The 144,179-nt window shown below is 43.5% G+C and overlaps 2 protein-coding genes across 2 annotated transcripts; both read right to left on the bottom strand.

Annotated features, from left to right (window-relative positions):
* Positions 1-60,666: 60,666 nt before the first annotated feature.
* Positions 60,667-122,651, bottom strand: FNDC1 (fibronectin type III domain containing 1). Its single transcript, XM_034060763.1, has 20 exons — positions 122,561-122,651; positions 101,232-101,444; positions 99,494-99,592; positions 97,973-98,087; positions 97,251-97,438; positions 96,541-96,648; positions 93,099-93,287; positions 89,969-92,326; positions 88,771-88,886; positions 86,987-87,098; positions 85,676-86,056; positions 80,993-81,058; positions 80,152-80,313; positions 77,962-78,192; positions 76,455-76,563; positions 69,390-69,469; positions 66,725-66,754; positions 65,077-65,238; positions 63,933-64,055; positions 60,667-62,450 (listed from the first exon to the last, which is right to left on the bottom strand). Exons 1-20 carry the CDS (start codon positions 122,649-122,651, stop codon positions 62,335-62,337), a joined length of 5,049 nt encoding a protein of 1,682 aa, XP_033916654.1. The 3' UTR covers positions 60,667-62,334.
* Positions 122,652-137,563: 14,912 nt separating this feature from the next.
* On the bottom strand, positions 137,564-141,979 carry SF3B5 (splicing factor 3b subunit 5). The gene has a single exon (XM_031049878.2). It carries the CDS (start codon positions 141,905-141,907, stop codon positions 141,647-141,649), a length of 261 nt encoding a protein of 86 aa, XP_030905738.1. The 5' UTR covers positions 141,908-141,979; the 3' UTR covers positions 137,564-141,646.
* Between the last annotated feature and the right edge of the window lie 2,200 nt (positions 141,980-144,179).

Genomic DNA, 144,179 nt, shown 5'->3' with positions numbered 1-144,179 from the left:
TGAAGACTGCTCAATTTCATGGAAACACTGCGCACAGATTTTCTTGCCAGGCATGGATATAAGCTAGTCAGTAGAGATCTAGGATTACCTTAACTTGTGCCATTTTACCTACCCTCATATATCCCTTCTGGCCTCAATGTGCCACTCCAGCAAGGTGTGGGCCTCCTGTAGGTTCTGCACCATGTCTATCAGCCCTGTGCCGATTTCTTATGTGTTTCATGCTGTTTCATGTGGCATTAGCTGCCAGTGCTTTGGCATCTAAAACCTGCTGGATATGACTGGTTAGCAGCATGCTAGCAAGGTGCTGCTGACTGTCAACTACGTGGGCCATAATAGGACCTTACAAACCTGGTGCACATGGACAGACCTTCACTGAAACTAGATCTTATTCCAGCTGCTTTCCGCTAACTCCTCTGCTGAACACAGTGCTCTAATGACACTTTTAAGCCACATCTATTTTTTGACTTTTGAGATTAATTTGGAAATTAAGGTAGAAATTGAACAGTTAAAATGAGAACAAAATGAAAAACAAAAAAAATAAAGTCTCTAACCAATAATGTTATTTTTTTCAGGCTGCTTAAAAAGGTCAGTTTCATCCATCATGTGTTCCAGCATAACATTATTAATGTTATATTATATAACAGTAATTTAAAGGCGACCTGCATTTTACCCTATGCCATTCTTGCCTTTCCTTTCCAGTTGAGTAATCTTCTCCATAGACCACTGCTTACATGCCATGAACATTTATTAGCTGTGCACTGCCATCTTCACGCTGTGTGATTCCACACTGCTGCTCTAACCTTCGCAATTTCTGTTGTAAGAGGATTTTAATTCCTTCACCTAGACTTTGTGCTAATGTTTTCTGTGGGTAGGAGCAGTATCTCTGCTGCTCCCAATTGTTCTGTGTGGGTGAGCCGAAGAGCTGGAGTCAGCAGAGAAAGGATGCAGCCAGCATCTCACTGCTGCTTGTGCTCAGGAAGATGGAACCACACACATCAGCTAAGCAGCAGCGCAGCAAGGACCGTTTCAACCAACGTGTAGGCTTCCACCACGAGCCATGGTGAGGTCATAACTGGGCAAACAAGACATTTTGAGCGAGGGTGTGAGCACCAAAATCTCTGTTACCAGATGTACTTACAGGCATTTTGAAAAGGGACCCACCAGGGCAATCCCCCAGTTATCACCCACCTCCTGCACGTTCTTGGATCAGGAAAGCAAGTTTAGGTTTTTATTAAAACCTAGAAACTGCACTCTCATTTCTTTTATCTAAAAGACAACTTAGCTGCAAATTCTGCTAATGTGACCTGTCAGCACCCAAGGAGATCAGATAAAAAGGTAAACCTTTCACTTTGTTATCTCTCAGAGCAAGGATATTCTAAGGGTTTTGCTTGCCATACGTCCTCAAGTGTCAGTACAAAGCCAGATGTGGACTTTATTTTTACCTCTTTTATCAAATATTCTTGGAGTTTATCTCTTCAACGTTTTGTTTTGTTTAGTTTTGTTTTGGTTTGGTTTCCCTCATCTTTTGCCTCCTTTTTTCCTTATTTAGGTTTTAAAATTTGTTTTATATGTCCGAATCTAGAATCCACATTTCTTGTTAGGTAACATTTCTTCAAGCTAAGTGAAGAAATGGTGTTATATTCAAGAGTATGATTTAAAGGTAGCTTACTCAGTACAGCAGAGCCTTTCTGCTGACACAGAAGGTGATGTGCCAGACTTGCACACAGAACAGAAAGAGCAGCGCATTTTTAAGTTCCCTTCCATAAGCTGAAGGTGTTTATGTGCATCATAAATATATGTGCGTTATAAACATTCAGACATCTGCTGGGGAAAACATAACTACACCAAAAATGATTACAATATGATCAGAATTCACAGTTTTCCTATCACCCAAGAAAACTGGAGTCCTCAAAAAAAAGATCTTTGCACGAAGGTATTTTCCAGTGTCCAAACTTGAGTGTCTGGAAAACAGAGATTAGTCCATCATGAATAGATCATTCCAACTAATTCATTAGCCTCTGTTGAACAAAACCCAACAATCATTTAATTTCACTTAGTCTTATTCATCTGGAGTTCTTCTCCTCATCTTGTTTAAGTCTTTTTGACAAGAGTTATAGGGAAGAGAAAGAAACTGTAACAGAGTCCAAAAAATATATCCCAAAACAAAACCAATGTTTTCTTTCCCACATTCCACACAAACTCTCCCCCTCCCCCCAAAAAAATCCATCCAGCCAACCAACAATGTAAGATTGTCATTGCAAAATAAAATAAACTATCTTAGTTTTCTGTTGTTGGTCCTGCACAAACAGGAAGATCAGGGTGAGTGGTACAGGTAGGGTAGGGTAGGGTAGAAGGTACCTACATAGGGATGGAGGGGAGGGGGAAGAAATTTAGGTTCTATGTCTCAAAAGAGTTTTTCACTCTTCCAGGGACAGATATGTCAAAGAGGCCTTTCCAAGACCAAGGAAAGATGTTCCCATCTTTGAGGATCTTCTCTAGTGTGATACTAGTGAGAAGCAGGGTTCTCCATGTGTTGGCTGGACTGCATCCTATACCCCACCTCCCCAGCAGGACATACAACCAGGCTCCCAAGTTCTCTGATGGTAGCCCTAAAGACAGTGTAGCATTTAACATAGGATCTAAAAGCCTGCCTGGATTCTGTGTGCCTTCTGGAGGGACCCCTCAGACTGACCCCCAGCTCATTCTCTGCTCTTCAATTAGACAGACTAAAGCTATCCAACTGGGAAATGTGTACACTTAGACAACTGTATTTCCCAGCTGTGCTAGAGCTTCACTTCTGCTCCTACAGGCAACTCTCAATGTGACAGTAGTGAGGTTATCCGAAAATAAGCTCCAAGGGAGCTGCAAATCCCATGGGGGGCGGCAGCATCATGGTGTCTTGAAACATGTACCTAAAAAAACTTGGAGCTCCCCCAGATTGGTGTGTGTGCCATAGAAATGTATAGCTATGGTGTCAACAGAGCCCTGTGGTGCATTTGAACACTAGGGAGAGGCCCCGTGGGAGTGTGGAGAATGAAGACACTTCCCAGTGACCAAAGTCAAAAGTCCCAAGCAAGCATGGAGCTTGGTACTTTTGAAGATGGGGTCTTCAGGGCTTTACAAAGTAAGGGTAGTATCCACCTCACCTAACAGCTGAATGCGTAGGTCACACTGTCTTTACACAGTGAGAAATAGGCACAACTTAGCTCCTCCTAAACCAGAGATGATTTGCTCTGTGTAAATGCACTGTGGACATGTAAGGCTAGGGCAGATAAACCCTCCTCTAGGAGTTCAGCTTTGCACATCTGTTTCCTAAAATTGTAGCTGGAATTTGCACACATTGATCCCTGTTACGCTAGATTCATTCTGTCCATTTTCAACCAGCACAGACTGATTGGTGGAAAAGTGTTACAAAAATCCAGCCCAAAATACTTTGGTAATTCTCATTCTCAATCAGTTCAGATTTTATATGCTATTATTTCAAATTCTAAGCATGGAGGAATGGGAAAGTGTGTGTCACTTCAAGTACATGAGATCACAAGACAACAGCAGAAACATCTTGAAATCTTACTATTGTCTACAACTAGATGTATGTTTCTCTGAAATGAAGAGGTTTGTGTATAAACAAAGCAGCTCTGCTTACACAGGATCTCTAAAAAACTGATTATAAAGCCATTTAGCAGAGATTTGATTGACTATATAGCTGGAATCTCTCTGTTCTTCTCAGTTAGAAGCATCTGTGAGTTCCTCTCTTTGAGCTACAAATGACTCTCAAAGAATTTAGTCTCCTTCCCAATTCATCTGCCTTTTCTCATGTGCATGTACCATATAAACATAAATGGTTAGCTACTGGAGTAATCATGAAATGCACTTGGAGATTAATTATTGTTTTAAAAACACATATTGTAAAAATAAATGGTAAATATTTGTGGAAGAAGTTTACATTCTTTTTTTCTTTTCAAGTATAAATAAATTGAGTTTAAAGAGGCTATTACATTAGCAGCTGGCAAGATGCTCACTTAATCCATCATGTTTCCATAACCACAGAGCTCACAGAGGAATGACGGACGTGGGGCACTGGCAGCCTTTCTTCTCTTGTGCAAATGTACACCCATGGATATAACCCATGTAAAGAACATTTTATGATACTCCTCCATAGTCCCCTGAGCAAAGCCATGGTCTGTAGTAGGGCATAATATGCACATTCTGCATCATGTTCCTTTTCTCCATGGACTTGCATGGAATATTTGAGCAAAGGCCAGATCCCATTAAGTCAGTGCAAAAACATCTACTGACCTCAGCTCAGGTCAGAGCTATATGTTCTGTTTGGCCTGGCCGTATATAACTTGTCTTTTCCCACCCAGTAGAAATCTGTGCTGACTGCAGTGGCTGTATCAGCTTTCCAGATATCTTCTCTCCTCTCATCATCACTAAATTTGGCATTTCAACCATTTTAAGCTTCATTCCCAAAACAAGAATGGATTAGGTCAAGTGCAGCAGGAAAGCCATGTATTTGAGTACCTGGCATACCACACTGCAACACCATTCATCTTCAGTTCCAGACAGGCTGCTGGTCAGAAATCAGTACTCTAGGCTGATACAGCATGAGCATAATTTAATTGTCATAGTACACATACAGGCTCTGAGAGAGGACAACATCAAGCTTTTAGTGTATTTTCATTTGGCACAAAGATAAGAACAGATCAAAAAGGGCTGGAATCCTCGACTTAGTCTCTGCTGTCAGAGGGCAAAGGGTCAAGTCCAATTCCCCAGGACTGAAGCCACCTCGACTGAGTGTCATCTGGATCCTCCTATCATGTGACAGCTCAGAGTCTTAACTTGTCTCACCATCACCTCACTGCTAGGTGGTCCTCATATCTGCCAGAGGAGGTCTTTTTACAGCAGCTGACACCTGGTAATTCCAGTCTTTAATCTTATCTCTGCAGGTTAATGGCAGATGTAGACCAGAACTTGAAATATCCAGGCCCTTCCCTAAGGCAGGCACCTCCAGGGCCTTGTTTGCTCACACTGATTTATTTAGATCTGCTGCATCTGGAGCAACAGCATGCCTTGTTCTTGCCAGATTCACCTGAGATCACACTGTACAGCCGCCAAAGCAGGAGGGCATGCAGCCATGCAGACACAAGAAAAGATGCACCCATCCCACTAGCCTGGCCAAAACCAGAGGTAACTGGAAATTCAGTATAGAAAGCAGCTGGCTGAATTCTTCATTGCAAATCACAGAGCAAATTACAGAAGGCTGCACCAAATAGACTTCATCTGAGATACCTTCCTTTACCTTTTCCTAAGAACATGCAGTGTTTTTAGAATCTTCTTGTCTATTAAACAAGCCAATTTAGCAGCACTCCGAGATGTTTCCCTTCATCATTCATCTCTTGATTAGCTGTTTTCCTGGTTAGACTGGGAGTTTTCTGATTGGTGTTTTATTGAAATGAAGCCTCAAAGCATCTCTAAACACCTCTCTCTCTTTTCCTTCCTACTGTCTATTTCAGTAGTAGACAGTCAGTCTTACTGTCTTATTATAGTCTTACATATTTCAGCCTTGATTAAACCTCTGAGTATGCAAAAAGCACCCTCCAGCTTTAAGTTGCTTTTACTGAGAAAATAACTCTTTGGAATGTGACTTCCTTTCCTTCTTTACCTTCCTGGGTAGGAAGTGGATTTAGACAAATTTTCTTGACTTAGCTCTGTCCAAGTTTTTATTGTTTTTGTAATATCTTACAAAAGCAATATATTCAAACACGTTTATGGCAACACTGTTTCATGGGTACTGCCCATACCATGTTAACACAGCAGATAAATCAAACTGGCATTTGGAGGACTTAGTCAAGGCTCTCTATTCCTCATTTTGCCTGTGTTATGGCTTTGGGTCCATTGCAGATCTTAACTCAGGAAGTGTTTGCTTCAGTAGTTCTGGTTTGGAAAATTTGGAACAACCATTACAGTGAGACTTCAAGCCAAACCAGCAGAAATACTGCTCATGATTTTAATTCTTCAGAGCTTTCATGTTCGCACCCAAAGGCTACTGCAAGACCAACTGTCTTTGAGGCTGACAACCTTCTTCAACTTTGGTTTAAAGAGTTGAGCCACATTGCATAGTTCCAGTAAGTAAGCCTATTTCAAGATCAGATCTATGGTGCTGGTGGATTCACATGCCACAACTAGTGGTTACTTTCCCTGGAAAAGGAAGCAATGCCTAACTTAGGGACACTTGAAAACTATGAACAGGGGTTTTCATATGCATTGCACATGTTTTTATTCTAGGGGAGTTTCCAGTATTCTCAGGCAAACCAAATACAGCAGTGTCCCTAAAAAACTGGCAGGAAGGAAATAACTGTTTTGCCAAATTAAAGGGTAATATGTGCATGTTGTAACAGAAAAATATTTTGCAGTCTAGTCCCTTCCAAGTCAGCAGCATACTTCAGCTCCTTTAGCTGATAAAAGGTGTATATATGATTAGGTTTTTGCCTACCTTCAGTGAGTAGATAATACACGACTATCTTATTTTCTGCTGGGATTTACACCATTCCATCAGTGAACAAAAATGACTTCTCTAAAGTGCTGCACAGTCCTCACATCTATTAGCAAAAACTTCTTGCAGAATGCTTGTTCAAATGTCTTGGAAATGCCTGCTCAGAAATATATTTGCCTGACAAAGGGCTGGGTTTCACTGCATTATTATAAATGTGTAGCTGCACAAAAAAACCCAGATACTTGGTAACTGGTATTTATTTTCTTACCTTTCAAGATTCTCACCCCAAAAGGTAAACACAACGGATTTAATTGGATTGTATGATAATGGGTTTTTTTTTTAGTTATGTAAATAGCAACCACATACACACCCACATGTGCACTCTAACATTCCCTAGTGATCTGGATTAAGACAGAGAAGTGAGCAATGTGAAGCTCTCAGACCCTGTTATGAGATCTGACAATATACGTTACAGGCTGTAAGGACCTCATGCTGTAGGGCACTGTGCACCTTCTACCTACCACTGCAGTCACAGGCTTAAATCTCTTGTAATGACTCAGAAATATCACAAACCTATACACATCCTAACAGAAGCATTCTTTTTCACCAGACAAGCCATGTGCCCAGAAGGGAGGACTCTGCTCTGAAGGGACGCATGGACAGAGCGACTTCCCCAAGGCTGCTTCCTCCCGTGGTGGCTCAGCACCATTCTTGACACCTTCCAGCATGCCATCCCGCTGGCCAGACTGCCTTGTCTGTCTCTTGCCCTGTGTTGGTGCCGGACCTGCATACCAAGGCCTCTGCTCTCATGGCTGCCCATCTGCCTCTGTCACTATGCAGCCACAGGGAGCATCAGAATGCATGAATGCAAAAGATGACACGATGCTCACCTGTCTAGTCATCAGCACCTATGGCCATGACAATACAGGATCCAGGGGATGCAAACACAGTCTTGCAGCACCAAACAGCAGAGGAAGCGGGCAGGATACAATGATCCCGCACTGCTTACTCTGTTATCCCCAATACTCTAGGCACGGTTGCCAGCAGATGGCACTCATTATATGTTTGACTTGTCTGCAACCTTGGTGCAAAAAGTTCCGTGAAAACAGATGTGTCCTACTCTGCCCCTGTGTGTTTCATGGGCTGTTGCTTTCCATTCATTTTATCTCACAGTCAGGGCTATGACTTCAGCACGGTGCATATTGCAAGGCAAACTGGAGCAGTGTGGAGATGATGGGCAGAAATGTCTCTTGGTGGCAGAGGGGCAATGGCTGCTGGGATCCCAGTGTCCCGTATTCAGCTGAATAGCACCAGCAGCTACACTCCTTCTCAGCTTTTGCAGAAGCAAGTAGCAGGGTAAATATTTGCATCTCAAATGTCGCAGGGGGTATCGGCTGATCTCCCCAAACACACACTTTAACTCCAACCGTTAGCTTAAAAAGGAGCTGAAGAATAAGAAGGCCAGCAAGGTAACAGGGGAAGGAGGAAGGGGAATGTGTAAAAGCAAACGCTAGAAATGGTCAATGCAACCACCAGACTTGACCCAGCTGCACACACAGATGGTAAGAGATTTGTCTTGCATCAAAGCACATCTTTTAAAAGGATATCTAATCTCTCCTTCAAGAGCCCAGGCAGTACTGAATCTGCACTACAGTAATTTCCTGGCTTGCAAAAGTAGAGAATTATTTTAAGTATGAATTTGCCTGATTCCAACTTCTAGCCACTGGACCTTGTTACACCCCATCAGAAAGGCTGAATACACTTATCTCCAACCACAAGGATCCCTGTCCAGCCCTCAGCTGACTTGTGTGGCTCCCCACTATTTCTGCTTCCTTCTGTCAGCAATGCTTTGGGTGCATGCAGAGCCCAAGGAATTGCACCAGCACAGATGACCTGGTGTCTGTCCCCATTTCTGCAATGCTATCACACAGATGTGACAAAGTGCCCTGGCAGGGGCACCTGGATGCCCTTGTCCTGACTGACCCTCCAACATTGTTGTATGAGAGGGGACTGCCCAGCTCACTGTTGTTTGTCTGAGACTGGAAATTTCTCATTCAGTTTTCATGAGAAACGTGATGAATGGAGGGACATTGAGAAGAACATGTCAAATGCATTGTCCTTGTTTCAGCTGTTATACAATTTTCTTCCTAGTAGCTGGTGCAGCACTGTATTTTGGCACTAGTCTGAGAATAATGCTGATAACAATTTTCTCAGACTAATTGATGTTTTAGGTATTGCCAAGTGTTGCTTACCCCGATCAAGGACTTTTCAGTCTCATGTTCTGCCAGTGAGGAGCGTCATGGGAAGTTGGGAGGAAGCAGACACAGGACACCTGACCCAAACTAGCCAAAAGGGTATTCCATACCACAGCACATCATGCCCAGTATATAAACTATGGAGAGTTGGCCAGGAGCTACTGATGGCTGCTGGGGGTAAGCTGGGCACCAGTGGTGAAAAATTGTATTGTGCACCACTGTCGTTGTGGGTTTATCTCTCCCTTTTTTCTTGTTTTCTCATTTTAAATTATTAGCATTGGTGTCAGTGTCAGTATTATATTGTACTTTATTTTAGTTATTACTCTGTTCTTATTTCGGCAGACGGCCTGGCCCAGCGTTCCTTGAAACCCTCTAAGTCTTTCACTTGATTTCACTGACCATGTCAGTACTGCTCTGGGATGCTTGGCTGGAAGGGACAGGAGGGGAGCATAACTGTGCTTATTCTCTCCTACTTGTAGTGATACACATTATGCAACCATTCCTCCCTTAGCCCCTGACTCTTCTTTCACAAATTAGCAGTTTTCCTTTGTCTTCCCTTGGGAGTCCTGGCAAGCTGCTTTTACAGAATAAAGTACCAAAGACCTAATTCACCTCAGCTACTTTTCTGCAGCAATTACTTTACCACAAGGTACTTTCTGCTATATGCAGCAGTCAACTAGAGAAGAAGCTGATAATCCAGCTATCTGTTACAGCAAACCCTATGTGATATGTGCTGATCCTTGCCACTATTTTTAGGAGCTAACAGATCCCTGACATTTAGAAAGGTGCTGATTAATTGTAGGTAAACCTGAAGTGGCAGGAAACTTATGTCCATCCCTAGTTTAAGCACAGACAAAGAGTAACATGAGTGAGGCACTGCTGGTAAACTTAATTGGTGTCTCTTGTTAAGTTTGTTTCTAAAAGCCCTGTAGCTCCTCAGTGCGAGCCCAAATCTCTGTTGGGCCCAGCTGCTGACCTCACTACAGTGTCATGGACCCGTCATCATGACCAAAAGCACTCTGTCAACCATGACAGGTTTCTTGAGGGTGAGAGAGTGAATGTAATAAGGTATTCAAAAGCTGATTTCAGCAATGTTACACTTGTACATCAGTGCTGGGTTTTTAAGGTGCTGGATTATTTTTTCAAGCCTAATGTTTTTAAGATCCTAAGTGACAACATAAATCATAGCCTGACAACTAAATACCATTTACCAGGAGACTTGCAAGCATCTTTATTACTCCTTGTCTTCCTGACATATTCAAAATTATTGCTTGCTTTACGGAACGACACATATATCCAGAGCAGATTATTAAACTTTCATAGTAATTAAAGTACACTTTGTCTTCATCTCCTCAATATTCATAAAGGGTCACTGAAAATTTGCTCTTTTCTGAGCTCAGAATTGTGAAGTTTGTCTCCCAGGTGGTTACTTTAGAAAGTTATAGGTCACTAAAGGTAACCTGTCTGCAGTGGAAAAGCTTGGGCAACCCAAATCATCAAAGCCAGTGTTAAGAGATCTGGCAGCACCACAAGGGATGGCCATGCCCTGCTCCCTGTTGTCCTCTGTGGTGTCAAGTGTTCACCATTCTCACACCACAGCCTCTTCTCTGCCAACAGGCACAGCTTTCCTCCACACACCCTGGGGGCAGGTTGGGCAGTGGTGCTAGGCACTCCCAGATCCTTGCTGGGTGATGAGCAGGAATATGGGCAGGGAGACCTACCATCGTTGCCCCTAATCCCACCTTCCCAGGCTTGTGGGCTTTTTGCCTTCTTGCCATCACTGCTGTCTTTGGTTTCACAAATTTTACAGTCCTGAGCCTGCAGCTATCTCACACCATATGTACCACATTGCAGCTTGGATAATTGGTTTTGCCACTGTTATGGATCATTGCTGTATTTCCCCCAGAACAAACAACAAATCTGAAAAGGTATTTCTGTAAACACATGTATCTATCCCCTTTGCCCAAGGCAGGATCAACTCCATCTAAGTCTGGCCTCTCATCAGGCTGGAGATTTCACAACCCTCCTAGGGAATCTGTATTGGTGGCTTCTGACTGTGAGAGAAGATCTAATATCTAACTAACCTCAAACTTCTTGTCCTTCCGTTTCCTCCAATTCTCTGTATCTTACTTAGAGGAGGCACAGAAAAGAGCTAATTCTCTTCCTCTGTGCAGTTTTACACATCTGAGTACTGTTAGAGCATCTCCTTTCAGTCTTCTGGCAAGGCTCCCACCTTTCTTTCAACTTTGTCTTGCAACAATTCTGTCTACCCTTCTCAGTAAAATGTCTGTTTTTTTACTACAGCAGCTTGACACTGTTGATTCAGGGAGCCTGACATCATATGTTATCCCCAGGTCTTCTTCTACATGCCTAAGATCTTACCATTCAGCTTATTCAGTCTTGTACTGAAACAGATAATTGTTTTTCTACCCAAGCACGGCATTCTACAATTTGCTTTCTCAATTGCTCCCCTTTTCCATCAGTTCAGACCTTTGCTCCAACTTGTCAAGATCATTTTGAACTCTCACCCTGTCTTCCAGCTCTCTGGAAACTTGGCAGCAGATCTGAATTTAGTAAGCATGTTCTTTCTTTCATCTTCCCAGTCATTGAGGAAAACAGTGAATACTGCTATCCCCAGGAGATTCAGTACCCAACCTCCAATGCAACGCTGCATCACTGGCAGCTACTCTTTGTATATGATTTCCACTTGGTTCCTGTTTCCCAAGCAGTCTTATAAGGATATCTTACAAAATACTGGGTAAAATGCTTATACGGTCAGGATGTATTGCTTCCTTACTTCACCTCATTCTCAAGGCCTGTTTCTCTATCCTTGAAAGGATAAGGAGTGATTTGAAATGATTTGTTGTTGAGGTATCAGCGTTAATTGTTCTTCATCTCTTTTTCACCTTCTAGGAGCCCCAAAATAAATTTTTGGATGACTTCTTTGATATTTCCCTGGTTAACTAAAATTATATAAAATTATAGTTTATAATTCCCTGTCTCTCTTACCTCTTCCTTTAAATGAGGGGCACTGTGTTTGGTCTTCGTTGATCTCCAGGAACATAGTTTGTCTCCCACAGGCTCTGCTAGTTTGGTTTGTCTCTGTCTTGCCTCCTGAATTGAGTCTGTGGCCTTGTGCATGATATGGCCATTACCATTTAGCCTTAACTCTTGCCATTTGGAAGCCTATGTATGGGGCTAGATCTATTTTCTTTCACCCTGGAGGTTGGAATCTCACTCCCATATATGATTTTAATACCTCAGAATAAGCACAGAGATGATAGCTACAGTATAACGATGATTTCTGAACTCTTAATTATTCTCTGTTTTTTTGTGTTCAGTTTGGTGTGGTTTTTTTGTTTGGGTTTTGTTTGTTTTTAATTACTTAAGAATAGTCTGATATTGCATCTCTGAATTCTGTTTCAAGTCACAGTACTCTTGTGCTCTCACCTGCTCTTTCAAGGTGTTCCAAACATTTCTGCAAGCATCAATGCTTTATTCACTTCCCTGCCTCACTCCCCCCATATAGGAGATAGAAAAGTGTTTTTCTTCTATTTTCTTTACCAGGATCCCCCAGATAAATTCAATAAGTAGACCTAATTCTTGCTTTCCTTGTGCTTATGCTTCAGAATTTGTTTATCTGGACTACCAGCTTTCTGGGTGGTCTGTGCATCTCATGTTGTCTATTCCCATCTACCACTTTGTTTGTCAATTAATCACAGCCAATTCCTTGCTGTGGGGCTTACCAGGCTAATGGCTACCAGCATGTTCCATATACTGTGTGCTGGCAGATATCACAAGGAAATTACAATCTTGCAACAGCTAAACTGGCTTTTTAATGAGAGGAAACATTTCCGGAGATGCTATGATCAAGCTAGCACTCTAAGCAAGTACACGCAAGCTGACTTTCTTCTTTCCTATATACTAATCCCATCTTGTCCCACCCTTGCAGATTTCATGCAAGCTGTTATGTTTCATAATGGCAGGGTCCAAAAGCCCTGGTCTGAGTGCCTTCCAGACTGGGGTGGCCTCATGCTGATGCCCCTTGATTTGAACCATTTCCTCTGTTATTTGATTCCATTTTGCACCATCTGTGTGAGGAGATGGTTGAGGGAGATGTGCGTAAGAACCCAGAAGAGTCCTAATAAATTGTATGATTTGCTGTGGAAGTACTCAGTGGCTTCAGAGTTTTACAGACAGCTAAGAAGGAAGCCTGTGGGTCTGATGCCTAAGTAAATAGCCCTCTTAAATATTTCACTCACTCAGTTCCTTGGGATGGCTCAAGTTCAGCATTGAGCAGCTTTACAGCCACTTCATAATGGAGGAGGGAGGGAAGCAGTAATTAAACTATCTCCTTTTGGCAGTGCCACCTCTGTCGCTCAAACTAATGAGGAGGCTTGATGCCAGACAGGAAAATGAGCTGGGAGTACAGGGTTTGCAGCACTCCCCTGGCATGCACAGTCTGCAGATACCTTCAGAGGACAGGCTGTACCTGAGCTGAGTTCAGCCCTGCTTTGCCCCTTCTGAGGAGGAAGCCAGTGAAGGGGCTGTGAAGGGGATGGAAGACTCTTAACATGCATGCACACAGCCTTCCAACTGTCTGGGAAAGAGCTCTATGTACCTATGGTTTTGGCCTGTCTCTCCAATCTCCCAATTATTTTATATCATTTAGAAGATACCAAGCCTCAGAAATGTGTGTTTCTCTTACAGACCTACCAACAAGCTGAGAAATATTGATCACGTTTCCAATGTTTCATTCATGTTCTTCAAGCCCCTGGGAGCCTGCTTCCAAACTGCCCAGACCCATGGTGATTCTGGGTTATGGCAATGTTTTTGTGACTACACAAACCAATAGATATGAAGGTGTTTGACTGGGACACTAATGAAGCCAACCCCCTGCATGGACAGCCACTGGGGCTCTTTAGGGGTGCACATCTCTTGGGGGCTCTTTAGGGGTGCAGGGCATACCTCTTGGGCATATCTGGATGAAGGGTATTTGTGTCTGCATTGTATGGGCCCATGCCCAGGACTGCAACCAGCATCTGTCACAGTAATGCTGACAGCATTCCCTCAGGAATTTCCTCTTGGCCTTTTCTTCATTTACTGGTTCTGCTTGGAAAGCTTTTGTCTTCTGTCTTCACCCAGAAGTGCTCACTGAACTCAGGACTACTCTTTCCATTGACATAAGTCAGGACCATTTACCAGCAGACTCAATGTGCTGTTTGCTTTCTATTTGTATTACCAGCCAAGCCAGCACTGCTGCAACTACAGTGAGTAAACTGAGCCACTCTCTGACACCCATTCCTCTCCGCTCTCTCCCAGTGCCATGTCTTGTCCAAGCCCCAGTGCCCAGTAATCATAAGTTAGGTTAGTTTGGGAAATCATGGGATTTAAAAAATATTGCATATGGTGGTTTGGTTTTTTCCTTGCCTCTAGGTTTCTGAGCCTTCAGGACTGTGTTTTACTAACCCTGTGTTGTTCTGGATCATCTTCTAATGAAGATCAAGGCCAGCATTCCCTCACTGTCACAGAAAAGTGTTTCGAAGAAATGACACTGGAGGCTGCACTAAACGTTGACTGCTCTTTCTGCTTCCTCCATCTGTTTTGCACCATGGAGTTGAGGGACACATTTGTGAAAGGTTAGTTCCATTCTTCTAGTCATCTGAGATATCTGATATTTGTCATCAATAGCACTGGAGAAAACCTGAATAAAGTTGACAAAAGGAAAATATTTTTTTTCTGAGATCTGTACCAGCAAACCTACCTCATTTATTGCATCTGTCTTTCCTACTAAACAAAAGACAAGGACGTTTCCAGCATTTCAGTCACACACTTATCCAAAAAGCACCAACTAGTTTTTGCTTTATGACACACTAGCTTGTCTGTGACTATTCCAGCACACCCCTTCATTCCAACTGCTTGTGCAGCCCAGACAACACCCCTGGTTCCCAAATGACTCTTGTTTTAATCCCCATAGAGTGGTAATACAGGCTCGATTTCTTCCAGTCACAGGCTCTGTGGTTTTAGAGACATTTGAGTACAAATATTGGTTTTCTCTTTAGCTGTTGATGCTTTCCAAAGACTGCATATACAGTTAAACTGCCATTAAATGTAATATTTTTAAATCTGTCTTGCTCATTACACAGTAAGATACAAGCTGAAACATATTCTCTATGAGAAGGCTGTCTTCTGGTACTGGGTAATGGAGCATGCTGAAGATATTTCCATGTTGCCAAAACCAACAATAAAACTAAGAGACAGTATGTCGCATTTTCCTTATAGACAGATCCAGCTGTTCTCAAATGCTTGGAAAATCACAAGGGTGAGCAGCCACAACAGTTAGTTCATCAACACTACTAATTTGGCTGCCAGAACCAGCTTATATGAACCTTTGGCAGCTCTGTTTTACAGTCACAGTTTAACTCTCACTTGACCTGGTCTTCTTTTGCATAAAAACAAGGGCAAGGAGGAACTGGCCCACATTCCTTTTGCCCCAGTCTGGCATCTGCCTTTGGACAGTCCCATTTGGGAAGTGCTCTTGGACTTTTGTGATGAAGAGCTGTGGTGGGCTGAAATTTTGAGTGACCCTAGAGATCCATGCTGTGTGCTGATGTGATCCTAGTGAACCTAGGGGATGATCCTGGGGATGGACCAGCAGAGTTTACATCACACACTGTTTGTAAGGCATATTCCAGACTCCAACAGCAGCGACTGGCGTTCTTGCCTCTAAACTGAATTTAAGGTTTAATCCACACCCCAAATGCCTTTTCTTTTTGGGGGCAGATCTTGCAAAGAGCTTTCCATTTCATAGACTGACATAAATTCTGGCAGCATACATGAACTGCAGAGTCCTCCTGCCTTCCTACACCAGGGCTCTTGTCGTCAGCAATATCTTTTGTCTACAGTGGTTTTGCAGCCAGCCAGCACCCTGATGTCTACAGTGGGTTATTTCTGTTACATAGCTGCAGTGGGACATAGGGCTTCTTATTCCCAACACAAAGCAGTGACAGAGACTGAAGAAACGTACCAGGGAAATTAGGGCCTCTCTGGCTGGGTGACAAATACTGCTGACAGAGTGGTACAGCCTGACGAAGAGTCCCAGCCAGGCTCCTGTTGGAGCAAAGCTTCCACAGGAAGGCACAAGATGAGGATGCTCCTTCCTAAACTGAGCACCAAGTTTGCAACCCCTTCGCAACCAGCTGTGAGTTGCCATGGTTTGGCAAACCTGTGTGATATCGTTACCGTTATTTAGATGTGTTATAGTTTCCTGCTCTTACTAATCTTCTCTCTGAAGAGATACTTCATCAAGAACCTGTCAGCCATCACAGAAGGTCAAGAAAAGCTGCATATTTACCCCAGCCTTGAGAAAAGACAAAGTTGAATAAACTACTAATACATCAAGAAGCAGCACATGTGGTGGAGCTTTTTAAAAGAAATGTGCTACAACCCAGATTAGCTAGTTCTTCATTTAGTTTCAATTAGAGTTGGAAACCAAATCAGACTAAACATTTTAATTGATGAATATAGTCCCTTCATGCCAGAAATTGCCTGTAAACAGACCATGACTTCTCCAGAAATACTCACCATTAGCTGAAAGTTTTCCACAAGTGAACATCTGTCTGTGACTGGATCACAAGTTGTTCACCACAACTATTTGTTCTCTTATCTGAGATCCAGTATTTGAGCTACATAGTTAGTTAGCCAAAGTCATATGGTATTGCATGTTTTTCCAGCCACATCTGAATGCCTACAGAAGCAGCTTCAGCACAGTGTTTGTTGAAAATACTGTATTTACAGGATTATTCATCACTGCCTTGCAGCAAATCCTGTCAAAAAAAAAAAAAGCCACACCACCACCACCCCTCATCAGTGATCTTATTCTTTGAAAACATAATAAAATTATAATAAGTTTAAGATTGACCAAAATCTTTGAAGAATTCAAGAATTCAATGAAGAATTCAACTCCGGTTTCAGTCTAATTTGCCATACATTTAACCTGTGTCCACAAACAACTGAGGTTTCTGTAACTGCAATGTTTAAGTGTATACCTTTGCATAAGTATCCCTAAGAACTTTAGAACCTTCTAGCCAGTTTTCCTCAAATTTAAGGGAGGAGAAACACAGATATTAAGTTCCTAAAATGCTCCATGTTTCAGGGAAAGAGATGTCTGTACAGAAGCTGCTGAAGTGCTCTGCCACCAATGAAGGAAAGACCTCCTTTACTTCCGGTCAGAGCCCAGAAACACCAAGGTTTAGCCTCATCAATTTCAAGCAAATCAGGTTTCATTGGCACTATTACCCACCAGCTCATGAATTATCTTGATTAGCATCATACAAACTGGATGTAAACTCGGTTGCCTTAATTTAAAACAGAGAAAAATGTTCTGTTTCAGATTTTTTGTTTTCCTCTTGAGTATGCCCCACCTTTAAGTATTTTTTTTCTAGTCAGTCTCCTTTGCCAACCTCACATGGTTCCTCTCATTTACAATCTTCCAGCAATGCACCTCAAACAACCTTATAATGAAAGATATTCCTTTATGAGGAATAGAGGCTTGTCTTTCTTGTCCTTTCAAGTGCTGCAAGAAGTTGGAGATGCACAGGTATGAAACCACTGTGATCTTGCAGTATAGGTGGAACAATGCTATGTTTCAGAAATTGTGTTAATGGTTTGGAGTAAAATGTTGAGTATTCATCATGTGTTTGAGGATCTTTTTCACACAAATGTCATCTGCTTTTGTGGCAGGAGCTGCAAGCCATTATTGTCAGCCTAACTAGACTTATTTTCAATCATCATGATTGAAATACTTAATTTTATAGCCTGAAGGTAGGAATGTGCATGATTTTCCTACATAGGAGCCCTGAAACTGAATGCTGGAGAAAAGATGAAGGGCTTTTAAAAAGCCTTGCCTAGCTCTGACTCGTATTGAGATGCAATGCAACAGGAAGGAACTCTATTAGACCAATTCAAGTATTTTTTAGAACCTCACCCATGTTTTTATAGTGTTTTATATCACTCCCATTTATCCACAAACATGAAACAACTTTCTGGTAATTACACAAGTCTCAGGACCTCATGACCTACAAAACGAAATGTTGAACATCCTTCATTGTTAAATACTGCCTTTAAGGACTTCTTAAGTTTCATGTTGAAATCTCCTTCCCAGTTTCCCAGTCTTCTTTAAATACAACATGCTTTTTAACATGCTCATGGTGCTAATAGGGCATATTATATATAATAATCTATATATATTCAGATGGATTTTAGATGGTTTTCTTGAACTTCCTAGAACTTCCAGCATCAGAGGCTTGGATTTCTGTGTCCTTGCAAGTCTAAGTTCTAAAAACAAGAGTTTAGTTTGATTTACAGGGAGAACTGTGTCCATTCCAAGCCATGAAAGCCAACAGGACACTTCACGATATAAGTAAGAGAACTCACCCCAGAATCTGCTTCTTCAACAAACTGTTTCAGGAAGAAGACAACTTATGTGTTTAAGACATTATTTAAAAAATAATTGCCTAGTAAATTCTCTACTTAATAAAATGAAAAAAATAAAATATCTAGAGTATATTAAACTTCATAATCACTTAAATAGATGCACGTAGTTTATTTACCTGCTCAGTGACAACTAACAACCATTGAAAGCAAATAGTACTGGAGGAGAACTGCATTTGCAAAATGAAATTATTTAAGTCAAGGTTTCCAGTTCACCAATTTAAATTACTTTTACATTTATGGTTTAGGCTTTGATTTAAATAATACCTCGTACTTTTAATGTTCAAAATATATCATTAACACCAAAGCTGTGAACACAAAAGATGTTCTTGGCAAGACTTGCAGAATGCAGTGTCAGTCTATTTCTCTGGAATGCTAACAATTTAGAAAACAAAACCTTCTCAGCACTTGCAGTGTTTCATATCTGAGGGAAGAAAACAAAACAAGCTGAAAAAGATTGGATTTCAGTCAACAGAGTAAGGGGTGGCTCTGTCAGGATGATGGAGCTAGGTTTTTTTCAGTGATATCCAGTGATAGGACAAGGGGCAATGGGTGTAAACTGGAGCATAGGAGGTTCCACGTTAACATCAGGAAGAACTTCTTTACTGTAAGAAGTGGCAGAGCACTGGAACAGGTTGCCCAGGGGGATGTGGAGTCTCCTACATTGGAGATATTCAAGGCCCACCTGGACAAGTTCCTGTGTGATGTACTCCAGGTTACCCTGCTCTTGCAGGGGGGTTGGACCAGGTGATCTTTCGAGGTCCCTTCCAACCCTTGGGATTCTGTGATTCTATGATTAACCAATTTACATGGAAGCAGCACTTTCTAGGAATATTCTGCTACAGTTGTGCAGAGAAAATGTATGTAGGACATACAAATCTGGAGCAAACCTTGGAGAACCCTGCAGAGGCATGCTTCCAGAAGCCCCCAGTAGCCAAACTTGACACTTTCCCTAGAGACATCTTTTATATTTTGGTTTGGTTTTATTTTTTCTTGGTTCCCTTCCCATTCTCTCCACAGCCATCAGGCTAGTTGTCTCTGAGTCATTTTGGGATGTCTGGATTTCAGTTATTTAGAGGTTCTGTTCTTTATCCTCCTTGAGCTTTGTCAAGGTGCTGGCAGCCTGAAAGCCAGCCTTTTAACTCCACACTGCTGTTCAGACTCAGCAAACTGCAAGTGTCAGGAGAGTATTTTCCACCTATAAGCCTATGAGAAAGCCTATGAGAGTCCAGACCATTCATGTCAGGGAGCACATTCAGTTTCAGAAGAGCAGAAAAGCAGTGAAATTATGAGTACCAAGATAGGGTGTTTTTTTTGTTTCATGGCATAATAACAGTAATAGTACAGATTGCTTACATCTTTTGCTGACTTGAGTGGGAGAGAAGTCACCTCCAGTTTGAGTGTCCCCAAAGGGTAATGATAAAGGCCATCTGCAAACTAGGTATTCCCTGTATCTGCTTGCCTTAGTCCAACAGAAGGGCACAGGCAGGACCTGGGCAGCAGCACATGTTCTCACAGTCCCATTCACATGTCTTCTGCTTGGTAAAGTACCATGGGATAAGGCCCTGGACAGAATAGGGTACCAAGAAAGCTGGTTAATATTCAAGGATTCACATAAAAATGACCTGTTGTAGTGAGTCCAGAGGAAGCCAGTGGGCTGGAGAAACTCTCCTATGAAGACAGACTGAGAGAGTTTTGCTTGTCCAGCCTGGAGAAGAGAAGGCTCAGGGGAGACCTTAGAGCAGTCTTCCAGTACCTAAACGGGGCCTACAAGAAAGCTGGAGAGGGACTTTTTACGAGGAGGGCTTGTAGTGATAGAACAAGGGGTAAAGTCTATAAACTGAGATAGTATAGATTTAGATTAGACATTAAGAAGGAATTCTTTACTATGAGGGTGGTGAGACACTGGAACAGATTGCCCAGAGAAGCTGTGGCCGCCCCATCCCTGACAGTGTTCAAGGCCAGGCTGAATGGGGTTTTGAGCAACCTGGTCTAGTGGAAGGTGTCCATGCCAATGGCAGGAAGGTTGGAACTGGATATTCTTAAAGGTCCCTTCCAACCCAAACCATTCTTTGATTCTGTGATTCAGTAGCTCCCTGCTGCAGACTCACCCTCCACTGCCCTGCAAGCTCCTCCAGGAACCCCAGTGGGATGGGAAGGGAAAGTCACCCAAGGGACAGCCTGATGGCCTGCATGGGCTGAGTGTTCAGAGGGACCTGCCTGGCCCCAGCCCTGTTGGTTCTTGCTTCCTTCTCGGTGTGGGACCATGAGCACACTGAGCTTTCCCTGCATATCAGGATGTACAGCATAATGGTTTCTGTGGTGAGCCGGGTAAGTATGCTGTACTTGGGTGACTCAGTGCACATGTCATCTGTGCACCAAAAACTGTGTTTACTGAGACACTGCTCAAACCAGAGAGTGAACTCCCTGGTTTGGAAGTACATTTGCAGTAATCCTGGGATGCCACACAAGAATGTGTTGAGATCCTCTCTGATCTCTGCCTAAGTTGTGGCTTTCTGTTGAAGTGATGAAACAGTCAGGATCTGGGTTTTATTAATTTTCTGGTGCTGGATACCACCACATGCATCATTCCATTTCCTCCTGCTCTTGGCAGGTGTTTCACTAGCATCTGTTGTCTTAGCCCCAGAGGATCCAGACCCCTTCATCAAAAGAGATCAGTGGGAAGCAGACAGTCATATGCTCTCTAATGACTCAGACATCATCATGGTGTTTATGGCACCATGACTGTTAATAAAACAATTAATAAGGATTGAAAGAGAATGAGGGGATAAAATAACATCAGCATGACGTTGTCAAGAACTGACTGTCTCAGACCAACCTTGCTTCTTCCTCTGAAGAGATAATTCACCTGGAGAATAATGGGGATGTAAGCAAGATATCTCGATTTGAGTTTTTTACATCTCTCCACCCTGATTTTCTTTCGTGGAACAAAGTGAAATAGTCTCTGTAGAACCACTGTGCACAACCAGCTGCATAACCACATGCAAGGAGCAGTTGTCTGTCTGTCATGCTGGCCAGCCTAGCAGATATAGATATATGTCCTACAAGGAAATTCAAATATCTGCTGCATATCTTTTTCTATTTACAATCTGGACCCGGGCATAGGGAGAACTCCTGTAAAATTTATTGACAAGGTAGACAAAAGCAGGCATTAAATCTAAAATTATTTCAATAAAAGAGAAATATGGGACCAAAATTGCTTTATTGACTCAGTTTTATTTTTGATTGCACATAGCTCTTTGACCTTTCTCTGTAACATTCCTGTCTGGCTGACTGTTTTCCTCTCTTATGTCTGTGCCTTTCACTTCTGCCTTGTAGCATTTTAATTTGTCTTTCACCAGTTTCCCTACATAGGTTAAAGTGGAGAACATGAAGAAATCTGCTGAACTTCTGGCGAAGGAAGTCTGGGATCAATACAAGGGAAGATTGTGATGGAGAGGCAGTGGGCTCTTGTCTACTGGAAGCTCTGAAGAACAGATGTGATGGACATCTGTGATCTCCCAGTGCTGAACCAGTTCCACGTTCATATGGTTAACTTTAAGAGAGCAGCTGAGGATCCTGCAGCTGCACTGAGGATGTGTCTTGAAGACCCAGAGCTATTGACAGTTTTATAAAATCTACAGCTGGGTTTTATTGAAAAAACAACATTTCACATCTCTCCCTGCTCAGAGGCAAACAAGTCATGCTTCATCTATGCTTTGGTCAAAGAGAAATGCTTCTGCTGTTGAAGACTGACTGTATTCGTTGAGTACTCTTCAAAGGCATGTCCATATGTGTACCTTTGCTCTAGGTACCTCTGATTGCCATTTCAAGAGCAATGAAGACAGTTTGCATACCTCATTGATCTTCTCACACAGGACATCTACAGAGCTGGAACAAATCAGCTCAGCCAGCATTTTCACTGGCTGAACTAGTCATGCCAAACCTCATGCTGGGCTTCCCAGCAATGGAGGAAAATTGGCTGCCCTAAGAAGGCGAGCAGATCTGATGCCAGAAGGCCTTATCATGCCTGTCATAGGAGAGAGAAAGGGAGGGAGAAATAACAGCAAGTGACAATCCCTACAGCTGTCACTTTCTCATACAGCTTGTCCCATACCTCCAGAGTTGGCAGACCTGGCACAGAAAAATATACAGTGGGTCCCTGGCCATTTAGCTGTAATCAGATGTCTTTTGCTCTCCACAACTGCTGTAAAGCAAGCCTGGAGTCTTACTTGTCATGTTTGCTTTGTTGGTGAATTATGAATGATTTGATTTATACCTTGATAAAATCCTCCTGGCACATTTCATGAGCAGAGCCTGATCACAGGTTACAACATCGAGTGCTGGCCCTCAGGAAAGCCCTGCTGGGATACCCCAGCCCATGCTGGCTGCAGGAGCTGGGAACTAGTTCACCAAAAACAAGTGCTGAAAACAGCATGATTCTCTGCATGTGATATGGTGCCTGCTTTACCATGCCCTGGCGGAATGGCAATTCTGCACTGGGCTGTCAGCCTGAGGTGGTCTCAAATGGGAAATCCTAGGAGCAGCAGGTATCCAGTGACCTGTGTCCTGGTGGGATTGCAAGAGCTCTTCCCTGCAGTAGAGACACCATGGCTTTAACCTTTCTATAGAAACAAAGAATTCCTTTATTTCCTTACCTGGTTCCTACTCTGTTTGCCCAAGTGCTTGTGATGGCTATTTCAGAATATATGCATACAGAACACTCTCACTTTACCACTCTTAATGGCAAACCATTCCCATGCTCCTAGGAGCAATGGGGTACAAAATCTCATAGAACTGAGTCACTACAGCAACACAGATAAGGCTGTGAAGGCCATGTTTGAGTATCTAAGTTTTTATAGCATAAGGGATCAGCTTTTAGAAGTATTCCCTGTACTCTTACAATTAAAAAAAGCTTCATTTACGTCTTGGACATAAATGGATCTGGCACTCCTTTAGTATTAATCCTTCCCTGGTTTTCTATATGAGCAAAATTTTCAAGAGGCTTCTTACAAATGAGAGCAAACTGAGTGAAGGAGAGCACATCAGGTCAGTCTCACTTGTTAAAAGTTCTCCAGCACATGAAAGTCTCAAATACTCTTATAGAATCCGTTTTGGTACCTGAAGGTGTTTGTCATTCCTTTAGACCCAAGCTTTTCAATTTAATAAAAAGCTCAGCAGCACCCCAAAATGACCTAATTTAATGGCATTTCTTTCCTGGTCTGCCAGCATGAAAATTAAAGAGCCTGGCATCTCCATGGCTGTGTCTGCGGGTCACTGGATGTCTCTAGGGACTTGTCAGGAGGTGACAAAAAATCATCATATCTGGATCTTAGCTCCTCACCGAGGCTGGAGTTATGGGAGGACCATTCAGTAGCTGTCAGTGGCTGGAGGAACATCAAAGATGCTGAAGGAATGGTTCACAGAAGATTGCGTGGGATTTGGCCATCTTCCATTCACTGTAAGCTAATCTACCAGGGGAGATGCTAATTACTGTTCATACAGTCTCTTGGCAAACTCAGCAGCTCACTCTGAACAGGGACAATTGGAGGGAAAGCTGTACCCTGTGAGCCCTAGGCATGGGAGTGAATTGCACAGCTTTCTTCTGAAACAACTGTAATTTGCCCTTTCCTTTCATGCTGTGGTCCTTTGCATAAGGACTCCAGGGGTTTATTACCAAAAGGAAGGCATTTCTCATATCCAGCTAAGCCACCTTCATCACATCTTTACATTCCACCCCAGCTGCATGCTTCCCCTCCATTATCGTTCTGGTATCAGTAAATGGTATCTAAATGGTTTAGAGAGGCCTGTGGCTAGACTTGACACACAAGCCAGTTTATTTTAGCAGCTGCTGTAGTTCTGTGGTTCAACACTGGCAGTCAGACAGAGAGACAAAAATGAGGAGTATTATTTCCAAATGAATTCCCAAGAGTGTATTCAATTAGGGAGGTTGTTTTTTTGACTTTTTGCTTCATTAAAGCCCCTATCACTTCTCCAGAAAAAACAACTTTGCAAACAGATGGGAGTAGATGAAAAATGTATGCCTGCAATGCCACACAGCCCAAAATGAGTAGTCTTGAATGATCTCTGCTGAGAACCAATGTGCAATAAAAAGGATGCTTATGAAGCCTTCATACTGTGAAGTACTAACACTTGCTTATAACCTTCTGGGAAATGCCTCATGAGAGAAAAAAACATGCATTCTGCTAACTCAGCTGGTGTGGGGTTTTGCATGTGGACTATAAAGTGACTTAGAAAGAGGAGTTTATGGAGGCTGGTATTAATTGCTATATGATAATACAAAGCAGAAAAATACAATATTCTGTACAAACAGCTTTATAAAATACATATGAAAACTCTGAGAAAATGCAGGAAATAGGATTGGGAAAGACCTGAAAGTTTATTTCAGGTACCTCAAATCTGACAAGTGCTGGAGGAGTAAGGCAGTTGTCAGGTCAGTAGTTCAGGCCGGTACTCAGAGGAAATGCCATTACTTACAAAAATTAAATACTTCCTAATAGGCACATGTGATCCTGTGTTATTTTTTAGCCCATGTGTGAGTCTGCCTAAATCCCTTTTGGATCTAGCCTCAAGGCCCTTCTGATACACAGAAGAGTTGTTTTCCAGCTCATAGAGCTGGAATGTTTTATTGGAAGCACTCTGCAACCCACCTGCGTGGTGCTGTGTGCTGTGCCTGTTACACACTCACGGCTGAGCAATGCTTTCCTGAGTGTATATCACAACAAGCTGCCATCACTGAAAATGAGTGGCAGCCCATCTCTACTTCCTTTGAGATGAAACTATAACATGCATATTAAAGGGGGAATAGATTTAGGTTAGGTTCCTTTAACCCATTTTATCTCTACTCCTACCATATGCTCTACTTAATACATTTTGTAATGAGCTGTGGCAGAAAGAATACAGGCAGCTTGGACCAGCTCTGCTGACAAACTTTCTCTAAGCTACTTGAAATGAAAAGAGTGAAAGTGGTCACAGTCTGTTGCTTTTCAGAAGAACTTTTGGATGTCAGAGAAGGACCAAAATGCAATTTCACTCCTTGTGGAAATCAGTGTAACCACACTGGTATAAAGCCAGGTGAATACTGTGCATTCAGGTCTCACTGAGCTAACTCAGAAGTTCAGTGCTTCTTTGCATCAACCATTCCTGTGCTAGTAGTTGACTGTTCAGCTGTCTTTACACAAAATGACTTAACCTTTTGCCACAAAAGGAGCACGTATCTTTGCAACAGCTTCACATACAGACCGGGGGTGATGCTGATGTTTTGCCATTAAGGCCACTTGCTGGAGTCTGCCAGCGATCCTTGCCATTTTGTGTTAGTACACAGAAAAAAATGGGCCTGAGCCTTCAGCATTGTAATTCCTGGGTATTTTCTTCTCAAACTATAGTCTTCAAAGTTTTTCCTATGCCTCCCTTTTTCTGAAACACTTGCAAATGGCCCTTTCCTCACACTACACAGGAGAAGTGACTACCTGTTACCAGCAACACGAATGATGATTCTGCTTTGCTGCAGGTGACGGGGCTCTGTACCACGATGCTGCAGGCTGGGAGCACCCAGGCAGGGGATGACTCCTGGTCCTTTACATAGCAAGGTAATGTCTGAGCCAGCCCTGCTGGGAGCCTCCCTGGGACCAATTAATCTGTGGCTGACTACTGCACTGGAAGTATCTAACAGAAGCTGGAGCAAAGGCTCTTTATGAAGGGTGCTTATGTTTAACTGCCTGGAGAACATATGAATCGATTTCCTTGTACACAGCTGCTTGCTTTGTTTCTCTGCAAGTCTCTGGAGTCATTAGTGCCCATACGATGGAAGGCTCAGCTAACAATATGACTAAACTGAGCTTCCTCTGGAATGAAATTAAAAGTGGTTATTTTATTAAGCCAGTCACAGTCTATTTCTGCTGTGTGAGATGTGTGTACCAATCCTTCTGTCATGACCAACATTAGATCACACAGCCCCATAACTTAACATTTTCAACAGTTTATATTTCTAAATGTCAACTCTAAATATAAATAAATAAATGAACCCTACACTGTGCCTTCCTATGGAAAAAGATACTTCTTTACATTTGCATTTTCAAAGATCTTCACTTTATTTAATGAGTGAGCACGAGCATTTGAAGATCATTCCATGACCTATGACTTTTTCTTTGTACTTTTACAAATAGCTCTCAAGTAAATTTTAACAGTAACATTCTTAGGGAGGATACAAGAATAGGGTTTAGAGTTGATCCTTGCACCTTCTTCTACTGCTTATATGTGACCAGTCACAAAGCTGGACGTGTGCTCAGCTGTGTATAAAAACCACCACTTCTTTCTGAAGGGCCAACGACAAGGAAGGGAGAAATATGAGAACCTGCTTGTGCCAGGCTGACACTTACAAAAGGAGTCTTCCTAAGCTTATAATAATCTCCTGCTTCTCCTTAATACCACCCTGTATTCTATCCTTTAAAATGGAACAAATGACAATAACAAACATAAGCTTATAATTCACAACATCAGCGAAATCTTCTCCTCTGGAGGTGCCACAGGCATGTGTTCCCTTCCCCAGCTCTGCAAGTGCTCACAGCCTTTCTGCCTCTCTTGCCTGGTCCACTGTTGCTGACATGGTGTTGCCCAAGCACACAGCACACTACAGCTACAGGTGCTTTGCGTTGTATCCCAAACTGAATTCCCAAGACAGTCCTCAACAAGTGTTTCTTTGGTCCCATGGGATTACTCCAAGGAGAAAAGTCAGCACATGGGTAGAGTAGCCTTAGAAGACCCCTGCTGTCCTCAATGGTTCCATCTGAGGGATTGGCATTTCTCCTCAAAACATTTTCCAGCATATTCCTTGTTAGGCTTTTGTACCTCAGAAACAAAGTCATTAAAAGATGTACCTAGGGCTTTGGAGGCTACCGGGTCAGTATTAAAATTTGAACTACTAAGTGACTTCCTATGCCATCCTGCTTCTTTTCAGAGCAGTATGTGACACAGTTTAAGGGACACCAGCCACCACAGAGCAAGAAAAGAAAACTGCTTGTTAATAGCTGAAATTAGCAATTGAAATAACTGGGAGAAGATGGAAAGAGTTTCCAGAAGAAATGTGAGTTGTCTCTGGTGAGACCCAACCCCGCTTGGCAGTCAGATTCCCACTGAGATAGGTGATGTAGCTGAAGCTAATTGCAGTGAGGTTCACTTCTGCAGGCTTTAGAAACTCTAGCCCAGTCTCTTCTCCTTGAGGAAAGCACGTGTAGCCAGCAGAGATCCAAAGTTATTTAAAGAAACTCCATATACAGAGGAGGAAAACATTTATTCTGTGCATCTAGCCATCCAGCTTTTTCTGGTTACATTAGCCAAGACCTTAGGGAAATACCTAAAAATGGAGGCTTATAACTACATTAAGTGCAACACTGCATCAGTGAACAGCATAAAGTTATTAACACATCATGCCAGTGTTTCCTGCCTCCTTTACCTGCCCTTTCCACATGATCCAGAAGCATCTCTATAATTCAGTTTTTCAAAGAGATGACAGATTATGTAGCAATGATACTACACTATTTATTAAATCTCTGAAACTGGCACATTGTTGATTCATTTAGTAACTCTTGTCTTGAACTGCAACAGATGGAATTAGCACAAATACAGTGCTGCTAAGGTTCAGCACTCGGCGAACAAAGGTTCTTAGCTTTGTTCCTAAGAAAACAATTTCTAACAGCACATTTTAAAAACAGAAATTAGCATTTTATCCTTTGCATATTGCAATCCAATGTCATATGTCTCTAGTAATCCACCTCTCAGAGCAAAAATTCCACTCCTGGAGTCCAAATTTTCCTGTCTACTTGGGAGCTTTGAGAATACACCATAGAGGAAAAAGTGAGGCTCATCCAGAAATCAGCCATTCCTCAATGTTAAGAGCTGGGTATTGACTGTCTCCATGCTGAAGCACCTCTGCAAAAAAACAAGCATCCTTTGTTAGTGAGGAATCCAAACTCTGTGTCTCTGATCCATGGATGTCTTGCTGTCTTCCTGGGATAACTACTGGCCCATAATTGAATGTGGCCAACAAGACGTACTTGCAAGAAGAACTGCACTAAGTCAGATTACAACACTCTGGGCCATTTGCAAAATGATGGTGAAAAACGCACAGATCAAATCTGATCCTGCTCTCCAGAGCTGAGCACAGTGAAGCTGCTGACAGGTCACAACAGAAGCAGGAAAGTGTTTGTTGTGCACCAGCTACTTGAGAAGAAACCAGGTTATGCAGACATACCCATGCATGAGATTTACCTTAGAAACTGGAGATCTGACTCCAGGATCCCACTGAAGGCTGCATGGTCATGCAGCACTGGGAGAGCAGATGTGAGCACTGCAACAGGCTACATAAACAACACAGCATCATGATAAATGACTCACCAGGAGGCAAAGCTAGTCACTCAAACACCTTCTGAAAAAAGTCCTGCTGACAGGTAACAACTTATCTGCCAGCAAATTAAACCCAGAAGGAAAGATCATCTCCCAAATCACCCATGCAGTAATTAATGCCCAAGGAGCAGTCAAGCCTGCAGAGCTTCTGCTACCCCTCAAAGTCCATCCCCCATCTCTGTCTTGTTAACAAGGTGGCTGCTCTGATATAGAACTGCAAAAAAAAAAACCCACAACTGCTTGTAGGGGCTGGTGAAACCAGGGCCTGGAGGTTTGCTCCAACCCTGGTCACTTGAGTGCGTGGTACCACTGCTGTGCATGCAAAGAGCACACTCATGGGTCTAGCATGTGGCAAGGACTTTTTTCCAGAGGTGTGTTCTATTCCTGGCCTGCAGGATGGCTGGCACTTCCAAACCAAGGCACCTCTGTGCATGGCCAGGAATGCCAGGTCAGGGACCCCCAGAGGCCTCAGGGGCACACAGAAATAGCCACCTTTCCTCTTGCACAAGTGCTGTGTGGGACAGCAGCAAAACCCTAGCTACCTTGTTCCACAGGGCTTATATGTTGCACTGCCTGTAAAACACCTTGCCAAGCAAAACAGCTTGTAAGCCTCTTTACTCACACCCTTTCTCCCCGACTCTCAGTTAGTCTTTGTTCTTTGAAGTACTGGGGCTTGAACAGCATTAATTCTGCACCTGGAAGCTCAGCAGAGCCTTTCATCTCAAAGCCACCACAGATCCAGTTGCTCTGAAAGTGTGAGAGCTGTAATGCAAGGAGCTTGCCAGAGGCTTGGACCCCACAGGGATATTTCCAGAACACTGTTACAGTATGAAAGATGCAGAAGAAAACAAGCAAAATTTGGCACCCTGCACAAGCCTGGTAGATGCATCGGAGGTCTCTGCAGGCCGGTGGCAAGCAGTAACCTTCCAATGCATTTGTTGTCACTACTGGTGAGTTCACTGTGCCTGGGCAAACCAACCAACAACAGGTCTCAGCACTGAGATTGCCAGGTCCTGATTTAGCAAAGAAATCTGCAAAATCCCTTCAAATGTCATCATGTCCAGCAACATATAACACTAGTTCCACAGGAAAGAAGCAGAAACGAGAAATTCTGAGACTACAACAAGCAACAAGAGCAGTAGCCCACCGACACACCATGAAAACTGCATGTGGTTGCAGCCTCTGACAGCAGAGCAGATCCCTCTACTAAGCTCTGCCTACTGCCCCACACCTCATCACTGCCAAGTCATGGCTTTTGATGCAAGGCACAGACCTGCTTCATTCTGCCACCCCAGAGCAGAGTTAAGGACAGCTTGACAGCCGGCTCTGAGTGCAAAATCAACTTTTGCACTTTGATAACCTCCTTCAAACAGAATCAAAACTTGTCTTTCCTCCAAGGATTCCCATTTATAAAATTCACCTCAAAGTAAGCAAACCCCAGGAGGGAATGTACTCGACATATAAGCACTTTGATATCAACAGGCAGTCATCTATGCCCTGATGCTTCACAATTTCTCGGAGATTGTCATGCAAGATATCACAAGTTTTGTAAAAGGCATTTTGTTCTTCTTTGCTGTCATGAAGTTGCAAACTTGAAGGCTCTGACACAGTCGAGTACTTACTCACTTCCCTAACTTGAAGTACCTGTGTAGTGTTCAACTGAGCCTTGGAAGGTGGTTTCACTGAGCTGAAAACATTTCTACACTTGGAAAGGCTCCTGGCCTTCCTTAGGCTGTTGCTTGCTAAACAACGTGGGTCCTCTGCTGGAACTGTGACCATGTAATTCAGTCAGATTTAAAAGTGAAGGCAATTTGAAAATGTACTCAGACTGGCATCTCCCATTTGGCTGACCTGGCTCTGCAGGCAGGACCACTGGCCATGGTACGACCAGCATCCTGCTGCCACTGCATGCCCTGGGCTAGGGCTGTGCTGGCAGGAAAGTGGACCAGGCAGGGAGAGAGAGGGTACTACCTGGGGAAGGGAGTAGGGAAAAACATTATGGGGAGGCAGAGGAAGGAAGAGCCATGTGGATCTCTGCGGGAAGACAAGAAGGCGCCTGGAGCCAGTGTGGAGAGAAGAAAGATGCAATTGAGATGCTGTGGGAGAAGAGAGGGTGTCTGAGAAGCGGAGATCAATTTGGCAGGCAATATAAAGACCCCTTCTTTTCCTGCCCAATTACTGGCTGTTTCTACAGTCCAAAATTAACTACTGCAATCCAAGACAATTACAGTCTTCATTAAAGCCATGGGAGAATGAGCTGTCAGACTGAAGAGCTGTCAAGTCCTTTTGTCTAAGGAAGACTGGGAGGCTCAGGCTGGTGCAAGCCACGCTGCAGGCAGCCTGAGCAAACAGGCAGGGTTTTTCTCTGGTTATGGGCTGCGGGTGTGTATTGGAAAGGCAAAGCTAGGAGGATTTGTGCCCAACATGGGTGGCAGCTTGAGCTTGACAAGCTGCTGGGCTGGCAGGTTTGGGAACAGTGAGTTGGCAGGCACTGCTGCTGCCCCTGACTCCTTGGAAGATGGGGCTGACAGACTTCCCTAGGGATGCATGGAACGGTCATGTCTAGGAAACGCCATCTGTATAAATGGTTCTACCCTAACAGAAACTGTCTTCCAAGTGACTTCCTCCAGTCACACCAGCTGGACAGTGTTGAAGCTGCACAATGAAAAGCAATGCCCCTTAGATGTGTTTCAGCCTACAAGAATAGCTTTATGTACTTTCGGGTGGGCAGGGGAAGGCAGGACTGATCACATATACTATGCCAAGAATAACTGAGATGTGCAAATAGATGGCTCTGCACATTGGCAGGAATACACTCTAGTTCAGCCAGTCTCACATCAGCCAGAAGTTGGTCCAGTGGCCTTCACCTGCCAGACAAGATGTTGAACAGTGTGTACTCAACACAATATCTCTGATTGTCCAAGGTGCAAAGGTGTCCTTGCAACCAGACTGCAAGTGACCAGTTACATCTCCTCCATTTTCCAGTGTTTGGCCTGCATATGCTTCCTCTTCTCTGGGACATTGAATGGGATTTGCAGACTATTTAATGCTTAAAAAATCCATGCAGCAGTGTTCTACTTAACAGAGAAGTTTTACATGGAAAATGTGTTGTTTTTTCCATTATGTTAACCTCTTACAGCTCTGCCTGCCAGCTGTAGCTCCTTGCTTTCAAGCTACTGATGAACTTCAGCATCTGTTCTTCTAGGCATCCATGCCATTTGCAGATTCTTTAAAAGCAAAAATCATGAAATACTCTTTTTGTAAAATGACTGTATGTCTTCCAGGCTTGGTGTCATTTAGTGAAAAAGGCCCCCAATGTATTGCTGGCACGATGTTGCAAGAGGAGTAGGTTGAGGGTTTGTCCATTCACTCTAAGGCTACCACAGCCTTCTCCTGTGCTAATCTGAGCAGCAGAGTTCCCCCAGGTGCTAGGGAGGCAGTGTAGAAGTCAGTCCATCTGATAAATGGCAAGTTGGAAAAATAGTTTTGAATACTGCTGACAGCCCAGCTGCTCTTTAAACCTGTGTTAGAATAAGGTCTCCTGACATGGAAAACAAATCTAGCTTTTAACAAGACAAAACTGCAAGCAAAACTTCTGAATAAAACCCTCATGGCATTTTCCAGCTAGTAACACTAGAACCTTACATTTTATGGCCAGAAATAAAAGTGTTCAACAGCTGTCTGGGAACTTAGTCAAAGTTTTGTGACAAAGATTGTCACTCCTTCACTATCCAGCCAAGTTTTGCGTCTGGAGCTTTTCAATGGGATTGCTTTCAGTCTTCAGTGATGCTCACACAGGAAAGAGGACATCTTATCCATTGCTGTTAATATCCAGGTAGACAGGAGAGCCCACAATGAGAGATTATCTATTGCTAAGCTTCTCAAATGAAGGCTCAGCATTTCTTGGGCACAGCTGAGCTGCAGGTTTTCCCAAGCAATGCACAGAGTTCCGCACTTTCATCACCAATGAGGTGTTGTTTGGCATGCCAGTTTTTTATACCAATGGAAAGTCTGGGAAAGGCACAGTATGATGTCTAAATGTGCAGATCCCTCTTCAGAAGGCCAAGGGAGGACAAACTGTAGGGTGACACATGTCTGTGTAACCACCTTCTTGTCAAAGCTGGCACAGAAGCAGTATGCACATGGCATAAACCAGTCAACCCCTTCTTCCATGTGAATTTGCATTAACATGGGAAGTAAATATAAATGAATCAAAGTACTTCTCAGTGTATCTAGCCTTTGGGCTAGATATGAGTCCATTAATCAAGCTCTTTTTCATTCTTCTTTTTTAGCCTTTTCACCATGTTAGTCTTTCACAGGAATTTTGTCTATCTGCATTTTCCCCTTTTTAACCACACTAGTGACAACAGCACTAAGATAAATGTGTTTACAGACTGGAACTAGGCTGGTATCTCAAATTCCTCTCCTCTGCAGACAATTACGTGATTTTCATCCATTGGCCATACAGCAGAGGGCCGAGGGGCTGCCAGCCAGCAACATCAGGCAGTGTGTAGGCAGTGGCAGCTCCTGCTTCACTTCTGGCATCCAGAGAGCTTGGATTCAGCAAGGGACACAGATGTGGGCATGCCTCCGGCAAGAAGAAAACCAGAGGGAGCAGGTTCAGGATGGGCTCTGCCTATGAATGTCTCCACCTATCAATTTGTCCAGCTGGGGAGACTCTGGGCAGGTTATGGTATATGTGGCAAATTTGGTACACATGGCAAATTTGCATCATACCTGGATGCCCATAGCCTGATGTGTACACACATGTCATGCCCTGTTGCAGAGCCCTTTAATGTGGAGTAAAGTCTTGCTCCTGGTCCCTGCAGGGCAGCCCTGCCAACTAGTTCCGACCTCTGAAGTGAAGAAAGGGAAATAAGCCTCCTTCCGAGCAGACCAAAATGTCAGGTGGCTCACTGACCATCAGTAATGCAAATTTGTTTCCTCCACGTTTCAGACTTAGAGGTGGCAAAACGGCAGCCCCAGTTGTTTTACGGACAGTTTAGGAACAGCCAGATGTCATCTCTTTGTCTTCAGACTTTTTTGCCCCACTGAGGGAATATGAAGGTTGGTTTGCATTGAGCCAAATTCAGACTGGTAAGGCAGGGATTTTTGCTGCCTCCAGTAGATTTCTCCTTTTGGTCTGCCATCTATTTCTAAGAAAATCTTCTCAATGACAAATGATCTTGAGACAATTTTTTGCTTGGCTCTTCCCTGCTGATTTTATGATTATTCATAGCATTCCAGATGTGTGGATTGGTGGTGTGTTTTACCGCATTCATTCAGTGTGAACTGCCACCTTGAGAGTGTGTCACAGATGGTGCCATCACATACTTAACTTTCTGTATTTCTATCTCTTCCTGGAGTCGAATCATGACTCTCACAGTGTCCACTGCTTAGACAATGCTACGCCAAATGCATGTTTTAATGGATATCACACAAATGAAGAAGATAAACCATATTAAAGTATCAAATCGGTCACTCTTTCCAATACAAGATCTAATGCTGAATACGGTGCATGAAAATATGAAACAACCACAGAGAGCCAAAATCAAAATCTCCCTGCAGATGTATACTAGTAAAAAGGCCAAATGTGAGAGGCAGCTTTGCACTTTTCCCTTTCTCTCAACTTCTGTTGAAGTTTTTAAATAATAAGAGAAACCCCTGTGGTTTCACCTGATAAACTTCAGGTTGTCATAGGGATTTAGAGTGGTTACAGACTATTGTAGAGGACAGAACAGAACTTATTTAAATGAGGTATTATGAAAGAGAGCTTTTTCTACTCTGTTGTTTCCCCACAGGAAAGCCATTGCATATGGGGAACAAAGGAAAAATGAAACTTTGCACAAATAGGTGAAGAAACAAGTCTAAGGGAAACTGGTGCCTGGAGTCAAAGAGCTATAGGGCGTCGTGGCTTTTCATACATCTTTCACCCACCAATGCACAGAATCATCAGATCCACTCATGAGAGCAGCTAAAAGGGTTTACAACCCACTTTGGTACTAAAGAACACAGAACTTTTACACAGAAGAGGTCAGATCCTAGGATGAAAACCCTTGAGAGCACACTGTGATCAAAGTGAGTATCTATATAAAAATGTACATAATTTCAAATTGTTTTACATGTCAACAAATTATAGACACCCTGCTGACAACATCTGTCCAGTGCCCTGTAACAAACTGTAATTTGTAATTCAAAAGAGCACTGTCATTTCCAATTCAGTTTCCTCCAAGTTTTCTTTTCATATACAAAGAATAAAATGTAAATAATTTAAATCTGGGAAAACTGAGGAGTTTTTTATTTTTTGTATTTGACTTTCTTGTCTTTGCTTTAGAGACCCAAATTCCAACTACTTTGCAAATGGAGCTTCTTGCATCATCGAAATAAGTGGGATCCCTAGCTTAGTGAGTCGAACAATGCTGTTTCTAATGTGAATGCCACAAGAAGTAAGAGGAGATGACCAGTGGTCTAAAGTGCTTAAGTAACAGACCTACTGATGTCAGCTTCACAGGAAAAAGCTTTAAGTCACTGCTGACAAATGTTTCTTATGGCAAAAAACATTTTTTATGGGTATTACCATTGTGTAAGTTTGAGCAAGAGCTTTCCTTGCTCTGCATTTAAAAGTAAGGGGCAGATATAAGTAATGTACTGCATAAACCCAGCAGCTTGTGCTTAATATTCTGGGAGTACCTACCTAATTTGTCAATGGCTTTGACTACAAACCATCTTGGAGAGATGTTAAGCCACAGATGTTTGGAGGAAATGTTGCAGCCTGCTCCATAGGCTTGATCTGTACACTGAAGTGCTCCATTTAGACTAAGTGGGACCAAGACTGCAGTTCCTAGCTCAGTCTCTAACATGAGACTAAACCTGGCTTTTGTCAGTTTGAATCCAGCAAAATTCCTGGCAGTTATGCAATAAAATATTCATGCAAAACACTGGATGGATTTAACTAAACTTGACATATATCGCTGGCCTGTCTTACAACAGGTTTTCTGTAGCCAACTTGCAGATCTTCAAATTAGATGTCTATAGAGTATGGGCTATAGACACCATATTTCACTGCTGTATATGGTGTCTTTGAGAAGACACCATATTTCATGAGGGATGAGTTTTCCCCCAAGATTCACCAAATGCTAATAAAATCACAGCTTGTAGCTATTGTTCTATTTCCGGTATTACTTCCTTGGCATTGGCATGTATTGTACAGTTATGTCAGGAGCCCACTTTGACAGCAAGTGAGCCTTCGGCATGATCCAGCCCAGCCAATGAAAAGCTCTTAAATAATATAGCACTTTGAAGGGAAATAAACAGTTCAGGGTAGCTAAAGTTTACTGCAGATGAGCTGGTCAAAAGAGCAGTCCTAGCAATCAGGAACTTGCCTGCTGTGTCTTTACGTCATGTAATAACAACACTGACCAGGAAACGCAGACTTCAATGTGAGGTCCCCAGTGGCCTTTGCACAGAAAGGACTGATGTCCACATACTGGCCTCTTTTTTGTTGAAGAGGCTGATGGGACTGAAATGGAGCATGTTTGATCCACAGCCTATGGGGAAGAGGGAACATCTCAGCTAGTTTCACCTCAGCTGAGCCAGGCATCTTCAAAGCAGTAGATGGGAAATGTTGTGCTGCAATGGCTGTACTATTTCTAGTACTCAGGTCACTTTTTTCAAGACAAGCATGTGTATCTCTGCAACACAGTGTGGTCCATGTAAATGTTCTCCTCAAAATGTAATTTCCTGACTTAGGAGAACAAAAAGGGAAGCCAGACTAAAACATTTTTAGATTTACTCCCTGGCTATATGTATTTCTGCATCAGCTTTACAAAACTCTGTTGAAACCTCAAATACAGCCCAGCATCCCCTCCAAGGAAAAGAAACCAAACCGGAGCCCTAACCTATCCTTCAAAATTGCTGTCCCCTTCAAGGGTTTGGCAGGCTAAGTCTTGCTTGTGAAGTGTCCCAGTGGGAGACAGCTCACTCGTTACTACCTTCTCCTACAGGACTGTGGAAGGCTTTCAAGGATCGGAAAAGTGCGATCAATGTCAGAATTTTTTGTTATTTTTCTCCAGCATTAATTTCCTGTTCTGCCTTCATGTGAAAAGCTACCTGAACAAAGCACAGTGCAGGACTGGCCTGGCGTGCCTTTCCACATTATTGTAAAACACAATCAGACCAGAAGCTATTCAGGGAGGATTAATACCAACCAAAAGTAAGGTTTACTGTGGAGAGCATCCAATCGAAATTTTATTTTTCTCACCACAATTTTATATGGGATTAAAATCTTATTCATCAGCACTTTTGTGTTTTTCACTAACATGGCCACTAATGTCTTCTCTTTAAAGCTTGATCAATTACCAAGCACAATATGTTCCCTGTAATTCCATCCAATTCTGTGTTATAAGAAGGAAGGTGTTTTACCAAGGTTTGGAAAATTCTGTTTACCACAGCCATCTGTTTGACACAGCCCTCCCAGCTTTTGGAGACACAGTGGCTCATTTCCTTCTTCCCTGGCAGGCTGCCCTGTCATAACCAAAGTTTCCTTGCTTGTTGCTGTGTTGGTGCACATGTGAGGACTAACACTGTTGTATAGATTTGTGAAAAATCAGTGTTTGGAAAGGAAGAGAATAAGAGTGAGGCTCTGTTTGAGGCTGCAGTATGGTTTGTGCCCTTCTGCACCAAGCAGTTGACACACAAGAAGGCTTCCCTGCCTGGTTCATCTCAAGCAGTGCTATCCTCTGCAGACTATCCCTTCAAGCACAGGCATGAGCACATTGCTCGTAGTGAACAAGTATGCCAGAACTGATCCTGTAGTGTGTGCAAAGATCAACACTTATCTGCTTTGTGAGTCCTGGAGCACAGTAGTTAACTGCCTGTTGACTGAATGCTATAAGATCACAGAATCACAGAATCCCAAGGGTTGGAAGGGACCTCAAAAGATCATCAAGTCCAACCCCCCTGCAAGAGCATGATAACCTAGAGTACATCACACAGGAACTTGTCCAGGCAGGCCTTGAATATCTCCAACGTAGGAGACTCCACAACCTCCCTGGGCAACCTGTTCCAGTGCTCTGTCACTCTTACAGAAGATGGAGTGAACAGCAAATATGTCCCCACTATATAACACTGCCATCTTGCCCCTGGGCTCTGGCTCTCACCCTTCCAGCACCCCTGGGCTCTCCTGGGCATTTCCACTTGCACCCTAGTCCTTAATACACTGTGCAGGGTCTAGCCAGTCCAACCTGCCAGTTTTTTACATTGTCTCCCAAATCCATGCATGGCTGGTCACCATAGAGCTGCTCTATACTTGACAGAAAAGATGACAACTCTTAGATAAAGGGCTTTATGTTCCCCAAGTCACAAGCCACACTGAACTCATCATGCTCTGCCTTCTTGTAGGTAAAAAGTGGTGCCAAAGCTAAATAATACTGTTAGTGTCCAGGATTTCCTTCACTTGCTCTGATCATTTATTACACAGATAATTCCCATAACAGTGACATACTTCTAAGGATGTGCTCTCTGAGAACAAATGGTGATATTAAGTGAGGCATGAAGGTGGTCTTGATTGTCTTCCGGAAACTCTGTCAAGAGACTCGTGTCTCATTTGTGGTTCAGATGCCCAGAGTTAGATAGTATGAACATCCTCCTCTTTTCCCGTACCCAAGAAGCCTTTGGTTCCTCTCCTGTAATATCCCTATGTAATTCCTTTGCCAGATGCTGCTGGCTGAAGCCAAGGCCTGGCTCAAATCTGTCTGTAAATTAAGCTGTGACTTAATTCCTGACCCAGCATTCATGGCCTCATTATATACAATCCCGGTGCACTCTTTCTAGGCATTAAGTTTCTGTGAGAGAGAAATCCTGACATGAAAGAATTTTGCAATGTAGAAAAGAGAGCATGGAGAAAGAGAATAAAATGAAGCACTAGTCTTAATGATTAACAGCTTAAATAGGCTTCCAGAGTAACCTTGACAGCTTATTCTCTATATACTGAGTGTGCAGAAATCCACATCGATTGCCACTACACCACCTCATCCTGACACATCCACTGTAATTCTTGTCCCCAGTTTTGTGACAACAGGTAACACAGGTGCTGCATTGTCTCCTCCAGAACTTGGGAAACACTTGCTAGTGCTTGAGGTTAGAATAAAATAACAAGGAGAAGAAAATGTAATGGTAACTGGCATGTGACCACCAAATCCATTGTGTTTTCTGGTCCTATATATACAAATATGACTTGAAGCTCTTGACTGGTAGTTATAAACCAGAAGAATCGAAAAATGCTCAGGGGTGTTACAAGAGCTGTCCAAAAGCAATGAAGAAGGTTGTTATGATTAGGTATGGTCATAAACAGCACAATACTGGACAGAATGCCTCTCTCTTAACTATAATCACCTTCTGAAGGAGAAGTGGTTTTTGGCTTTCACTTTTCTTCAGCTGTTTCTGGAGATACTTTTCCCCTCTGTGGCCTCACAGCTCTCTGTTACTTTGGTCAGTCTACCAAACATCATTTCTCATATGAAAATAATGTGGTTTTGATCTATAAATATGCATCTTGAGAGGCATGGAGCAAACAAACAGCCTCATAATATATCTTAAATATGGATGTGTATGAATTCAGATACTACAGAAGTAGCCAAAGACAGATGCAAACCAGGTCCAGCTTCTGGTCTGGCCTAGGGAACCACGCTGGATCTGGCACTTGGCATTCAAAGTGCAGTGTGTCTTCCAACCAGGATACTGGACAGCAGGCTGCAGGCTGAGATCAGACTAATATCTTATGAGCTCATTTGAAACTACCATGTGTTGCTATGGCCCTGTACCCTGTGCTGACATCCTGATATCCAGCAAAACTAGGCTCTCCATAAAGTTGAGTGGGAAAGGGTTAAAAGGAGATGCACATTGTTTTGTGTCCTTCCCATTCCCATTGCTGTCCTGACTTGATCTAAAACTGGTCAAAATAAGTCAGCCTGCGGACATTCTCGTTTGCCTGTGTTTGCTAGTAGCACTTCAGGCTATTCTGCAAGCTTGTGATGGGGCACAGGCACACCATAGCTCTGTCTTCTCTGAGGCCTAAGTAGGTCTGGCTTTCAGACTCTCCATACACAGTGTATAGTGCATAGAGGATCAGGTATCCCAAAACTGGATCCCAAACTACCAGTAAGTCAAGCAAGGCATCCCCAAAGGGTGGTACTTTCAATGTACAGTTCCCAGATCTAGACAGCCTCCTACTACTGAACACTGTAGTAACTAACTATACGAACCACACCAACAGTAACTAACAAACACAGTACTCCCAAGTACCAGGCCTTTTCTATGTGCAGGCTTTTCTGCTTTGAAAGGCAGAAGCTGAATCTTACACCAAAAAGAAAGAGCAAGGACAATTGATTGAGCTTATGTGAGCATACCTGAAAGACCTACTGAGCACACATGAAAGACTTACTGCACATACATAAAAAAATTACTGAATAAGACAAAAAGCAGGAAGAGCCAGGAATGACTGGATAAACAAAGAGTATAAAGGTTTAGAGGCATACACAGACATAATAGGAGCTCAGGACCAAATCATAGGATCAAAGAAGAAACTCAGATACCTGCGCAAAGAGCGATGAGCATAACAAAGAATGCCTGAGCAAAAAAGTAAATGTCAGAAATAACATTTTGAAGAGCTATAAAACATACCGAACATCCCTTGGTGAATCTTAAGGCTCTGTATTTAACAGCCATAAGGTATCATCGGGAGCAGTGTAGCCCCTACAGGAAAGGGAGCAAGCTCAACTCTTCTTTTAATGCAAAAATGAGCTGGCCACTCCCCTGTAGAGCTTGTTTCTAAGCATCTGAACAGTTCTGGGACAGTTTGTCCTCACTGTCAAGAGAATGTGAAACTGTGTCATATTATTGCCACTTAACCACCAGCAGCAACAGGCCAATGCCTGGCTTCCCTTCTGATGACCAGGTGGAGGGAAGTGAGCCAGGCTTTCCCTTCACCTCTGCCGATCAGACTGTGTGGTTAAGGCAGACCAGCTACACTGGGCATCTGAAGGAGCACGGTTGCTAGCTCTCCTCTCTTTCTTCCAGCTTGTGTAAGACGATGTTCACAGCTGGGTCAGGCTTCAGGGCAACTTCACTGTGAGACAAATTTATGAGAGCAGGTTTGACTGCATGCTGTACTTCTTTCTGGCTTCCCACCACATTCTCCTGGATGTTGAAATATTTATGGGGAAAACAGTCTTATGAGTTAAAAGAAAGAGATAGTGAGCTATAAAACTGCTGACTGCCATAAGGTCTTATCCTCCAATGGCCGATTTGTGTTTCTCCCATTAACTTACAGAGATAAGCTTAGTCTTTCTGGCACAGAAATGACTCTGGTACAAGATTTCACTTGTTTGATTAAATGGGAATAAACACCTCTGAGCCAGTAGCTTTTGATGAGATTCATTTTGTCATCACTGTCCTTTACAGGACAGAAAGGTGGGGTATTGTGATAGGTACTGGGTGAGGTCTCCTTAAATATTTATGCTCACTTTCCAAGTCACAAAACTTTCCAAACTTTACATGCTACCCGTCTTTTTTCTTTTCTTTTTAATCTTTTCCTGGTGGCACTAAAATATTCCTTTGATTTATAGCAGAATTCAGGCTCCATCAAGGTTCAAGCCATAAATTCTCTCTGGCAGCCAAAACCACTGAGTGAGGGAGCCCATCTTGGAAGGATTTAGGGGAGAGCTGCTGGGAACTCAGATTTAGGATGCCTGGAAGGTGCTGAGAACATGATGCAACTCAGCTGAGTGCTTTCAAGCTGTCACGAATTGTGCTTCTGAAGAGGTGAGCTGAAGAATCATTGTTTCTGATAGGTGGATAAAACTGATTAAATTGTTTTAAATATCAGTCTGACATGCAATCCTAAAGCTAAGGAATCCTGTCCTAGGATCAGTTCAGGAAGTCTTCGATATCATTAAAATGCATCAGGTGGCTACTTTTCCCCAGGAACCCATGCCTTTTCCACACCAGCTCCACATGGCTGCTATGAACCATGCCTTACCAATTTGTTCTTAAGTTACACAGTGGCAAACAGCATGAGCAGAGAGCAGGGAAGCCCCCATCTCTCCACTGAGTGAATATGTGGGTTGTGGCTGAAAGGAACAGGAGTCAACACCTGTCTTTTAAGAAGGGTTGATGTGGTCAGAAGCAAACTGGAGCAGAATGGGACTGTTGAGGACAGTAAGTACTTCCAGCTGGCATTGCTGATGCACAGCCACTGGAAGGAAGACAAGTGCATGTGTCTTTAGGTCAAAACCTCACTCACACATACCTTCTGTGTAGAGTAGCTTGGGTAGCAGGTGTGGGTCCTTTTGGGGCTGGCTTCTATGGAAGCACCCATCACCAGCCTGGACACTGGAGCCATGCCATTGGCAAACCCCTGCCTCTAGCCATCCTCAAGCCTAGCTGAGGAGCTGCCAGTAAAGCTCACACATCCGTGTATGTTCTGGTGCAAAGAGAAAAGTTTGGGGATAGTTGGGATATTTGAACTCTCTGTCATCCCAAGGATTCACTTTCTAACATTTGAAAAAGCATTTCCTTTTGAAAGGTTGGTAAGTTATTTGAGAAGAAAAAGCATTTGGAAACAGTTTTAAAAGGTCAAAATCAAAATAAGCATTTGGAAACTAGAAAATCAGCTCATCCAGTCTGAAATCTTCATTTCCTTTGGATTTGCTGCACTTAATTTTGATTTTGATTTTTTCGGGGCTTCAATATTTCTCATTTTCTGGTCAGAAAAGAATGTCAGACCCTGTCAGTCCTTGTGAGGCTGGAGGAGCCTCTCCCACTCAGCCCTCCCGTGTATGCACCATTCTATGAGGAATGGGTCCTTGGGCTGTAAACCAGTGGAGCAGTTTGCTTCCAAAATGAAACTACCACCAGAGTAGAAAAAGATGTCGAGAACAAAAGTTATTGTTTAATGTGATAAAGAAAATCAGTGTTGAAAACAGCTTCCACTGTATCCCATTTCCTACAGCTTTGTCATTCAAAAACAAAGATTCTACTCTCTCCTCTCCACAGGCTTGACCTAAAGCTTATCTTCCAGCCATGTGTCACTTGAATTCTACCACTGTTAGACTCCCTGCAGTTTCTCTGACTTTGCTTATCAGGTCCACTGGGCAGGGCCACATTTGTTAGCCACTTTCCAAAGCACAGCAGGCTGCTGCTCCCCAATGCAGTCACTATACCAGTACAGATAATAAACAAAGAGGTGTGTGCCAAGCCATACAAGAATTAGAACTTTGAAGTTTTCCTTCTTTCTGTTTTTCTCATTGTAATTTTAATGTAGTTATTTGGAAGCCAATATATTTCACCCTTGCTGCTCACTAAATATTCTCAGATCAGCAGAGATGTAGAGCTGCTGAATGCGCTTGAATCAAGATGTTTTTTTGCCAAACAGATGTAGAACATTATTACTAACTTCTTGTTTTTCATTGTTCCTCTCCAGTCAGGAAAAAATGAAATAATTGAAGTCTGATACTGGTAACAAACCTTATGGCTTTTTGAAAGGAAAGAGAAACACTGTGTCTGCGGTCATCTGGCAGTTTGTCCTTCAGCCATAACCTGTTTGTTGTCCTTGGCATTACTTTTAAAACATCTCTATCTCTAAAGTTGTCTTCTGACAAGTGGGGATTTCTAAGGCATTGGCAGTGCCCTCTCTCTCACCCTATGAAGGCATCGGCCTGAGATGGCTGGGATCTCTGGGTTTCACTCGCCAGGCTATTGGTAAGTACAGACTCGCCTTGCTTTTATTCTCACTGTGCATCTGATATCCTAAATGCAATGAAGCCACAACAAATGCTTTGCTTCCACTACAATGCAGGTTTCTGGATTCCCAGAGATGTCCCCTGAGTGCTGTCAGACAGGACTTTGGCTTCTCAGACCCCTTGCTTGGTTATTTCTGCTCGTATTATGACACTTTCTGAACCCATGGCGTGTTGTGGGGTTTCAGAGCTGCACCAAACTCTCAGTGCTCCTCTGTAGAGTCAGGTAACCTGTGTCCCCAACCCTGACAATTTTAAGGACTCCACAAGCTATTGGCTTGATAAAATAATAAACAGAAATATCTTTCTCCTTGGCCAGCTTCTGGCATCCCAAGCCATTCACTTCAAATTGACAAGCTCTGATCCCCAAGCATGAAAGCTACGACCTTACTAGGTCCTGAGGTGAAAGCTATGACTAAAAATGGGCTGAAGGATTGTGCAGCTGTGGGCTGTGCAGTGATCTGGTAGTACCTGCTAAGACGGGACATACCCAGGTTAGATTCCAGTTCCTGAGGCTGTATCCTGGACCTTTCTCCAGCTGTGGAAAGAGACTGAAGGCAAGGTGGCCCAGAAGAGCTATCTTCTCCATGTAGTCTGCATAGCTCCACGCCTGGATCAGGACCAGATATAGAAAGCGTCTGACCTCTAAAAGCTCTCATCAAATCTAACTTGAGCCATCCATTACACTGCTGCCTCAAAGTAATTTTGAGCCACATAACCTGCTTGCATCCACCAATAGGAGAAGTAGGAAAACTGAGGATAAGAGCTATCTGACCAATTTAGGCACCTACAGTAGTATTTGTCTCCAGATATGGGTGCCTAAATGATTGTGTACCCATATAAGTGGCTGTGGTAACATTTAAAGCCTTGAGTGAAGAGCTACCCGATGGAATCAGCTAAGCCTACAGGGCCATGCAGTTCTCCTTCAGTCCCTTACCTAAACATAGATGTCTAAGGGTAGGCACCCCATGAAGTTGGCAGGTACAACACAAGACCTACAGGTGATGTACAGCCTTTAAGGGTCCTGTCTAGGGACCACACAAGATACGCTTGAGGCCTATGCTTAGGCAACTGAGTCCCATCCCTAGAAAGAATATAGGCACTAACACTCAGGTGTTTGCCTGGAGCCAGATCCCTCCGCTTGTTTCAGGATGAACTCAGTCTGTCCATGAAAGTGCCAATTTCTCTTCTTTGACTGTAGGGTAAATCCACCCAGCTGGGCAGGTGTCAGCAGCTGTGTTGCAGATACTGAAGACCTCCTGTCTAGAGGAATGCCATAACACCACCATACCAGCTGAGCACTGACGGCTTCTTCATGTTTGTGTGAAATAAATCTTTTGCAAGTATTTATTTATTTACAATGAAATGTTTTAACTATTTGGGGTGGAGGGAAATGGTTTTAATTGTTCTACAATAAATACAGATTGTACAATAAACACAGGTTGACAGATTTCTTCAACACTGATTAGCATGCATTTCTTGCCTATTTCAGGTTTTAAGTCTTTTGTGAGTGCACATTGATTCCTCATAGTGATGCAAATGGCAAGAAGCACTACAGATGGAATCTTGACCAGCCAAAAATGATGGCAAGTCTCCTGTGAACTTCAGAAATAGCATCACCCCTAATATTTGTGATCAAAGTACATCCATGGACTTCAGTCTCCAGCAAATGAGCCCCAGCTGGGGTAGATCAGGCCACCACATGGAAAATTCAGACAAGTAGCTCTGAGATCTCAAAGTGGGGCAAAATATCCTCAAATACCACACACTTGCACAGGGATTCTACAAGGGGAGTTGAAAGCAGCAGGGCAATGAGGAGCTGAAAGAGGCTGTCAGGGACTAAGTGGTTCTGGGGGATGTCAGAGAAAGGCAAGGTGAAGACTTTTCTCCAAACTGCAAGGAAGTGCAGCTTGAAACTGGGTGAAAGTTCAGGGCTGTGCTGCCTTTATCCAAACCAGATTTCCTAGCTTCACTCTGTGTAGGATATTTTTTAGTTATTATTTTCTAGCTTTCCTGTTGCTATATGTAATCACTCTGAGGAATCTTTATTTCAGATCTTTGCACTTCACAAACAAAGTGGATTTTGGAGGAGACCATAGCTTCATCTACACCAACAAGCAATGCAGCACAGCTGGAGCAGGTCTGAAGTGTGGCTTGTGCTGAGGACCTGCCTTGGGGTTTTCTTCAGCCCAGCTCCAGGCTGAACCAGTTGCCCACGAGGAGGTAGCACACACTACAGGCACTCCCAGGGACCTCTGTCACTCTGGTTTCACCTCCATGAAGCCTAGTTTGAGCTCCCTGAGGCCAGTGTGCTGTACAAGTCTTGGCAGTTGTGAATGGGTAAGGCAGATACTCCAAAAGCATCCTGCTTCTCCAATCCAGTTCTGGTGTCAGCACAGTTCCAGGTAGCTGTATTGCAGGGGTAGCGGAATAGTTCATCTGTTTGCCTCTATCATAGCAAACTGAAACATGGTGCTCCTAGCTACAGCAATGCCATTTAGGATGTACTGATGTAGCATCAGATGGGAAATGATCCTGCAGTGTCAGATGTGGATGCTATCAAGACATTAACTATAGGCAGCTCCAACTTTTTTCACCACAAGTCACAGAAAACCATGTTGATCCAACCCATCCTGAGTGCCTGCAGATGCAGACATGAGTGTGTAGGAAGTAGTTAACAAGGAGTTAAATGCTAAGCTGACATTCAGAAAGGGAGAGGGAGAAAGCTCCTTTTTTGGTAATCTCTCCCTAACTGGTGCTAACAAGCTGAGCTAAAAAGCACCAGCTCAGTTTGCACTCAGGTGCTGACAGCTACCTGTTGGGATATGAGTAACACCTGCAAGGCTGCTTTAGTTCATCCAGCCTGTAAAAACATAAAGCACTTAATCTCTGAGCTGTGCTTGAAGGGAGCCACAAAGTTCAGGCTTATTTTGGTTGTCAGCTCTATGACTATTCCTGCTTGGAGAAGCAGGCAGCAAAGAAGAAAAGAATTGGTATCTCCTCTTCTCCGTGACTGCTGACCTAGCCCTACAAGGGTGACAGATGCAGTTAGCACAGTGCAAACACTGTACTACTCTGCAAGAGCACAGTGCTGCCTAGATGCAGCACTGTCAGTTCTTAAGGGTAAATTTGTCCTTTTTGAGGACAATTTGTGTAATGCTTGGCATTATTGCTTGCATCAAGGAAGCAGAAGTGTACCAGAGGTATTCTGTTTCTTGAGCTCAGCTTTTGCCATCTCAGAGAAACCTTGTGAAAGTAAAATGCTCAAACTCAAGAATAGAGAAGAATTCTAGAAAGATGAAGAGACACATGAAAAGAATTCTAAATTTGTCTTTTTTTTTTTTAAATTGCTTACTTGATACAACTATCTTTGGGGTGAGACGGAGAGTGTCATATTGGGTGATTTTGTGTCAGTTGCAATAAACAAATAGCACACTTTAAGGCGAAGGACTGGCTATGCTCTTCTGTCTTTCCAAACTCTCCTAAATTAAGTTAGTATCTCCCATGTGCTTGTTGCTTCCTTGTCCAGGAATTGAATCTCATCCCTGACAAGAGTTCAAAATATTCATCTTGAATGACCCAAGGCCTTTTCCTGGATCCATGAAGACAAAACTCCTGGGTTTAACTGTGACATTTCTTGAATGCGAAACAAATATTTCATGATCTGCAAATGCCGAAGAGTCAATAAATCTCTGCAAGTTGCTCATGCTCACAAGTGTTTGCAGAACTGTGTCCCCAGAAAGGATCTTTCTAGCAATGATCAGCAAAATCCCTGATGCTTAGGGGTCCAGTGCAGCAATTTGGATGCTTGTTATGCTTATGTAAACCTTCTGGATCGGCTACACTTGGCTGCAAATACAAGGAGTAAGACAGTGGAAAGAATTGTAGTACTTCTACTATTTGTTAGTCAGACCCCCAAAGGGCAGAGAGCATCATGGGGAAGAAAAAGCACTGGAAATGAAATTAACCAAACTTTGCTGAAATGGCAATAAAAGTTTGTTGCAGATGGAAAGAATACGATACATTTCCAGAAACAGCTGACCTTTCCAGGTCCATCCTAGTCAACCCTTCCATGGATTTGTAACTCGAATCTTCATATTTTCTAAAGTACAATGTGTCACTGCTCCAGGCCACTGATCACAGTAGTGCTGCTGTCAGTTTCTTGATGGCATCTGTCCTCCCAGGCCCCCAGGGTGCTGCAGGCAGCTACTAGTGTGGATGTTTCACAGGTAGTACCATAACTGTAAATACAAAGTATGTGAAGAAGGAATAACCGATCTAAATGGGCAGCTCACCTTGATGAAGGAACACAGGCACATTCCTTCTGCTCTCACTGGCTTTGCAAAGCCAACATGTCATCGTGTCTCTAAATTTCCATATCAGTTTCATGTTTTGCAATTGTGAATACAACTCCAGTATGTCCATGGACTCTACAGTCATGCATCTGGGTACATGACTAACTCCAAGGGAGCATGAGAGCCCCATAGGCAGTGTTTTTGAAGAAACCTAGAGGGGTGGTATAGGCCCCTTACCCCCTAGCAAATTCATGGCTGATGTGTGCATTAGCCTTACGGGTTTAGTAAAACAGAGGAGCAGTTAAGGATTCAGGCTGAGAGCACCATGAACATTGTTCTGGTGGTGACAGGAGGTACTTGTCCAGCAAGGTCTAAATATATGGCTTAGAGTTGAATTTAGGTGTGTGGATCAGATGAAGAGCAGTTTCCTCTACTTTCATCTACTTTCATCCCTTGAGGTTTTAATATTTAGAGGTTTAAAAATTCACTGGGTTTTTAATTCAATGTATTCTAGGTATTTTCTAAATTGTCTTCTGCATCCCTCTGTTGCTCTCCTCCTCAGCTCATGATGGCAGACAAAATTCAAGTACTGAGGCTGAAATCTGTTTAGTCTGGTCTGAATTCTGTTCTCAGGTCCACCAGGATAACATTAGTGACTAATTTACATGTGAACAAATTCGGGACTGTTCTCTCTGCTCTTTCTGTCCAAAGGCAGCAAAGGGGGCCAGAAGCTACCTGGGTGGCATGAGCAGCAGGGTCAGCAGATCAAGGGAAGTGGCTACTCCTTCTACCCAGCATTTGAAAGACCACATCCAGAATACTGTGTCAATTCTGGGGTGCCCCAATACTAGGAAGACAAGTGGAGGGGTCACCAATATCACTGGGGCTGAAGCACTTGCCTTGTGAGAAGAGGCTCAGGGAGCTAGGCTTGCTTATCCTGGAGAAAAGATTATTTTGGTGAGACCTGACTGCAACCCCTGGTACCTATGGGGACGGAATCCTCCCTCAAGGATGGATCCAGGTTCTTCACAGTGATGCGAAGGGAGGATGAGATGAGAGGCATAAGTTGAAATAAAATAGGTTCAGTTTGGATATAAGGAGAAGCTTTTTCACCCTGAGGACAGTCTGGGAGGCAAACAGGTTGCCCAGAGATGCTCTCCAGTCCAATGAAAGTTGAGGACAGAGTGCATTCCATCGATGGACCAACAGACCAATCAGCTGACGGACAGGCATATTGCTAAAGGATTGGACACTCCACAGATATGGAGTCCTTCACGTCTGCGCAGTGCCTGTACACTGAGGTAATCCCCATCTCAGGCAGAACAGCAAAACCTTTATTAGCACTGCTTTAGTTATTACTATTTTTTTTGGATGGTCATTCTCAGAATTAAGATGGGTCATTAAATAGTTATTATGAAAAGTCAGCTTCTTCCAAGTGTTCCTCTACTGAGCTGAGTAAATAAGCCAACACTGTCCTGCACCGTCTACAATTTCATGTCTGTACAATTTCATTTAAACTTCAGTGGAAGGGGAAAGGAAGACGCCATGAGCCATTTGCATCTTGTCAGAAAATACTTTATAGACTAAGCTGTTAAAATTAGCCTGGTCTGTGTGATCCTGGGAAGCAGGGATAATATTGATCACTACAGGAACATCGACAGCAGTCTTCTGGTCTAATTTGTGAAAGAGGGCTTGGGCGGCCAGGTTGGCCAGAGAACAGCTATGGCCTCTGATGTCATTGTTATGGTTCCCAGCCATCTGATTTCCCTTCATGCTCATGTTATTACACTACTGGATGTCATTAAGGTATCTGGCCTGCCAAAGTGCTTGGGCCTATTCTGTTGTCAGCAAGGAAAATGTTCCTTACCCTGGCTCTGAAGGAAACATCACATTTCAAAAGTTTTCAGTTAGATCAGCATTTCCTTGTCAGAAGATGCTGAACTCGTGTCTTTGGTACCCAGTGGATTTACAGTGAGACTTAACAGTCATTGTAGTGCTGGGGCTCTGCTACTGATCATTGTGCTCCATGAAGCTCTAAAGGGCTTGTTACAATGCAGCAAAGTACCAAACAGAGTATTTAATGTGAATCTACAATTCAATGGCATTCTAGTTTCTGCACTGTATTTATAAAGTGGAAGAGGAGCTATAGTTGAAGCAACTGCTTACTTCAGAAAGCTTACATGTGGCTTCTAGGAAGCAAGGGAAACCTGGACCTGTACTAGGATGTCTCAATTGCAAAGGAAAGTGATTGGACTTGAAAAGCACAGGGTTAGAGCTGCGGCATACCAGCCTATGTTGCACTGGCAGTACAGACCAGACACGAGCTCATCCTGGCCAGCCATAGCCATATGGATGCCATATGTACATACCCGCCTCAGAAATGTTCTCGCTCTGTTAGGTCTTCCGGCTTTCCACTCTTGGCCCTTTCTTCTACTTCATATATTTGAGAAGACTCTTTAAAACATGGGTAAGGGATCAGTGCTCTGGAAGTGGCATTAACAGAAGATGTGTATTTTGGAATGCCTTCTCAGCATAGGCCAAGAACTGAAACCGCTAAAACCCCAAACCAAGCTGATGACTTTTTATTTATGGAGGGATTTCTGTCCCTGTCCCCAACATCCTGGCAATGGCAGGGCTTAGGAATGTAACTTTTTTTTCAGTTTAAGATTTCCAGAGACTTTTGCAGTGTTTAGAAAAGAGTTGTTCTGACACTTCAGTGCTTTGAAAGCTTTATTGGTGGGGGGTGGGGGGCTGAAAGCAAATATTGGCATACAAATAATGTGTGGATTACAAAATGGGTAAATGTAAATTGGATTAAGTATTTTTTCTTATCTTTGTCTCACTGTCTTTTTGTCCTCTTTCCAGCTCAGCAGAACTTCAGCTCAAGATGTTTCCTCAGAGACCCATAAAAGCTCTACAGCCCAGAGCAAGCCCCATAAAATAAGTAAAACCTCCCAGTGTGAAGTTCTGCCTCCCTCCCACTCAGCAATTAACTCTTCTTCCTCTCCCTTACATACAGCTTAGCTTCCCACACACTGAATGCCAAGGTTTTTGCTAATTTTCTTTCACACCAAGCTCAGGAGAAGGGGAAGGGATTTTTAACCATCCTGTCTTCAGGCTCTGCTGCGTTCTTCCCATCTCCAGTTCTCTCCTGGGACAGCTGCAGTCTGCTATGGGCCTGTCTCAATTTTATTGGCCATTCAAGGACACTCAGATCTTCCTTGCAACCATTTCTCATATGGTAATATCTCTTAGTGATACCTACATGCCTTCATCTGTCTTACTACCATCTATGGTACTGACTTAGAAATACTCTGGCTCCTGGAAGAAAAGTTCTGGTGAAGGTCTTGGCATTTGGCAGCTCTTTTACCTTACATGAGGAGCATAGAAAGGCTACAGTAAAACAAAGCCCCATGGTCTCAGGTACCTCCAACATCTCCTTGTGACACTGTCTTAGCTCACATCTCTCCTTCCCTGTTAAAGGCAGACCCACAACAGGTCTCTTTGAACACCTACATTAGCCTTTTTAAATATTTTTCTTCCTCCTTTTATTTTCTGGAGGATGAGAAATCACTTCTACCCTCCATTTCCTTCTCCCGCAACTCTAGGTTATAACTACTTAACTGTCTGAGCCTGTTTGCTCAGAAACTCTGGAAGTACAGTGCAGTTTGTTGTAAAGACCATTTGCAAAAGCAAAATACCTGATGTTGGTAATGGTGTCAGCATTTATTACATGGAGTTCCCCCTCTAGCTAATTCATGAAGTGTTCATTGTATGACATTGCAAAAAGTATGTAACTGATTGACTGACTGTTTTCAGAAACAGCAAAGTCCCTTCTGTAGCTGGCTTCCAGCCCCTCTACAGCTGTCTAGCTTCTGCTAGTTTCACAGGAACAAACTGGCAAGCAAATGCATGTGTCTGAATGTGGCCTGTTTAAGTTCTATGTAAAAAGCCGAAAGCTCTGGAAGACAAGTCTAAGCAATGAAGACATGTTCAGATGTGGATGCACCATTCCTTGAGATGCTTTCTGGAGCTCAAGAATGGGTTAAGCTGTCCATGTTGACACAGCCAGCAACTGGAGCATGCACAGAGCAAGAGAGCCAAATGTAAACCTGGCACTGCTTTGTCGGCTTCTCTGTGGTTATTCCAGATATTAAGAGCCCCATTTCCTACCTAGGTGGAATGATTGTAATCCATCTGAGATTTGTCTGCCTCTGTCAAACCATGTCTGCATGTTCTGGAGTGTATTATATCCCATTAGATCTACTCAGATCTTAGAGGAGAACCACTTCCCAGCTCAACATCATAAAACACAAAGCAGCATAACAGTAGCCAAATAAACATTTCTCATAAAATAGGGAAACACAGTGCTAGTATGCATGTAAAGAAAGCTACATTTGCTGTGTGGCTTGAAGAGACTCCTAGAGTCAGTCAGGAATGAGGGAAATTGCAAACAAGCCCTTACATGACACCTTGTAAAATATAAAGCTTTCTATAGTCACTTCCAGCCTTAAAAGTAATGAGCCTCATGGGTGAAGCACAACAGAGACTGCTCTGCTGACAAACCATGTGGATGCATTGTCACAGCTGCTCTGCCCTCCTGGCACTACATGGAGGCAGAAACTGCAACATGAGCCCAAAAGCAAGCATTTAGTTTATTACATCTGTAAACAGTTAGTCATCCAGTTTTATTCAGTTCAAATTCAAAAATGTTCTTCTCCTGAGGCTCGCAGCTGAAGTGAAACTGTAACTTGTCCCCAGGCCAGTACTGAGGTGACCAGCTACTGCTAACAATGCCATTTTCTAATTGTAAACTTCAGCTTCCTGAAGGCAGACTTTGCATTTTCAAGAATGGAAGAGGTTTTCTACTGCAGTCTAAGGAGGGAGGTGAGGATTAATCAGCTGATCTGGAGCCTCCAGCTCCAGCCTCTTTCCTTGCAGCTGTTAGCAGCTGGCTAACCCATGCCCTGGGTATCCAAATGATGGAGGAACCTTCAATTCTGGCTGTTAACTGAAGCCATGAAAAAGGACTGCAGACCCGTGTGTGTGAAATGTGTGGATCCTGTACAAAACTGTCTTTTTACAAATTTTCTGGCTCAGGGACAACAACAGAAATAACAGCAGTGGAAAAGACACAAGATTGAAAACAAGGCCCCATACTGAGGAGCTTTCCCTATTACTGGGCTTCCTAAGTGTCCTAGGATCACTGAAACTTGGGAAAGCACATAGCCAGACTTTGATCCAGGCTGAGAGATCTCCAAGATATCTGAGTCCATCCTTTTGAAGAGTTAATGGGCATTCTGGAATGTCCCTTTTATACTTCTGTAACGACTTACAGCAACATTAAGACAAGGATAATATTTATCAGCAGATTCTCTTATAAAGGAAAACCTTCAGAGATAGCTCCATTGACACTCTTGCAGTATCCTTTCCTGTTATTCCTTGACAGGGTGAGATCCAAGAGGACCAAAGCGGCCTTTGTTTGGTGTACTACTGTTGAATGAACTACCAGGTGTTGAATGTAAGAAGACTTCAGGTTTAGTTGCATGCCAAAGACATACATTATCATCATAAAGGGATGAATGAGGGAGACATGGCAAAGTCAGAAAAAACCCAGAGGAAATTGGGTTTGCCCAACTAATTCTTGCCATTTTCAATGTTTGGGAAAAGAATATGTTGTGCTTGAAGTGGCTGATAGCTGCAGAAAAATGATCACACACCATGCAGAAGCACACTCCCCTCCACAATAACAGAGCCAATAAATAAATCCTGGAATGGAGAGAAGCAAATTAGGTATTCTCACTTGTTTTACACAACAACTTCAATGCTCTATATGCTGAAGAGGTTAACCTACATCACAACATTTTACCTTCTGATACATTGCATGATTATTTCAAGAAAATACTTTTCACAAGCTCTTCTTTGGAGCTGTGACCCCTGAAGTCAAACAGGATGCTTGTATCAATGAAAATTTGGATTACAAATGGAAACCTACAATCAGGCACCAGGATGATAGGAGCACCCATCAGCATGGAGAAACTAGACACTTGTCTTCGGCAGCTTACTTTTACTGATGAGAGAACAAAGATCCCTGAACCAACCAGGCTTGCATTGGCAGCCCATGGTTCAGCCCTTTTTGCAGAAGAAGCCAAGACCTGGCAGTCTTAGAAGTTTGAAGGATCACAATAAGTGCATTGCATTTTGATCACTCAGCTGAACTTGCCCCAGGCTGTTTGGGGGCACTGACAGTAGCAAAGGACATTCAGCCTCTTCAGAGTGCCATGACAGGTTAAAGAGTGAAAGATGTCCAAATGTTCTCAGAATTTTCCAAGCTCTTGCAGCTCGCACTCAGGTTTCACATGCACGCTCCCACTGTTGATGCTTGCTGTATCTTTCTTTTGTCTAAGGAGAATATTTTTCCTCCTGCTGCTGGGATTCCAAAGCAGATACAATCACCTTGCAAAATCTGCAGAAGTGTATTGTGGTGGATCTTCAGCGTGACAGCAAGCCCATGCCCTCACTGTGTCCTGGGAGACAAAATCGGTCTTGGGCAAAATATGTAGGCATCCTATCTCCTCTAGTACGTACTTAATCCACTTTTTAGAAGCATTAGCATACCACTAAGACAAAGAATTTGCTATATAGTACCATGTGTTATTCATCCCCTATATACTTCAGTGCCATACATTTTTCTCATCCAATGCAACACAAATAATCCTTATGAAGCTTTTTGTTTCTGTATCTAATATGATGGCTTTTTGAAGCAATCCTGTTTTCAGTACAGGTTAATCACATGTGAAGTGATATATTGATTGACATGTACTATATTATAATATACCCCATACATAGCAATTCACTGACTGTATGAATAACTGCCATTTCAGTTACTCTGAGAAACATGTTTTACCTTGTTTCTGAACTTTTGGACTTCTAAAGAAAACCAGTCCAAGATTTCTTAGCACACATGATTCCAGAATATTTCTCAAAAGAAAATTTCAGAAGGAAGAAGCCAAAGCAGAATTTTCTTTGGAACGAACAAAAGCCCCTAAAGAATATTTCTGGCAGGAGAGCTGAAAATTTAGAAAAAAAATAGTATAGCCTTAAGATGTAAAATGAGAGCTGCAGCAGTATAGTAAAGGCAACTGGCTCAGGCAACTGACTGGTCAGTTATAAGAAGCTCCAACTTAACCTAGAGCATTTCTGTGCAAAGAGCAAGTGGGAAAGCTGAGAATCATTGACTTTGCAACCAGAGGAAATTTCTCTATCACCCTGAAAGTCACAATGTGTTTGCTGGAAAGAACAGTTTTGGGCCTTTGCAGACTGAAGACTAGTGGAGTATCTGGCAGGAGAATTGATGGGCTGCAGCATCACCATGGATGCTCTGTGCAAGAGCCCCTGTTGATGCAGTACAGTGGACAAGTACACCAGTGTGCAGTTTTGAAAGGTAAACATTCAGAGCAGGATAGTACCAAAAAAATTAACAGTAGAGGTAATAATAACCTATAGTACTACTTGAAATGAATGGTATAGTCCTCATTCTGGTTAGTCACTTCTCTGTTTTTAGGTTACTTTGCTCAAAGCTGGTATTGGCAATATGATTAGTTTTGTAGATCTTGTTTGTCCTTACACTCAAGGGAGAGGAAATGGTAACATATTCACAACTTGGAACTGTTTTCTCTCGTTTGTTCACTGCTGATAGCAGCATAAACTAAACACAATCTCAGCTGACTTGTATTTATGTACTCTGCTGTTTTGGTAGAGAACACAAAAATGCATAGTGTATGTACTCTTTGCAGCCTCTCAGCTGTATGCTCATGTCTTCAGGCAACTTTGCCCATATGGGTCACGAGGTCACACAGGTCTGGGCTCTCACTCTGCCCTTCGCTGGGGAATGTGACTCCCATCATCTGCCCAGGGAAGTATGGTGGGGTGAGAGGTGCAGGTCTGCAGATGGCCTCTGCCTCTCTCAAGGCTGTCCCAGCCAAAACCAAGAACAACCAGAACACTCTGAGGAGCCATTTGGAACAGCCCATTCCTTCCTCTCCTCGGCTGATCTATGAATACTGAACTTCCAAGGCTGGCCAAAATGATCCTCACCACCCAGTGTGATGGCATGTAATCATTAGATTCTAGACTCACTAGAGCATGACTCCAGCCCATGAACTGACACAAGCAAGAGACTCAATGCCGGCACTCCTGCTTGGTAGGGACACCCATGAGCATGAAGGCAGAGATGTTGGGTGAGCTGGAGGAGCAGGGAAGATTCAATTCCAGGTCCTCTCCTGTCTTTTATTGCCTCCATTTCATTTCCTTAGGACACCCATGGGTACTAGGGAAGAACACCAATGTCTGAGTGCTCCATTGTGAAGCACTTTTTGGCATACCTTAGACCATACTTTCGGGACAGTCAGTACTTCACTCAGCTCCAAGAAAGAATCTCCAATTACAGAAAGGAGAATGTCAGTGAAGGAAAAAAAATTAGGTTAGAGATGCAGAATCAATGAAAGCTGATGGGGATTTTATTAGCAGTTTAAATAAACAGAGCCCATATTTTTAGTGGATGAAGAGGAGCTGCAGCTCGCAGAACAAGGACCTTCAGAAGGATGAAGCATGGAAAGCAATTAGGTGGGCAGAAACACCATTGCAATTACATTCAAGAAGAGTCTGAAAATGTCCCAGAAATGGTCTATAATGATTTTACTCCTACTACAGAATAAATTGTTTCTTGCTGCCCACAGTACTCTGGGGGAAAATCACTGTGACTGCAATTTTAAGATGAGCATCTCTTGGGAAAGCCCAGCAGGAGTGTGTTGTGTGTTTGCACTTTGTTTCTACTTACAATCTTCCAAAGTTTAAGACATAACAGATTGCAAATTTTGCTTTGTGGGGGGTGGAATCCTTCTTAGAGAGAACCTCTAAGACTTGGGAACAGACTTCGCTGCTCCTGAACCAAAACTGCTCCCTCATTAAAGCAATTTCCTTGCTATGGGTGTGCAATGCTTAATGTACATGCCACAAGCGCTCCAGCCGCTCATCCCCTGCTGCAAGACCTGCCCGAATAGCCATCTAGAGGCTTTTTTGCACAAACATGAGGGTACCACCAATGCTCATATATGATCTGGTCGTCAGATGCAGCTGTGACCTTGAACAAGTCACATTTGGAAGGCATGTGCTGGAACTACTCACAGAAAGAAACCAAGGTCAGAAATTCTTTATGGGAGTCTAGGAGACTACACTCCTTCCCTCTCTTGCCCTCACAGTCTCCCTCACTGCCTCACAAATGGTCACATTTTAATCTGGAAGCCAGCTTCCAACTTCCATTTAGGTAACAACAACAACAAAGAGCATTTTTAACAAATGAAGGAGTGAAGAAGTACATTTCCAAAAAGGTGATCCTTCCCCTTTATTCAGCAGGAAGGAACCTTTGGAAGCCAGGTGCAGCACACTGCTCAAAAAGCCAACATCAGATCTTGACCAGGTTACTCATGGCCCACTCCAGGCCAGTTATGAGCACCTGCAGGGATGGAGTTTTCCCCACCCCTCTGAGCTGCTGTCCTGTGCCTGACCACCCCGATGATAAAAACATTCTAATACTTCATTAGGATTTCCCATGTTGCCATTTATGTCTATTTCCCTTCATCCTTTCACTGCATGCTATTCAGAAAAATGTGGTTCCATCTTCTTTACAATCCCATAAGGCCAATTAGATCCACCCCACCAGCCAAGCCTTCCCTCCCCATGGCTGAACAAACCCAGTGCTTGTCATCTTCTTGTGTGTCCTGTGCACCAGTCCCCTATCTGTTGTGGTCACACTCTCCTTGGTCTTATTTACCTTCTAGAGGAGGACCAATGGTATTCCATGTGCAGGCTCACTGTGCTGATGAGAGAAGTATGTCACCAAGTCCACTGATTGTGTCCTTGCTCACGCAGCTCGGTCTGTGGCTGAATTTCATTGCTGCAAGTATGTGCTTCCTCAACATGTGCCATGTGGAGGTTCCCCCAGCTCTTCTGCTGGTCAGGTTATGTTTGGAGCTGGATGTCACAACTGCAGAGCAACACAACTGGCAATGAGGACTAGTGGCAACTGTTAGTACCCAAGGACCTGCCCCCCAGGCTGTTGCCTTTGACATGTGACTTCCTGATGACACCATGATTATCATACTCAGCTATGATTCTGGCATTAATCTCCTCCAGGTGTTCATTCCCACCAGGGCTATACTTTTTATTGACTGTTGTGATGCAGCTGGCACTGTGATGTGGCACAAGTCCTGTGGGAATGCTTCCTGCTTTATGGGACACAGAAGCACAATGAGAAAAGGAGCAGCAGTACAAGACACGGCTTTGTTTTCAAATGTTACCAGCTAAGGACCCTCAGGCAGGCTGGCAGCTCTCCAGGGATGGGAGTTTTTAGATATCCATGGATGCCAGCATACTTGGGCTGCTGTAGCATTGACCTCATTCCCTTCTGCATTTACCTCATTCTCTTCTGCCAGAGGAAGGCAGCTTTTCACATCAATAACATTTCTCTGCCTCATGAGAAAAAAAGGGCATGGGTTTTGGGGACAAACAACTGTACAGTTTCTTGTAGGGAGGAACCACAAGGGGCATTTCACATTGTTCAGTGGGTTGGGTTACCCTCCACAGAGGCCTCCAATTATTTTTCCAACCAACGCCCAATGTTTCCTTCATCACCAAAGAGCTCTTCTGTTTGCTGGGTGCACATGCTGGGCTTTGGCTGCCCCCAAGAGCCCTTGGCATTTCTCACATATTGGTGATTGTTCCTGCTGCCTTTGAGGCAGAAATCCCAGTTCCCAGAGAAATATGGTACAGCGATCAGAGATTAGCATCTGGAACTGACCAGGGCCAGACAATGCTTCAGGCGACTTCTTTGCCTGTCTTTTCCTCCCCACCCCTTCACCCATTGTGTTTTTCTCCCTTTCTTTTCCAGCTCTGTACAATTGACCACCAGGCAGGGTCCTGGCATCCCTCTGCCCCAGAGAGAGTTGGACCAGAGGCAACGCTGGCACAAGCTGTGTGGATTTCCTTGGGGCAGGGGGGGGGATCCTCCCTCTCCTCCACCTCAGTCCCTCAAGGATTGCTCCAACAAGAGCAGAATTGTAACAACTCTCAGAGCCTGTGAAGGGACACAGCATTCTCCAAGCTGGTGCCAAGTGCTTGAGGACCAGATGCAGAACTGGCTTTGCCAGCAAGGGTTCCATGGAAGGAGAGCTGATGGAGGGAAAGGCCCATCCCTCTCTCATTTGCATTATCCAGAGCCACATGGTGTCTCCTGGTATGCAGTGCAGTTACAAAGCTGTACAGCTATTTCAATGGAGATGGCGTTTAACTCCAAGCAGGCGTGCTACTTCTCCCAGGGTGGCATAGTCAGACCAGTGTGTCACAGGGACAGTGGGGAAGGGGTTAAGGAAAGGAGAGGGTGGCCAACTGGTCAGGGCACTGCCAGGGCCATGGAGACAGGATCTGCAGAGATAGAGGATTTCCTGACCCACATGGCTTTAGCTGCCTCTTTAATCCCACCACCTCTTAGATGAACAAAGAGCAAAATAGGGTCATCTCTTCCAGAAACTGCCTATGGTCACAATAATGTGTTACCCTGCGCATGGGGCAAAGGATGCAAATGTGCCAATCAGACCACCATCAGCACACAGACTGCACACCATTGCATTTCCTGTGTTTCACTGTCGCATCCTACTGCTGATTCTGCCATGGCTGGTTTCGCCTCAGAGAAGATTTATACTGGAGAGCAACAGTGCACAGTGCCCTCCACTTCTCCCCATCTGAGGCTGCAGAAAAAAATGATCGCTTCAGCTCTTTACCCATTATAGCATCCTTGAATGTGACTGTCCCCACTCCAAGGGTATTTTCAGCACAGAATGAAGGAACCACATCTCTGCAGATGAACAAATCAAAACCCCTCTGTGATCTCTGAAGGTGAAAATGCAGAACACATTGGCTGTGGAGAGGGAACCTACATCTTTAAGAACTAGGCTGGAGAAAACAGGCCCTACTCTTTAGAGTCAGTGACACAAGACCTACAAACACGCGCTGAAGACTGGGCTCTGTACTAAGGCATGACTTTGATTCAATGAAAAAAAACCACATTTTATTACTGGGTGCCTCCTCTAGAATCATAAAAAGTCACTGAATAATTTAGGTTGGAATGGATCTTTGGAGTGCTCTCATTCAATCTGTTGATCACAAGGACTCCCAAGTCCTCTTCTGCAAAGCTGCTCTCTGGGCAGTAACCACAACCTATATTGCTGTAAGGGGGTATTCCATGCCACATGTGGAATTTTTCACTTCCTTTTGCTGAACTGCATGAAGTTACTAGCAGCTCATTTATCCAGCCTCCCTCTGATGAGCAGCTCTGCCCTCCAGTGCATCATCCACTACCCAGCCCCAGTTTAGCATCAGCCACAAGCTTCCTGACAGTGCATTCCATCCATGCACTCCCTCCCACTGTTCAAGTCATTACAGAGTATTTGCCCCAGTACTGGCCACTTGGACTTTGCACTATTTTTGATCAGAACCTTTTGAGACTCACATTTCAGCTAATATTACATCCAAATTGAAGTCCAACTGTCCAAGCCATATCCCATCAGTTTCACCACGGAAGCCAAGTGGCTTACAAAAGCCAAAGTCAATAACATTCAATTTTCTCCCCTTGTGCACAGTCAGGCATCTTGGCAAAGAAGATGACCAGGCTGGTCAGGCATGATTTGCCCTGGGTAACTCCATGCTAGCTGTTAACAGCCTTTGAAAGGGAGAATTCAGATGCTTTCAGTCCTTTAGAAAAAGTTGCCATCTACTCCTTTCCCAAAGAAGATCTTTTGAAAGCTAACAATTTGCCCCTCTGTCAGGTTACTTGACACAGATGACCAGAAAGGATGAAATAGAAATAGAACCATGTATCATAGGTTTATTAGGGAAGAAAGTTATACTTCAAGGCCATATATTAGGCACTGTACTGAAGCAAAAGTATGTGAGAACAATTAAAATGTTAAAACCCAAATCACCATGAAAAATAAAATGCTCTTTTAATCACTTTAGTTCCTTTTTTTGTCCCCATACAATTTACAGTAACTACAGGAAGCAACTGAAAAGGTAATAGACCTACATTACATGTAAGCTTGGATGAGACTGAGAAATGGAGCAGAGACTAGATCCATCCCTCAGGTATACAGCTACTCTCCCAGGCTGTCAGAATGGGGGTCTTACTAACATAAGCAAAAGCTGTTAAGATGTTACCATGAAAAAGTAAGACCACGAATTACGGAGTAAACTGTTAAATGCCAGATCTCCCAGAAGGACTACTAAAATTCTATGTTATTGCAAGCTTCCAAACGCCTGCTTAAAATTATCATTATACCGTTCATCCATGTCAGCTTTCGCTTTCTGTTCTGGATGAGATTTCAGTTGTATTTTAAAAGAAGTATATCCCAATTTGTTCCCAGAATGGATCAAAGTCAAAGGAGTTTCCTCCTGGCTGACTCTTGTATAGGTGGCTTCTGCTTTTTGGTGGGCAAATAAGTTAAAAGCAGTTTCTAATTTGCAAGTTACTTATCCCATGCCTCTGCACAGTGAAGTGAAAGATACAGACAAGGAATAAATAACATACCAAATAAGATGAGAATGAAGAAAAGTTGTCCTAAAACTTAAAAATGGTAAAGTATAGAAAGTTTAACTGATGCTGATGAACTGCTGAATATGTGTTTCTGCTGGGCTATACAGTGCCACTCTAACAATGACAGACGAGTAGATTCCTATTGAACATCTAGTCCAAAGGCTGCCAAGGAAACAGGATGCAGGTCTTTGATCAATAATTAAAATGTTAGGTCAACAGTACTCACAAGAAGAATACAGCTCTTTCCTTGGTTATTATATTGTGCATAGCAATTTCTCAAACAATTAACAGCACCTTTTACATAAAAATTCCAAACATATTTATCTAGTGAACAGGAAAATCTCAGCATCTCTAAGCAGTACTTCTGCAGATGTACAGTACTGTATATAGATATACATATACCTCAAAGTGAATTTACACTGTGACCTGGTGGTTAGTCCAGCAGTGGGTGAACCCACAGGATAAGTCTTCAGGAGAATACAATGCCTCTGATGGGTGGCCAGTTACATGGCACAATTGCATAGGGGAGCCCTGGTGGGCAGCAAAGGACAGTTTAATATCCCATTAAGCAAGCACAGCATGCTTAGGTCATTCCTGCAAGATATAAGAAACTTCCAAATTTTCAAGGCTAATACAGTTCTAGTTTTCACAGGTCTCACACATTGCAACCACCTCTGTATACTATAAAGACCCAGAGGAGGAAGGTAGGACACCAAACTTATGTCCCTGCTTCCAAGCAGAAATTAAGCAGCACCACAGATTTAGGCTGGTAAAGGGGGGACCATGTTTGGCTTCATGAGGGTATCTTGAATAGCTGGTCTTCATCATTTGCACCATTTCTTTTGGGATTTTTTTTCTTTTCTGAATCAGTTGCTCACAGTTCTCTGGTAGAAATCATTGGAAAAGCATGGTCTGCCTAAGATAGGGAAGCAGACTGCTACCATTTCCCTGGGATGGGCACACCACACTCATACCAGCCCACGTAGTAGTAAGGTGTTGTGTGTCCAATGCGTCCAAATGATACGGGCTCCTGGCGGTACTGGCGGTAATACCCTGTTGGGGGGAAAAATGGTCATTTGCATTAGAAAACAAAGACACAGTAATTTAACAAAAGTAACAAACACAGAAGGAGTCAATCCCACAGCTCTCATGGCCCAGATGAAAACTTAGAAGCTGTCTGGTACTTGGAGTTTTGTCAAAAGGGTATGTGCTAGCCCTTGGTATTTGGGTTTAGATCTTTCTTGAATGGTTTAACTCTGGCCCTTTCTATTTCTTGTATTATTTTGATTGTTTTCACTGTTCAAAAATCTCTTGAACTATTGTGTAATGCTGTGGTCTGCCAAAGAGTTTCTGCATTTCACTCCAAAAGGTGAGTATATTTCAGTTGTGTTTATGAAGTTTGAAAGTCATTTTAAGTATATGAAGGACTAAGGGGCAAAAATGCCATTAAATCGTATTATCTCATAGGGCTCAAGAGACTCTCAACAAACATCAGCTTTTCACAAAGCACAAAAGTGTCATTTCATGCAGTAAATATGGAGTTAAGCCCTTTCTCCCCCTTTTTCTTCATTAGCAGAAAGAATGTGAATGCTTAAAGCATTAGGAGAGGTGCAGCATTCTTTTCCGCATAGCTCGTGCACTGGAACATCTGAAACAGTCATGTCTTGTGCCAACAGTATAATTTCTGTGTGCTCTCTATCTCTGTCTCCTAAACCTAGTAATACACATCTGGATTAATCATCCCTCTTTTGAACTGAGAAATGAAATGCAATACTTCCCGGTGATATAAAAATACCAGTGACTATTTCAGTTTCTTCCTGGTAACACCACCATGAAAGGCTATCAACAAATAATTTACCATGGAAACCATTAAAGCCAACTGAATAAGTTAAATCAACAGACTTATTGAAAAGATTGACTGACTTTCAGGACTGGGTTTATTTTGTGAAACAAGCTATCACTCTCTTGGCTGGGTGACCTGAACAGTTTACTCAGAGAAACTTCTTCAAGGTGAGAATTTTCATTCAGGAGATACCTACCAGGTCAATACAAAAGTACTGCAGCCCAACCTTAAGTCAGTAGATATACTCCTATGTGTTTTGCATTGAATGAACTGGTCAGAAAGCATTTGTAAAAGCCATATTCGTGAAAATGTAGCTGGTACTTTGTGGCATGTGGAAGAGTTTTTGCAATGAGGCTTGTGTTGTAATTAGGGAAAGGATTTTCAGATCTATAAAATTCTTTTCTTCCTAGTTCTGCATTTTGTTCCTGTAAAATATTTGCATTATATGTCCTTCTCTTTCTTTTTGTCTCCCTCTCTCAACACTCACAAGTTGTTCCTTCTGAGACTCTCATAACCTGTTCTGCTTGGCCTGAGTACAACATTACCTCATCATCTACTGCATCAGCTGGACTCGCTCAAAGAGCTGCCAGTAGCAGTGGAGAAAGAATCCCTCTGTGCTCTGCTCCCTACCCTTTAATCCTATGATGGGATGACAGGCACCTGGCCAGCATCCCACTCCCCCATTGCCATACCTCGGATAGTGGGCAGGGCTTCAACATATGACTGAGGTCCTGTTCTTCCATCCAGGTGTGAATCCACAAACTGGCAGTGGTCCTCACCTCTTCCCCAGCTATCCCCGATGCTGTAAAAGGTGTCTGAAGGGTGACAAAGATAGATTATTTGACATAACATTACTTTTGTTTGGGATGCTCCTTTCCACCAAGAAATTAGATGTGGGAGAAAGCAGAAGTACTACAGTGACAAACACAGTATTACAAATGAACAAGAAGCAGCTGGAAACAGGAGGAATACTACTTACACAGTATGGAAGTAGAAATTAGGGAAAAGAGAAATGAGTACAGCTCAGTAAGGAATAGTCCCCATATTGGAAATTCATGGACACTGTACCACAGGTGATGGAAGGAATTTCAAGTGGATCAGTCATTTCAATACATCATGAGAAAATTAAAACCTGTCTATATATCAATACTGTTAGTTTGACTGCAGTCTCAAATGGAAACTATAAACTGTGGAGCCCTTTGTCTAACAGACAGGATGTGTCCTGACACCCTGTTTGTTTCTTGCTACATATTCAAACACTGTCTTTAAACTATACCAATGCACTGCAATGAGAATATTAATGATTAGCATAATCTGAAAAGCCATTGAGATAATCCCCCTACCCCAGATCAACAATATGAAAGTCTTCTTCATTATGTCTCAGCAACTACACCTGTACAAGAGCTACTGCTGACTCTTGAAAGTACTGCTCACCCAGTCACTCTAACACCAGTCTTTCCTTCACTGTTCTCCAATCTGCTCTGGGGATCCCTATGGTGTATTGCTCTGTCTGCATTCAGCTGCAACTCACCCACCTGTGGAGCAAGAGTGGGACTTCCCAGGGAGATGCGTGGAGAGCAGCGCTTTGTTTTCACAGGACAAAGAACACTGCTTTCTCAGGATACAAACACATGCAGGCTTTTCAAGGAAAACTGAGGTCTGCTTGAAAGGTAATGCCGAGGGCATGAGGACAACAGCTCAGCTATCGCATCAGACCTTCTCAAGGGAAGGACTACCAGATAGACATCACATAATTCTTTCACAGATGAGGTGAAGAAAGCAAGAAGATGGATATGACAAGTAATCATATATCAGAAAATAAATCTTTGTGCCCACCTTTCAGGTCATCACTGAGGTAAATCTTGTACCTTAAGGAGTTGCAAAGAACCACCCCTACAAACTTGCGGTACCAAGTTCGTTTCACATATTGCTTGCCACTGCAGTCTGAATAAGTGGGGTCATATTTAAAAGTGAATGGGATCCAGATAGGCTCACCACCTTGGAGAAAAAAGAATAAATATTCAACATTAAGGACAGACTTTAGCATTTTGGCTAGAGTCTTGCTGAGATTAATATCTGATAATATGTTTTACAAGACATGCTGCAGCAGATTAATGCATGGCTCTTCTATATCCAGAAATACTACTTTGAGAATAAGAATCACTAAGAAAAAAAAAATGAAAAGCAAGGGACTGGATTAAATCCCTTGTAGGCAGAAGACAATAATAACTGTTAAAACCATTAAAAATATGATTTCATGCAGTAAGCCACAGTTTTAAGAAAACAGTCTCACTGGTTTTACTAAAACATCTTCTCTACCCAGTGATATTCAGTTTCTTAAGGAAGCTGATCCTAGGTCTGACAGCGACACTGTCTAAATGCAGTCACTTGTGTTATAACACTAAGTACAAAACTTAACCCTTTTGCTAAAGAACAGATCTTATGAATTCTGTGGTGACTAACAGCCTGTGATGTGAAGTTCCTTTTTGCCATTTGGTTAAAAAGATCAAATCAGAAATGTACTTTTCTATTTTGTTTTCTCACATTACATCAAAACAGATGAGTTTCCAATAACAGAAGTGAGAACTTTCCTGGGGAATTCTATCTAGAACACTGCTGCAGAGGAGACTGCTTAATTGTACTGCAAAAGACAAAATATTCCTACTGGCTTACCTAAATGTTTGCTTTATACTAATCAAGACAATGTGATTTCTTTTGATATTGCTGTCATAGTAATGTATATAGAATTACACAAACAGATTCCAATGTGATAACTGGTATTTTTCTCTCCAGTCACATCATGAAGCCCTGTTTTTACTGTGCTATTTTAAGGTGGTTTACAAATGAGATTGAAAGATTATTCTATTAGTCATTTCTTCCTCCCTCTCACTAGGCACATGGACTGAATCCTGCAAGAAACTGCATATGAGCAGCTATCCATCAGCAGTCCTTGAAACTCAGCACTAGGGAATCAGCTCTTCTGATTAGGGGCTGAACTGGCTTATTGCAAGTTTGGAAACGCAAAGCAAGTTCAGCAACTTCGTGGCATATCATTGATGTCAGTAACACATCCTTGAATTTCATAGTATTTATAACGGCGTGATGATCAGTACAGATGAGCATAACAGCTCGACAGGAAAAGCTGATCCCACTGTTAAAGCTGTGCTCAGGCAACTGAGCGACCCAGATACAGAAGCAATACAGTTTAGTGCTTATTACTAAGCAATTAAAGCTGTTGTATCAGGCAAAAGATGGACCATAACCAAGTGCTTATTCTAATGTATCTTTAAGAGATTTCTTTTCAAAGGCCAGAATAAGGGGTTTGAAAATGGAAAGTGTTTTTGAATTAGCACAATGCATTACTATATTTTCCTGCTTGAAACTGTAACTCAAGCTGTGGCATAATGAGATTCTAACACCTACATTATAACTGGTTTGCACAGGTTTTACACATTTCATGAAGAAACAGCAGAAGAAGACTTACCAGGTGGTCTGACAATGAGGAGAGGATTGTCTAGAATGATGAAACAAATAAAAAAAAAAATCAGTATTTTGCTCCAAACATTATTTTATAATGAAACATTCAGTGTCACTCAAGAGAACAGAGTAAGTTGCAGAGTAACTGCTTTTAGCTACATGATGTGTATGGGACTTGTATGTCTCACCAGTGTGCAGAGCTGATGAGTGTTTGCTATTCCACCATTCTTGTCAGCTGATGAAACTTGCCACAGGATTCTCTATGTATTCTGATATGGTAAAAACTCAACTGAGATTGATACCAAAGTTTAAAGCCACCTTTGAAACATGTTTCCTCTTCTCAGAAGGTCCTCAGAGCAGGAGGACAGTTTCACTGTACACTTCTGCATATATAGTGTAAGTTACACCTGCAGGCCTACCTTCCAAAGGGAAACAGAGCCTTCCTCTTGTATGCAAATCTTGTTTAGCAACATGTTTAGCACAGCTATTTAGTGCTATTCATAAACATATGGAATTTATAACTTTAACTCTGTCATAGTGACAGGATTTTTGCAGGGGCCCCCTGAGCAGTGCAAAGAGCACTGCCCGCTACTTCAGGAGCTTCTGCTTGATTAATATAATCCCCTTTTTAAATGAAGAAGGATGGAAGAGGTGTGGAGTAAGGACAACAAAACAACATGATCTAATGCATTAGTTTGTCATTATTCATTACATTGCAGTTTCTGTCATCTCTTAACTAGCCCTTATTGTACACAAAATACCTGAATAAAAACCATGGTGCTTGTCTACTGATGGGGAAGAAAAATTTTGGTTTGCTGAAAGAGAACAACAGTTTCCTGTTCTCTTCAGTGTCTTACTCAATACAGGGATAAGAGTGAGCATTTTTAAACACCTGCTTGATCCTGTGATGGCATTGTTTATTGAATATACTCATCACCTCAAACCTTTCAGTTGCACCAGAAGAGCACTCTGAACTAGCAATTTCTATCTCTTCTGACCCATTCCATCACTGTAACTGTATTATCTGGCTTTAAATTTAGCAACTGCTTTTGTACTTGTGCCAGCTGGAAAGCCACCTTTGGCCACATGACAAAAGAAAGATCAGTGCTGCAAATAAAACTTTAAATTTGGTGTATTTAATCTGTTAAATAAAGCTAAAAAGGTAGCTGATCATGGATGGGAAATATAGGCATTCAGGCCCATATACTGGCACACAACTAATCAGCAAAACTCCCTGCAAGGTATAGCACAGAATCATTAAGGTTAGAATAGTCCTTTAGATCAAGTCCAAGTGTTAATGTAGCACTGTCAAGTCCATCACTAAACCATGTCCCTAAGCATCATATATGCAGGTGACTCTACCACTTCCCTGAGCTGCCTGTTCCAATGCTTGACAACCCTTTTGGTGAATAAATTATTCCTAATATGCAATCTAAACCTCTGCTGCTGCAACGTGAGGCCATTTCCTCACATCCTATCCCTTGTTACTTGGAAGAAGAGAGCAACCCCAACTTCACTACAACCTCTTTTTAGATAGCTGTAGAGAGTTTCCCCTGAGCCTCCTTTTCTGCAGGCTGAACACCCCAGTTCCCTCAGCCATTCCTCACAGGTCTTGTTCTCCAGACCCTTCACCAACTTCAGTGCTCTTCTTTGGATATGCTCCAGCACTTCAATGTCTCTCTTGCAGTGAGGGGCCCAGAACTGAGATTCAGCCTCACCAGTGCTGAGTCCAGGAGAGCAATCACTTCCCTGGTCCTGCTGGCCACACGATTTCTGATACAAGCCAGTATGCTTCTTGGGCACTCTCCTGGATTGTATTTGTCCAGTGTTAAATGTTATGCTTGGATTTGTACCTGAGCTTCCTACTCCTTAAAAATATCTAAGTATGCTATGGAGGACCGTTTACCTATCTGCATTTTTGTTTCTGCGAAGGCTTACTTGCATGGGTCTTAACGGAGCTTCTGAAGCAAGTACTACAGGGTGGAGTCAAATGAGAAAAGGCACAGACTGCAAAAGACCCATGTCATCAAAATGGCAAAATTTGAAAGAGACAACAGACCTTTCACTCAAGTAAAGACTGAAAAATTTGTCCATTATTATTCAGTGGAGTCATTGGCCTCTGGCTTAATGGAAGAAGAAGAAAATAGTAAAAATAGTCCATTTAACATACTATTTTTAGAAAGGGGTGTTGCTCTTGAATGGACTATTAGCCCTGTGAACAAGCAGCATGCCTTGTCCAAGAAAGAACAGAGAACTTTGCCCATCTGATGGAACAATAGTTTCCTGTATTTCATCCAGAGACAACTGCTTCCAACTGTTCAGCTGTTAACAATTAGGAAGCTAATATACTAAATGTTTGGTCAATTTATCAAAGACATTAAACTTCCCATTGCTTCTATATTGTAGAACATTAGTAGTCTTTGGTATTTTAAATTCAACTTCCCATTTCCATGAAGCTCACTTTAATGTCACTTAGAACTTCATAGGGGCATTCAGAGTGTGTATTATTTCCCTGTCTTCACTGAAAACAAATAATTTACCTTTTAAAAACAAATCTCAAAGCAGTGAGTTCAGAAGCATCGCCATTATTACTGTGCTGGTTTCAGCCACTACTCTGTCACAGCTGTTATCAGGAATTCAGTTTTGAGATGAAAATAAAAAGCAAAGCATACCAGATTCTGTGATAAATGAAACTGAAGAGCTAATAGGTCCATAACCAAAGGGATTCTTTGCTTGGACTTTAAAATAATACCTGAAAAAAAAAAAAAGAGAGGGAAAATAAAACAGCAATTTGACTGCAATGGCTAAAATATAAATAATACTAAAACAGGATGAGAATTAAAAACAGGATGAGAATTAAATAATCAGAATTCTACTGAGTTCAGGTGCTCTTTGCATTAAATGAAGTTGGATACTGAGCCAGGGTACGAGCTGGCTGCTAAAGACAAAGTTTTCCTTTTTTTGCAGTTGGTTTCAAGCATGGTTTTGGATCATTTATTTATATCATCCCCCTTCCCAAAACCACACACAACGACATCCACTTTATACTTAGCAATAGACTAAAAGAAAAGATTGCAAGGCAATTGAATTCTTGGTCTCAGGAAGAGTTTTAAACCAGATTAACTCCTATGAAAGCAGTGGTGTAAATTGCAGACTAAAACTGGGTGAGATTTACATGAGATCAGAAGCTCAGCTTTTGACCTTTCTGTAAAAACTCCAGCAGCATTAAGATCATAGTACTTGAGTAACATGAGAAAGCTTCACATATTGCCTTATTGATTCCCCCAAAGTATTTAAATCATATGCTTAACTTGAAGCACATGACTCACCACTAGAACTCCATTCGTTGCCCAATAGAAGCAAAATTATTCTCACCCTTAGAGATGAACACGTGTAAGCACATTTTTAGTTCATTTCCAAATACAATGATTATTACTTGATGCCTACCCTGACATTTTTTCCCCCAGATTAATGTTTTTTTTCTTTTATCTTCATATCCAGTCCAGCAGAAACCAATTAGAATGGAAGATTACTGTAAAAATTTCCAGCACAGCATTTTTAAAGTGCCTGAGTTTAGGTTTTCCTTTCTTGCTTGCTCAATTTCATTCTTGCAAAGAAATTAATAAAAAAAATTACTGTGCCTCTGTAATATGCACATAGTATTTGGATCTTCATTTAGCTTTGTATCCAGAAGCATCTCCAAAAGCTCCACACATGACCCAACAAACAGGGCAAGTGCTTATTCACATGGAGGTTTGCCACCAAGCACTGGATTACCTCCGGTGGCAATGTCCCACCCAAGTCGCAGGCCTGATGCTTCTCAGCTGGTGAAAGTGAGCCTGCCCCATTGAAAACATGAGACTGCTCTTGGTGGTAGAGCTCTCTCCATTCTGCACAGAAACCTGCCAGTGACACTCTGCTTGCATGGCCCGTGCTGGGCTGACACAGTGTGGTTCATAGCAAAGGCGATCTGATGTCCCTGGAAGCTATTACCATCTAGTACAGTTTATTCACCAAGCGTGGTCAACCATCCACATTAAAAGGTTCATTCCCCGTTCTTCCCTTCTGTCCACAAGAGATGACAGTAGCCCTTGCAACAGAAGAGTGTAACATGTAGTTTAATGTCATGCTCTACAGCCTACCAGGCAGTGGGAAATTCAACACAGTCCTGTTGGAAGAACTTTGATGTGTTTAGTGTGCCATTCAATTTTTACTATGTGTGCTTTCCTATACCATCAGTTGTATCTGTTCCTCAAAGACTTAACCACACAGCAGGGCCTGGAAGTGGCTCCTGAAAGGATCCTCTCTGGCCTAAGCACCAGCTAAGCACATACAAAACTATTCAAAATGATAAACCAGAGCGGACCCACCTGAACTAGCCTTTTGGCAAAGGTATCCTTTTCCATTAAAAAGGAATACCTTTTTACATGCAAAGAGAACTGCTTCACCTCGGAATCAAACTGATCTCTATGAAAAGGCTGAAAAGATATACAAACGACATCCACTTCTTCAGCAGAAGGGTGGCAGTCATGTGAACACCGTGTTTTGCTGTGAAGCAAGTCAAGGTTTGTGCTAGGGCATCTGCTTGTTCACTCCATAAAAATTACAGGTCGGTCTTCTAGGTGAGGTCAGTGTGGAACCTACAGGGATGGAATATTCTGGACTTCATCCGTGGCATGAGCTTTACTTTTTCTCTGTGCCAGACCCTCTGTGGGACATGTTCCCAGCCCTGCACAGGGGACGTGCCCCTTGTCCCTGCTGCGTCCCACAGCTGATACCGGAAACCAGATCCACTCCTGCTTTCTGCAGCCAGTTCTGCCTCTAATTAATGACTATACGATGTTCACAAACAACTCACAGTTTTCCTTAAAAGACACATATGCTGTAGCCAAAAGAAACCACATTAAATAGTGAAATTTAGCAAGACTGTGCATTTTCCTCATGCCTAGCACAATCCTCTTGCTGGCAGAGATGCTTGACTGTGGTTTTAACTATTGACCTTGATTTCTGGACTGCAGCTTCTGAGTGTTTAGCATGGCTGGAGAAAGAGGAGAGGAAAGTCAAAAAGCCTCCCGTGTGCTGCTGTACTTTTGGCCACCCAAGCAGAGCATGGCAGCCTGAGCGCTGCTTTAATGTCCTGAGCTGCCAGTGCTGTCATAGAGCAGCTGCACCCATCCACACCTCCTTCACCCACTCACACCTTCTCCACGCGGACTGGGGCATGGGCTGGTGGCACAAGCCTGACCACTGGGATGGGACACAGGCCAACGATTCCTTACACTGGCTCCCAAAATAGCTGCCAAGTTATGACAACTTAGCCCAGCACTTGGTGTAACTACTTCAGAAGAGAACTAAATGTTTTCCAGCCCTTATCTTTTCTGTAATGCTTCAATGCGTAGTGAAACATCTGTATGGGTGCCTGACTTCCACTGCTTCCAAAGAGTTACAATTGGCTACCACCTTTATAATACAGTGGCACCTTCTGAGCAACCCTTTCAAAGCACTTCATGTGTGTGTATTAATGCTAGATTCAAAGCATTCCCATGAGATACGTAAGCACAATGATCCACATCTGAAATAGGAGAGAGCAGCCCAAGAACCTCATGCACCTATTTAACTGGGGAAAACCACACAGTTTTGTATCTAACACATAGTACAGGAACTGATTACCAATGCGATCACCAAAAGTGTGCAATCAGGTACCCTGCTACATACATAGAAGCCTGTCTGAGACACATGATAGTTCAAGCTGCCTGCCTGACGATCTGGAAAAAACAGCAACAAAATTATGAGTACATTTTTCTTTGCTAAATTGGAAAATTGGTTCCTAAGCCTTTATGTACTCAAGAAGCCTCAAGTTGTGCCAGAAAGAGAGCCAGGTCTCATGCCTTGCTGACCTGTGATTTAAACATAGACAATGCTATGATTGCTGTATTAAGAATGTCAATAAAATAATGCAGTCAGGATATATTCCTTTCTCAGACATGACAAAAGAGAAATTGCCAACACCTTTCTAGGTCTAGGCATCTGACATTTTCATTAGTCAGAATCCTTCAGCTGACGAATTTGCCAGGAAGTCTCAGATAGTGAAACTCAACTGTTCTCCATTCCATAAATGTATGAAACAAAATGTTTAATATATAAGTTGATTGTGTTTTGACTACGCTTTACTTAGCAGAATTGCAATGAATTGTTACCAATAGGTAGAGAAAAGTCACAACTGCAACAAGAAAAGAACCTTTTCATTCTAAGAATAAACCTTCTTTGAGATTTTATTTATGACTTCTACTGACATGTCAAGAAAGGACAGAGTAAACTGCTAATGGGGCAATGAATATGTAATGTTTTCAGTCATTTAGACTATATGACTAATCGTATCACCATACCTGTCACTTGGAGCAAATTGACTTTATGTTTTAATTCAAGGTGTCTCCCTTCTGCTGTAATTGAATAGCTGGCACTTGCAGCCACAAAGTGAGATAATCACTCAGCAGGATAACTAGGGAAGCAGCTGGTTTTCAGAAAATTAGTTACCTGTAAAATCCTTTTTTCCATCCTCAGCGAAGGCAGGCCTGCACAGATCCCTAGCCCCATGCCCTGCTCAGTGGCAGGTTGAGATGGTGGCATGCCAGACAACCATCTGGGGGACACAGCAGCATTCTTTGTTATGGCAAAGTGACCACATGCCAGCTATGGGAATGGTGGGATTGTTGCTGTGGGACCTCCACCAGCACTGGGCAAGAGCCAGAGTGAATGCATAGAGGAGACAAGCAGAGCATGTGGCTGCTCCTCACAGAGGGGAACCAGCATGCTTAACCTGGTGTCTCGGACAGAGAGACATGCACTGCCTGTGAAGGGGAGGGGATGAGCTGACGTGACAGCACCCACAGACCCACTGCTCAGCGGGATTGGTGGCTGAGAAGGAAAAGAGGCTGAGAGAGGGTCAGGAAAGAAAGGCAGATTTCATTCCATGAGCACAGGAAGAAGGCAGCAAGGGCTGTATCCCTTTTACAACTGCACCATCCCTCTGGAAGAAAAATATGTAAATCAGATGCCTGCAGGATGACAGGCTAGTGCAAAGTGTCTCCATCCATCAGAAATAGCCTAGCACTACTTCTGTCATCGATATGGACAAAAACTGCTAAAGCAGAACTGGAACAGGAACTTCCTTCACAGCTGGTGTGACACAGGTCTACTGCTTGTGTAGGACAAGGTTTTCATTGACATCTCACCTCTTCTGTGCTCCTCTGGTGACACACAGCAGCCACTTGGGGCTGATGCTGCTTGTTGCACATACTGCAGCTTTGCTTTAATGGAGATACAGAAAAGAAACAGAAATTTTTGGTGTATCTGGCCCCCAGAGCCAGAAGATCCAGGCTCTGTTTGCAGTTGTGAGCCCTGTGTAAATGCTCAGAGCTTCCCATGAAATGCTCTGTAAAACACTGGAATCGGTAGCAGCAGGCACTGTGGGATCAAATTGTCCTGGAGTGAAGAAAACCCAAATGGACAAGGAAGAAGATTTGACAACACGTGCAGATATGGTAGTAAAGGGCAGCAGTTTAAATCACGAGACTGTCTAGCCACTCCCATCAGGCACTGACTTTGGTTTCCTGCAAAGAGGCAGCAAAAAGCCTAACCATGCTCGAGAAGGGACTGAAATGTTTATGACAAGGATTATAGTGTTTGTGACTACAGGAGACCGGATTTAGTGGCTGAGCAGATCCTGCCCAGCCCTTTGAATCAGTCTTCTGGACAGCTGAGAATTAATGTTAGGGAACAGGCTTTGTCAAGACTGCTGGTTTTAAGATTTAATAAGGTTTAAAGTAATGCTAGTGTTTACATTCACATGTCACAGGGAAACAGCTCCTGTGCCCACTGAAGCTGACCAGGGTTTTGCTAATGGAAAAACTTCCACTTCTTAAATGGAGGTTAGATCAAGCCTCAGAAGACAACTTACGACAAGGGTCAAACATAGACTTTCTTTGTAAAACCTAAAACAGGTTTAGGTTTTATAAAACCAGGCAAATGTTTTCCAGGGTATTTTGTCAGCTTCAGATCTTCTCTTTGGCTCACTTTTGCCAAGATGTCAACCTGTTACTGGTATGCTGCACACACCGCTAGGTTGCACCTCTAGTAGCCCCTTATGGTACAGCCAGCAGTCCATAGTATCTGCATACAGTAAATCCAACTTAATTGGAGATTTCTCATAAAATTTACCAGCAATGCAAACACTAAATTTTTAGACTAACTTCAAATTTCACACCATATTTTCTTGGTTAGCAGGGGGTATTTTCCCAGTGGTTTCAGAGTTGTTTTTAAGACAAAAAAATATGCAATCAATTCAGACTGTTGATTTGGAGAATGTAAATGAGGTTGGCTGATACACACAATTTCTCTGTTGCAAAGAATTCTCCTTCTCCACCACAGACCTCACATGAAGCCTTTACTGCCTCCAGAGTGTACAAGAGGCCGATGGACCATACCACTCTTCAGTAAGATGCTGGGAAAATAACACGCTTAAAACAAACAGCACTTGCTTGAATCTCCCTACTTTGCTTTGAAACAGAGCCTTAATATTTAACATGGAAGTTACCAGCTTCATGGATATACATGAATCTATAACCTTGCTGTTTGAACTCCACTCAAAACCAGCCAAATTGTGTTAACATACACCTCAGTGGATATATCAAAGGTTGGCAGCTCAATTCCCACCAACTCCTGTGAACTGAGCATGGCTAGGACAGTGGCTGCAGGGTTCCTGGGGGTTTTCACTGCAACAGCTCTTTCTGGTGACTTGGAGCCCTTGCGATGTTGGACATGAGAAGCCAAGAGCTATGAATGGCCTTCAAAACTGCCCTTGGGGCAGCAGGAGAAGAAGACTTGACTAAAAGTCAGTGAAGGGGTGAGGTGCTGCAGTGAAGGTGGAAATGGCACAGAAGCAAGATAGAGAGTACCACAGCTGGGGAACGCTGCGGCATACAGGCAATGCCTCCTTGGCCTGTGGGGTGGACAGGGTGAGAGTGGAGGACTGAAAACTAAACTGGGATGTACAGGAGTCTGGGATGTATTTCAGACCCAGAATTAGAGAGAAAAGTATGAGAGACACCAAGCATCTTTCAAAAGAAGTAATTTTAATGTAGTCCCTTTTGTGGCTGTTTACTTCCTACCCAGTCATCATCACTTTTCAGTGAGACTTTTTACAAGATGAAAACCTAAAGCTCCTGCCCAACTAACTTCGGAGCAACTGCCACAGCCTCATTACATACCACCAAACCTTCTCTTCCAGCACAACTCATGTGAACAGACAGCAAAAACAGACCAGACAAAGGCACCTCTCCCTGCCAGCCCTTAGGTATTAAATCTTGGCCACATTGATGTGTAAGAATGGCCACATCACATCTTGCCAAGGATATTGTCTAGTATTCTCTCCCCAATAAAATCAGCTCAGTTATGAGTAACAGTAGAAAATGCATTCTTAATAAGTTTCCTTTGTTACTTATATGTGGTTTTATATACACATACGCATGTACATGCAGTCATCTGCTCCAGGCTTACTACGGTAAATATACCATGTTAAATAGCTGTGCAGTTTGTAAAATGATTTGCTGTCAAACAGGATGAGTAAAATCTAGATGAGATGTGAACATTTATACTAAGGCCAAGAAAAACAATTGACAATACTCAGAATTTGTTTTACTTCCCTGACACAACTGAAAAAGAGTGGATCAAATCTTTACCGTGTGTTGGGCTTCAGGTTCTCAATTGGCAAATGAGTAGACCCTGCAGTCCTGGTTGACCACTTATTCTTTAAAAAGTCATCATAAGATGCACTGTAAACCAGATAACCTGTAAATGGGAAAGGCAAATAGTTGTGAAGATTCTAAACAGATTTTCAGTAAATGACAGCCTTAGATGCCATGGTAGATTTTATGGGTTATAAGGAGTAGAAGCATCTTTGAATATGAAAGTGATTTGGTGCCTAACTCTTCTGGAAAATCCCAGGCTATGATCATTTTCTGTCATTAGCTAATAATGATGGAGCATTACATCAGAGAATGGTACATCAGAGCTGTATATTCTGATTTAAAACACGGCGAAGACAAAAAGATGCCAGAAGCAACACATTCACTGCTTTAAGTGACACATTGTCTGTGCATAAACTAATATAGTTAGAAACACCAAGGGGATTTTTGGGGAAAAAAACCCCATGTTATACAGACTGCACTCAGTAAGGTACTGGATCAACAGCCTTGAAGAAGGAAAAGCTGCGGGACAGACACCACATAGCCTGTTTAAGTGCCACTGTCTCCCTTCCCAATCATTCAGAAGTTCCCACCCCTTGGCCATGCCTGTCAGCTGCAGAGCTGAGAGAGGCTCCTGAACAGCTGGATGTTAGCACCAAAGCAGTGTCCTTTTCCAGTGCTTACTTCAGACCTTTTGGGTCTGCTGACAAACAGGGGTTGATTAATTTCTAAAGTATTTTGGTTATTTACTCTAGTGTTTTTCCAGCAATGTTTGAGATTAATTCGTGAAGACAGTTGGGCTTTGTTCCGGCTCTCAAAAGGTCTAAAGACATTAAAGGAGATCTAATTGCATACATTTGTTTAACACATTCCCCATCCCTGAATCTTGCCTGTGAGACTACTTGAGCAAAATTTCTGTAAAGGGATTAAAAAGTAAAGTAAAGCATAGCCTGGACCTCAGACACCACTGGAGATAATTGACTCTGATGCACTCTTTCCCTACAAAATAAGCATGCTAGAAGACCACCAAGCAAGCCAGAAGCCCCTCTACAGTCAGATCGTTCCTGCAGCCACACTTACAGCCAGGCAGGACCCAGACCAGCTCCAGCCACACAGTTACCTTTGCTTGGAGTGGACTGAAGCCAAATGTGAAGGATGCTCCAAAGGCAGGCTTGGGGCTACCTGCAGTGGAGCTGAGTGCATTACCTGGGGGCAGAAGTGCTCAGGTGAGCAAAGTGCTATCACAGATACCATCCAGGCAAGAAGCAGTGCCTTCAGAACCATTGGCACAAAATCAGTGCAAAAATCTAAGACTGAGGGATGACAAGAGGGACCTTTCTCACTTCCCAGAAAGTAGCTTGTCTCCCTGGGAAAGCTATAGGGCAGCGAGAACTTCATGAGCTGTTGGCTCAGTTCAAGGTAAAAATGGTCATTTGAGAAAACCTTCCCCACTACCCCATCAGGAGAGCAACCCTCAGGAGAGTAACCCTCAGGAGAGTACCTGTTACCATGTCTCCTCGAGCAGGTTTGGCCCAGTCCACAATGACAAAGGAATGACAGCCTTCAACTGCCACAACAGTGATGTTGTGAGGGGCTTTCAGGGGACGCAGGTCTTTCTCTCTGAGGTCGTTAGGGATGATTTCATCGAGGCTCTCCACTTGGAAGTGTTCCAAGGCCTCTGTCAAGGAGCAGGGAGCTGCTGGATCTTTATTGAGATAGGTCACATAAGGAGCTGGAAGACACAGGAAAGGGTGGGTTTAGTTGGCAGTTTGTAGGTACCACAGGTTGGCAAATTCCTGAAGAGAGTGAAGTTTTGTGATGCATTTTAAAATTCCTCACCTTCCAGATGTTCACTACTGCCAACAAAGTACAGCTCGTGTTCAGTTTGATTGATGAGCAGGGGGAATGTTAATATTCAGGTCTATCTCAGACTCACAACTCTACCCAATCAGGCAAAGACAGAAGGATCATCTTTGCTATGAGAGGCATCAGAGAGCAGTCTGACTGCAGGACCCTCCTCGTGTTACTTCCAGCAGATCTGGAAGCAGGGGTGAAAATGTCACCCAGACTCTGCCTTTCCACATGTGGGAACAGATCCCTGCCAGGACTTTAGATCACCCAAGACTTTATGTGTCTTAGTGGTTGTTTTTTTACACAAACATCCTGAACTCAGAGTGAAACAGCAGAGGGAACAAGAAGATTAATTCCAAGGTAAAGTCCAACCAGGTCAAACAAAGGGATTATTGCTGTTATCCCCTCGGTACTAAGGGAGCAGGAGTTGTGAATTCCTACCTTCAGGCATGTGATCCCAACCCGCAACTTCTATTTTTAAAAGCTTTATACTGACTGGAATTGCATTTCATTTCAAGAAAAGATTAAACCATCTTTTTAAAGTCACTTAAAAGTCACTGTAACATTCAAAGTAAAGACTATAAAACTTGCTTTGGAAAAGTTTATGCAGTGGCAATAATACAATTCATTGAAATGGTAATATTTCCCTAGTGCCTTGAAATGTTCATAAACCAACATTTCTTGGTTTATCTTATTGGATTTCATGCCCTAAAGGGATTTTTTCCAGATCTTGCAATGAAGTTAATTTTAGCCTCTCCAGCTAAATGAATCAAGAAGCACTGTCAGCAAGAGAGCCGAATAGAAACATCATTAAATTGTTTGGACAGGGAAAACTGAAGATGCACTGGAAAGAGTCTTGGCATATATAAAAACAAACCTTTTACTCCAGCAGTAGAGCTCCACTTTAAGCCACATGAAGCTTGTGGATATTGGAAAGGAAGGCAAGATATCAGTCAAAGCTGACTCTCCATGCCCTGAACTCCCTGCTAAAATGCCATGTGAGCCAGCAGCTGACCTGACCTCAGCTCAGATGCCAGAGGTTTGTAAAGGGCTGCAGGGGGATCACCAGTCTGGGATGGAGGCTGGAATACAGTGCCCTACCACCTCAAATCCCTCTCTGGTCTGGCTCTCAGCAGCTTCCCTGACAAAGCAGAAGAACAGCTCTGAAGTCAGAGCTCAAATACACTTAACACCTCACAGAGACAGGAGCCAGCATCACGGCTCTTATCAATGTATTGAGGGCTCCTTCACCAAGTTCCTTCTATACAGCAAAGATACAAACAGCAAAGTCAAATTTAGCTCTATTTGTTTTACTTTTTGGAAAGTTTATATCCAAAATACCATTAATTCTTTGACTTTGAAACACACCTTTGACATACACGCTTATGCAAGGTTGGTGAAATCACTGGGGTTGCATGGGTCTGTGAAAAGAATTTGGTCCCCCAGAAAAAGACATACCTACATGGAGACTTTCATTGACTGAACTACTGGTGTGAACCTAGAATGATGCAGCTGAGCTGACCTGAGCACCAGAGTCAACACTTGCTCTCTTACTGAACACAATGCAGAATACAAAGCAAAGCAGTTACACTGAAAGAATACAATGAGGTTTGCACTGGTTCAACAAGAGCAGTGTGGGTCCACACTTAGACAAGCAAGCATCAAAGCTAGGAACAAAGTACTACTGTTTGGGTTTCTTAGTTGGCAGTCCTTACATGGACCACACACTAGTCTGTTGGATGGATCTGTGCAATGGCCTCAGCTTAAGGGCTGACCTTGCTAGAAAAAGAATTCTTTGCAGCACAAGTAGCAACCGATGTAAACCGCAGGACAACCTTACCAGTGAACCGTTTCTTCCCAGCAATATCATATTCTGACACAGGGCTGGTGCCAACAACACTCGTCTCTGGATAGACAACTTCCAGTTCTGTTGCTGTAGAAGCAGTGGTGGTGGTGGCAGTGGTGGTGGTTGGTGGCAAAGTGCTCTCAAAAAACTCGTAGTCTTCAGAGGAAACACGAGATGAAAATGTTAGCTTGCTTCACGTTATTACGGCTTAACCACGAGAAGGGAAACATTCCTGTCACCCGCCACAGTCCCAGAGCAGTGCCACACAGCCTGCCCTGGCTGCCACACACTTCTTACAGGCCTCTCAGGCAGGGTTGCCTGCACCTCAGACTTGCAAGTGTTTCTACCAAACTGATGACCATGAGACTTTGCCCTAGGATACCAGCACTGTTGTTGACTTAGACCTCACTCACACAGGAAAAAAGGATAATAATAAATGGGTGTATTCATATGCTTTGTCTGCTATTCCACCCCCTTCCCCCCCCCTTAGACCTCAAGAGAAGTCAGCACAGTGATTCAATCCCTGGCCATAGCCCTCAGATGCAGATGGAATAAGATAAGGGAGTAAAAAAATAGCTTCTTGAGAAATCTCTGTATTATTACTCTAAAATGCTAGAGCTGGTTCAAAGGGACTTTCATGTCCAGAAATAGTTGCCTTTGGACCCTTGCTATTCACATGTGATGTAGGGCTCTGGAAAACTTTCCCAGCACACCACTGCCTGCTTAAGCTCCCATTCACCAACCTGCCCCTTCAAACCTAATTCCAAAAAAAAGACAGGGGAAAAAACAACCCCAAACGTGCCACTTGCAATAGACTTTTACAGTTAAACAGTACCATCATCATATATCACATATGCCTCTGGAGTTGCTGTCACATCCGAATCCAGTCCTGAGAAGGTTTCTATGGGAAGAGAAAGAAAAAATTCCATAAGGATTCAATGGTCTCGTCCCCACCCTCCTAAAATAGTTTTGGAATGAAGTTTAAAATAAAAGCCTTTAGGTAGTTGATTTGAAAAGAAACAAGACAGCTGCCTAGTTTCCAGATAACACAGTGGCAGCCCGCTCTGCGTATTGAAAATAACAGCCGAATAGCTGACTGCAGTAGCCAGCAGTTTTGCTGAGGGAAAACGGGTTCAGGGTTTGATTTTAAATTGCTACTTAAAATCAAAAGTAATGCACCCTCCAGGAGCAATGCCCTGGGCCCCAGATGTTCCGGAGCAAAGACAGGCTGCCAGCAACCGTGTAATGCTCAGGTCAGGGTCTGACAATGTTTTATAGTCTCTGGAGCAGCAAATGTGAGAAACTTACATACAAATAAACCAACCAATAAATTAAACTGAAAACTTGCATTTAAATACTTTTTAGGGTGAATAAAAATCAAACAACCGCTGAGCCATGATATTCAGAGACTGGCTAGCAAGTAATGCAGCCCAAAAGGAATGGATTTGTAGAACGAAGTAACTGGCGCTGGATTTTCCAGAGTTGTATTTTCAACTAGCTCTAGTCTGATTCTGTGGACTGAATGCCCACTACAGGTTGGGGCAGTTTCATCCAGCTGGAATTCAGGTTGTGCATATCGAGATTGCTCTATGATGCATATCAAAGCATAGCAAGAGGAGGATAATGTGAGGTGCACACCTCAAACATTCCCCCAATCCACCCCACAAAACAATGCAAATGCACCCACAGACTTCCCAGTTGCCTATCCCTGCATCTTATCTCAATACCTCTCCAGGTCCTGTATCCATCACCAGATACATCAACCATCAAGCACCTGATCCTGTGAATCCTGGAGGCCTCACTGCATACTCAGAGAAATGCATTTCTCTGTATATTATGCAGGGAAACCGAAGGGTCCACAAACCTCAGATTAGCTATGAAATGCATGGCTAAGGTTGCATATTAGCCATGAAACGCAAACAAAGTAAAACCATTGTGCTGGAGCCCACTGCAGGTACCATGAGAAGTCTTCAGTGAAATGCTGGGACTAGGGAATGGCCAGATCGTGAACAAAGACAAGAGAAAGACAACTTTGTCCTCAGGATACTACATAGGAACTGGTAGTGCTGTTTTTACTAAGCCAGTACTACAAACAATGTAAAATTTCAATTGTCAGTGTCAAATAGTTGACAAATATAATTTCAATGATACATCTTCCTTTTTCATTTTTTTTTATTTAGAATTAACAATTATTGTACAAGACTAATTTTTTGTTACTACAGTAAATTTCTTTTAAATACACAATAGCAATTTTAATGACAAAATAAACTTTGAAAATACAGGAAAAGGTTAATTCTTGTCAAAATTTCATATAGAAAATCTGACATTTTCTTATGTTAGACTTCTGCAGCCACTTTTCAGGAGAAGATCCACTTGGAAGCCACTTGACTTCTCTGAGGGTAGTCAGTGTAGTCAGCAGTAAGCAAAGAAGATCCTTTGCTGAATTCTGCAGATCTTCTCATCACAGTTGGCCATCATTAACCAATGTCTATAATGTATGCACTTACCTTTGACTATATCCAAGTAAACAAGAGTTTTAGATGTGCAGAAGTGTGAAGTCCTTTATGGGCAGATTTCAACTCACACCTATTAGCTGGTCAGCCTTTGCTGGTGGTCCAGCAAAAATAAATACTATTTTCTGGTTTTGTAGGTGTTCAGTCTCTTCTGCTTCACTGAGCTTCTTTGGCATTAGCTGTGGCATGGTGATGATAGGGGTACTTCCCAAAAGAATTTTTCTCACATTATAATCTTCTGTACACACACACGTTTTGCTGCAGCTCTTCAGTGAACCTGCCTGTACCAAGTGAGGCTAGGTCTTGCTACGACCACTTGCACAGGCTTTTGGCATCTGTAAGGACAATGGACTGTGCAACCATCACTTGGTTTTATTACACGTAACGTGATTGTCTCCACTTTTCATTCCTTGTGAGTTCATGTAAAGATTTACCTGATTTCACCAACAAATCACACTTGTGTGGCCAGACCCCGTCCTGAAAGTTAAAGATTGCAGAATCTACTGAAATGTTGACAATAAATTCTGCTGGGTTAAGCAAAAATCCTGCCAGAGAGTAAGCAAATTTGCCATAGCTTTATAATGTTTGGCGATGGACTTTGGCACTTGTAGCCTCTGGATGTTTGTGAGTAAAGCACTTAGAAAAGACTATCAAGCTTTGGCAGAAAAAGTATTTAATCAAATGATCTGGAGTGTTTTCCAGACTCAGATTAAAGGCAAAGACAACATAAAAATATGATTTGGAAATGGACAAGGGAAAACTGCATTAAATATTTTGATAGTTCACGTAGTAATTGTTTATCCCTCTTGAAATAGTGCACTTGTTAAACAAAACTAGCCGTCGTTAAAGAAATACCACAAAGATGCGTTCTTTTCAAGCAAGCTCCTCTGTGGAACAGGCAGGTTGGTTTTGCGGCATTTGCCAAATGTTGAAGCAGATCACCAGCATGAACAAAAATGAGAAACTCCAGAGAAACTTTCATAATTGCCATGTAGGGACTAACATTGTTTGTGCTGTATAGCAGGTGAGAAGTAGAAATCCAGCACTATCTTGTCCTTCCAGTCTTCTGCTGTTATGTGCTTGCAGATATACTGTCGAAATGGCAGCAGATGTTTTAGGAGTGACTTAAAGGCCATTCTCACTGAACATGCAGCCTGTGTAAAAAACCAGTTTTCATTCAAGCCCATCTGGTAGAAGGAAAAAAAAAATGCTTTGAAATGCTTACCAAGCAGAATATTTTAAAATGTTCACAAAATCACATGAAAAGTCCCCACCCCACAACTCTGCTAAAAATAATACTGCTGTTCCTCAGCTTCTGGAGTGTATAATCAGATTAAAACCAGCCATATTACATGAACTCTTACTGTTCTTACAATATGTATTCTCAGAAGAGGTCCTTCAGCTATCAAATAGCACAGGACAAAGAGAGGAAACACTGTGGGATTTAAGCAATATTTGAGGTAAGCAAAAGGAGCTAGTGGGAGTGGGAAGGACTCGAAGTCTAATAAAAACCATGGTCCCCTTTAGGCAACTTTGAAAATACTAGGGTGACTCTATGATAATATTTGTCATGCTCCTGTAAATACAATTAAAAAAAATGAAAGCTCCAAAGGCAAACACAAAAATCTTGAAAGAAATATTTAACAATGATGGTAATTTTTACATACATACATGTTTGTTTGTGTGTCTACACATCCATGCACATGCACATATACAAGCACATTTCCATAAATGCATACTGTCAAACATCATTAGATACGTGACTAATTGTTAGATAAATGTGAACACTATAAAACATTGCGATTCCATTGTGCAAAGCACTAACATCTCTGAGTCGTACTTACCTAGGGTAGCTGGTAAGGGAATTTTCAGTCTTCTGTTTCTGAGATCCTTTCAAAGAAACCATCTTCAGATTCAGTGTGAGTTGCTGAAGCCACAGTTTTCTACATCTCTGCACTCTTCAAAGTGATAGGTCAGCTCCCTAGGCCATGGTTACATGACCTACTTGTAAATCTACTTTAGCATCAGAGATACAGATGTACAGGGAAAGGTAAAGGGATTTCATGAACCATTAAAACTGGCTACTGCAACTGGCAGATTTCTGACTACCAAGCTATTGTTTAAGACCATGCTGCTGCTGCCCATTTGTAGATTGAGTTGGGTATTGCCTACAAATGGAAATGATAAGAACAACTACGGTGCGGCCTGATCTGGATTTGCAAAATAAGCAGCTAACTGGTTTGCAATGCAACATTCAGGTTATGAAAGGGTAAAACGTGATGGAGCAGGCTCAATGCCCAAAGACTAGTGCATTTGTATTTGTTTGTTTTGGATTTCAGTTTGGCACCACATCCTAAGCTTGTATAGCTGCAACAGAGTAACAATGACATGCACACACACTGTTCCATATTCTAGATGAGAAACTCTCTGCCTTATCTATGCATAGCCAGGGTTGTCCTTCCCCAGCTTCATCCAAGGTGAGCTACATTCCTGCTAGACAATCTGCATCTGCAAGGGCTGGCATGAGAACAAGAATCCCAGTTTGCAAAAGCTGGTTTCACCATGACTCAAGCTAGAGACCCTTCAGAATTTATTGTGAGGAATGAACACAAAATAGAGGAACCCTATAGTGTCATCAGGTCCTTCCCTGGCCTGAAATGGAGTGATGTGGACCTTACATGTGAGTGATGTGACCACAAAATTACCGCCTATAGTTCTGCTCATGTGCATGAATGTATGTGACAAGACTGGATCCAACTCAAGACCCAAGTTTTGCTGAAATCAAAGCATTCCCACAGAAAACCTCAGCTTTGGGGAAAGTTAACTTTTTCCAATTAAAAACCATTTAATGTCCCAACCCCTCATCAGTTGTTCTACTCTCAGCTCCTACCTTACCACAAGGTCCAAAGTCTTCAGAGGCAGATTCTTTCCTGCTTTACATTTGTGTAACTGTGCTGTACAAACAGCACAACCAAAGAAGTTCAAACAGCACAAAGAAAAGTTACCTTCTGCATCGCACTCTGGCAGACCATCAAACCCCAACAGCAAGTTGCCCTCATCGTCATACTGTCCATAGGTGCCTGGAGGACATGTTGGCAGTGGTTTCTGAGTGGGTGGTTCAGTGGTGGTTGGTTCAGGAGTTGTGGTGGTAGTTGTAGCAACAGTTGTTGTAGTGGTTGTAGTAGTTGTTGTAGTAGTTGTTGGGGGTATTGTTGTAGTAGTGGTGGAGGGAGTAGTTGTTTTCTTAATCATTTCAAGACCAATTAAAGGTTTCCCTCCAAGACTTATTATTGGTTTATCTTGTGCACTCGCTACAGGTTTATTAAATCTGCTGTGTCCAAACAAAGGTAAGCCATCCGGACTCACCACTGGGGCACCCTTTTCATCTAGGAGAGAAGAACAAAACCAAAAATCTCACCATTAACCCATTTCAGGATTATAGCATGGTATTTATCAACAGCAGATACCACAAGAACACTGAGAGTGTGATTTACAGGCTCTTGTAACTAAATTGACAAAGAAGGTTGTTATCCGGGATAGAGCCATGGCTGAGGAAGCTGGAAAATAGTTCAGAAGAACGTCAGATAAACCACAGTGGTATTCACTTTAACCAGCTCTTTGATAAACACTTCTTGGGAAAACTGCAGGGATGTTTCACTTCAGTATTGCATGTGGCCAATGTCTGCATTTAATCTAAGTCAGTCTTGTAACTGTTGATGAAAGGTGTGATAAATCCATATCCTGCTCCCTGATGTCAAACATGTGCTAGGGAAAACTGGGATGAGCTGGTGAGATGCTGTCACTGCAGGCAAACTTTTGTGCCAGATTCTGTGTACTACAAATATTCATAGCAACCAATTTAACAGCAGGCACTGAATTTGCATTCAAGAGATCAATGCAGGTGTACTGATATGCAAACAGCAGTGTTTTTCATAGCTCACACAAAGGGTTTTTTACTATTTGTGATCAGTAAATCATCACGTACTGGTGTAGTGTTAACTGTGGGAAAATTTTTCTATGTGTACAAAGCATCAATATTTATCTGTCTCGGTTCTGTAGTCCTTTCTAATACTGATAAAAGTGAGGAGGACTTGGGTGATTCTTAGTGTCTCATAGTCTGAAGTCCCAAAGGATGCTCCAAAGCCTCCCCAGGTCCTGCGATGCATTGACTGCCTGATGAAGACCTGAGCTACAAGCAGCTCCAAACAGCTTGCACGGATCCTGGGGAGGCCTGAAGCATTCAACAGTCAAAAGCTCGTATCATGTGCACAAAAAGTGTAGATTTTTTTTGCTGTAAGAAGGAAGCTGTCACTTACCAACAATTGTACGTCCATCCCCTCCTAATTTCACTCGGAGAGGGTTGCCTTGGGAATCCTGGAGGTATTTTCCTTCAACATTTAACACAAGCCCTCGGTCAAGATCTACAATCTAAAAGCAACAGATGGACTCAAGTTTAGCTAACACAAGAGGAGGTAAAATGAGCTTTCAAAGCAACAGAAATCCTGGGGAAATTCAGATGCTAAGTGCAATGTTCAGGAATAGCTACAACACTTTTAAAAGTGAGTCATTAATTGTATAGTAATCACTGCAAAACCACTGCTGAAGAAAGCAGATCCCCAGGAGCTGGGCTCCAGAGTTGCAAAACCATGATTATACTGCTTACTGTAGCTCTCACGTGCAAAGGAGCAACTCCCTTGATTTTCCTGGGCTGTGCAACTCCCAAGGTAGACTCCTTTAACACTGATTTGAGTATGAAGATGGGATTTAAAGGAATCCCTTTTTAAAAGAAAAAGAAAAACTAAACTAGTCAATTTAGATTGAAATAGCACTGAGAACAAAGTAGCTAAGATTTTAATCAGGATAGGAGACTGAGGAAAAGTTTCTGTCTCATAAAACAAATCTGTCCGAGAGTTTGGATTGAATTCAAGAAGTAACTGCAGTTAAAACCCAGAGCTCATTTCTATTTCAACACAAAATAGCTGAACTGTCTGCTGGTTTAACCTGAGGCAACAGACTCTGAGCCACAGAACACACGAATGAAAACGGTGCTAAGTGCTGGGAGGAAACCAGAAAGAGGATGTGAGAAGCAGTTCCAGGCTGGCAAGGCAGACTTACATTTGGTCCTGGGGAAATTACTGTAGCAGAGAGATAGTACATCATGAGATCAGCCTCTGAAGCTGTGCAGGCCCTAGATCCTCTTACTTTACAAGGTGTTTGTCCTGCTTGCAGCAATGCCTTTGTCTCATGGGGCAGAGAGAGAAGCCACATGGCATCCCAAGGACCTTTCTAACCCGCTTTCTGGAATCTACTGAAAGGGCTTTGGGCATGCTTTTCAAAATGCCTCCTTAGAATGTGACATATCTGATGCACCTTTTGATGTTCCGCTAATGCAAACAGTAAGATTGAAGTGGCCATAAAATAACTGTTGTTAGGAGTCACACCATGTGTGAGCAGCTCTACTGACACCAGTTCCTTCCCCCAACTGGTTGGTCATAAAGTCAATGGAAAGGATTTCAAAAGACAAGGTCTAGGCATGTAGGCACCTAGTGGGGCTTTCCTAGGTGCATTCTGAAAATACCACTGGGAACATGTCTATACAAATGGCAAAATGTTTAAAGATATGTACATATGTGCATTTTAAAGCACTGTGATACTTATGGAGTGACTCCATATTTTGATCCTCTTGCTCACAAGCTTCTCCCTGGTGTGTGAATCTGGGAAAAGCAGTGCTGAACACATCCTTCCCAGCAGCTCTTCCAGGCAGTCCCCATTCACACCGCATGGCAGACAAGCTCAGGGACACTGGAGAGTGTAAGTCTAACTGACTGAGGGAAAATGTTTCACTGAATTTCTCAGAGTAATGTTATAGTTGAAAATTCAAGCCACTGGGTTTTAAATCACACACCCAAAATATTCAAAAAATGGAAATGGAGAATTTGTCCTTAGATTTCAGTTGAACAGTAGAAACTAGATCACTAAGAATAACCTCACTTTACAGATTTGCTGACTGAGGGCATTCACTGTTCTCTCTTTTCTTAGTAAAAATGGAAGTACAATAAAAGGCCAAAGCATCTTGAATTTGGAGAGAAGGTCACCCTACCCACTTTGTTCCTTGAGGGCCATTGATTACTCTCTGTCCACTTGGTTTTCCGTTATTACCAGGTATTATTTTTCCATTTCCATTTTTTGTTGTAAGATTAGGTCTGCCATTGTAACCTGAAACAGAAAAGAAAACACCCTATTGTGAGGGAATCTGTGCAACCTACAACCCACATCTTAAAATGCAAAGAAATGCATTTCTGACTGATCTGGACATATACGAGAGCAGAAAGAGCCATCACCACACTCAGCAAAACTGGCGTTTCCTTTCTGCTTTGAGCAACTGTTGTGACCCTGTTAGATGCCATCTTAAAGATTTGCAAGCTGGTGGACCTCAGCACAACACTGAATCTGACTAAAGCATAGCAAATGCAATAGTCCAGCTGCATGATTCTCACTCTGTAACAGTGAGGACACATTGAAAAAAACACAGATGTCTACATACAGCATAGAGGGTATTTACTACAGGTCACTCAACACTAAGATGGATGTCCACGCACTGGAGGAAGAGAGAATATTTCTACCTAGCAATATGACTGAGACTGTGATTCTCCATAGGTGATAGGGGGAACACTTGATGTGTGATGGACTCTCCATTCCACTACCCAGGTCAGGAGATATTCTGACAGAAAGCAAACCTCTAACTTGATGCAAACCCCAGACATAAAAGTCCTGACTGTCACACAAGCTGGCTTCAACAGGAACGTGCAACCCTGAGCTGTCACTTAGAAAAAAAGATTAGAGTGGCTTAAAATTTGATTATGGAAAACAGAATAACAGGACATCATGAGGAAACACCTTACTGCCTACATAACCTACAGCAGCCTTTTAGTAATCCATACGATGAAGAGCAATATACCTGAGAGGCTGTCATATTCTGAGTACAAATGTGCTTTCAGGCAGCATTCAGTGAAGACATTGCTCAACAAGGAAAAGAAACCTCTTTCCAATTTAGTACCTAACTCTGTGGATCATGGGATCCTGTGCAGATCAGAACACGCGATCAAAGGTCTGGGGGCACTATTTTACACCAATTGAGCAATGTTCTCAATAACTGGGCTCCCTGAGAACTGCCAAAATAAAAAGTAATACATTACACTAAATAATTGAACCTGCATTTTGATGGAGGACTTCTCATCTAACTGCTGATCTCAGGCAAAACACCATTCAATGATACCACTACAACAAAGACATGATACCTTGTCTATAAGGAGGTCTAACAAATTGCCGTTGGGAAGGATTCCATAGCCTGGAGTTCAGTAGTCTCTGGCGAGGGGACAAAGTGGAAGAAACTGTGGGAGAAACAGTGTGTGTGGTAGTAGATGCAGAAGAACGTGGCCAGACAAAGCTTGGTTTAGGTGGGGTATGCTTGTTAGAGGACTGAGCAATCCGCGATGCAATGGGAGAGCTTCCTGGTGATTCAGGAGAAGACATTTTTAATGTTGGAGTTTTTTCCTTCTCTTCCTCTTCAGAGCTTACTTTGTGAGGTAGAAGAGTGTCCATAGATTTCCTCTGATTGCTAGCAATGTCTTCATACATGTTTTTGTTACCTCTAGAAATAGAAGGGGGGAATTTTGCTGCTAAAGATGTGGGTTTCTCTTCCACTTCTTTCTGATCATATTCATTGTAATAATCATCCTCTTCATTAGAAACTGACTGACGAGATTTAGATGAAGAGGAGGAAGGAACTTTTTGAGGAAGTTCAGCTTTGGACATTTTTGAGGGCAGCAAGCCATACTTTTTCTCTGTTTGGGACACTGTTCTTGTAGCAACCCTTGAGCGAGTAGGTAATGAAGAATGAGCTTGTTTCGAAGACGTGGATGACAACCTTGGATTATACTGGTTGTCTTTTGCTGTATCACTGGCAGAACTGGAATGTGGCTGAGTGAGTTTTGGTTTATAGGGAGGTACCTGAGAACCTGGCTGCTGTTGTTTCGATAGAGATGAACTTGAGCTTCCCTGAGAGAAAGATGCAGGTAATCCTCTAGAAGAGGACACCTCTTTAGGAAACACAGAGCGGCTGCTTGCTCTGTCACTGACTTCTGTTACATCCTCATCATCATCTTCCTGCAATTCTTCATTACTCTGGGATGAGGCATGAGATGGAAGGCGCCGGCCCCTTGAATGCAGTAAGGAAGGACTGGTTTGTGCCCTCTGTGAAGGCTCTGAGTGGGAGGTCTTCTCCAATGGAAGATGAGAGGAGAATGCCTTTTTAGGCAAAGATATACTTGGTTTTGATCGAGCAAGGATTTCTTTTACTTCTTGACTGTCCTCCTCTTCAGGCTTATGCTTGGAAAAAGAAGACTGCAAAGGAGAATGCTTTTCTGGAGCAGCTGCTCGACTTTGTTGTTCTTCTGAGTCAGAGTGGGGTGACTTTTCACCATGTGTCTCTCTGAGGTGAGAATCAGAACTGACCTGAGAATTTCTTCTCTTGGAATAGACTGCTGAAGAAGACTGCCTGGAGGAGGGTAGAGAACGAGATAAGGGGTTTGCCTCTTGTGAGTCCTCCCTATAATTCTTATCAACATCTTTTCCATTGGATTTGTCACTAGTAGAGGAGTGAGACTGAGGTGAATTTTGACCAGAAACAGCAGACTTCAGCTGGACTGCCACTGCAGCTAATTTAGAATCCTTCCACGTGCGAGAACTGGAGCCTGAGGGAAGCTTTGTTTGCTGTGATCTAGAACTGGGCCGTACTGCTCTATCCGCTGCTTCTTCACTATCAAATTCATTATGGCTATCACGAGCATGGGAACCTGCTGATTTGGAAGAGGGCTGAAGTGAATGACCTAGAGAGCCAGACCTTCTGGGGTGGCTTGGGACAACCTCACGAGAGATAGCAGATTGCCGATTTGATGGCAATGCCGTGCGAGTAGGCTCTGAAGTTTCAGAAGACACTTTCACCAGCATGGGGTCTGGCCTTCCTTCCACATTACCTGTGAGTTCATTATTTTTGGCTGGCCGAAGATGGGAAGATGCTTTAGAAGGCACATTGGTGTTGCTTTGCCTCAGTTGCTTTGTTTCATTATCTGTGTGTTTAGGAACAGATAAGGCAGAAGATTGTGCTGATGATGGTAACAGTGGTGGTGGCTCACGTTTGTCTGTACTTGTCTGCCGTGATACCTCTGATGTGTGGGTCTGGACCCCTGAGGCAATGACAGGGTGGATTGGCCGACTAGGGGATAAGGGTCTAACATATCTCCTCTGATCCTGGGCTTTTGGTGGTGTCATTGAAGCTTCTTGGGAGGAATCTTGATCATCTGTCACCTCAGTGGACTGGAGATCAGTCTCCAGCTCTTCTGTCTTTCTGGAAGGTAACTGAGATTTACTCAGGACCCCTCTAGTCAAGATTTTATTCTTATATTCAGAAAGAAGACTCTTCTTATCACTAACATTAGGTGAATGAACAGAAGATTGCTTAGAGGAAAGTGATGGCTGGACTTTTGAAGAAACAGATGAAGTCTGAGAAGGAGATGAGCCAGCATTCCTGTTTTTCTTAGCCTCTGAATTGTCTGGAATATTTGTTTGTTGCTTAGCAACTGAATCTTCATGAACAGCTGGGGAAAAAGAAAAAAGTGTTTGTTCACAACAATAGAAGCAGCACAAAAAACTGATCAAGAGAGAAACCATGCAGCAAGAACAACTTAAGAGAATATAAGACAACAGCTATTTCTGCATTAAGCAGTCTGTGGAGTCTACCTGAGAAAGTTTTGGTTTGTAGGAAGGTATCTATGTGGAATTATTGCAGCTTGAGTAAAAATTGTAGTAATTAATATCAAGTATCTAAAAGCAAGGACTGCAAACAGCAGTGGAACTAAATCTTCAGCAGAGCTTAGTAACATTGGTGGCAGGCTGCTGCATTATCCCATTTGAAGCTGTGGACGACATTTTTTGTTAACTCAGCAAATCTTCTGTCCCCAAAAGGACATCTCTTTGGCAAGAAGCAAAGACAAGGACTGGTATCTAAATAAGCCACTCTGAGTGACTTTCAGGAGTGGGAGTTATCAGGAATAGTACAAAGACCCAAAGCAGTGTATTCGTTGACCTTTGGATAACAAGAGCATATAGAGTTTTCATGCAGGAAATAGAGCATGGCATGCATTTATTTAAGATGTTAAAATGTGTATAAAATGTCTTTTACATGCATCAGAGTGACAAATGTTTATCTAGAAGCATCTATTTGGACAATATAGTGATGAAAAGAGCTAACATAAACAGAATTACATAGGTTAGATGAAGTGCAGAAGAAGCTAAGTCAGCAACAAGTAACAACTGGCACCAAGGCAAGAATGAGTGGAATACGCAGCTGGTCCATGGCTTGGTGCTCACCTGCTGGGATGGCGACACTGAAGGCTTTAGACTGAGGACCTGGTCCCCTCCTGTTTGCAGCACGGATTTTGAATATATAGCGTTCCCCGGCCTGCAGACCATCTATTATGGCTGATGTTGTAGCTCCAGAGTAGGTGATGGACTTGGCTCCAAATGGCTTGAGAGCCGGGGCGTATGAAAGAATGTATTCTGAAATGATTTGGCAGACGGTTGGAAGGAGGAAACTGAAAACAGTCCTGTTTCCAGCGGACAGACTGTATGGGTAGGATGAATTAGAACGTGCATTACTAAAATTAATACACTAGCAATGCACGTTGAGTCAACAGCTGGAGTACAAAGACATGAGAGAGACACATATTTATGTAGGTAAGTTAAACTTTTGTTCATGTTAACAGACAAAGCCAAACCACATCAATGACCTAATGACTGAGAAGGAATACGTTAGCTATACCTTTGTAAAAATACATAAGAAACAATGCCCATCACAGTGAAGTATCACCAAATGGAACCAGACTGGAGCTGTACACTCTTCTAGAGAAGGCAGGGGGACATGAGGAAGTTACAGCACCAACTGCTGTGTGTTTTGGTGAGCTGCATCAGGAGACTTTTTTTTTGTTTCTTGACATGAACTAATAAATGGGAAAAAATGAGTCAACTAGAAAAAAAAAGTAACTGCCTTAAATCAGAAAGAACAGAAGGAACTCACAAAGAGAAAATGCACTGGAGGAAGAAGACATGTATGAACATTGCCAGGAAAATATGCACTGTGGAAATCTAGTCTGAAAGACTGCAAATGTTAGGTATTGTGATTGCTGCAATCAGAATACCCTGAAGAACCACGAGCAGATTTTGGACTTTCCATGAGGAATTTTGTACTTACTACTAGCTACCAAAATATCTGCAATCAACACCACATGATCCAGAAAATATTATTCCAAAAACATGACTTGCTCACAATGGTGGAAAACACACAGATTGTGTTGCTCACTGTAGCTATGTACACAGCAAATAAGAATGCTAAAAAATTTTCTGTCCCATTGAAATTATTTGGAAAAAGAAATAGATGGTGTATTTACATAATTATCATTCAAGACATCAGTAGTAATACCAGGTGACATTATTCATTACTATTAACTACTTTCTTATTCTACATTTACAGCACAGCTTTGGCACAGCTATAATTGCACTGTACTTTAAGACCCTCATTCTGTAAAAACAGATCTGCCAGTCCATTGTGGTGAAACTCTACCAGCTCCAAAGGCCATGTACGCATTCCTCAGCAGTGCTAGGGCCTGAGGGGCATCGCCATGTAAACACCAAAAATTTACTTTGAATTTGGAAACAATATTACTGCAGTCAAATATAAGTGTTTCCAGCTGAGCCATTGCTTAGAAGGGTTTTATCTGTAATCCACAGGCCAGCAGGTAAAATTCATGCCGCTATGATGGATGTTCTTATTCAGAAAAGATACTTTTACTGGTAAATAACAGCACTGCATATTGCCAAATGGTACCAATAGCACTCCTGTCCAACCAAATGTAAATCTAACACATTGTGCTTCACTATAGCCAGGACCAAACACCACTGCAGAGACAGCAAAACAAGCTTTTGCTGCCACTTAAGAAAGTCACCCTGCTCTCACTTTTCAGTTCTGTGGTATCTGTGCTCTGTATTAACTTTCTGTATTGAGAGAAATTTCACCCCTGTAGAAATTACTGCTGGTATGAAGAGGGGTCTTCCAATTACACTCTCAAGCAGTGCAGATAAGATCTCAGCCATGTGCAGGCTTCCTTTTCTTTTCAATCCTCCATAAGAGGCATGGGTATAGAATAAAAATAGTGGTTTGGAAGAAAATTCGAAAGGCTGCCAATTTTCCCTTTCTATGCAAAGAAAGAAACTAACATCTGAGGAGTCACAGATGGGAAAACTCTAGAACATAAAACAACCTTTAAAACCAGGGAACTTACTTTTTTTCTGAAAATAAGACCATATTCATTGTGTTAAGAAATAAGTCAAGCACAGGTTATCAAAATCCAGGAAAAAAGTCCTCAACATTTTATATGCAAACGCATTTAATAATTAGTTGGGGGGAAAAAAATCCATGTATTTGAATGCTTTTGATTGTTTTATTTTGTTTTAAGATACACAGGAGCTGCTTTAACTGCAGAGGCCCTCGTGTAACTTCAGGTAACTCTCAAATGGCTACTGAAGGATATATCCTCCCAATAATATGTGGTACAAATATATAAAAGGACAGGGTTAAAAAACAAAAGGACCAAAAGACAAAAATTCTTGATTACTGTGCACCATCAAAACAATGAAATCACTGAGTTAGCACACTATGAAGTGCTAATTCAGTGATTTCATTTAGCCAGTATAAATATCACTTTTGTCATTTATTTAGTTTAAAAACAAGACTTCTCGTGTAATACTTTGTATTCAAGAAAAACAATGATATATTAGACATGTAAATGTGTTTAGCCCTTGAATATCAGGTATCTTTCAAATGATTGCTTTGGATGAATCATCTGAGGATCAGCAGACAAAAAATGGACAAAGGGCTACAGACTGCACAAAATTAGGAGCAGATCTGAAATTTCAGATAATATCCTTGCATGACCCTACTTTAAAAAATAATAATTCTTGGGCAGAATTGCAGGTCCGCTGAAGCAATTGGCAAAACTCCTGCTGACTTCAAAGAGGAAGGAATTCCACCACTGCCCTGAAGAACACATAAAGCAGGTCTAGTATACAGGCACGGTGCACTTCCCTGCAGGCCAAACATTTTTTAAATCCTGGGATGCTACAGTGCTGATAAGGTACCTCCAGAACTTGCGTAACTTGAGAACACAATCCCATCAACCACTGCAGAACAGGAGCAGCTGAAAAATCAGCCTGGTCATTTTCAAGGGGAAAAAGAAAAGAACCACCCAGAACCTCTGACAAATTAGCTTTATGACCATATACAATAATGCTACAGTACACAAGGCTTATATGTGGTGTCTGTTGAAATCACTATTTGCACTTACTTCTTAAGCTGAAGTTTCTTTCCACAACAAGCTAGAAATAAAACACAACATGAACCCACTCACTTTCTTAGCAACTACCCAGCTTTTCCTTCTTCACCTAACTGTTACAAATCCTTTGGGAAACATCCTTCTTGAGCTCCATTTTGACCTGCTTATTAATGGAAGAAGAGGTAAGCATGTGCACGTGACACCCCAGAAATATCTGTGACACCCCAGGCACAGGGCGATGATGGCTTCTCAGTAATGGTCCGTAGATGTTGGGCTGGAAACAAGGAAATCTCAGTTGACTATAAGCCACTGACAACTGAAAAACTCCTGGCACAGACAATGGTTCCATCTCACTGCGAAGTGGCAGTCTGGCTTTGAGAAGACCAGCTCCTTGAGAGGGTTAAAAAATGACACTGATGACTTACCTTTGACTTTTCCTTCACTCTCTGGGAGAGCATCCCAGGATGCTGCTACAGATGTTGGTTTCCCCTTTAGTGGCCAAACATCTAAATTTTCAGGTGCACTGGAAGGAGCTGTGAAACAGCCATATGCAGAAGAAAAGTAAGAAAAGTTGACCCACACAGACCACACCTTTTCTCATAGCAGAAATTCTTACACAGCAATTTCAAAGATAAATGTGGAAAGCACACATGGCCCAGGTCCACGCATGCCTCTACTACATCTCTCTACCAGGCTCCTACAGTGAAATTGTATCCTTTAGTTACAGGCTGTTTCCACAAGACTGCTACTGTAGCTTATCTGGAATTATGTTGTAAATAGGTTGTCAGGGACCAAGTACCTGTACAAAAGGGGCCCCACAGCTTCTTTGTGGTAGAGGTAAGATTTAAATCTGCTGCCCCCAGACAGGGACAGCAGCAAGGCTGCTCCCCCCCAGAGGAAGGGGCACACAGGTGCTGACCCTTCCACCAGAAATACTCAACCTATCTCCCTTTCTTCTTGCTGTGCCTGTGTGCTCTCCAGGGCACTGCTACAGGGATGCAGGCAGCGGCAAGGCTTTTCCCATGTTCTCTGCTACCCCAAGCAATCACTTACTCTGGCTTTTCCTCAAGTCAGCCATATTTCACTGCTCAAACCCTAAGACTTGCGTTACCTCAAGGACATTCTGAATACACACCTGCCTCTGGGGTCCGTTGGTAAACAGATACGCTCCATTTGCCTTCCTTTTCTCCCTCTAGGATTTGGACTGCAAACTCATACATGGTGTCTGGCAGCAGATTCTCCACCAGCGCCCGACGGTTGGACACCTGCTTGTAATCCCACCTTGCTGATTCCCCCTTTTCCCGATAGCGAACGTTGTATTGCCTGGCATCACAAACACAAGAAAATAAAAAGTCACACACTGAAACCTAGTGTTAGCAGAACCTGAGAGGGATGGGGCTGCTTTACTCTTAGCTAGCCTGCTAGGGCTTCCTGGGGAGCTGCCAAACTGCAAACAACAAAGTAACACTACCACCAAGAGACAGCATCTTTTACCGGAACATTTTTGTGCCTCCTCTACTGGAGTCTGATCGCTTTCATCCCAAGGGACAAACTGCTCTTTCCAGCCTCTTACTTAAAGAGTGGGGAAGCTGCTGGGCTTTCTGAACCAAGCCAGACATAGTCTGGGAGGCAAGGAGGATACATCACCTAACATCCACCCTCATCAGGTTTCTAACAGCTTCTCTGAAGCATCCCCTACCAGCTACTATCATAGGTATGGATATGCAAATTCCTATGCCCTGAGCTAAATTATTCTCACAACCAAGTGTAATTAAATAAATGCAATAGCAATCAGTAGTGTGCTCACCTTCAGCAGCTCACCTTTATATGCATTCAGAAAAGAAAACATGGAACTACCTATTTGCTGCAACCTTCTGTTTTTCATACAGCGGGTCTGTCCAAACAACAAGCACAGACTGAGAGGACATAACTCGAACAGTTATGTCTTGTGCCACCTCCACCTCTTCCTCCTCTGAAATGGCAAAACAAAATAGCACATCAATAAGAACTTTGGAGTTCTCATAAAAAACAGTAACAGTCTTTAACTGAGATGATACTACGCACACACCACAGATGGATAACAAATACAGCTGCAGTGGAAAACCAAGTCCATTAATTACTGATGGTACCCCATGTTGTCATCGTTTCATCTGTTTGCTTACAAGACCAGGGTGCTAATATACTCTACAGTCCTTCATCATTCTATCAGTCCCCAAACTGTTACTTATAGTGAGTGTGTTATTAACATACTGACATTCATTGTCTCTGGAAAACTCACTGCTAGAGCTGCCTGGAGAGCAGAAATTTTGCCTTATGAAAATGTTAGAGATTTTAAAAATTGTTTTCCTATTGAAGGTCAATAAAACCAGGGGCTGTAAAAAACTCTTCACGAGGGAAAATCCCTGTATTTTTTACATTTTTGAGTGCTTCAAACAGGTTGCTCAGATTCAACAGCTTTGTGTTTTTTTATGGTAGATAAGGCAAAAATTAAAAAAGAAAGAATAAAAAAGCACCTGCCTGCAGTGGGCTGTTCTGACACATCCGTCTCTTCCTCAAACAGCCACAACATTTTTAAATTCAGTGAAACTAATTTGTTTGTTTGTTTGTTTTTTTTTTTGAGGTTCTTAATTTTGCTGAGGCCCCTTTTTCTATCTGTCCATCACTTTGTCTGGCCTACTCCACCTAATGCCCTATGAAAGTTTTATTACTCTTCCTATTAGCAACTACTCCCAAGTATCCCAGAGGTACAGGTGCAGCTTTCCAGCCAAATTTTTACAGAAGATGGAAAAATATTGATGTCTCAGGAAAGGACAGGAGCCAGTAAAATCCGGGGTATGATTTCATTCTCTAGGGAGCTCACTCATGTATGACTGAAGTTCAAGGAAAGATTGCCCTTCTCTTAAGAGGGTGGTATGGTATCCCAGCACTGCCCACACAGAAGGCAGGCAGTAGGGAAGCCAATTTCACTTTTTCCAATCAGTTTTTTTAATGTAGAGAGTTCTCAGACAAGTCCGGGTTTTCCAAGCCAAACAGCCAAGAGTGGCTGGAAAGTGGCTTAGGGCCCTATTCACAGTTTTTGAGTCTTCTCATGCAGTTATTGCAGTGCATAACATTTGCCAATAGCTAGACAGGACCACGTAAAACAAACAAATAAAACCCCAATAACAGAAACCCTAACCAACTATGTTGTAGAATTGTATCATGCTATTAATCCTGCTTGAATTGGAGAAACAATCAGAGACACCCATCAAGCTTTTTCATACACAGAGAAGAACTCAGCAGCTCCAGCACCACTTGACTTGCAGTTCAAAAATCACAAAGTTATCTCATTGTGACCAAATGTTTCCATGAATTACAGCAGATGTGAAAGAGTCATACCTGTGACTTTTCTTTTAGTTAAAGATGACCTATAGACAGGTCGGCTCCGTCCTTGGGAGCTCCTTGATGGCAGCGAAACCACATGAACTGACTCAGAGGCTGCACGTGCAGGGAGAAAACAGAGGTATTCCTGTAAGTCTTTTCAGACAGAACTCTGTTTTATTCTTTTCTGAGATACAAAAGGAGAAGCTTACTTGAAAGTTAATTTATTTAGAGACATATTTATGTCAGAGGGTTCAATATGCGTGCAGTAAGAACAGTAAAGTTGGTATTTTAGAAGCAGAAAAGCAAATTATTAACATGAAAAGACCAGTACAAAAGTCCTGTATTCTAGGGCTGAGTTCTTCTCCTGATAATTTGATTATTTAAACATCATTTGTCCTCCCTCTTCAAAAAAGCATAGCATAAACATAATGAAAACAAGAAGCAGATGCTCCAAACCACATTATGAACTATCTCTCATCAAGATTAACTTTGTTACTGAGCTCCCACCAAGCCAGTGACAAGGTTTCCATTGACTTCTCTACTGCCTGAGCAGGCTCTCAGCCTGCAGAGCAGTGGTACGTGCTGGGCATCAAACAGGAGAGCATCTTCCATAGGTATGTGTCTCAACCCTGTCACCTTGGCACAGACACCAGAGTCTCCCCTTCACAAGTGGTGCACAGAAAGATGTAAAGGTGAATGTTAGAGAAGGGATGAGAAATGAAAAGGGAGAAGAACAGACAGAGGTGACTGAGGAGTTCTCTCTCTTTGGAAAAAATGAGATAAAGACATGCATTTAATACAAAACACACAAAGTGGAAGGGAAATAGACATTCACACTGCAAATCCAGGAATTCTGCCAGCCACGTATGATTTTGGATCCATCCCTCATTTTGTAACCCAAGACCAGATTATCTGCAGGACAGGCTTCCAGCCTAGAGGAAAGATGTTGAAAGAAAGAAGCAAACACACCCAAACAGCACAGGACCAAAGCAAGACTTGTGAACGCAGACCTGGTGTCTGCTGGGGCAAGAGGCGCTCAGGCAGCAGAACAGAAATAGGTCAGTCACAACACAGCAAGTGACACATAGAAAGCAAAGGAAAATGCTCAGCCTCTACAGAAACAGAGCAGTTGCAAACCCCATTGATACTGTTAAATGGGAAATCCTTTAAATATAGGGCAGGTGATCTAGGGCATGATCACCGCACAGCAGGGAGAACAGAAGATGTCAGCCTGACTGTCTAAGGAGCCCTTGGTGACCAGGACCTCATGAAGCCTCTGGAAAGAACATGGACAAACAAGTGTAACACTCTAGTACTGAGCCCATGAAACAGTTTTAATGGTAAGTGCGGATACATTTAATTAAAGCATTATTTTTTTTTTTCTCCAATGGCCTGAAATAACATAGGGACACAGAGCGTAAGTGGAAGACAAGAAACAATGGATTTCAGAGTAGTCCCACCATATGCAAGGAGAATATGAGCTACAGCTCTTTTCCCCAGCCCTTCCCTCTGCTGTTAATAGGAGTAACTTGCTCTTTAACACAACATCAAGCTCTGCAACACTTTCTACACTGCTCATCACATTTTTCTGTTAAGAACATGTTAAAGAATGCAATTAGTGGTGAGCATTTTTATTTATAGGAGGAATTTGTCTGATGGTTACAACAAGTGCTCTGTGATCACCTAGCAGCCACAGCAGCGAACAGAAGCATGCTAGCTCAGCTAAACATGTTACTAGGGAAATCAGAGTCACCTAGTTTCCGTGCTTCCTGGTTTTGTCGCTCTTGCAACAGTGGAGCATAGTTCATCCTTCGACTGCTCTCTCCATATCCACGGAGGTAACCTTGGGATCTGCTGCGTGGACTCCTCAAGCCTGCCCCACCATAAGGTGGCTTCCACCGAAAAGGTAACCTGCCATCTGGAGACTGGGCACGCATTCTCAGAGGTCTGTTTGGAATGTCCTTTTCTTCAAAAAATAAGCAAACACATACAAACAAAATCCATCACTGTTATTATGGAGCACATGACATGTATGGCAGCTAACATATGTCTGTTGCAAGTGCAACTATTAAATTACATCAGAACAAAAGGCATAATTTTATAGATTTTTAGCTTTGCTATAAAACCCAGCTGCAATAACAACAAGTTTTCCAAGTGGGATGTGCAATACTCAATTGCATCTTTTCCCAGGCTCTTCAGACAGACTGGTGCAAGACACTGAAAGTGAAAACATACCATAATACAAGGACTCCTGCCAGAAAATAGGGATGTCTTGTAGCTTTCCTGTTTAATCTTCCCCTCACCCTAGTTCAGGACATCAGCACATTATTTTTTTGTCAAGCGCTAAAGTTCAGCATAAAACAAAGCGCAGCACCGTTTAAACGTTTAGAAAGCAATCCACATTAAAAACAGATTCTCTTCTCCTAAACCCACCACTAATGGTTCTGCTTTCTGACAGCCTCGTATTTAACAAGTCTGCTCTGCACATGCTTCAACTCTTGACTTCCCAAACTCCCATTATATGATACCCTGAGCATCCAGTACTGTAACAAGTACCTTATGCAAATCATTTATTTTTATATCTGCTGGCAAGTTGGCAGCATCCTTTTACAAAGTGATTCTGATGCAAGGATTACTCAAACAACCAGTTTGGCTGCTCTGAATAGCATCTTCAGTTTTTGTTATTCTCCATTGCATATGACCTGCACCATCCTACAGCACACACTCCAAGCAGAACAAGCAGCAGGAAGAAGAGCACTGGCACCACCAGCCCAGGCTGAGATCTCCCACACTTGTAATGAGGTTTTGTCTCATCATCTACATTTCACACTTGAAGCAGGTATCTCTCAGTCTCTTGTAGCAATGCCATTCCATCAAGCTCAAGGTTGTGTGAGCTGCCAGCGCAGAGGTTGCGCTGTTTTCAAATCCTCTCACTTGCTGGCTAAGCCAGTCACTGCAATCACACCAATGTCAAGAGAACAAGAGATTGGAAAGCAACAGTTGCCAGAGACCTGGACAGACATTGAAAGACAATGCACCAAAGTATCCCCAAGCAATAGCTGAGAACCTCTTTCCAACAACAGTTCAGGAGCTCATATTTATTCATGACAGTACTTAAACATGTTGCTTGAAGTATGTGTTGATGTCTACATGTCCCTGTTTCCACCAAAAACACGTCCTTTTCCAATATTTCTGCTCAGTGACACCTTCTATAGACAAACTCCTCACTGGTCCTGATCTGCTGCCAAGGTTGCATCTTCTTACACACTCCCAACAAATGTTCTCCCATTAAATTATCCCTTGGAAGGGATCATAGCAACTCTCAAAGCTGTTTGCAGAGTTCCTCTTGAAATCCCTGTGAGAAATGCAAGGTTTCAGTGCTGATGAGGTGTATAACATATGCAAAGAACCACACATTCCCCAGGAATTCCACTTTTCTACTGAAACCCTGGGGTGCAGCTCAGCATGGTAAACTGTGCCTTTTTATTTTTCCTACAGGAGGACAGATCGTCTGTCCATACATGAGTTCATACACGTCATACATGAAGTCCATACATGGACTTCAGCAGCTTCTCTCTGCTGGCTGCTCCTCACTACCCCAGCAAAATGAAGCACCTATAAACCCAGATTAATGAGCCAATTAAGCTGGTTTTACAGACACTTTGTGTTGGCAGAGCAGTGTATACCAGCTGGATCACAGCAGTGGATCGGGTCCTAAGTGTTTAACAAACAGTAACTGCTTTTTGCTATATGATAAATATGGCTGCTTTCACAAGGCTCCCTGACTGCTTTTCAAGAAACATTCTCAGTCACTCTATTAAAAACCCCACCTTCTCCCATGTGGTTTGTTTTTCTTGCTTTCCTGAGCAGTTTCTCCACACAGATTCCAAAAGCCTGTTAGTCACTGATCGTGTAGGCACACAACCTTCATTCACAGCACCACCACAGGGAACTGAAAGAGGGCAAAATTCAAGTTGGAAGGAATCCCTGGAGGTCTTGCTCAAAGACAAATTGTCTCCAACACTATGTGAGACCAGCCCTGATCTTTCCTAACTCAGTCTTCAAAACCTCCCAGGATGGAGATGGCACAGCCTCCCTGGGACCCACTCTAGTGCTGCACCAGCTGCCTTAGGTGAAAGCTTTTACCATAGAATAATGCAATCAAAGGATCATAGAGTGTTTATGTTGGAAAAGACATTTCAGATCATAAAATCCAAATGTTAACCTGTCACTGCCAAGTCCACCACTAAACCATGTTCCTAAGCACCACACCAACATGTCTTTTAAATACTTCCAGGGATGATGACTCCACCACTTCCCTGAGCTGCCTGTTCCAGTGCTTGATAACCTTTTCAGTGAAGAAATTGTTCCTAAAATACAATCTAAACTTCCCCTGGTGCAGCTTGAGGCCATTTCCTCTTGCCCTCTCACTTGCTGCTGGGGAGAAGAGACTGACCCCCACCTCACTACAACCTCCTTTCAGGTAGTTGTATAGAGCAGTAAGGTCTCCCCTGAGCTTTCTTCTCTCCAGGCTGAACAACCCCAGTTCCTTCATCTGCTCCTCACAAGACATCTGGGTTTCCTCTTGGTGGCCTTATATGCCTACCGGCCCGAGCTGATCACGAGAGACAGTGCAGCCCAACAGCTCTGCTTCCCCAGCCAAACCTGCAGTATCCAACTGGAATTAAAATAGAGAGTCATAAGGGACAAAGGATACAAAAGAAGCCAACCCAGCCAGAAAGCCACATGGAAAGTATTCAATATAAAATCAGTGTGGCTTTAGGTAAAGAGAAGTTTATCAATCCTAATACCAAATGCAGGACGTCAGCTCAGATTTTAATATCAGGGCTTTCTAACACTTCAATTATTCCCAAAGTATGTCCCCTTCCTGTGGGGACACTGAACATCCCAGGAGAAATAGTCTTGAACAGCTCACAGCTAGTGAAAAAAAGATGATGCTGTCACCACAGGTCAAGCAAGATGAGATCACATCCCATCACCTTTCTGCTTCAGTAGGATCCCTTTCACTGCACATCTGGATGCTGGATGTAAACCTAGAGATGGCAGGATCTGAACTTGCTCCAGAGACTACACAGGGGATGTTTTTGCCATGCTAAGCTGAAGAAAGCAAAACCTCTTGAAAAATAAAGGCATCAGTTAAATACTAGACCAAGAGAGATAAGGATAGGTCCAAGAAAAGAGGTGTAGAGAGGAAAAGTTAAAACAGGGGACACCAAAGTTACTGAAAGAAGTACTATAATAATATATTGGTATATAAGAGGAACAAACAGGAATCTAAAACAGACAGGGAATAAATGTAGTGTTGAAACTGAGAAAAGGCTGAGTGAAGCAGCATAGGTGGAAATGAGGGAAGGACTAGACAGAGCTGTAGCCACTTGATGGTGGGCTTCATCCACACTTAAAAGGACCTTGCACAAGTCCTTTAGCCACCTCCAAACAGATTAATATGGCATTAAAGTTGCCTCACTTAAATATCCACTAGGTACACAAGGACAACAGTTTCAGCAACCGTGGCGCAAAGGTTTATAAATAAAACCTCATCCTCCCAGGGGGAGAAAAGACACATCAGATTATATCTGGGAATTTGTGCTCCTTGTGATGCAGGAAGTGGCAATATATTTACCAAGGTAAATATATTTACGACTAGGAGGACCAAGGGCAAACAGAAACCCTAATATCTTGCTCTCTACCTGGTTATGCCATGGTATATATACCATGGTGCAACACCCCCTCATGTCACAGGATGGATACATCGCACTGCTGCCCATATCCAGCATCAATACCACAGCTCCATCCTGGCCAGCTGAATTCACCCCAGACAAATGGGCATCCAGAAATGGCCAAGGACAGCAGTCACCTCATCTAAAGAGATACCTTCAATTTAAATCAAATCCTTTTCTATGTTCCAAAGAATGAGAAAGAGTCACTCCCTTGTGCTCTCTTCAGGGTAGAAATCCAGCATTACCTACAGCTGCAGGAATTTGTTTATAGTATCTTGGCCCCCAAAATGCAGGGCTCATTAAAGCCTCAGTATTGACTTTTTCCAGTTGAAACATCCACTATTATTGCCAAAGTTTTTGTGTGTGTCAGGACAGTGGGATAACATTTTGTAAATGAAGTAAGCCCAGATCATGAGGTCAAAGCTGAGGGTAAAACATCCTCTAAACAACCACACAAAGGGGCAGCTTGCACTTGCCAAATCACACAGATTCTTCAGAGAGCTTCATCAATTATCTAGCAAAGGAAAGCATGAAATAGCTCCAGTAGAAAAGTCAAGTACTGACCCCCAGTAACCAACCTATAACTGTGGGTAAAAATACCTCAAGCAACTCAAATCTATTAAAATAGAAGAGAAAAAAAAAAGTAGTTGAAATATGAGGTCACAAAATATCAGGCAATTCAATTTAGCACCACAAGTCTAGGTACAAAATGCTTGGTTTTGCCTTCCCTAGTCAGCAAAAACTTTTCTACGTTTTTCTTCTATGTGCCATTGCTTCAGGACTGGAAAACCGGATCTATAAAATGGGTTCTGCTGCAAAGACACATGTTTGGCACAGTCAGTAGACAGCATCCATACAGTCTATAAACATCCACCAACCCCTCTTTTCACTTCAGCTAGGAGCCTGGGAGGCTAAGCACAGTGACCCAGCCACAGGCACAGTAACATCTTGAAGAGAGAAGTTGTAGCTGCTTAGAGAAAACAAAATCACCACAAAGTGATCAATTGCCTTCATTAGAAAAGGCCAAAAGTGCCAGCTGGCAAAGAAATCCTGTCATGAGCAACTTGACCAAAAATCATCACAGTCTACACTGCAATAGCAAACTGGTGGGATTTGTTGCTTATTTTGTTGCTTGGGTTTGGTTTGGGTTTGTTTTTTGGGAGGGGTGTTGGTGTTTTGGTTTCTGTTATTAGTTTTAATTTAAAAAATGAAGTTCTAAGCATCGAATGAGACTGACTAGCTCTGTACCCTGGGTTTTAGACTACTGTTGCTTTACCAGACTAAACAGATTAAATAAAATGTGAAGATTGAATAAAGCGTGCCAAACTGCTCAGTTCATTCACCCTCCGCAAAGAGTAGATCCCTTTCTTAGGAAGTCCTTAGCTGCTCCCTGAGCACAATCAATTGTCCTCTGAGATAATAACCTCACACCACTGCCAATCTGCAATAGAGTTTCAGAGCTGAGCTATTCAGTTTACAAACACCCTGCAGCATCCCTCCCAAAACCCACCACCAGGACTAGAAAAGTACATCAGCCAGAGGTGGCTTTTAGATCTCTGATCTGTTTCTTTGGGATCTAACACTTGTGTATACCAGGCACTCTTATACATGTCCAAGCCCTACCACCATGAGGATCTCAGCTGTTCTTGTAGCAAAAAATTACAGTGAATAAGTAGAAAAACAAACAAAAAAAAGCACTATATTTTGATTCTTCAGCTGGCAACTCTAAAATTCACACTATTTGTGAGGTAAGACCCTTTGTAAAACATCCACACTCTTAAAACCTACTGTGTCAGCGTCTCCTAAATGCAACTGCTTGAGTGGTGACACTCAAGTTCACATCACATGCAGCAAGCACATTCAAGGGCAACTTCACAATTGCCCTCTTGGTAGGCAGCTTGTGAAACCAAGACAGACATCTGCCCAAAGGTGCAGAAAGGCTGAGGGACGTCAGCCCTGCCAGAGGCACCAGAGAAGTGGGGGGAGAAAACCCACACTCAGGTGGTGGTGTTCATGTACTGGCTGTATCATGGCCAGCCCTCCATCAGGAAAAAGAGTTTATTGTGCTCAAAAATGCTTTGCAACATGATCACCCATCCCTTCTTCATGCCCGCAATGAGCATTGTTTTCCACATACTGCTCAACCAACTTCCAGCAGGTAAATCTCTTTGTGTGCTGGCTTTAAGGGCTGGGACAATTGTGATACACAACTTTGGTTCTTTCACCTGATTTGAAATAGATTTCAACACAGAGTGTACTTGAAAAAGGAGAAAGCAGAACTTTACTAGTAGAGCCACACATCTAAAGCTCTATAATCCTTTGTGCAACTCAGGGCTTTCAATTTGGTTGTTATTTATGAACAGGAAAAGAAAAATGGCATTTTACCATAACTCAGAGGCACAAGGGAAAGAGAACATCTCACCTTTCTCATCCAGCAACCCACACAGGGGCTGCTGATTTGGTCCTTGCCTTCACATACTGTCATTGCTACCTATCTCCATTCCGCAATCCCAAAGCCACATCAGCAAAAATGTAACAAAGAGAACAGACAAATACCACAGGAAGATACTTGTTTTCCACCCAAAAATTAACGCTCCGTGTCACTTTGGCAAAGTATTGCTGGTATTTTTTTCCTTTAATTTGGCGGTTTGATCCAAGTTCTGCTGAGAAAGTGAGAGCAATTCCACCAGCTTCAATGAGGGCTGGACCAGGGCCATCCCCAGAAGAGTTCACTCTACAAAGATATTTCCTGCAGTTGGCAAGCCAGCTCAGACATCAGACACAGTGCTGATGTGGCCCTCTGACCCAAGATGTGCTGATTGCTCTAACTCCAGAAGACTCAGTGAGTTACTTCAGACCAGCCATGGCACAGAGCATAGCACTAGGTCTAGTGAGGGTCTTTGTAGCATTGCAGCAGTTAATGTGTAAAAGCATGAGCATATGATCAGAGCAGGTAGGACTGAAATGGGAGAACAAATCCAGACTCAGGCTTACTGGGTTGGTAGGTTCCCTAGCACTTTAAAAAGCTCCATCAACCTTGTCTCTGTGTGGGCTGATCAACTTTTTTAATGTCACTCAGTGTCAGATGTCCTGGAGAAAAGCCAATCAGTTTAAGCAGTGGAGACAAGTGACACATCAATCCTTTGTTTCTCTCAGAAAAAAAAAAAAAAAAAAAAAAAGAATAATCGTTCAGCACATTTCCACACACTTCTGCTTGGCACAGAAAGTGGGGACTGGAATGCTTTAGTTCCTGCAAAGCACAATGGAAAGTGTGCCATAATTCACCGGGCTCTGGCCAGGAGTTTTGGGTAGAGGACCAGTATCCAACTGTAATGTCTGCTTTAAGCAAAGCAATTCATTATACATCTGTAGAAGAGATACCTGGCATCCAGAGGACATTCTTTAAATTGACAGCATCAACAGAAGTTTCCAGTGCTCCCTTTGAAGAGCCTTCTGAATGCTAAGCACAGTAGGACTAGGGCATTTTCCAAACTCAACAACATATTTCTACACGATTAATATATATATTATGACTTGAGAGCAACCAACAGTGAAGTACTGAAGGCTTCACATTCTGCCACTGACATTCACACACAGATTTCCTTCTACATCAGAACCCTTTGAAGGGAGCCCACTGAGCCTCCTCAATCACACCAGCTGCATCTGGACACTTCCCATTCAGGTTTCTCCAGTGACCAAAGCACTGTGGTGATAAAAATCCCTAGCAACCCCAAAGGGGTTGTGAGAGAACACCGCAGCTGTGGTCCTAGTCTGCAACTGTTCATCTGGGGTGCTGTCCTTCCACTGACTTGGAGGAAAGGTGGTACTGGAGTGGCAACACCTTTGGAGGCTCCTTGGAAAGAGCAGAGCAGGCAAAACCAGCTGGCAAAGGTGCAGGGTTGCCGTGCTCATGACCAGCCTCTCTGCAGGGCTGAGCTGGGTGATTAGGAAGCACTTCTGCTATAGGGGCAGGAGGGCAAAGGGGACACAACCAGTTTATGTCAAAATGCTTTCTACTGCAAATCCCGTTTTCACACCTCAACACTGGTCATTACCTCCATTCATACCATTTATGGCAGGGTAATCAAATTCCAAGTCAAAACTAGTCTGTGTCCTCCTCTGCAAGTTTCACATCTCCATTGTCAAACACATGCCCTAAACCAAGATGTTTTCTTAATGGCTTGACAATGGAGGACAGGGCAGACAACCTGTGACAGGCATGGCTCTGTGGGATGCCACAGCATCTGTATAGGCAACACGTCCTGACACGTCCAACATGAAAGATGTACATACTTCTACTATGATGGTATCTACCAGCAAAAATCATTGTCACAAAGCTAACAGACCTACAATTTTGGCTGCCCAGTCTGCTGCTTGTCCCCCAAACATTTCAAAGGCTGTCAGGGATGTGGGGCTACTGGAAGTGTCCCTTGGAACCTAGGCAGGATTTTGGCTGCACAACCTGTAATGAGTGGTAGCACTCTCATTCTCCTCTAACAACTTGGAAATTTTGCCTATGACAACAGCAGGAAGAGGCACAAAGATAACACAAAGCTTGCACTAAGATGGATATTATTCCTCTTGTAAAATATACTGACTCCCACATGGAGAGCTACCACTTCTGAGCCATAATCTCTACACATGTTTCTGTGAGAAAGAATTGACCCCAGTATAAATGCACATGGTAGAATCCACCATGGCAGTAGGAAAGAATTACATCATTTGCCAGCACTGCTCTTTTTATCTGAAAATTTATGATGGTTTCATGGAAACATGACCCAGACTGACTTAATCTCAGTGGTTTTCTCATACTCTGTGAAGATGCCACGAAGGGAAAGCTTTCTTTAGAGATTTCCACATGAAGGAACATATGCAGAGCTTTCTATAGCTTGAAGCTGGTATTTCTCCACCAGCTGATGCCCACACGAGATGTGGGTAGCCAAGAAGGGTGACACAGCTGCTCAGGATCACAAGCCCATGGATGCCCTTCTCTCCAGCACAGACACCAGCATGGAGCTTGTGTGATGCCACTCTGCCCTGCCTCAAAACGGGACTGCATTGCAGCCTACCCACATTTATTCTTACCACCCATAAAGATGGCTTGCAGGTGAGCCAACCTATACCCCTCCAGGTGGGCCTCAAAAGATGCCCACAGGAGAGGTAGTAAAAAAAGAGTATTGTTTCTAGGCTGTCATGCATCCCCTATACTGCTGCTCTCTCACTCATAACCAGCAGCCTGAGCTAGCTTTGAAGTGGACTGGCAGGAAACACAAGTCAGAGGCAGAGCATGTGTTCTGTGAGCCAGCCTATGTCCTGCTCCCTGCAGGTATGGCCACAGACCTCCAGGAAGGAAAACACACCTACTAAAACTGTACTGCTCATTAGGAGGCTAACTAAACCGTGGCAGCGTCTGTATGCTGCACACCTGGATTACTTCTTATGAATCTAAATCTTCACTCCATTGCCCTGCTTTCATGTTAGTGCAATCTCACTAAAATCAGTGGCATATTACAGGGGCGGTCAAGTGAAGAATGAGGCCCTGCTTGTTCAAAGGCTGAAGAAAACATTGGGCATAATTATCCTGATGGGAGATATGCACTAGGTTTATGGAAAGTCACAGCAGGCAGCACAGTTCTCTTTCTGCACCAGCTTTTACTCCAACCATATCAAGCAGTGGTTACCCACATCCATAAAGCACAAAGCTTTATATGTTTAGTTCACATCATTCACTTTTTATCTGAATTGTATTTTTAATGAAATACTCCTATTCAAATATCTGATTTCTGTCCAAACCTCACTCAGCTCTGGGCTGTGGGAATGTTTTATGGCAGATCCTCACAGCTAACCTCCTCTGTATTAGTTAGAGGTGTCAGGTTGTGGAGGGGAACCAAAACCTCTCAGCCACCTTCACCCTCAAGCCCCCACTCCACAGAGCCTCTGATAATCCTATTCACCTTGGGCACGTTAACACCCACCAAATGGAGTACATCGGTCATTTGTGGAAACAGCGATGAGTGTTAACCAAGCCACAACTAGACAGAAACTCGTGGCTTCAACTGTTCTTTAGATACCTGAGATTTTGAAAATCCCAGAAAACCGTGATTTTCACACACATACACTAAAATAGGGTCAGTGAGACATTTCTGAAGCAAAGATTAGCTCTGGATCCACAGTGTGGGAAATCTGGGTGGTGTGGCTCTGCTGCTGGTTCATTCCTTTATGCATCCTTAAGAAGGATTTACCAAATCATCCTTCTTAAGGGCTCTGGATTACTTGTATGGGGTGAGGGTGGTTTACACCTCTCTCCAAAACCACCTCAATATATCTAAACCTGATCCCTTGCCCTGTACAGTAACAGATTTTTTAATCTATTGGAAATTCACATGTTTACGTGAAGTCTTCCCATTCCATCTGTAGTTGAAGTGCACGTTCAACTTTCCACTAGAAACTGCCAAAAATGCCTCAGACTCACAAAGTCAGAGAGTAGGAATTCAAGCTTCATCATGTGTGAAGGAAAGAAAAAAGTTTAAACTCTCAATTTTTATTTCACTTTGTAAACCTTTCATAAATCAGAAACATTTGAGAGTTTCTTAAGGTATGGGTTTGCTAGGAACAAAACACTCTTTTGGTCTTTGCTCTTTCATTAGCAGCTCTTAGAGATTAAGTTTCTTCACAGGAACTGGAAAAAGTACATCCTAAAATAACACAGTCTTTGCTTCTTCCTCTTCATGCAAAATGCAAATAAAACCCACCAAACCATTATTTATCTGCCTATAAAACTGTGCACAATTCATGTCTTGAAACAACACCAGCCTTGATTCTTCTAAATAACTTTATGCCACATTATTTATGGTAAAAGATCTTTCAAAAAGTACATAGAATCACAGAATCATAGAATAGTTTGGTTTGGAAAGGACTGTAAGATCACCTAATTCCAACCACTCTGTACCCTAAAGAAAGGGAAGCTGGTGGCATACACTCCCAAGTCTCCCAAAGTGCAAAGCTCATAGGTACTAGACAAAACACATGCCAAGGAAATGGTCAGAGTAATATTATCACTATTCTTAGGAGCTCTGCACTAGTTCGGGCTCAGGTAAGAAAAGGATAGGCACAGATCTCCATTACTGGTAAATTACTTCCTTATTTCATGTTCAAAAAGCAAACCTCTGCAGTCATATTCAAAACAATGTCTTCAAGCAAGGCCCTGGGCTGTATTACACACTATGTTAGTCCTACCATAGCTAAGCAAACATGACTGAGGTAAATGGCAGCAGCCACTTGCAATCACCACATCAGTTTGCACATCATGGTCTGTCAGGTGCTAGCTGGGATGATCAGCAAAGCTTTTACCTAACTAATACCCTTGAAAAGCAGCTCAATATATTGAAAAGATGCACTCACAGCTGTACAAGTTTGTAAAAGAGAATCCATGCCATCTTCCTTGCTTTAGCCCAGGGATATCTACAACTTGAAATACAAGTATCTACAAAGCAACTGATGGCTTTGCCTCCAATGTTGAGGTGCAAAATTTGTAGCTTCTCCCCACACAGTACAGAGCATCCCTGACCAGTGGGATATATGGCAAGAGGAATGTCGGGGGAAGAAAATCAACCCTTCAACTCAAAACAGTCTCTGCAAAAATCAGGAGAGCAAGTCTCAGGAAGGACCATGTTAGACTTCCAGAGTTCTTCATATGCCACAGCTAGCAGTCTGCCAGAGCCATACATTACCAATGTGCATGGACTCCTACTTTGTGTTATTCACGTATTGTTTGAACACCCAAAGTGGGAGACTGGAAGAAGTGGTGGAGTGAAAGAGTGGTACACTGATTGCTGCTAGGTGACTCTCTGACAAGGAATTAAGTTTTCAAATACCAAAACACCCATTCGATAGGGCCCATTTTGTGAGCTCTGAACCAATTTTGCACAGTCCGTATATGAGCTCCTGCTGAAAACCAACCCTTACTTCTATGACAGTAGTCACACAGCTTCCACTGCATGGCGTGCAAGGAGATGCTTCTTAACAGAGCTGTGTGCAGCCTGGATCTGGATGTTCTGCGAGGCCAACACTGAGGAAGCAGCCCTGCAGTGACAGCAGAGGCAAAACCCCTTCTCAGATCCATCAAACCAAGCCTAGGAAGGCAAAGAAATTTGCACTGCTTTACAAGTAGCTTAAGCAACTCACGAATGTCCTCTGGGGTGGCCATCTGCTACTGTTCAGTAGCACAAACATTTTGTTAAAGCAGCAAAGCTTCCTGAAACACAGCAATTTTCTTCCATACAAAGGGGCCCCACATTACTGAAAAGCTGCTACAGACATTTAAAAGTTTTAGTATTTGCCTTGTCATTTTTTACAGGGACTGCTTGTAACCATAACAAAAGGGGAGTTTTTAAAATATATGTATGTTTATACAACACAAGCAGCTTAAAATACATATTCACAAGAGGCCCCTCTTGCTGAAAAAGCCAAATAGGTCCTTTTTTATTGCCAACAATCTTGCAAACCCTATAGCTAACTTTATGGAGGCTCTTATGTTTGGATACATAGAGTCTGCTTCTGCCACCCTTACTGCAACTATTAGCCACTTGTTCTGCAAGGCTCTGGTATTAAGAAAAAACTTGTTTCTCTCCAAGGAAATCAACAGGTATAATGGTGGGAACCCCTTCTACCTAATTAGCCCCCATTCTCTCCGGGCACACCACCTTCTTTCGGGAACATCCATAATAACTCATCAGCTACTCTGATGCGTACCCCCACTAAGACCCTGAGGTCCATCAGTTAGTTATCTCTCCCTTCATCTCTCTTCACTGGGCTGCCATCCTTCCTCTCAATCTGCTGGTGCTAGAAAAAAAAAAAAACACATTTATCTTGTATCTCCCTCTTCCTCCCCTCAGCCAACACATACATGGGTGGTTCCTCCCTTCCATTCTGATGGGGAGTGTGGAAACCATCCTCTCCTAGACATGCTCCCACTGCACCACTGTGCAGGCACAGCCATGCCCACACCAGCCTTCTTGTATAGCTACGAAAACACATGGGACAGCTTACTTGTCACCACCACAGGGACAGACTTGAGACAACACAAAGCCATTTCTCTTTTAACTTTACTAAATGGCAGTCTGAAAACTATTTCCACCCCTCCAAGGTATCACAGTCATTCCCGTTCCCTTGTCACACCATCAGCTGCAGGTTTCCAGTCCAACCTGCACAGCGTGGTACCAAACATGACCAGAACCCCACAGTGTCTCATACAATTCATCATCTCTCCCCGAGGGTAACTTAAAACAGCTGCTTTTGTAGAGGAAAATGAGCGCGTTCGCAGAGGTGTCTGGCCCTCAGCAATCAGCACTTCCAGGGGCATGGCACATCCCGCTCCAGGTCTGAGCTGCTGGGAGGACAGCCGAGGATCCCCTATGGTCTGAGACATCTCGTGGCAATAAACAGGTATTACCTTGCACTCAGCACCCCTGCCCCTGGCTGGGAACGGCTTTCGTGAAGACAACACGCTGGGCACACTGAGTCAGTGCCCTTAAGCATGCACTCACGCTCTCAAAGGACCAGCTTGACTTACAGCAGCCATTTAGAGTGAAGAACAGGAACTCACCCCCTAGCAGAGCAGTCATCACATGGCAAACAAAAAGGTACATCACTATACACATCTAACGAGAATTTGGCTTGCTAGTATTGCTGTTTACAGTTTAGACTATCTAGGTTTTCAATACTGTTGCTGTGCCATCACAGAAGAGCTTATTTTTCTGTTGGCTTTGTTTTTTTTAGGAATATAGCCATTTCTTCTGTGCCTGTTAGTACCAGACACACCAAGGGATGGATGCCAATCACACCCTTCTTGCTGCGAAAATTTTCAGGTCCTTAATGCCACACACTCCAAGTGCTGCTCTAACTTGGAATAAATGATACCCTACATTTTCAGGCTCTCCAAGCCTGTGCTCACAGTCTCTTTCACCAGAGAAACATGACCTGATCACCAAGCTGAATTGACCCTCAAGCACTTCTCTGTGGTGCAGCTGGATTAACATCTCCAGATTGGACAGGCAGACAGCAAGCTACATCAGTCTGCAGATTTGATCCAGTAAAATAACAGGCACATACTTCCTTCAGCTGTGTCCACTGATTTCACACAACAGGTAAGTATGTGTGTTAGCCTATCACAAATCACAGCCTAATACACAGTAGACAAGAGGGACAACAGGACAACATCAGAACCTGTGTCCTGAGTTGTAGAGGGGAACTTACAGAGATGCACCCCTCTCCCCCCCCAGGGACAGTCAGCTCGTTGCCTGGCAGGGATGCTAAGTGGGATTACAGTACCTCTCACTGAGGTTTGCTAAAACCCTGTGGAAATACTGCTGAGCATCCCACGGAAGTTTTCAGTCATTACTTCTGATTTGGAAAGTTTCAAATAGAAGGGAACAGTGGCTGAGGTTGGGCAGCTCTCTGGCACCACAGCACGGAAAAAGCATTCAGATAGCTTTTCAAACAGAGCCAGTGGAGCCCAGGAAAGGCAAGACATCACTTTGAAAGTCTGTCTGAGAACTATGAATGAAACCAGGTCCTGTGATCCCCATCCCACCTCTCCAGTAATAAGTCCTCAGACACTTACCAAATATGTATATTAAAAATACATGCAACCTGAAAGCAGACTTAAGTCTCAGTCCAGCCAGATGGACCCTTACCATCATTGCCATTCACTCCTAAATTGTTTATAATACATTTACTTTGGGAGATCAGAAACATCAAACCAATAGCATGCCTAGGAGAGAAGCCAACGTGAAGGCCAGCTGACAGTAAGGCTGCAAACACATAACCCAGAGCACCCACTCCTGCAAAGCGGAGCAAGCCTTCTGCCAAGTCCCTGGATCACCATCAGCCTCTCCGTGCGTGAGCTGCGGGGACATCTGCAAAGCATCTGATACTAAAGAACACACAGTTATGTCACTGAACCAGGCATGGCTTCAAAAGGTGACAAAAGGGAAAGACATTCAGACTATGCAAAAGTGCAGCACAATTGCTCATGCAGGGCCAGATTCTGACGCCAATAGGTATTTCAGCAGGACTGCCACATGAAGCAGGACTCTACCCAGCTGGAATAACAGCATCTAAATCCAGCTCTCCATGTATCTGGTCACAGCCTGCAGAGCTGGCAAGTGACCTTAGCAGCACAGTTAAAACTGAACACTGGCTTCCCAAGGCTGAAAACACAAGGTATGGTTACTTCCCAGGCTGCCAGAGGGGTGGCAGGAGTAGTCACAGGGTTCTGCTCCCATGCTCCCCTCCCTCAGCAGCAGGAGCATGCAGGAGTTCTGAGAGGGCTGGCCAGGAAGGTGGGCTTGGTCTGGGCATCACAAGCTGCCAGCCACAGCAGCATGATTCACCAGTCACATCTGTCACTTGCTGTTGTGGGAGTTTTAGGGCAAATTCAGTAGTTGTTCCCTGTTATTTGCTAAACCCTTTCCCACTCCCTACATCCTTCCAACAATGCCACTCTGAGAGGAGGGATAAAGCACTTTGTTACAGAATACCAAAACAAATTATGTTAGCTATTCAATTTCTCTTATTTCAGTTGTATTTTTAGAGACAGGGAAAAGATAACATTCCACCTCCAGCAGTTCTGCACTTTTCCCAAAAAAAAGTTTCAGCCAATATATTGTAGCCAACTACACAGTAAACATGATGACAAATAACCTTTTGACGAATTGCCTCTTATTTTACAGCAGCTGTATACATTAAGAACAACAGAGTCATGCAGTGGAAAAATAATCAGTTTAACACCAGAAGAATACAAACAGAAAGATTCGCTGGAACTGGGACCATTGCAACATGCCCAAGAGGACTTGATGACTGTGTAATAGCAAAATAGCTGTACTGGAACAATGAAATATGAACACAGTCTACAGTCCTCAAAGGGTAATTTGCTCTATTTAATGAAGAGCTGATTTGATGATCAAGTTACCCACTGGAGAGGGGTGATTTAAAACACACATTTCTCCAGACCACTTTCTGATAATATACATCGTGAAATTTGGATGTACCTTCCAGGTCTTCTTCCAGGGCAAGGAGAAGCATGGACTGCCTTCCTTACTACAGGATTTCAGTACTTCATCTGATGTAACCAACAGTTTCTCTTCGTTTAGGAAAAGCTCTCTGTTTAGAGCACACAATTGCTACATGACTTGGGTCTTTTTTCCACCTTTCCTTGCTTCTCCACCCCTTGGGGCTACCTGCTATAAATATAGACCAACTCTGACAAATGCAAGCACCTACACTGCAATGAAGCTACACATGCAGAAGGATTTCAAAGGCACTGAAGCACAGTCAGCTCTTACCCTAGCACAGAGATCTGACACAGCCAGCGTACTCACCCCAAAATGCTCCTGCATCCCATGGCACAGATGTAATTTATGAACAGCTAACAGCGGGTTGGAGGTCAGCACAGGTCTTGCAAGTGAACAGAGGCACAAGAGCTTTGAGTACAACCTTCCATCTCCCCAGGCAAGACAAGACTGAACAATGAAGGAATCATCATGTAAACACTGTTTGATGTTGCTCACGTTAACTCTGCTACCAGTATAGTACTTAAGCACTCAACCATGTGGTCTGCTATAGAAAAAGCTCCTTTTCATTACAATCTTGTCTAAATCTCAGAGGAACCAGGGAAACCTGACACTTTGCAGGTGCCTGTATGTCCCCAAAGGAAATTAATACAACTATGGAGGTGCTGCAGGCAAATGCTGCTGATGCCTGCAAGTAAGAATGAATGTGAGAGGTGGGATCAGAGCATCAGAAGTCCATCTAGCCAGGAACAGTCAGTACAAAACTCCCTTGCTCATATAAGTGCTTCTTTAGTAAGAGACAGGCAGTGGAGATGCAGACTAAACCATGCTGTCTCTCCAAATCCCTAGACATCCAGGGTGTGGAGGAAAGCTCAGAAACATGTGTCATGAGACTCAGAGCATAGACAGCAAAGCAAGAGATCTCAGCAGTTCTTGTTTTTTTAAATCTTGTGCTTTTTAAGCCACTGTCTTGATCTTGGCAGTGCTTATTTTGGCACTGCAGTTTGTGAACATTCAGCACTATGTTTTGTAGCCAAGAGTACAGCAGAATAAGCGGCAGTATAGCAAACACATATAAGAAAATGTAAACATGATTTCAAAGGCTTTATAATGGGTCATGCAGAGCAGAGGACCTTCTAGACAACCTTGCACTTCTTCGAGAGACCCATCACTCTTCTATTGCCCTGAAAATGCAAACCACACCGCTCCTCAGCTGCTATGGTGTCAGTGCAAACACAGACAAAATGCAAGTTCACAGACAGAGGGTAAGGATCTTTCCAGCTTCAAGATCTGCTGCTGCCCTCTGGGTTTCACTGCCTCACCACCCAGAGGTTCATCCCCCTGCACCCGAGGGATCAGTGAGTGCAAGGAGGGCTGCCAGTGCCCTCTCAGGGCTGCACAAGAACACAATACACCTCAGCCTGGGGGACAAAAATGGCAGCACGGAGCTTCCAGGCAGGACAGCACATCAATGCCTACACCACTCCCTCTGGAGAAGTGAGCACTTCATCTGTGTAATATGTTATCAGCCTGGGGGAGGCATAGCTAAATATTTGCCCTCCCTCTTCCCCCCCCCAGCAGAAATCACACACACAAGTGGGACATGCATGCACCTAGATATGGATGGCTCGCTTGGGTAGGTGAGCAGGGAGTTAAGGAATACTGATTTATGAAGATAGGTAACTCAAGTTAAGCAAGATAAGCAGATCCTGACATTGCAAACCTAGAAACAAACAAAAAAACCCCAACCCAAAATGACAGGTGCTGGTTTGGCTGCAGGTTTTTGAGTATTTGGGATCATGTTAAGGCCACTGAACACAGGCTCACTCTAAAGGTCTTTGGCCAGAAAGAGCTCCAGGTTCTGGTTGTGCCTCAGATGGCAGCTGAGAGCCAATGCCTGATGCCAGCAGATCCCAGTGCCATCTTAGCCACAGACCTGAGCTCTTTCCCAGTGATGGAGAGAGCCAGGTGACATAGCTGCCAGCTGGAGAAACTGTGTGTCCTAGACATGCACCAGAAACTGAGCCTGGTGAAAACACTTCTTTGCTGCATTGATCTGGAGACAATAGGCCACCTGCAGACAGATACACACAACTTGGAGCAGACAGGAAGTCTGACCTCAGCTATCCTTGAAACTCAGAAGCCACATTTACCATTTTAGTGTCCTCCATAGAGAAACAGCAATGTCACTTCAGCAATGAATGTGTCTTAGGAGGAATCTGTATTTTGGGGGTGCTGGATCAATACACACAAGATCCCATTCCCTCTGCAAGCATGTCTTTGTTTTGCTGCATGATTTACTTACTTTCATACTCTCCCATTTTCCTTCTGTATAGATCAGCTTCTGAAAGCATCTCCTTAACCAGCTATCCAGTTAGTCTCTGTCCATGTGCTCTCTGAAGAGCTGGAATTAGACTTGGACAGCACAAGGGCTTTCGTACCTCTGATACACCCAGAGGCTGGTATAGAGCTATACAGTTAATACAATTACAGCATTGTCCTAAATAACTGAGAAGATATATTCCTTAGAGCTAAATGAAGTGGAAAATTCCCTTGGAGACCCTTCTGCTTTCTCTGTTTGTGTCACACAGTCTAGACAAGAAGAGAAAACGAGAGTTGGTCAGAAAGGCACTTGCTATGGGCACAGCCTCATCTTGACGTTCCTCCAAAACTTCTCCTACTGGCCACAGGTGGTGCTCGAACATTGTTTGTCTAAAAGCAGCCAAGGAGAGTTCCTACAAGACTGCTTTCGGTCCTCAGTATCCATCCTCCCATGCACAGGATCTGGCAGCAAACAACAAAATCTCTCTTGGCAATACACAAATGAGATCTGCCCTTAAGCTGGCTCTGGCACAACACCCCTCCCTTACACTTCCTTGGCCCAAGAGACTGCCCACACAATCCCGGGCACAGGCCCCACTCTGACTTTCCTTTTTGATAAGCAGAAGCACTGTCAATGACAGCACCAGCCCAATGCCAGACCTTCCCCTCACTGAGGGGAAAACCTTTTCTTTCCATGGACAAAAAGTGAAGAGTTCTTTCACTTCCTTTGTCAGAGCCCCTCCGCTGAGCCAAGGCAGTCTCCCTGTCTCCCAGAAACAGCACTTGGGGAAAGGCTCTAAAGTGCAGAGTGGGTTTGGAACAGGTCACCTAGACAGAGCATATGCTGGAAAGGCGAGGAAAGAAGGACAGGAAGGGACCATTTAAAAAACAGAAGATGAGAAAGCAAAGGCACTCAGCAAAAGCTTTTACCCCCTGAGAAAGGACTTCAGCACCCCCCAGCCCTCCTGCCTGAGACTGCACTTGTTCATAGCCCAGCCTGGGTTAGTGGATTATAAAGTACTCTCTAGACAGGAGAAAGAAAACGATGACGGCTCAGCATGGCCAGCACACTGCCAGGGACAAGAAGCACATGTGCAGCCCACCCCTATCCCTGCACAGCCGCTCTGGGGTTAACCACGCTGTGCTCCCACTGCGGCAGGTTTTGGTGTGCTCCAGAGGTCTGTAGCTGGGAAGCACGCAGAGCTCTCGCGCAGCGCTATGCCAAGACATTTGGGTTTGTTCAGAAACTGGCTTGGGTTTACAGCACACTGGAGCAGGACTGCAAGCTAAGAAAGACTGTACGGATGTTACATACAAAATTTTCAGTGAAGTTTCAGACACCCCTACAATCACTTTAGACATTACACAGACAGAGGAGCAAGAGCCTGCCTGCACTCAACAGCTAACACTTTTCCTCAGAGGCTATGACATTTCCCATGGATGTTACCCATGCTGTCAGCACACAAACTCCCTTGCTCCCTTCCCTTCTTTTCGTCTCACTTGCCAGCAGGCAGCCCCACAGACAGTAGATCCCATTCCTCCTCCATTTCCCATCGCCACAGAGCAGCACTACTACAAATCCACTTCCAGGAGACTACCAGGTTTAACCTGTACCGGCACAGCACGTCACAGAAAAAAAAGAGACAGCGGTGGGTACATGGGCACATGCCAGCAAAGCTGCTATGCACTCAGCCTCCTGTAAACACACTGCTGCTACTCTGCAACAGTCACAGAGGAGAGGGCAGGATGCACAGGGTCTTCAAACCAGACTCAAAGATTTTTTCCTTGCTCCAGGTTAAGCGGATCTTTCCACTCTGTTTACCTGCACCCTAGAAATCCCCAGGAGCTACAGGTGACGTTAGTTCCCAGGCTCTCCTGCCTAAGCCCAGGGCTGCCAGGGGGTGAGATACTACCAGGCTTGGCTGGCTGCTCTGCAAACTGCAGCTCCGTGCTGGAGATGGGACAGCCAGAGCCAGGGAGCAGGTGTACCCAACTGCCCGGCCACTGTAACCCCAGTAGTTAAAATCAGTGGCTGAAACGCCGCCATATGTCCCTCTGTACCTTGCCTCTAGCTGCCTCTGGGTCTAAGACCTTGTGGCCACAAGGTGAGGCAGCTTCGGGGCTCAGCGTTGCCTGCAGTTCAAACAGTGCCGCGGGGGCTGCAGTTAGAGTGCATGCGGGAAAGGAAGGGAAGATCTGCCACCTCCAGAGCAGGTTATAAACAGGAGGCTGAGAGTCCCTGGGATCCTGACAGCAGCCGCTGCCTCTCCCAGGCTGCTCCAGGGTGCGATCCACGGGGCTCCGGCGGCGTGAATGGAGAGAAGTGGGCTCTCCGGCGCTGGGGCTGCCCGGCGTCAACGCCGTTAACCGTGCCAGCGGGGCTTTTCAGCAGAGCCCAGGCGCGCAGAAGGGACCCGCACCCGGTGCCAACGGGAGTAAGGCATCCGGGGACTAAAGGCAAGAGGACGGCAGCTTTCCGTTGCCCTCAGCTCACGTCTGGCCGGGAGCGTCCCTGCAGGCTGCAGCATCGCTCCCCGGAGTTGCCCCAAGAGCAGGAGAGCGGCAGCGGGCTGATCGGAGGGTCCCGGTCTCCGAGAGCCGCGGGAAGCCCTCGGGGTTTGCTCCGCTTTGCAGACCCCCACCGTCACAGCTCGGGTCTCCCTCCCCTGGCTACGGGAGGGCAGCGCTGCCGGCACGGGCGGAGAGGACGGCACAGCCGCGGGGCAGCGGCAGGTGCTCTGTCCGGCTCGAGCAGGGGTCTCCCCGCCCCGCGATGCCCCAGCGGCGCCTGTCTCCGGGCCAGGCGAGGGCAGCGAGCTGGGCTGTACCGAAGCACCCGTTCACCCTTCACTGCCGCGCTCCGACGAGCCCCAGCCTCGCTGCACGTCTCCCCGCGGGGGCCGGCGGCGACACGCGTGGGGCGGCCGGAGCTCACCCCCGGTGCCTACCTGGGGCGGCGGCTGGCAGGAGCGCGGCCAGCAGCAGCAGCAGGGCGGCCCAGGGCCGCGGCGCGGCTCGGAGCGCGGAGGGCTCCGCCATGGGGCCGGGGACGCGGGCGGCGGGAGCGGCGGGGCGCGGAGCTGCCGCCCGCCCGGCGTCCGTCTCCGCGGGGCTGCCCCGCTGCTTCCTACGCGCCCCGCCGTCTCCTCCTCCCGGGCTGCCGGGACACTGCAGCGGGGCGGCCCCGCGGAGGCGAGCGCCGGCCCTCCGCCCCCCGCGGCCCCGCCGACCCGGCCCCGGCCCGCCCGCCCCGTCTGTCGGTCCCAGCAGCATCCTCTGCCGCTCACCCGGCGCCTTCAGAAAACTTGTCCCCGGGTTGATCCCGAGCCCTAAGCCTGTCCCCCGGCACCCAAGGGAGCCTCAACTGGTCCACGCGTGTTACTCGCGCACCGTGCTACCTTTTGTCTCTTTCTCCGTGTCACTGTGGCCTCGTAGCTGGCGTGGGTGCGCACAGCATATGAATGACTGCACAGAGCTTTCTACACAGGGTTGTCATTCCTTCTTCATATTTTTTGTTCTTGCTGAACTTTCACCATACTTCTGGATGGGGCTTTTGTTTCAGTCGTCTTGCACTGGGGAGATGCACTGTCAGATCTACATGGCGCTTCTAAGTCAGGCATTACAGTTCTTGCCTGACATGGAGGTAGAGGTAAGATACAAGAGTTTCGTGGAACATGCTTGGTTAGGGTTCCTGGGGTTAGGAACCCTAAGCCATGGAACAGGCTTTCCAGGGAAGTGATGGAATGACTGTCCCTGGAAGTGTTAAAAAACAGTGTAGATGAAGTCTTTAGGGACATGGTTTAGTGGTGGTCTTGGCAGTCCTGGGGTAGTAGTTGAACTTGATGATCTTAAAGGTCTTTTCTAACCTAACTGATTCTGTGATTCTGCAAGCACTGGGAAAAATAAACACTACATTTTCTGAAAACAAAACAAACCAAACCAAACAAACAGACCAAGCAAGTAGAATGATTCAAAGAAAGGCAAATAATACGGGCAGGCTTTGCTCAGGAGTGTGGCAGGTGCCAGCTCCACACCAGCTTCTGCCCCAGACACCCATCCCAGCATGCTGCTGCACAGCCCCATTGCTGAGTACATGGGGGACCAGTACAGAGTCAGCACTGAAATCTCGGGCTACATGTCTGCTGTCGGACATACCTGCTCTTATTCAGGCAGCCATTTGCAAGGCAGGTACTGTAGTCCAGAACTGAGGTAGGGAGACAAATTATGTGATGGCATAGACACCATGATAGCAAAGGGAGCTGGTCCCAGCCTGTAGCTGTGGGGGTCTCCAGAATACTGTCTATCATCATTCCTGGAATATTTCCTTCTAGAACCTGACGGCTACAACATGAGAGAGGCTTTTAAAAACAAAGCAGCATACCAAAGAGAAGGAATCTTTAAAGGACAGGCTTGCAGACAGCTTGAAATGAAGCACACATGTAATGACGCATGTTCAATATATTACTGCCTGTTGCAGCCTGTTAATTCCTCATCGAATCAAGCAACATTGGTAACTTCCTCCTCTCTTCACTTTTCACTGTTCCCCTCACTGTTCTGAATGCTGCCCCTGTTACATGAACATTATTGCTTTGTTATCCCCTTTTCTTGAGGGGCCTCGTCCAGGATGTGGCCGCAGTGTAATAGCAGCAGTCATGCAGTCAGGTATCGAATTTAGCCTTCTGCATTAAATGCCACCTGTGCCCCGAGTGCACCTTTGAAATGCCTTTTCTGGTTTATGAAGCAAGGGCTCACTTCGACACTGATGACATAATGACATACACAGTTCTCATGTGGGGCATCAGCTGTTCTGAAAAACTCATTGCAGCAGGTCCTCAGCTGGCATAATCTAGCAGAGCTCCTTGCCTCATCTTTTCATCTTCCTCTGAGCTCTGCTAATTACATCAGCTAATGAAACAGCTTTTTGTTTCTGGCAAACAAACTCATTTGTCACTAATGCAAAAGAAAGCTTCAGCCTCTGGGGTAGAAATGGCAATCCCACCAGTTTGTAGAGGCAGGTTTACAAATAGAAGAAACAGACACAGAGACATGAAAAAGAATTTTAGTGAGCCAAATTGACCAGATATTTATAGGGAACCTTAAGGATTATGTACAGAGAACTCCTCTCCTCTGCAATCTGGAGTGCTGGTGACAGCTCACTTGGACATAAGCAAACAGGATTCAGCCCCAGCATCAGTATAGGTATGGATGTGCACCCCGTGCTATGATGCAGGCATGGTTCAGCACCATGTGGTAAAGCCACACCTGCTGTGCTGTGTCTAAGCAAGTTAGCTTCCACACAAACAGCAATTGCTCTTTTGGAGCCAAGTGAAAACACAGCAGCCTTTCACTATGTTCCAGTGACATTTGCTTTGTTTATGCATGAGAAAGTAGGAATGCTGCATTAAACACTGCTAAAGGAGTTTCTGACCACTTACTCTAATGGACATCATTCCTCAGCACAACTTTGTTCTAACAATTTAAGACCAGCATTTTGCATGTGTTTAACATTAAACCTGCATAAAGTTCAAGGATCATTTAGATGTGTAAACCTGAGTAGGTATTTTACTTCAAGATTAACTGAAACAGTTTAAAGCATGCTAATCATAATGTTTTTGAGTTGAAGAGTTCAGTTCTGTTGAAGGCCACTAACAGAGAGAAAAGAGGCTAAAAGAGAGCCAGGAAATACTTTCCAGTCATGTAAAACTACTACAAGCACCTGGTAACTACTCCTCTTCCTTGCAGGTTGTCCTGTTTCAGCATGGGCATATGCACAGGTCGGCAGAAGCACAGATAGGTGTGTCACATAAAACAAATGCTTGGTTTATAACGTAGAACAAATAAGCTCTACAGTGTAGAATATATACTTGTTACTGGCAAATCACCAGTAGCCAATAATTTACTTGCTGAAATTGGCTTCTTCTTCTGCAATCACTTGCTTGCAAACAGTTTCTTTAATGTATCTTAATTACTTCCATTTATGTGCTTTGGTAACTCCAACTGAAATGAAAATAAAGATTTCCATTGTTTTAATAATCAAAATGGTTTAGGTCCATGTTCTTGAAGGTATTTGGGGTATTTTCCCAATCTGGCTTCTAGGTACAGGGTCACAAAAACCTGTCAGAAGAAACTGAGAAGCTTAAGTTAAATGAAATTACCAGACAAATGTCAATGCAGTCTGAATTCTTGTGTGCCCATCTGGTAGACTCATTCAAAGAAAAGCTAAACAAGAGGAGATTATGTCATTAACGAATGCCTGCACACAAACAAGGAGCAGCTAAGTTTTTTTTCAGGCAGCTGTAGAGCTGGCATGCCTTGCTTGAGTCATTTGTCTGAAACCATACCTTTTCCATGCCATTCTCCTACAGAAATGCCAATGTTTTGACTTCAATTGGACTCAATGGTCTTAAGGATCTTTTCCAAACTGAATGATTCTATGACTTTTAGGAGCAAAATGCCCAGCACTAATTCTGTTGGGCTCCATTTTAGCAGCTCTTCCTTTCCACAGAGGTGGTTTGGTTTCCAGCCCTGTGTTACCAAATACCACTTTCTCTGCCAAGTAGACATCGTTCTGCCTGCATGTGCCATGCAAACACACCTTGGTCCAGACAGCAAGCCCCATGAAAATGGCTACTGAGACAGCTGTTCAGGCAACCCAGCCAGGAGGCCTTTGGTGAAGGCTGAGCTGACCACAGGAAGCAGAGCAGCACGAGCAGAGCAATTGGCAAGCACTGTGGCTTCATTCAGGCCAATGGTTTAATGGCAAGAGTGTTCTGGGAGCTGGGGATTTGTGGGGCTGCAGCCTCAGGAAGGCACAGCACCCAGCCTGCTGCCCTCAGAAGTTAGTTGTATTGGTGTATTTGTTTTAAGATCCTTTGCTTTGGTCATTTTTCTTGCTTTTTCTATCAGCCTGCCTCAGGAGGAGTGTGCCATTTGTGTGTGCCACCTCCAAATCCTGATGCTCCATCTTCTGTTTCCAGTGCTCTGTGTATATAGACACCAGTTACAGGACATGCTGAGAGTCTGTGTAGTGAGCTGACCTTAGCTGGATGCTAGGTGCCCACCAAAGCTGCTCTATCACTGCCTCCTCAGCTGGACAGGGGAGAGAAAATGTAACAAAAAGCTCGTGGGTGAAGATAAGGACAGGGATAGATCAATCACCAGTCACCATCACGGGCAAAACAGATTCAACTTGGGGAAATCAGTTTAATTTATTACCAACCAAATCAGAGTAAGACAATGAGAAATGAAAACAAACCTTAAAGACATCTTTTCCACACCCCTCCCTTCTTCCTGGGCTCAACTTTACTCCTGATTTTCTTTACCTCCTCCCCCCAGACAGCACAGGATGATGATGAATGGGGATTAAGGACAATTTGTCCCTTGCTGTTTGCCACTCCCTCCTCAGCAGGAGGGCTCCTCACACTCTTCCCCTGCTCCTGCAGGGGGTCCTTCCCATGGGAAGCAGTCCTCCACAGACTTCTCCAATGTGAGTCCTTTCGACCGGTGTAGTCCTTCAGTAACAGACTGCTCCAGCATGGGTCCCTTCCATGGGCTGCAGTCCTTCAGTAACAGGATGTTCTAGTGTGGGTCTCCTAAGGGTTGCAAACACTGCCACAAACCTGCTCCAGTGTGGGCTCCTCTCCCCATGGAGCCACAGGTCCTGCCAGGAGCCTGCTTCAGAGTAGGCTTCCTACAGGGACACAGCCTCCTTCAGGCATCCACCCTGCTCCAGTGTGGGGTTCTCCATGGGCCGCAGGTGGAGTTCTGCTCTACCATGGTTTGCACCACAGGCTATAGGGTAACCTCTGCTGCAGCACCTGACACTCCTCCACCCCTGGTGTCCCTGGTGCCTGCAGAGCTGTTTCTCTCACATATTGTCACTCCTCTCTCTGGACACTTTTCTGTGGCACGTTTTCCCCCTGCCTTCTTAAATACACTATCCCAGAGCCCAACACTGATGGGTTTGACCTTGCCCAGTGGCGGGTCCAAGACAGCACTGGGAAAAGCCTCCAGTGAAGACAGACATTTGGGCTGTACACAAAATCCTGACCTATGCCACTTTGCCAGAATAAATGGATTTTAATCACAGCTCCAAGCGGTAGAGGGCATCTGAGCTGCATGGATGAGCCCTGCAGCACAGGCTGTCTGTGTAGTGCAGAATTTAGGACTTCTAGACCTCTATTTTCACTCTTCTCCCATTGACTCCTACAGTAGGAGCTAAGTCCCCGGCCAGAAATTAGGAGTGTTGAGGATGCAGGATGGGCTACCCTTACTCACTTTTCCTATTTGACTGGATACACCACGGCCAACTGCTCAGAGCTGTGATTGCAGGGAAGCTCCCATACTGCTGGCCCAGGGATGGTGGTTGAGATGGGGATGGGAACAGGGATGAGGACAGGGAGGTCTGGTTCTGCAACGTAAGGGCTCTCACCAGTCTTGGCACTTGCAGGGGTTGTGAGAGGATCAGGAATGCTTTCTGAAGATGAGAGCCTCAGAGAACTCATCTCCCAACTCTAACAAATATCTTCTCAACTCATATAGAATCCACTGAGTTAGAGATCTATCCAAGCTCATTTCCCTAACGCTCCTCCTGGTCCCCCACCAGGGAGCAAGAGACAGCCCATTCCCAATAGGGCTTCCAAGAACCTCACGCTCCTGGAACTCTATTTTTTTACAGCAGTAGAGCATATTCCTTTGCTGAGGTCCTTCTGTTAAAGAGCAAGCTATTGTTATGTCTCTGTTTGGCAAGGAAAAAAGCAAGATTGATCAATGGCTTGGGGTTACTCTTTCCTTAATGACTGCAACTGCTTTCCTCTCACAATATTTTTTTAGGGATATTGTTTACTCCAACTTCAGTCCTACTCAGGGCACTTGGAATTCAAATAAACTGGATTGCATTGCGTTTTCTGGCAGACATCCAGTGCAATGAATTTCAAACTAGTGTTTGATTTTGTCAGCAACAAAGCAGAGAGGCATCTCACTAGTCAAGACTAATTCTTCCAGTTGGTACACAGCACAACCCCATGAATTTGCTGCCAGTCATATCACTGAGGTCATGTTATCCTATAGTAACAGACCCCGAAAACATGGTAAAGTGCAGATGGGGATCTGCAGAGTTAGGAGACTTTGAACCTGTGGTATTTAATGCTGGAATTAACTGTGGGTGTATCTGCTGGCATTTGGAAGAAAGACAAAAGATTTTCAACCTTTAGGGTGATTCACAAAGACTTCAAATATTTGCAGTTGTTTGTGGTTGCAGATCTTAAACAGATAACTGAAAAAGTGTTGACCAGACATGACTTTTCATTAATTAGATACACAAGAAGAACAAATGAACTTCTCTGAGGTCAAGAGATCTTCCCAAAAATATGATTCCCACTCCCCCTCTCTCCTCCCCAAAAGTGATGTTACATATAAGTGATGTTACATATATTTTCAAGTCAAGGTTTCCCAAAGAGCTTTCCAAAATGCTACATGATGAGCATAAAGACAAAGCGTAACTCAGACCTATTAAACATTCTGTCCCATGCATAGCACAGGCTATTTAGAGCTAGTGCTAAAGGGAGATCCTGGCCAAGGCCTCCTCCCTCCATCTCATTTCACATACAAGAATTAACCAGAGCCCCCCTGGTTCCTCACACACTCCAAGCAAGCCTCCTGCAGCACTGAGATGTTTGTGCTTCCCCTTCCTCTTCAGAAAGAGCCTCCTGCCAAGCAGCCAGATTGCCTAAATCTTCATGTCAGCCTGGTGACTGGAAACAATACTGCTGTTGCACAAGCTGACCCCCAAAACATTGGAGAGTTGTGCCTGATTTCTTCATGAATGGTCTTCCTGTCACCAGCGCTGTGAGGAAGGCCAGATTCCCACCCCAAGCCCTGGCTGCTACCCCACAAGAGATGGGTATTTCTGCTGCAGTGCTCGGCTGCAAGCACTCCTGTACTTGCCAGACAGGAGAAGGTTTCCCTGAACGTGCAGTTACATCTCCATTGGACCCATGGGCTCATTAGGGTGGCCCCAAAGTGTCACAGCATTGCCCACCTTATCTCACAGGGGGCAGCTCAGAGGGCAGCGTGCTCCTCAGGCACAGCTGGGGCTGCCAATGCGGCTGGAAGATAGAATCATAGAATCTTAGAATGGTTAGGGTTGGAAAGGACCTTAAGATCAAGTTCCAACCCCTTGCCATGGGCAAGGACACCTCACACTAGACCAGGTTGCTCTTGGACAAGATGCTACTGACACTCTCCATCTCTGCCTGCAACCCAGGAGCAAGGAGGATGCTTCACTGGACCTTAGGTCACTGCACTGTGAGGGATACAGCACTACCGCCTCAGGACAAAGATTTTTTTTCCAATGCATAATGGCTCTGCATACTGGAAGCTCCAGTTTGGAAACACAGCAGTGGGCAACCTTTGCAAAGCTCTTCTCTGGTATTTGTGCCATCAGGGTGTTTTATCTTTCAGCTTTGCACTGATGAAGCTCTTGCTCTGTTGCATTGACAAGGTGCTTTCCTTTGAGACACCTATCTTATGACTGTAGATTATGGACTGCGAGGATCCAGGTGCCAAAGGGAGATGGGAGCTCAGCCTGGCAGAGGAAGAACTAGTGAGGGTTTGAACATGCTGTGGCTGCAGGAGGCACCTCTGAGTCTCAGAGACCTGCATTTTCCTCTCATTCTGTTAGGAACTGAGAGCAGCCTGGAGTCCAAGTAGCATTTTCAAAAGGTCCTCTCCAGCTGCACCCTCCTTCCTGTCCTCTCCAACATCGTTGCTTTGTCTTCCTTCAGTTTTCCTTTGCCTACTCATGTGTCCACCCTTTTTATCTTTCATCCCTCATCCTCAGATAGCATCTTACTGTTTATTGCTCCTATGGTCCTCTTACTTCTTCCTTTTCTTAGCACCTTCCTTAGCAATTAGGCCCAGCCCTCTGTTTCAGGGAGAGGAAGTGGAGGGAAGCTGCTGGGCTTTTCTTCTCATTATTACTAATTCTAGCATCTCCCTGCTCTTATTCACCTTCTTCCTATCATCACCACTTCATCCAACTCTTCTTCCTGCCCCATGCTGATATTGCTGTCCCATGGTAACTCCTGGATAACCTCCCCTGGACTTTCCCTTACATCATTACCTCCCAATCACACCCCCACCAGCTCTCACCTCCACACTGATGTCCATTTGATTACCTGGCATCTTTCCTCTTTTCCTTTGATTTGTCCTGCAATTGTGGTCTATGTTTCATACTTGCTGAAACGGATCTCACCTTTGCTATGGACTGCTCCTTTGTTGGTCTGCTTGATTGTGGTGTTGACAGCTGCTTAAGCACTGCTCTGTGTCTGCCAAGTCAATACAAGCTTCCTCTGTCTCCTCAGTCTTTTTCCTGGATAACATCTTTCATTTGCTCCTTCCACTGGATATGACTCTTTCTATGTCTCAGTTTTCCTGATCTTCCTCAGCCTCTCTAAAATCTTGTCATTTCTTCCATCATTTCACAGCTGCCATCCTTTCCAGTTTTGCCTGCTCTTGCATTCAGTTCCTTCAAAGCATTACTCCGATTCTCTTAACTCCCTATTTTTGCCTTCTTGCTTCTTCCTTTTGCCTCCTGCACCTACTGGCTCCACCTCACCAAAGGCTTCTCTTCTCACCTTTCAGACCTTCCCTAGGTGACCATTCTCAGCTTCCATCATTCTTCAGCCTTTGTTTTCTCCCCTGTAGATTTTCTGCATGTGAAAAATAGCTGTAAAGGGCTGGTATCTGCTCAAGCCTCATCTTTTTAACAAGGCACTCTGCTCTCTTGTTTCTGACCCTGTGTAAGCAGAATGTCTCCTGCTCCTTCTATTCTTCCTTCCTCTAGTGCCAGCTTGGAAAAAGGAGTTGTATCACACTGGGACAGTAAGAAAAACTCACTGGAATTTATTAAAATTGTGACGTGAAGGTGGCTTAATAACATTAACTGAGTCATCTTAACTTTAAATGAGAACACCCAATCAGATAGATGAAGATGAGGTTTAATTAATTCCCTTCACATTTATACATCATGTAATCTAGGTTGCTTCCAACTTTGAAAAGCCCTCACAGAATCACAGAATAATAAAATATTTTGGGTTGGAAAGGACCTTAAGATCATCAAGTTCCAACCCCCTGCCATGGGCAGGGACATCTCACACTAGACCATGTTGCCCAAGGCTCTGTCCAACCTGGCATTCCCCACATCTTGGTAATTTCCCAGCAGTCTCTGATGCAACAGATTCCAGCTGTTATATGTCTTTCCTTTTCCTGCTTGTAGGTACTTCTTGGCAGGGTTCATCTCTTTTCTCCTGCTGTATAACACCCAGAATAACAAGACCTTAAACCTCCACTGGGCTCTGGCGGCACCAGAATTAATAGCCTCAGAGTCATGGCTGCACTGCTTGGCACTGCTCCATCCAAACTGTCCTGCGAGGGGAACTGGCATCAGTTTTCTGGCAAGAGAAAAGGCTGCCTGAAGGGAAACTGCTGCTGAAAGTAGGATGCAGAACTCAGTATTTCCTCATACTTGGGATACTTGGCACAGAGGTTATGAAAATAAAGGACAAACAACTCTTTACTAGAAAAGTGGGTACAAAGATAATTTTGATGCAAATTCTTTTCAGAAACCAATTTTACCCATGAGAATGCTGGCATTTAAAAGCATTTTAAGAGCTAAGAAAAATGCTTTATTTGTTCTCTGCTGCCAGACAGGAACACTGTATTTCAGCTTTGTCTCAAGAACTTCCTGAGCAAATGGGTTTGCCGTGTTAACCTCACTCTTAGTTGTGGTTAACTTCTGCTAAGTGCCAATATTGCTATGAGTCTATTGATGGCTTTTCAGGATGCAGAAGAGAAGAATGTTTTGAATGCACAGTGGGACTTATCTTCACTGTTAATAAACCACACACTTACTGAAATAGAGATAAGACTATTGTTTTGAAATAAAATAGGCAGAAAATGATTTCTCATTTCTTTTTCATGAGAGGACACTGAATTCTGATTCAGTAGGTAAAATTTTTGGCCACCCATCTTGGGTTTTGCTATCCTGAGCAAATGGGTTTGTACCAGTCATCAAAAGTTGGATCTTCACTAATCAATAACGCCAGCATCTAGATGGCTAAGCAAAGGAATCTGTTGCATTCAATACCAAAGTGATTTCCAATGGGTCCATTACTGCTAAACATTTTCCAAAGTGTCTCTAAATTGAGGTGGTGGGACAAAAGAGGACAAACAGACAAACAGGAGCTAGGAAAACTGCCCACTAGAACTGACCCAAGTCTCTAAAAGGGCAGTCTAACATAAAGGTATCACCTTCCCTAGTTCCATGAGTCCCTCAGGTAGTCAGAGGAGTACTGTAGGAGTCACTACACATTTGCTCTATTCTTAGCCTCTTCCCTAGATGTTGGCCTTTGGACGTTGCCAAAGCAGGACACCAATCTAGGTGAAACTTTGGTGTGACCCATAAAAGACATTTCTGTGGCTGTGATGTGAAGTTACCACCACAGAGCAGCTGCTCTGGTCACCCAATTTCAGTAGAAGGTTCACACATGGGGAAGGTGTCAACACTTCATTCCTCTGCAACCTCCAGGCACAGGATCTACATGAATTTTCTCCAAAGATATCTGAACCCAAACTTCTATCCTGTAAAAGAGGACTATGAGCAAGGGATGTTCTGAGTCAAACACTCCCTGCATTGTGAAGGAAGGCAGCTTATCCTTCCTCCCAGACTACAGTTAAGGAAAGCTGAGGGAGATGCTAGTTTTAGTCAAGTATTGTTCAGTAAGAAGTCTTAGTCCTGAGCACATCCATAAGGCAGCTAGACACAGCTAGCCAGCTTCCAGTTATCTACTTAAACACTGGAGTGGACTTAAGCAACACTGTGTATCTAAGAAATCTTCTTTTTGTGCAGCCCATTGCTGTGCAGCAGACATCACCCATTCCTGTTGCTCTGTGATAGCTTCACAGACAGTTGATTCAGGATGAATATCTGAGACACTTGTCCTGAAGTACTGTGGGATTTGGGTCAATGCTACCCAAAAAGCTTCTGTCTACTGCAGCATAATGATTGCAGTTGACAATTTAAAACCTCATAGAATCATAGGATGGTTAGGGTTGGAAAGGACATTAAAATCATCAAGTTCCACTACAAGGCAGTAGTGGTTTGGGTGCCAGAGAAAGCCATTTTGAGAGCTTGCATGACCCCAAGATTACCAAGAGGTGCACAGAGCCCAGCATCATGATCCAGCATGTAGGAATGAGGCTGACCATCTCCTGGTGCACAGGTATGCAAGGTCTGTGCCTTGTGCCTGCTGGGACTGGGGCAGAAACATGAGACAAATGCTCCTCTCTATCCTATTCCTTAGCTTCCCAGTAATCCTGAAGAAAGTTAGTAACATCTCCAGGGACACAATGATTCTTGCTCTTGATACAAGGATTCTGGACTTTGATGTGTCTCAGGTGATGATATTTTGGCTTAATTTGATTGCACAGGGGCCAGACAGGCTGGGACCATTTAGACTCCAGAGACTAAGGTTTTATTGCCTAAGGAGCTGTCATGCTGATCCAAAAGGATTTCCTCTGCAAAACAGAGGGGAAAAAAGACATTTCATTCAAGCCCTAAAATCCAAAGGATTTAGCGAAAATTCTGTCAATCCTAGCTCACTCACAAGACATTAAGCTCCACCTTCTGGTGAATGGATAAACTGCAGGGAGAGACAACGCTCTCGGTTAAAAACCAGTGAAAAGCTTCCAAGACAATAGAATTTGAGTAGAAAAGTACCTTAACTACACTTCAAGAATCTCATGAAAATGCACCGATCTTCCTCAAAGTGTCGACAGAACATTTTAAAAGGCATCGTAGTGTTTTATTATCATAGACTCAGAAAAGCAGTTGGGTCTGAAGGGACCTTAAAACTCATCTAGTTCCAACCCCCCTGTTATGGGCAAGGACACCTTCCACTAGACCAGATTGCTTCAAGCCCTGACCAGCCTGGCCTTGAACACTGCCAAGGATGGGGCAGCCACAGCTTCTCTTGGCTGCCTGTTCCAGTGTCTCACCACCCTCATAATGGCTTAAAGCCATCCCACTTGTCCTATCACCACATGCCCATCTAAAAAGTCCCACTTCAGATTTCTTGTAGGTCCCTTTAGGCACTGGAAGGCTGCGGCAAGGTCTCCCCAGAGCCTTCTCCAAGCTGAGAACTTCCAACATTCTCAGGCTGCTTTCACAGGAGAGGTGCTCCAGCACTCTTGTAATCTCTGTGCTGGGGACTCCACAGCTGGACACAGTATTCCAGGTAGAGTCTCATCAGAGCAGAGTGGGAGAATCACCCCAGGAAATGCATCTGTAGCATGATGCTACAGTTACCAAGCCTCGTATGAACTGTGCTCCTGGAGGCTTGACTGCAGCATCTGGAATGCTCTCCAGGGGTACCACAAGTACAAAAAACCAATTACAGCGATACACTGTTCATCCAGCTAAGCCCCCTCTGCATCCTAGCGTGGGCACCCACAGCTGGCAAAGTGCCTGGCCTTCCTCCCTTCGCAGCCATGCTCCCCATCACTAAGGCAGCTGCCACCTACCTGCTGCTGCAGGAGAGGCATGTTCCGGTGTGATACAATGCATCAGCAGGTGATTGCCGACTGCAGTGCATCGTGCCAGCAGCCAGCCTTGCAATGATGTCATGTGGATTTAAAACCCCCTGTAATGGGAAAGACTCCAGTACCATGGAAAAGCTGCTTGGAGTTACTGTTCCCCATCTGGACTGCTTTTATAAACCCTATGTATGGCACTTTGCTGTTTAGCCACAGTGACTGTGGGGGAGAATTCAGTCTGAAAGTTCTCCACTCCAGATTTGTATCTCAAAAGGTGTATATACAGGACTAATTTGGAACTGCAGTCTTCCCAAAATTATTCCCCTGGGCAGCTGACATAAACCAGTTGCTCACTGACAACCTAAACAAGAGCAATTATTCATAAGCTAATAGACTTTACCAAAATAAGATTAATCTTCTCCTCAAGCATCACTGGAGAAGGAAACTGAGGCATCAGCACCAGGAAGAATTGTTGCATGGCTGGTAAGTAAAGCAGTGGCAAAATAATGCTGCTACTGTGGGTGGTGTGTCACAGCGTGACTGCTTCGAGGGGAAAGCAGAGACAGAAGACTGAGCAAGGAGGGGGCTACAGTGGTCTACACTGAGACTACACCAAGGCCAACATTCAAGCTCAGTGCTGACCCCTCATTCTGAGCCCTGCCGTGGCCAGTTATGCAAGGGAAGCACCTCCAAGCAAAGATGCAGAAGACCTTGATTTTGACACTAAAGTAGGGACTTGCATCAAGCACTAGCTACACAGCAGCAGATGCATCCTCACAGTTAATTTACCGCAAGTAACTTGCTCTCAGTCCTTGTCTTCAGTTTATTTATTGCAGGAAAAGAGCATCTGCAGAGTGATAGCCAGGAACAGGCATTTTACATTTATTTTCTTTGTGTAGAAAAGGCCTGAAGTTGTCTGCTCAGCTTTGCCAAGAAAAATGATCTGTTCCTTGTTCATGACGTTAGCTTTTCTGGTAGTGTCCTTGGAGGACTGGTGGGAAGAAGATAAGCTTTCTGCAAAAGGATTTTAGCTAACTGCCATAAGGGCAGCAAAAGGAATGAAACCTCTTTCTCTAAGAATTCTTAAACACTGTGATCTCTCAACCCTACAGCCTTTCACCTCCTAATTTCCTAGTAAACATACATCATGTCCTAAAGATAATGCCTTAACACAGTTCTCATACACTGCTGACTCCAGTTCGATTTCCGTCTGCTGGTGCTGGCAGAATCACTGGTGAGGTGCATGTGTTCAGGGAGCGATGTTTCAATTTGTTTTCGGAGTTTTAAGTTTGGTTTTTCTTTGTCTCATCTGCACCATGCTTCGGCTTTTGAAGGGAACAGCAGCTCAGAGTGATACCTTTGGCACGACAAGGACCATGTTCTGGAGTTCTCAACCACAAGATCTCAGCTCCAACTAAGATGGCAAAAGCTGGATAAAATCCAGGTCTGTATGACTAACAGACTGAATTTCCCTGTGCCCTGTTTGGGTTGGTAAATCCTAGCCTGCAAGTGAGCAAAGCCTTGTAGGGCCAGCCTGTGGCCCTGTATTGCCCCTAGTCTTAATCTTCCACCAAGACAGCCATCCTATGCAGCTGCTGAGGTCCCAAAGGCCTAGTTGCTTTCTTGATGAGCATATGCATCATCTCTTTCCCTTAAAGCCTCATCATAAACAGTCAAAATAATGGGAATAAAATCACAAAGCAGAGCATTCGGAAAGATGTCTGCCAACGCACTCACTCCAGTGTCCCAGGGTCATCCCAGGACAGCTGCAGTTAGTTCTGCAGTGCAACAAGTTGAATTGCTCACAGATTTGTCTTGCAAATAGCTGCTTCAGAACCAGTATCTTAGAAGGAAAACATTTTAACAAGCAATGAAAAGCAGCATTTAGCTCCTTAAACATTGAGGGTTGGACTAGATGATCTTTCAAAGTCCCTTCCAAACCTTGGGATTCTGTGATTCTATAAACATTTGTATGAAGGCCTGTTGCAGCTCCCTGGCAAAGTCCCAAAGCTCTGGTATGGGTGCAAGCCATTTTCCCAGCCTCTGGATGGGTTGGTACACTCTCAGGGCAGCCCATGGAGGCCCTGCTCAACCAAGTCTGATCCAGTGATACCTTGCAAAGTCCATCTGCATGCTTTGAAAGTTGCCTCAAAGGTACAGTTGAGTAGTTGTAGGTGACACAGTGAGTTTAGCCGTTCTTGTTTACAGGCATCTCTTACACTAATGTGAACAGCGGTCTAATAATGCCAAAGACACCCTCAGCCTTTTAATATATGAAGTACTGAATCTGCATAGAATGTCACTCAAGATGTCCATGTGGGAAGTGATGCATAACAGTAGTACCCCATCAGCAGTAATCATAAACCACAAGAATTTACTATTCTCCATTCATCAGCATCGTACATTTGTTTTTTTTCAATATTTATACCAAATGGGACATACAATACAAATGCTCCAGAGTTCAGACAGTCCTGCATCAGCCTGGTTATTCTCAGTCTGTCCACAGCAGTTCACTATTCAGCTGTGCCAGTGCCATGTGCAGTCAAGCTATAAATGTGATGAGAGAAATCAGACATAAAATGTAACCTCAGGGCTTGGTAGGATGGTTACAAACTCTAACTTTGCAAGTTTAATCTAAACACTCTTTCAGCAACGTGATTTATTACACTGCAGCCCCACAAACACTGTTATCAGCATTACCCAAGAGGCATCAGACTATGAAAAACTTCTAAGCCAGCTGTGACACAGAAGAAAACATGGGTTTAATTATTCCCTGCATGAACCTAAGTAAATGCTGTTGTAATTGACCTGTTCAAAAATTCTGATTCCACCTCAAAATGGATTTTTTTTTCCCAACTGTGCTAGGGCTCCCATACTGCTCTATTCGCACATGGTGCATAAAAGATATAATGCATGTCCTGAACCTTACATTGGAAAAATAAGTATTTCTGACTATTGGAAAGTTTCGATTTTTAGAAGTATTCATATATTTTTTTTTTCAGAGAGAACTTGCACGACAAAATGCAATTCTATTAATGATCTGTGCCTCCAGTTGAAGAGCAGCTGCATCTGCTGCCCTCTGGTGTAGCACAAGAAAAAAACACTTAGAATGAAAACTAGAATATGGAAAACAAGCAAGCTGCGGAAATTTCTTATTATATAAAACAATTAGCAAACCTTACACTTACACTACCTGTTGTAAAAGACAGCCACATTACTAAGAAAATGGTAGCAAGCATAATTAAAAATAAAGGTGGCAGTGTGCTTCTCCAGTAATATTTTCTGGCTTAAGCATAGCCCATTTATAAGTGAAATAAACCATCTTAGCATGAAGCTTTGCATGCTTTTCTTCTGACAGAGTCAAGCTTGGTTCTTCTTCTCTTCAATCATGTATAACTAAGGCACCAGAAGCAAACCTTTCTCCTTCCACCTGCTATCCACTTCTCACTGCATTCATAAATCCTAGCCAACCTAGCATCGGTTCAGTATCCTATTTTTAGATAAACAGTCATTAAATACTATATATAATATCCATTAGAAATTTCTGAATTAAAAAATGCATATATGTTCTACTCTACAGAGACTTTACAAAGACATGCTGATTACCAGAACACAAGCAGGTGAAATTTCTTCTTATCAAATACAACACACATCACATTGGAAACAGCTCATATTTCTCATACTTCACACTATGTGAAATTAAGCTACAGAAACTCTGGAAAATGAGCCAGAGATCACAGTGGGAAGCCAATTAAAGCCATACTGCTTCAATGTGAAACATCACGCAGATATACAGCAAGTTTTTAAACAAACAGTACCCTTCATCTTTTAATCAGGATGGAGGTAAAAAAGACGTATCCCAGTAGGACAGGTAATCATATTCTTACTATGTGTTACTCTTCCCAATACCAAGAACAGCTCACTACCTTCACTGGTTTTAAAAATGCTTTGGGATTTAAGAAGAATACCATAGCCCAGAAACACACTCTTCAGTGTCTCCCATTTGCCTTCAAGTTTATCTTGAACTCTCAGGAATTCTAACTTTGCTTTTCTACATTTCTTAAGGAAATGTTTGCAATGTCTCGCAAATATCACTTAGTACAGGCACCCCAAAAAACCTTTTCCAACCACATGAGGCATATGCTTAACCGGGATTCAAGCAAGTACACATGACAGAACCAGCGAGTTTACTCAGCATGTAACTGACCCATCTCTGAATGCTGCCTGTGCTATGTAATGGCCTGCAAGGGGACATTAATCTTTACTTTTGTGGCATACATTTGTTGCTCACATTTTAAAATGTATCGAGAACACCCATCAATAGAGTTAACTGTAGCAGCTTAGTCTCAAAGAAATCTTGCTTTAAATGTTTTTAAGTTTTAACTTACACAGGAGTGGATTAAGTTGCAGTTTCTCTTCTTCCTTCCATGTTAAAGAGATTCAAGACTCATCTTCACAGAACTTTGCAAACTCAGTTTCCAACCTGCTACAGAAGAAGCTGTACCCTCACCCCAGCTCTTCCAGTTCCCAAGTTCCAGCACTGAGGCTCAAGCTCCTTTGCCACCAGTGAACCAACCCTAACATTGATGTCTGCTCCACACACCGACTGCCTGTTGGCTGCCAGCAGACAAGATACCTCACAGAGCTACTTCTGGGCAAGGAAACAGAGTAATTGATGCTTCTGTTCTTTTTCAACGATAGAATAGCTATGGTATGTGTAAGGCACGAGAAAATGGACCAGCAGCTTTCCCTGTGAGACTCTCCCATGTCACCCTCTTTCACTGAGCATGTTGCCTATTCCTATCAGGGAAAAGGCAAGTTCCTAAGATTTGATCCTGAAGCAGACTTCTACTAACAGTAATAGGAAACATGCCTGATTTACATAAAAGTTTACCCAATTTTTGCAAGCCTGCATTGCACACCTACTAGTAAGTGCCTGAACTCAAGGAAAAACTTTCAGCTTCATTCCTCGGTGTGTGAGGAAGATATGACCTTCAAATCACCTGCATGAGAAGTGAAAACCAAACAAATCGCCCTCATTTACTGAAAATTGCAGTAGTTCCCCACAAAACTTGCAGGTAACATTTATTTAGGACCACTTCACACACCACCCCCCCCCCCATCTTAATATGTGCAACAAAACTGGAAAAATGCCATCTCTGCATTCTTCAGAATAAAGATGTACTCACTTTAACATGGCGCCAGGAGCTTTTGCACTTTTTATTACTTTATCGTATTATTAAGAATAGCTGAGTTTTGTAAGACTCAATAGTGTTTTGAGACCAGGAAAAAACTAAAATCATTGGTAAGCTTGTGTTCAGTCTTAACAGGATCAGAAAACACTGAACTCTCCTCTGTTAGAAAAAGAATTCACACCAAAACCACAGCCACACAGAGCTACAATGATCCATGTCTGAAATCAGAGCACTTAGTTTCTCCAAGCAACAGATCTCTACGCTTTACTCTTCCCGCTCATCAGAACTGAGATTTTGAAGTGAACAGAAGGCCTACTTTAAGTGACAGAAGTCAACATAGTTCAGTTTGCAGTCTAAGATTCTTTCACCTTAAAGCATTTTACTTTGAAGTAAGTGAGTAACCATTATATTCCTGTTTCATATTAACAGTGCCCAACCCCACATTAATACACTTGTTTAGAGTAACGTAGAAAAAAAAACCAACAAAACACCACATGACTACAAAACACTAGTAAAAAAGCAGCTAAGTTGGATCAGAGAGAATCAAAGTTTGGAAACCACAAGTACAGGAAAGAGGAAGATGAGGTAAGGAAAAGGTATTTAAAGAAAAGCCATTTTGGATTTTTGAAGCACTGGAGTGACTGACTTGTGCTGTACCACAAATCACCACACACAATAAACACTAACACATCAAACTCGTCAGCAAGGATCCTCAAAACACAGCTCCGGCAAGCAAGCACTGGCCAGGCCCCTGGGAAAATGCTACCCTTTATCCGAGCTTCGCACCTCGGATGGATGTATAAACGTTTAATACCGCTTAACCAGCACTCCTTTCAGAACAAGTACCTCTTATTAGCCGATTACCAAACAAAACATTAGAAATGCCCAGTAAGATTTATTATTTTCCATTCCTAAAAGATACGAACAATGGTACACGTAAGAGCTGAAGCTGTCCAGAAGCTGGCGGTTTGCGAGGCCTCTCCCGTCAGAGTCCTCCGAGACCACACCACACTGAAGCAGAGGGACCACGAGGCCTGAGGGCCAGTCGTCAGAGCTCCCTTTGCTCCCTGGTGCGGCTCCTTGGTCCTTCCCCACGGGGGTAACGACAGCCTCGCGTTGCCGGGGTCGGTCTCAGCGGGCGGGCAGGCGAGCTCAGCGGAGCCCCGATGCCGCTACTCGCTCCGGTCCATCCGCCCCGAAGGCACAGCGCCCTGGGGGTGGAGCCGGGAGGCGGCTCGGGGCGGGCTAAGACTCGTCGGGCTTGTCGGCGGGCGGCCCGCAGGGCTGCAGCATCTTCTCCATGAGGTTGAAGCGGACGCGCGCCTTGCTCTCGTTCTCGGCGATGGCGAAATAGTTGAGCAGGTCGAAGTGGCCCATGTAGGAGCAGTACGAGTCCCGGTGCTGGTTCACCAGCCACTCCCACTTGGTGGTGTCGGCGTGGCCCGTCCCGATGTACTTGGACTGCAGATGCTCCAGCTGGCTGTGGATAGTATATCGGTCCGTCATGGCGGCGGCGGAACGGGCAATGAACACAAGCCCTGCGCGAAATGGCGAGCGGAAATGGCGCCCAGGGACCTTTTCCGGCCGGCGCTCAGCAGCTGTTTCCCCGCCTGGCCGCTGGGTGGGACATGGCTCCCCGCAGAGCATGACGGGAGTTGTAGTCTTCCTGTGACCTTTCCGCCCGGGAGGTGGATCCCGGCATTGTTTAATGGTTATGCGGTCTGTAATAAAATCATTTACTGTTAGTTTCATTATATGAATAGACTAATTCAGTAGTAAGACGAATGACAGTTGTAACCCCAGGTCAGCATCTGTGACACATAGTTATTTTAAAGCATGTACTTGATCAGCGGGTAGTTCAGGATCTTGTATTCTCAGGACAGGTATAAGGCTCAGTTAAGCATCAAGCTGAAGCCTCAAGGTAAAACCTCAAGTTAATTTGTAAAGCGGAGATATCACAAAGTCACAGAATGGTTGGGGTTGGAAGGGACCTCTGGAGATCATCTAGGCAAACACCCCTGCCAGGGCAGGGCAATATGGATTTGGTATGGTTGGTACTGCTTAATTCACCTGAGAATCAAAGGGGCATGCTGTCAAATCTGGCTACAGAACACCTAGATCATGGGGAGCAACATCAGAGAGTCTCCAGAAAACAGGGAAGCAAAATCCCAAAGCTCACGCTTCAGGGCACAGTTTACCCCAGCTCCTGACTCTGTGTAAACTGCATCTCAGTCTGACTCATAAACAAAGGGAGGCAGGAAGTCTGGCCCTAAAGAAAGAAAAACCAGGAAAACAGCCAGGAGCTGCCAAGAGAGCATCCCAACACTCATCTTTGTCACCCCTTTGCTTGGTTGGAGGGCAATGCAGCACTTTCTATGGCAGGTCTTGTGCAAAATGACCATGTAGAGAAAGGCCAAAGAGGTGCTCGGCATTTTGTAGTTGGTAAGGTTACTTCTGTTAATAGTTCCCATCCCTGTTCCTTTGTGGTGCAGACCTCTTAGTTACTTCCCCCCAGGCAGGCTTTGCAACTGAGCGGGGTCAAGGGATTTAAACCAAAATTAAGTATTTCTCTTAATTTTTTTTTTTTTTTTTTTGTCAGGGCAGGTAGTATTTTAGGTGAATGTTAAACTCCTAAGCAGATATGAACCCCACAGAAATTATGAATTGCATTGCCTATCTTCTTGGGGGAAAGTGGAGCTTGAAATAAATTTTATCATCCATCAAATGAAGTCTTTCTTCTCCAGCTCTGTTCCACAGCTTACTAATGTTAAGTTTTAAATGCATTAAATTATTCACGCTTTCATAGAGTAATGTTTTTAATTACTTCTTTTAAAATAGGAAAGAAACATTGCCAGAAATTTTCCAACGGGACACTGAGCTGTTTCTTCCTGTTCTCGTAAACACCTTGCAGTCAGAAGAAACACACATAAATTTTCTGTGAAAAGCCAGATGATTCTAAGCCCCTTGTTTAGAAGTGTCTTATAAAACCAAGGCCACAGAAAATAAAGTCAAAACAATGTCCTGACTTGTCCTCACCTGTTAGTGCAAAGAATTAGATGAGGACCATGATTTATTGTTTTTGTTATTAATATGTTTAAGAGGATCTGTTGAGTCATTGCTATCAAGGCTTACTCAGCAGGAAGCAGTTTACACAACTGGATACAGGAATTACATTCTGTTGTTGCTTCCAGAGAGACCAAGAGAGAAAAACGAACCAAACAAACAAATGCACACAGCTCCTCAGGAGTTCCTATATATGCTGGTGTATAGAAAGACAAAAAAAAGTTATAATCTGAACATGGGAAGGGTTTAATTTCTTTTTTAAATTATATCTTTATAAAAAGAGTGGGATGGTTTGAAGAATGATTACTTTTGCCAGATGCTCAGAGAGTACCAGACAAATTGACCAATAATAGGAAGAAAAACCAGGTTGTAAAATTACCAGCCAACAGGCAACTAATAAATATTTGCTAGTAATTACCTAACTTCAAGTTTCACTTGAAAAATACAAAATTTCAGCTACTAGCTCTGAAGAATTATTTTTAATTATGCTCACTTTATTTTCATTTCTCCTTCCACACAAAAATAAAATCTATTCTTGGTCGTTGCTTTTCTTGTTAGATCAGTGCAAAATGGATGCCTGCACTTGGGCACTTGCATTTCAAGTTCAGGAATATTAAGTGACTGGGGAGAGGCAGAGTGTAAGTAAGTATGCATTATGCACAGATGTAGGTATATATATAGAAAATTATCACTTAGTCGTAATATGCTTGTGCAG

This window comes from Melopsittacus undulatus, chromosome 3 (assembly GCF_012275295.1).
Source record: "Melopsittacus undulatus isolate bMelUnd1 chromosome 3, bMelUnd1.mat.Z, whole genome shotgun sequence".
In the NCBI taxonomy this organism is placed as follows: Eukaryota; Metazoa; Chordata; class Aves; order Psittaciformes; family Psittaculidae; genus Melopsittacus; species Melopsittacus undulatus.
This window is presented reverse-complemented; position numbering and strand designations above follow the sequence as displayed.

Excerpts from the sequence above, each read along its gene's own strand:
- FNDC1 (XM_034060763.1), bottom strand. The coding sequence starts at position 122,651 with ATGGCGGAGCCCTCCGCGCTCCGAGCCGCGCCGCGGCCCTGGGCCGCC. Across the intron at positions 92,327-93,098 it reads CAGTGTCGCCATCCCAGCAG|CTGTTCATGAAGATTCAGTT; the intron begins GTGAGCACCAAG and ends CTTTTTCCCCAG. Across the intron at positions 69,470-76,454 it reads AACCTGAAGCCCAACACACG|GTATTATTTTAAAGTCCAAG; the intron begins GTAAAGATTTGA and ends TTTTTTTTTCAG.
- SF3B5 (XM_031049878.2), bottom strand. The coding sequence starts at position 141,907 with ATGACGGACCGATATACTATCCACAGCCAGCTGGAGCATCTGCAGTCC.